The sequence below is a fragment of the Thermobia domestica genome, chromosome 5, assembly GCF_964235325.1.
Source record: "Thermobia domestica chromosome 5, izTheDome1.hap1.1, whole genome shotgun sequence".
Taxonomy (NCBI): Eukaryota; Metazoa; Arthropoda; class Insecta; order Zygentoma; family Lepismatidae; genus Thermobia; species Thermobia domestica.
Window position 1 is genome coordinate 83,352,026 of NC_137458.1, and position 144,179 is coordinate 83,496,204.

The 144,179-nt window shown below is 34.9% G+C and overlaps 1 protein-coding gene across 1 annotated transcript; it reads right to left on the reverse strand.

Moving 5' to 3' along the window:
* Window positions 1-17,988: 17,988 nt before the first annotated feature.
* On the reverse strand, window positions 17,989-90,747 carry LOC145685156 (uncharacterized). Its single transcript, XM_081757509.1, has 11 exons — window positions 90,707-90,747; window positions 86,252-86,412; window positions 75,328-75,490; window positions 73,889-74,042; window positions 63,390-63,553; window positions 55,132-55,231; window positions 51,440-51,719; window positions 45,589-45,645; window positions 41,551-41,635; window positions 21,107-21,213; window positions 17,989-18,029 (listed from the first exon to the last, which is right to left on the reverse strand). Exons 1-11 carry the CDS (start codon window positions 90,745-90,747, stop codon window positions 17,989-17,991), a joined length of 1,353 nt encoding a protein of 450 aa, XP_081613635.1.
* Window positions 90,748-144,179: the final 53,432 nt, after the last annotated feature.

Below are 144,179 nucleotides of genomic sequence, written 5' to 3' on the forward strand. Positions count from 1 at the left end.
CTTTGCAATTGTTTCCATGGCTCATGTTTTCTAAATTTATCTCTTTTTTTTTTTAAGAGTTGCGATTTGTCAGTTCATGAATAGTGTTGGGATAAGCATCCAGCAATCTTTCTGAATTTTGAAGACTTGCTATGTAGTTATTAATTTCATAGACAATGTAATTATTTATTTCCTATACCTGCCCTTCAAAAACTCGTTTACTGACATGAATCATCGCAGAACGAAAGAACTCCAACTTTGCTGTCAGGAAATACCGGAGTCGTAGCTTGTAATGGATAGTAGATGAGACGAGAAATAAGTTGAAAATTCACTTCAAAAAAGGTAACGAAATATGATTGTTGTGTAAATGGTCTTTTGTTTTGTTTTATATTTATTTGTTTATTGTATATTTATTTATTTATTTTCTATGGCAATATTTTAGATAGTCAGACAAAGAAGTAATTCGTTTTCTAGTGATTGTTGTCGATGGTTCATGTTTGTAAGATTTGTAATCAGTATTGATCGGGAACTCGATTAAGTTACACCTCTTTATAAACAAGTTACCTGTTTTCATATTTTGTTCGCGGTACAAACAGTGTGTTGGGAAAAGTCATATTATGTCTCTTTGTTATATTCTATCATTGCTGCTGTTCCTTTAAAGTTATAAAGTTGTATTTATTTTTTTAAAAAATACTGTTTGTCGTTTGCGCAACATGTAGGCTACATTTCGTGATAATTTTGAGTTAGTGTTACATCAATTTCTTATAATTTCATTTGTATTTCTTTACATCACATAGGTCCATAGGTACCTCATGTACTCTGGGCTAAAATAAATAATTACACTGTCTAGGACATTAATAATTACATGGCAAGTCTTCAAAATTCAGAAAGATTGCTGGATACTTATGCCAACACTATTCATGAACTGACAAATCGCAATTCTTAAAAAAAATGTAATAAATGTAGAAAACATGAGCCATAGAAACAATTGCAAAGTCCCAGTTGGAATCTTAAAACATGCGATGAAAATTAGGAGTGTTGCCAATTTGAAAGATCGAATAATAGAAGTTTCGTGCAAATTAGAAGAGCCATAAATTCATATTGGTTAACTATAGATCAAAAATAAGCATACTATTTGCTTTTGGGAAGAATTTACTATTAAAATTTGGTGACATATGCTATAGTTTTCAGTTTTCAAAACTTCACTTTAATTCAAAATGGCGGATTTCAAGATGGCTGCCGTCAATGATACCCTTATCGTATCACTTCCCTCTAAGCATAATATGTATTACCGAAACCTTTATCCACTTATTATCATTAATACGCGGGTTAGAAGCGGAGGTAATTAACTTAAGCACATAGTAAGTATAAACAATTAATATGCCTGTAACTTTTCACCAAATGGGCGCATCTTAAAACTAACTTCACCATTGTCTTCCTGATTAAATTCTAGCCCGAAATTATGTATCATATTACCCTATTCCTATTTAAAAAACTTGACCTTAATTCAAAATGGCGGATTTCAAGATGGCTGCCGTCAAGGTCATACGTACCATATGACTTCCCCCTAGGCGCTATACCTATCTACATGGTTGTTCTTTCATTAACACTCCGTTTACAAAGTGTAGTAAGGGACTTCTGCAGTAATCTCTATTAACCACATCACAACCTTTAAAAATTATTAAAAAATAGAAAACATGCACCACGGCAAAAATTTCTGTCATCACAAGTAATGAATACATGTCCTCTATCAGCAATAGAAATTTCATTGAAATCGGAGCCGGACAATTGGGTGATGTCCCTTGTTAGGTAATGCATACGTGTCGAAAAGAACGACAGAAGAATAGTTGCAGGCGTCAAGTTTCGCCGGTTTCTTTAAAATTCAAAATGTTTATTTCAACCAGGTAGGAAGTTAGACTAACACTACAAGTCATATTATCTGGGAATGACAAGCAATATCTCTCAAAATAATCAAATTATCGTGAATTTGGTCTTATTCCAATTACTGTATAAAATATGAGCTCCAATCCTGTAATTATTATTGTATACATTGGGAAGTAAAACAGTAAGTAATCTTTATATTCCATAATAGAAATGAAAACAAGATTCACAAAAGAAGGAGTCATCTTCAAATATTTGGTTGCATATTTGGTTGAATTCAATAACTGCTAAGAACCCGTATCTACAAAAGATTTTGTATTATAAGTTTTCTGACTTCATTGAAAGCCATGTTCCCAGAGTTTAGTAAGGTTTAGAAATAATTTTATTTTGTGGTAACAAGGCAAAACACACTTCAATGTGCTTATCAGAAATTCACATTATTTTCTTTCTAAGGAGAATTTTCATGAGGCAACATATATGACATTATCATAATATCATGCATTGTTTACCAATATACGTATATATGTATATAAGAAAATTACCTGATAAGCCATGGCCACGATTCGTAGCTCATGATTTTTAAGGCATCCAGTGTACTGTTTCGTGTGTACGCTAAAATTTCGGAGCTAATACTCTGACAACTGAGAGGTATTTTCCATTTGGCCATAACGTTTCTACAAAGAGGTAGAGAAATTGCTATTAATTTCAGGAAATACCTGAAAGTGAATTGTTTTACAAGAGAAACTTAATTATTTTTTATTTCACATTATCTTGCCAATTATTAAGAAAGTTTAATTACATATAATTATTTATTTTAGGCATTTGCATAACTTTCCAAACATGCACAAACCATAGATGAATCAGTTAATTGGGTTAAACGGGAAATTACTGTTTGGACAACAAATTTTAAAGAAGTTTTATTACTACACTTGTATTCAGCTTTATATTTATATCAAATTGTTGTTCCATTAAACTCTGTCACTGTAAAATGCAATTTATTGTTAAATATGATTTAACAACAATTAAAACTTGAAAAATTATGATTAAAGGAAAGATTTGGAATGGTAAAAAACTTCAATAACAACTGGATGTCACTCAGCAAGTAAATGGTAACGGTAAATGGTAATAAGAATATGATAATTATCATCTACGAACTATATTATGACTTTTACAATTCATCTGGTCACACAATTGAACATCTAGGGGCCCGGTGGCTCAGAGGTAGAGCATTCACCTCTGGTGCTTGAGGTCCCGGGTTCGATCCTACCCCTCGCCAATGGAAATTTGTGGTGTACAAGCACCGTTTGCGTAGGTTTTCTCGGGGATTTCCCGTTTCCTCTCATTGACGGCTGTTAACGCTAAGTTTCCATACACTCTTTTACTACCATTGCATATAGTAATAGCATAATTAATATAAAAATGTGTTTAATATTACTACTTTTTTGTTTATCCTAACACTGAGATTGTACCTTAATTGTCTACGTCAATCGGAGAGAAGGACGTATTACGGAAAATAATAAAAAAAATCTCCCATAACTGCCTATGAATGAAGGAAACTTTCAAGCAATGCCACTACCAATACATTACAAGTTGCACTGGCTCCATATTGCTATGAACGGAAAAAAAGAAGAGTAACGAACATAAACCCGCAAATTAAATATTCACTATTACTAGCTGCTGTCTCGCTAAATCTAATAAGCAAATAGTAATTAAATATGCTGGACAGAGTTTTTCAAAACAACACTGACAACTTTTGAGAGGTACACCAAGATAAGATTTTAAAAAGTATAGAATCCTGTTTAGACGAAAAGTATAGAAATATATCTATGTTTCAGAATCCTCCCTCAACTATTTTTATAGAAGTAGTTTGTGAGTACTTCAAATTGTATGACTGCAGCCAAATTGTCACTATAAAAATTATTGCAGAGCAGCTTAGGATTCTGAAATATGTATTTTTTTGGATAGGGCACATGTTAGTTCCTAAGTGAAATCATACGGTATGTCACATAGCTTTGAAGTTTTAGAGCCTTGGAGCTATGGACCTTTAAACTTCATTTCCTCGTGTTGTTGACAGGCCATAACTCCAAACGGAAGCATTTGCTCTCCCAGCTTGGTCTATACGTTCCGTCTTATCTTGGTGTTAAAAATCACCTCCCAAACGTTGGTGGTGTTATTTTGAAACACCCTGTATACTGGAATCCAAGCAATGTATGATGTTACACTTCCCCGCTAGCCGGGAAATCAATGCCCATTGCATGCATATCCAGGCTGCAGTGGGTCTCCTGTCTCCCCAACATGTATCTGTTGAATTAGGCAGTTACCCAAGAAACGTAGAAGGGAAAACTCTAATATTGGCCGCTAGTGCTAGAAGACTTTTTGATCCTCCGGGGAACGAGCCAGGAACTATTCAATTCATTACCCTTATCTTCTCCGTTAGAAGTTTGAATTGGATACAAGATACGAACTGAAGATTATCTTTTCTTCCACTTCTCAGAAGTTAATGCAAGCAAATTTTCTTACGAGAAAAGTCACCTAATGTTTAATATGTGTGAATGTAAGATTAAACTAAGTGCCAAAATGTTATTCTTGATTTTCAAGTGATAATGAAATATTGTCAATTTGTATACATTCCGGTTAGGTTCTTCTTGCATGAAAAATAAATATACCTTTTTTCTACATGTGCATAACTGAATTTGATAGACTGCAGTAATCAACATGGAAGTTAATAGAAAGAATACAATTCATTCAACACCTCACCAATACAACAAATTTTACATCTTGAACAAACAGTTTGCATGCAGACGTATAAATCCCATTCATCTCCTTTCTCGTTAAGAAAAGAACTAAGTGTAAGAGACATTCGTCAACACAAAGGTACATTTCTTACATAAGGTTATTGCGTCGAATATACGCTCCAGGGGAAAATGCGCACATCGTAAGAAAACGTACAGCATGTGGCAGAAACTGCTATGTAAAGTTTTTGTGCTTATCTGACGGGAGGACGTTCATACCGCTGCTATTTGTTAGTGCACTGAAAGAACAATTTCGCTCACAACTAGAGCTAGGTTGTTGACAAAATTTTGCATGAATGTGTATGTGTGGCATCAAAAAAGTGCCAGATCTAATATTAAGTGTTTGCGTATTGTGCTTTAGGAGAAAAGAAAAGCCCAGAGGATTGCGACTCCGGTAGCTACCGTGAAACCAATTGATGGTACAGTCGTTACAATTGTACGACTTCTGGAAAATGTCTACGTAACTTTCCATTTCGTTGTACCATGACCTCTCTAGACCTCAACATCGGTTGCATAACGTGAGTGACACTCAAACGTATAATATAATTTTTTCATTATAGAAATGCTGGAATATATCTCAGCCTGTAGGCTTGACCGAAAACGGATTTTTTACCGTTGCTTCAAACTAAACCCAATATGTTATGCAGCAATGTCTCCTGTGTGTCCAATGACAACAGCTTCACATCTCAAAGGGCATCGTCAACCACGTAATTTGCCTCTTTGCATCCATTGCCACAGTAACACATTATCTCCTGCTACTACAGGAAGAAAACGTTAAAGTGCTACTATTCTTAAATGTGATCACTATATGACTGTGCTACTTCAGATTATGTTAAAGGCTATTGCTTTCGAAAGAAAACAGAAAAATTAAAATAGAAAAGCCACAAAGACGCACAAATATTGCATTGCAGGGCCATTCATAATCGGTAACTTGTAACAAAAGCAATTATCGTGGTGTCTATAATGGATAATTTTACGAAGAAGAAAACGGACAAGAGTGACACACAGTGTATCAGATACGCACTGTGGTATCATGTTTCGTGCATATCTGTCCAAGATATGATCTCCTTCGTCTGTGATCAGTGCCACAAATAAGATAAGTTTTACTTCTTGGGATAGTGTTTTCTTTGCAACTGTTTAACTCATGTTATACGAACATAAGAGTGTGTAGACAGTTCAGATCATCTACTCTTATGTTAGGAGTTATAATACTTGAAAGAAGGATTTTGAAATTCGTTTATGATTTACTAATACAAGTAAAGTGCTTCAATGGTAACGAAAGATCGTTCTCTGTTACAAAAAGCAAAAAATAAATTTTCGTTTCTTTGCATGAAAGTCTCTTCCTAATTTCTTGGTGTTTTCACCATGTAAGTTTGCGATATTGATTCATTGGATGATTCAATAATGTGGTTTTATATTAGGGTGTCAGTTATTTGATGTATTGATTGTCAGTAGTTTTACATTACCCCAGCATCTGGAAATATGCGCCCTTACCACCCTCTGGCATATTTTGGTGTATGATGCCATTCTGTAAAAATTTTTCTTCATGTTTGCTAGTGACATAATTTACGGAGGTATTAAACTTTCCTACTGCATACTGATTTTCGGATTCCTCTCTTCCATCTGTGCCTGAGAGCTCATTTTAAACTTAGGGGGTTCATATTCGACGCAGTGACCTAACAATTATACATTTCCTAGATAAAGTAGGCCCAATTATCTACAATGCACTACACTCTGTATAAAAAATTAGTGCTTACTACTGAAATACACGTACTGGTTAATGTTCTAAATGTATAGATTTGGTAGGAACTTATTTTCAGGTATACTCAAGAACTTGCACTAACTAGAAAATCAATATTTGTTTATTTATTATGTGTAATGAAAGACCAAATTACATGTTATTGATGTGATGACCTTGATCAGATAGTCATTTTAACCACGTCCAGTAATTATGATTCTAGATAATATATCACTGCAATCTGTATCTTATGAAGTTGCTCGTACACTACCGTTTTAAATAATAAAAGTGAAATCAATACAATATATATTTACTTGGTTTGTATCTACACAGACCAATTTCGTAGCCATACTATTAAGTATAAGGTATTCAAACTTTATAACTACCAGATACTAACCAATGTTTTTCTCATTTCACAGTCGAGAACGAGGTTTTAAACTATCCTAGAGCGATTAGTATACGGATCCGTAAGGGACATAGTAACAAATTGAAACAACACGGGTAATTGTATAATCACTTTAAGAATAAATATTATATATAAATCACATAAAATCAAGACTTAAATAACTTTCACTTTCAGCCTAACTCACACATTGTAACTCACTTTTGCAATTTCATATCATTCTTAGATATTGCTCACTTACGTATGATTCCTGAAGAGCTCGAACAAAACAATGAAAATTCTGAAAATTGTACCTGAGAACTCATAATACAATATGTCACATTTAAATATGCATCAACGTTAATAGCAATAGCAGTTTGAAACTAATAGTTTTTTATTGAAGACTACACTGTAACTATCCATTGAATATGAAATAGCTAATTAATACGTTAATTTAGAGATATATAGCCCTTATATGTCTTTTTCCATAACGTTGCAGAAAACTTTAAATGTAGTTTTCTCGCCACAACATAACGACTGCCTGAAATAGTTATACTTTCCGATGAATGATCATGAAAATAGTAAATCGTAATTAGATAATTAGTTCAAAAATCAAAGAAATCGCTGATCAATCGCCTGTTAACATCTGATAGACAATAATTCACAAAGGCATTGGTGGTTAGCAATAAAAAGATGAGTTCCAATATTCCTTCGATACAGACACATTTAAGATTGAATTAAAGAAGTGAATAGAATTATATGGATTACATTTTTGAATTCTGGAGACATGATTTTAGACCTGTGTTTTAATGTAAAAAATTCAATCAAATTATAAAAATCTCAAAAATAACTAAATCAATACTTGTAATACCGACACATATAATTAATCAAAATGTGAGAAATTGTTATTAATTATATTCAAAACATTGAAATTTGCTAAACTAAATTTCGAAGACTAAAATACACTAACAGGGGACATTGTAGTACCTTAAAGCTAAAAATAGTAATAGTAACAAAAGTTACAATTTTAGAATTTTTAAGAAGAAAATATCAGATAATAGGACACAAGTATAATAGAATTATTAGTATCACATAACAAATATATGTAATTTGAAGAAATAAGATTATGCGAACGAATACAGCAAACATTAATATCTATAGATGATTACATACCAATATGCAAATAAAGTGATTGTGCTCTTTCTATTTTATGAAAGCAAGCAGTATCAACATATTGAGTTTGTTTTCTACACTAAATATAAGAACGTGTTATTTTGGTATTCTACACGTCAGAATAAATTGCAGCATAAAGTGTCTTAATTGTAGTTTCTTACCTCATTTTTTCCCTTATATTCCTGTACCGGTTTCCCTGTGAAAGAGGAAATAAACCTGAATATTGTCCTACTAATGAAATCCGAACACATCTGTTAGCACGTGGACCAAACGCATATTGGTTGGGTATTTCACTTATCCCTATCCTTTGTCTTTTCTTCCTTTCCTTTATACCACATGCAACAAAGCAAATAGCTTTGTACGAAAAGAAGAAGCAATACTCAAGAATGGATATTAAGCTGCATCCAAAGAATAAATTCCCAACACTTCCAAAGCAAACTGAAAGACGATAATGTTTAAGTAAACATGTGTAACGTAGTTCTCTATATAATAGAAAATTAGCTATAAGGAAATTACGTATAAAATACGAGTAAAACACTATAACTTAGGAATAAAAAAGGGCTGATGAATTCGTACAGATTAAGTCATTGTAACAATCATTTAGTTACACAAGAACCGCGAATCGATCATTTCTAACCAAACTCCTTTTTCAATTCTCTCACATAGATCATATTTGGTTATAAATGCGTCTGAATTTTATGAGTTTTATGCATTTGGAGGAGAAACACCATTAATTGGAACAGTTTGTTTTGTCCACTACTGTCGAAGATTATTTCACTAGCGTCGTACTGCCTATTCCCTAATAACATGTTGCAGAAAGTCTTTCACTATATTTGATTTTAACTTGCTAAACTTTCCGTGCACTGTACACCAGCTGCAGGCATTTTGAAAGAGTTGCTCGCCAATATCGTAACTTGATTATCACTTGCCAGATTTTACTTGGCACGGAGCCTTGTTGCAAAATTGTAGCAAGTATGTGAGTTCTAGTTTATTCCAGCAGTTGGCACAAAAGTCTAATCTTAGAAATCTCCCTGTCAGGGCGCCATTTGTAGTATTTTGAAGTGTGTGAAGCATTAAAACAAGTGGATATTTAAAATAATTATGTAAGTATGCAGTATATAGAGATAATTTATATTTTAAACGTGTGTTGTTTGACAAAGTTGTTGAGAAAACTATACTGTGTGATTGTACGTATACAGTAAATGTTCGGTTTCTAAAAGGCATGCAATGCAGTTCAAGTATATACCTGCAGAAGACTTACTACACTCACTAGCTGAAGACTGCTGCAGACTTGCAATGCTAGTGTAAACTTGTAGAAGACTTACTAAAAACGTACTGTTGACTTGCAGTGCAAGTGGTATCCTTATAGAGACTTGCACCAAACCTGCACTAACTTGCTTCCAACTTCATTTGCACTTGCATTGACAGTGGAAGCTTGCAGTAGGCTTGCTGTGCAAGTAAATCCCTTGCAGAAACATGCTTTGCAAACTTACTATACACTTCCATTGCAGGTGTGATGCAAGTTCGAAGAGCGTCAACTAGGAAGTTTACACAGGCATGCTGCAAATTTGCCAGACTTGAATTGCAAATCTGCTGCAAGTTTGTTGCACATCAGTTTTGCTATCTGAGTTACGGTTATATTAGAACAGCATTAAAGATTTTTTTCCATATTTAATGAAAGTTAAAAGCAATTTTATGCGATTCAATGGTTTAGAATTCTACTAGGTACATGTATCTGCATCAGTTTTGATCATTAGATGCACCATTTGTTTAATTTATTTATGTGATAGGAACGTAGAGAATAAGCGTTTGACCACATATGAAATTCCTGACATTCAATGATGGGTTAGAAGGTGAAGCAGAATACGGTGTTAGAAATCGATTGTTTGCACTCAAACAAATGGGGAAAATATGTTATGTGCGAGTTTCAAAAAGATTATATTTTTAGAATTTGAGTTGATATCTACAATAACAGAAAGAGTCTGCAAAAAGTTAAATCCAAATTTTTTAACACATAATATACTACAGTACTGGAATCTATCTATCTTACGGAAATAATCTTGAATTAATAGACAACTTCTGTATCCCTACACTAGAACAAAAACGAAATGTGATAGATCTTATTTTTCTCCGTAAAATAGCACAAAATGTGTTAATTGTAAAGATCTGATATCGACACTAAATTGTCATGTCTCGAAATACAGTACATAATAAGTAAATAAATGAATGAATATGACGATGCATTTGAGATGTCTAAGAATGTCATTTGAAACATACGTCGTTCGTATATATAATAGGTGTGGGAGAGCAGTTATTTAATTCAAAATTCAGTGTAAATATAACGAATTTAACAAATTTAGACTCTTGAATGTATTAACAATATATAGTGGATAGTACCAATTGAAGTCAAAATACAGTATAACACCATCGCATTTCTATACTTGTTCAAATGCGAACCACATAAAGCTTTGAAAGCCTTTTTGATTCGGTGGTTAAAGAAATGATTTTTTTCTATAGAAAAGACGATATCATTGTGACAATTCCATTAGTTATCTATCTGTAGCAGATAGCCTTCTTAAAATTAGTGCCAATACTTTGGAACCATTAATAAACCAGAGAAGTATAGATTTGTAATGGAAACACAAGTCGATTTGTATAACAAAGTTATTGTAAACAAGTAATCAGAGATGTTTGACAAAAAAAGGGAGAAGGTAATATAAACACCTCATTTTGGTATTATGCGCTCAGACTTAAAGATCGAGCAACTAAGAAAAAGAAGTCAGTATTTATAAATGTTTATAACACAACTAAATATTGGTATACACTGTAGATCAAATGTTTAGGGAATTCAAAACGAAAGCATCAAAAGACGCTATCTCTTTTTGTACTGTAATTTACTTGATATTGCATGAACTAGAAGAGTAATTTCTTTATAAATGTATTGAAATAAAGAATGTAAGTACTCTTCCATCAATGAAAATGCACTTTTGACCCACAAAAGAAAATTGGAGAAAGTTAGGGTAGTAAGGGACCTCAGCTAAAAGGAGAATACACAAGAAGCAAAACAAGTAATACATATTACGCCTCTAAAAATAACGTACATAAACAATGAAAATAAAAGACCACTCAAATGTGTTAATTATGTAATGCTGAAAAGTATTTTTTTCGAATAAAGAACTAAGAAATGACAACTGTGTAAAATGCGCATATAAGGAAATTTTTGCTTCTCAATTATTTTCTGCTTTGTATCTTATATTTAATATTTGCAATTTTGTATTTTCTATAGGTTGCGATTCGTAATCACAGATATGACAGTTCTTATATTGTCCCGTTTTATAAACATCACAACACATATAAAAGTAATTGTTAATCGTAAACGCGTTTGTGTCAATTTTAGTTGACTGTTTAATATAACACAAATACAGAATAAATTTGTTGTTGTGTCAGCAAGAAATAATTATTAAAAGATTTAAAAAGTAAGTCACTATATGTGACAGAAACACTATTAATTAAGCATTCATTTTCTGGGTTATTTTAACCCATTCGCGATTCAAGGAAGTAAGAAACTTGAGTGGTGTAAGCGTAAATTTAGTTTTATATCACGCGACAATGGAATTAGAAATTAAAGTATTAATATGTAGTACATTTTTATCTAATTATAAACATCTTTACAAAATACAAATTATCAATTTAATACTTTATTTTTATAATTATAGATTCATCATTTATCGATGCTGCTAATTGTCATATTGTATTACTTTTATTCAAGACAGATTTTACTCTATTATACCTCTTCAATTCCAATAACGTAGCAGCGCGGCAGCACATATTTGATAGAATGTCAATAAAGAAAGGAATATTTGTTTCAAAATAGCTGAGCACTTTCGAATATCGAAATCTCGTAGCTTACATCAGTTATCCGGATTGATATTACATCTCAAAGACAATAACCATAATATTCTGAATTCACGTTTGACAGAGAAAGCAAAATCAACAACTGAACGAAAAATTAAAAAAGTCAACTACATTCAGAAAGATAAACCAACACTCAATTTAGATAAAGGAGACATAAATGCAATTTAAAGCAGTATTTTTAATACTCATTTCCGCCGTCTGAAAGGTAATAAGAAAACAGTGAACAATTGTGAACACTGACAAGTGGGTTTCCATTAATATATGTTTATGATAAACAGAAAATTACGTTTCATTTCACTACTACAATCTATTCTACTTCATTCACTGCACCGTCGTTCCGAAAGTTCGGTGGATTATTTTTAATCAATTTTACCCATTCACATTTCTTTCCTTGTGTTAATCTTTTCGAATTGTGTCTAAGCTGAAAATAGAGATAATGTTCTCGAAAGGTATTTCCTGGAGGAATGGTTTGTTTCCTGCGATAAATATTTGCCTCTTGCTTACATTTTTCTAAAGTAAAACACTTACAGCTTTTATTCATAACAGTTCACAGATTGGGATAATAATCTAAAATTGAGCATAAATTGTTTAGATTTATTGTGGATTTGTGATTACATTGCTGAGTAGTACGAGAAAAAATACATACCATACTAATATAATCACTTATACATAAGCAACTTGTTGATGTTTACGAAAACATTTATAGCACATCGGTTTAAGAAACGAAGAAATCATTGCAATTATGATACAAGTGACAATGAAAAAGACCGACAAAAGTTAGAGCATATGGGTCAAACGCAGAAAAATGTTAACCATGTAATTACAACGTATGGATCTAACCAAGAAAATTATTAGGAACATCCTTGACTATATGTTGAAAGTTTTTTTTTTCATATTCATGTAAAATCCATGAAAAGCATTCTTAAAGGTTTAAATAATAGTAGTACCACAAAACATTAGCAAATTACTGAATTTCAAAGTCAGGTAATAAAAATTTAAAAAACTATCAAAATCGTAGAGTAATAATGCTCAATAAGAAGATTCTGCGAGAAAAATCAAAGATTTCAAGGATCACTGGAATTTTCTGGGGACTAAGTAATGAAATTTTACATAAACCTAGCCACAAAAGTATCTCACCCCCCTAGGTGCAATAATTGGATTGCTTGGGGTCCAGGTCATTTGAAATTCTGAGAACGCCTAGACAGATGCAACCCAACTTACACGTAATTTTTCTCGGCAAGGACAGCAGTTGGTAGCCCTGATCCAGGGGTTTATCCACGTAAAATTGTAAAGTAGGTTACTAACGAAACAGTTCATAATTCTAAGAGGAATCTCTATGGTTCGGATCATGTTTTCCAAAGAACACCATATATTTATCTTAATATTGCTGTGTATGTAATGTATTATTTCTTTATATACTGTATGTTTAAAGGAATAAAAATACTGACCACGCATGAATCAAAATGCTTGAAAGTAGCTGAAAATATCAAATGTAGAACAAGTGCTGGAAATAAGTTAGTAAATGATTGCAATCATTGAGAGACCTCCAATTTTCCTCATTCCAACATCTTTTTCTTTCTGGAGGAGAGAAGATGTTTGTTGTCACACTGAGCATGTATTGAAATTTAAATTGGAACATTTGAAAAATATTTAACCTCGCCGGGATTCGAACCCGGTTCCGACGAACAGAAGTTCAACACGCTAACCACTTACCTACTGCGTCAATTAACCTTTTACCTAATGTTTTAGCGAGTTAAAATCGTTGCATGTAAGACTATACAAACTACTAATGCTCGTATGAGAAGACGTTCTTTATGAGTGTAAAAATGACTTACTCGAGATTTCCTTCTTTAACTCAAAAGCAAATTATATAGATCTTCGTCAATGCAGAGAATCTCACGATACCTTTTTCAAGTTAAAGCTACCTCATCGTTTTTAACTGCTCCCGCTTTACATTACTACCCTTCTTCCTCATCGCAACTCCTAATTTCCAAAGAAGAAGAGCCGGAAGCATTTACGCCGACTCCAAAAGTTTCAATATTCGCGATACGCTGGCTAGCTAAAATGTACAAAAAAATTTGAGCAAGAGAACATAACCTAACAAACACCTGCGGGCCATCTAACCAGTTCCTACTACTACTACTACCACTATTATTATTATTATTATTATTATTATTATTATTATTATTATTATTATTATTATTATTATTATTATTATTATTATTATTATTATTATTATTATTATTATTATTATTATTATTGATCGATATAGTAAAACTGCAAGCTTATGAAAATTTAAAAATCCTTGGGCAAGGTTTGAACCAACGACAAAAAATATTTTCATTACTAGAACCTTGCCCTAGAACACTCGGCTAGGAAGACCGACAGCAGTTGGCCTTAATTTCCGCTACATGTAGGTAATGACTCTTGATGCCCTATTTGTATCGGCCGCTAAGATCAGTTGATATCTGAAATTCTTTTTGAATCTCCCGCAGACCAAGGTCTCCGGGGTCGTATCTGGCATCTGGGCCCGTTCCATACACGACAAATTAATTAAGGGGACAATATTGACAAATCTGACAATAATATACGAATATGTATTATTTTCATTGCCCCTAATAGTAATCTTTTTTTTTAACTAAAATGGGCCTACGACTCATTATTGTTTTATTTATCTTTAGTAAGCTGTTTTGTTTATGTAATGTAGTGAACCTGTTTGATGCTTCACTTATAATTTCATTTTTCGTACGGCATATGGAATGACACAATTATGTCTTAATATGGAAACCCCTCGAACAACATGGAGCTTTCCTCGGGGCTGTGGCCCCATTCCCTCACAAGTTACGTCCCTACGTCGTGATTATATTTGTTTCTTAATTGGAAGGTATTGTTTACGAAATTGATTGGGTAATTCTGTTATTTTATTATTATTATTATTATTATTATTATTATTATTATTATTATTATTGCACAGTCGAGACTTGGCTACACATTTTATATTTTATTAATTATCTAATCGGATTCAAGTCATTTTGTTGAAATATCAACACACTCCACTTTAGGTGGTTTGGAGGAGGGATATATTATCCTGTTGCTTTTCATTTGTTTACTTGCACACTACACCAAGCCTGCATATTACATTTCACCTTTCTGTCTCTACGGGAAGTACCCTAAAGGTTGTGATGATAAGAAAATAAGTGATTAAGTGATGAGATCAACAAACTTTGCGTGTTAACAACATTCAAATTATCAGGTTGTCAGAAAAGTCATGACGTATTTCGTTAAAATATGACAAATTATGTTTTGTGGATATACCAGAGTTACAAGCTCTGATGTTAAACGTTGTGTGTAGTAATATTGCTCTTTGTTTGGTTTGGTTTTACAGATTTGATCAGAGATGACGTGGGTCAATGAAAACTTGCCCCCACCACCCACCAGGATCCAGTCTGACCCAAGATCCACGACTCACTTTGGCCAATTCTGACCTACTACCTGTCATGATCCACTCCGACCCACCACCCACCATGAACTACTGCCCCACAAAACACATCGTCATCAACTCTGACACATGATCCACGTCCTCTCTTCTACCGACTAAAGAGTTTGTAATTGTAATGAAACCAGGTTGTCAAATTCTCCATATAATAAACAAGCTTCAGCAATTATTATAAAGCACATGGTAAGCATATATGCATGATGCGAAGCACTGTATTTTTGTTGAATTGAGTTGAGTTGATTTTGAGTTTAACGTCCCATTCCGCAGCGAGGCTTTATGAAACATGCACCTACCCAATGCCGTAAGCGTCGCCAACACCTAGTGGCCCACTTCCGGGTAAACTTCGATCGTCAAACTAGAGAGGAGTCGTAGCATTTCCTAGTGTCCCACTGCCGGCAGCGTTTAGTCGAGTCGGAACAGATATCTCGCGTCGGGGTGTTGAAGATACCACCGCATAGCAGCGAAGACTTTGTATCCCGCGCTCCTGCGATTCGTCGCGGAGAATCGCGAAGGGACGAGCACGAACTATCGCCAGTCATGTGCATGCAGTTATTATTATATATTCCTTTACGAATTGTTACTAAAGTGAGCTAAGGGGATCAAGAATATCCTTAGCCTCAACATCATGAAGTGAAAAATCTTGAGTGCGATAATTGTTAGAGTTTAGACGGCAACTGTCGTAGATCATTCGAAAGTGAGTATGGGATAACTATGAAATAAAGTAAATAAACACTCGTCATTTTGTTATAAAATTACATGGCGAACGCATTTTATCCGATCCGAAACAGTTATCGTCTCATATATACGGTTGAAAGAGTACACTGATTGACCAAATTAAAAAGATCTCAACGATTTATCCCTTTACGAGCGACTTCTAATTCATTGCCTCCGTGGTGAAGTCGGAGAAACACCCACCCAGTAATCACAAGGTTGGTGGTTCGAGCTCTCTCCGGGGTACTTTTTGCTACTTTTTAAGTGCTTTTAGACTCAGCTTAATATAAACAAAAACACATATAGGCTATTTAACATATTTTGGGGTAGTAATTTTGTGGTTCATTGGCGTTTTGTCGCGCCAAAATATGTAGTACACAATGCTTTGAGCAGAGAGGTGGGTCAGAGTGTGTTATAGTGAGTTGTGGGTCACGGTGGGTGGTGCGTCGCAGTGGATCACGGTGGATGATGAGTCGCAGTGGGTCACGGTTGATGATGGGTCGCATTGGATCACACTCTGTTGACCCACTGACCCACTCCAACTCTGGATTTGACACCAAATAGATAATGGAACACCAAAAATTGCATATTCACAGATTTTATTGTTTTACTTCAGGCAAGGGAAAAAGCGCGAATAGTGTTTGTGATTTTTACAGTACTCCATGTTTCTATGTTTTTGTCCCTGTTCTTAAAGAGTTAGTGGAAAAATTGTAAAAGTGAGTAAAACGCGTCAAAATAGGAAACAAGGTACTGAGGAAGGTTCGTTAAATTAATTTGCTTAAAAAAATTCAGTGCCCTGAAATAACAGATTCCAACCAATATAAGTATCTGTCCAATGTCGTGTCGTGAAAAATAAGAGCCCGAGTCGAAAGCGTACGGCAGTGCCTTCGTACATATGAATCGTCAATTTAAAGTTTGCTTCTCTGCACTATTCTATCTGGATAACAATTTACTATTTTATGATAACTCTAATCAGAAAGTCAGAGCATTATTATACTGGAATTGTAAAAGTGTGTAATTATTGAATTCTCTGCAGCTCCATTATTTTCCTCCGAGAACAGTCATGTCTTAGAGTAGTGCCTTAAGCGTTAGTTTCATAATGTTGGTGACGCGAGTTCGATTCCGTCTGTGGCAATTCAGGATGTATTTATAATCTACAAAAATGATACTTCTGATGTATACCAACATGAACAATATACAATTTCTTTGGATGTAGGAGTTGAGACAACTTCCTTTACAGGGGAAATGCCAAGAACACAAAATTGCGTCATCTGTATCAATCTTCGTAATTCTCTGGCAAGTAACGTGTCTGAACAAGAATTGATGAACACATAAGGGGTAAACACGTCCTTACTGCTGTAGTATGGGCCAAAAATGAGTTCCAAGGAATTGTCGCTTGCTGTGTACGAATTGCAAATAAAGGTAGAACTTACAATAGAGATCGCTAGTCACGAGAATGATCCTATTTAAGATGTCACCTCACCTTTCTACTTAGAAGGGGAAACAAGCTGTATTACTGTTATGAGCTAACAAATCTTTATATTCCATTTCTTGTTGTCATAAAATGATACTTCTATCTGTAAGTCCATAAACTTGATAATATTATTGCGTTAATGTATAAACCTAAGAAACATCTGACATACTCTATACCTTTTCTGTTCCTATGAATACCTTCGACTATATTACTTTTTCTTTCCATTGGGGTAATAATAATAATAATAATAATAATAATAATAATAATAATAATAATAATAATAATAATAAAAGAATAACATAATTACAATATCAATTATATCAAGATTATCTTCCCATTCAGAAAAATTACTAATTACCACGACAGAATTTGAACCCAAGTAGCTGCAATGGGAGTTTCCTGCTTTCAGAATTTATTTTAAACAGATCGCCCCAAACGGAGTATTGTTCACCACTGGCGCCTCATATCCTTTCGACGCATTCCAAACACTACAGGAACACGAACACAGAAATACTGAGGAAAATCAAACTTCCGACCTTGCTCTTCAGACGAATTTGAACCCCTAGTGGATTGCGCCTTCAGAAACCGAACGCCCGGTATCACTCTGTAGTGCCACCGGTTTTATTTGCTACAAACTCCTCATATGAATATAAGAAAATAAACTAGTAGCTGTGGAACAGAAACATAGAACTTTCTATTCCTACACGTATTGATATCATTAAAAGGATGCAAAAAATTTATATCTGTCGCCTTTTCTTCTTTGGAAATTAAAAAGTTATGGTAAGGACGAAATGTAATGTAAATTGGGACCATCCCTGCAACCGATAACCAGTCCCGTAACTTAGATTCTTTTCTGTGGGAGACAAGCATTAATGAGACTATTTGGGCCCCCTAGAAAATGTTGATTTTCTAATTATTGAGCACCGTCTCTCCAACTTTCTCTTAATCTTTATGGCCCCCCAGAGCCTGTGGACCCTCCCGCACGGCAAGGTTTTCGGTTCCGTTAGTTAATCCCTGGTCCCATGTGATACATGAAAAAGTTATTAAGGGGACAATATTGATAAATCTCAAAGCCATACGAATAAATATTACTGAAATGATCCACGACTCATTCTTGTTCTATTTACTTTTTGTGTGCTGTTTTGTTTATGTAATTTAGCGACCCTATTTGATGCTTCATTTCTAGGCGGGGAGCTTCTTTGGGGGAGGGGGCAGTTGTCCCCACACAAGTTATGGCTCCGCCAAAGACGTAGGCTCAACTTCAAGAACATTTCGTGATATTTTCCTCATTGAGTAACGTCTATATAACTTGTTTTTGAGTTAAACAAGGAAATTTCGAGTAAGTCATTCAGACACTCACACAAGTTGCTTATATTTTTATTTATATATTTTTTATACTTGTTTATTTTGTTATATTAGAGTATCTTGTTTAAATTCTTCGATGAATCGATTTTAACTAATTATTAGTTTTGGCGGAAGTTTAAATGGCGCGGTAGGTGTTTCACCTACCGCGCCATTTAAACTTCCACTCAAACTAATAGCTAGTTAAAGTCGTTTCATGAAGAGGACGGTGGCAATAGCCAAGTGGTCTCGGGCGTTCGGCTTTGGATCATAAGGCGCAATCCACTGGGGGTTCGAATCCCTCTGAAGAGCAAGGTCAGAATTTAACTGTCCTGGGTATGTATGTGTTCGTGTCCCTGTCGAATATGGTAAAGGGTCAAAGAGGCCTTGTATACGAGGAAACTCGGGTTGCTCAGGAACTGAGGTATGATCGGTTTCTCTTTAAAATAAAGTGGTTAAAGCATTGAACTTCTATTTAGTAGACCCGCGATCGAATCCCGGCCAGACTGAAACCTTTTCAAGTGTTTCTGTTTCAGTTTCAATTTTAATGCATACTCAGTGTGATAAGCATGATCATCTCTCCTAAAGAAAGAAACAGGTGTTGGAATGAGGAGAATTGGAGAAGGTCTCTCAATGAAGGAAATCATTTACAAAATTATTTCCAGCAGTTTTTCTACATTTGATATTTTCAGCTACTTTCAAGCATTTTCTGATTCATAAAAAATCAGTGTTTTTATTTCTTTTAATATACAGTGTATAATAAAAATACATTACATACACAGCAATATTGAGATTAACATATGATGTTCATTGAACAACACGCTCTGAACCAGAGAGATTGATCTCAGAATGGAGAAATCTTTCGTGCCTCAACTGCTCACAATTTTATTTGTATAACGACTTCAATCAGTCTTACCAGCTGCTGTCAGTGTCGAGAAAAATTACGTGTAAGTTGGGTTGTGTCTTGTCTAGGCGTTCTCACAATTGCAAAAGACCTGGACCCCAAGTAATGGAAGTAAAGCACTTAGGGGCAGATACTTTTGTGGCTGGGTGTACAATCTAAACGGAACGAATTAGATTTATATACCGTCTTATTTTACATATTCAGTGCATTAATTATAATATATGTATCAGAATAATGAAAATAATCAATGTCCAAAAATATACCTGATCAAGGATTTTCATCCATAGAAATGAGTGTTATCCTGTATTCAATTATATTCAATTATTTTTAACGACCAATGATATGTTATAGATTTATGTGGTATTTATATATCATGTTACGAAAACAGTAATAAACCATGAATCAATTTTCCGTTCTCTGTTAGCCTGTTAACTATAATAAAAAAATTGTCTCTATTCAAAATAGAACATACTAAATGAAGACCCACAAAATCCATTCGTATGAACAAATGAATTATGATTAAAATACATAATATAGTACAATGTTTCGAAAATACGAAAATATAACTGAAAGCACTGAATATAACATCTTAATGCTAGTACATAATTCATATTAAATCTCTTCCTTTAAGATGAGGCAATATTCTGCTAAATTGAATAATATATTACAAATATTTCAATTATTAAGTGTTACACCCTTTATTCTTACTTTCTACGATTATGTTAGACCGAAAAGTGCCAAGAAAGGTGCGTAATTTTATCCGCAAAACATTTCAAGGAAATAGCTATCGATTAAACATAAACACCAATATTGTTTTCTAGAAGCTTTCAGATGGTTCAGGAAGTATATTGGTTTTAAATTTTGAGCACTAACAGACTTTATTTTAGAAATGAATTTGCCTTGTTATTCCTAATACTATCTTAAGTATCTAAGTTAATATATATATCATTTCATTATAACTTGTATTGCTTCTTTGAAAAAATAATGAGGATGTCATCAAATCAGAACAAGTTCTACTTCACGGATAAATCACCAACGTAAGAATTTCTTTAAAGAAATCCTAAACTACGATCATCGTGCTATTCAGTAAACTAGTAGGACCATATTTAAGTTAGTTATTAGTGGCAAGAAGTCATCTTCCCTTGTTTAATTAAAGTAACATTCGGCTAATTACTTTCGATATATGTATAGTGGTCTGTATATGTATTTCTAAAGAACCGTATGGTATAATATTATAAATAATGTTATATTCAGGTACCGGGAATTTACATGGTGTTATAATTATTAGTTTCTGCATGTCAATCCATATCCCATTCTTACCCATCATCTCTAATTTTCCAAACAATACATCTCTTGTATAACCAAATGCTGGAAAAGATACCATCGTTATGAAGTACCCAAATACACCAGCAAATGCTCCTCCGAACCTATAAAAATAGAAAATCTTAGTATTTGAAACAAATACTTACATGATACAAGTACTAATATTAAAAATGACGTGTTAAATTGCAATCAACATATCTAGTATATGCTTGCTATAGGAAGCTGAATTTATTACATCAAACCCAAAGAATAAAATAAACAAACTAAAGGAGAATCATCATCATAGGTATTCTGCCTTTATTGGCAGGTCACTTGCCGCAGCTGAGAAGCTTCCATGCTCCACGGTAATCCGCTAACTTTTTCGTCTTCGCGTATGATCTTTCTGTTTTTATATCATCCATTAATTGTAGTCTCCTTCTCTTCCTCCCTCTCTTTCCCGCCACCATACCTTTTAGGACGTCCCTCATGATGCAGTCTCTTCTTAGGCAATGTCCCAACCAGTTTCTCTTCCTTTTCCTAATAATATCTAAAAGTGTTCTTTTCTCATCCACCATTTCTAATACTCTCTTATTCATTTTCCGCTCGACCCAATAAATTCTTTCCATTCTTCTCCACACTCACATTTCGAAGGCATCCAGTCGATTTTCCTCACCTTTACGTAATGTCTACGTTTCTACCCCATACAGTACAACACTCCACACGAAGCATTTTATGAGTCTTTTTCTCAACTCTTTCTTCAAGGTCCCGCAAAACACTAAAGGAGAGTAATGGGCCGAAATATTGTTAAAAAATAGTCAGTGAAGAGAAAAAACCTGTTATAGATTTAAATAATTTAAGATATTCACTTAATTTTAGAAATCGAATCGAGAAAATGCACAGTACACTCGTAAACATTGAACAAATAGATTGCCTGCTGCATATATACATTGTCCACTGCATCTACCCATTTACTCCACTATTCAAACGTCAGAACTCAATTTTGTTGAAAATGATCTTCTTCGATCATGTTTCTAAAGAGTTCGGACTCCAATACCCTCCTCAAAACTCACTACATGCCGTTCACAGTAAAGTGAATCTGATATATCGAACCACTGATCTAGGATACTGAATCTCCCGCTACTGTTGATGCTACCCACAACAAGAAGTACGAATCATGGAAAAATTGGTAGAAGCTATCTGAAAATTTAATATGAAAATATACAAAAGGAAATTTCTCTATATATTTATAACTCTAAAATGGCCGGAGAGGTTTTGAAACCAAGTTTCTTAAATGTAAACAGTAAATTTCTTTAATACAAAAATTATGAACACTTGCCAATTAAAAATATTCCTTCTCCTTAAAACTACATCATCTTCAGTTAAATAACTTACCAAACCCACATTTAAGTACCATTATTTCATTTGCACAACACTCAACTTATGTATATATCAATTCTACCGTACTTATACATAAGGAGTGCAATTTAAGTTAAGGGAACTTTGAATTCTTGTTTTATTTTTTTATTTCTTGAGACAAAGGAAGTAGCTTACTTTTGAAGCTGTAGACATCCTTGAGGCCAATTTCTCGAAGCTTGAACAGGAACTTCCTGCAAAGCGCTTGTCCACTACCTTTTGTCATTGGGTTAAACCATACCAAGTAGTCCAGAGCAGTTGCTATACTATCTCCGAAAATTACAAAGTTTGTTATGTTTCTACCAAGATATCTATCTTATATAATGCACCGTTGTAAAAACATTAACTTCCGTAACTGGGATTGGATTAAGTGACCCTTTGCTGATACATTGAGTGCCTTAATACCGCGGTCCAGTTAGTTGATGGGTGCTGTGCGTGAAAGACGGAGCGAACCCCCCTCTACCATATATACGTGGGAATGATCATGGAGCTACAGAGACGGAACGAACACCACTCGCAAGTTTCTGAACAACTGAACACAAACGAAAGTAGGTCTAATTGCTAAACCATGCATAGTTTTTGAGATCTAGCATGGAAAATGACCATACATTAAAATTTTTCCGGGCTACGATCATCGTCACGCACGTGCTTTCTTCGCGTTTTTACCATGTCCTCACTTTTCTCTCCATGTAGTATCAGTACTCATTTTTCTGCAATTGTTTATTTATATAAAGAATTACTTTGTGATCTGGGCAGCAATTTTTAGCACTTTGCCCTGCTGAGATATTTTGCCCCTAAAATACCATCAAAACCCCAATTTCAACTTTCGGACCCCATAAATCTACTATGCCAGTAGTATCATAGTTATAAATAATTCTGGAGGACCTTTACATGGAATAGTATTCAGGACAAAACTTATGAACCCGTGAGTTTATGCCATTTCAACATAAACCTCTTTAAAAGTGTAATATTCTATACTTTTTCTGGTTACTTCATTTATTGGTTTGCAACCCTACATATTTATTTCGAAGCATTTTTATTCTACATGTACCTCAGTCTCTTCTCTAAAGATTGGTAATTGTTTGGTTTCGTAATACGATTCGTACGTCCTGAGCAACTGTAGTTTTCGTACCCTCTTGCAAATACACAAAATGGCACTCCACCGGTAACAAAGGTGGGAGCCATTCAAAAATATGTGTACATAAGAAAAGGTGAATAGTGTTATTGACCTTCTCATATATAAGGATCATTACATTCATTTCTTTTATAATTTTTGAAGAAGGTCGAGCAAATACTTTCACCATTTTTGGATAAGTTTAGATGGACTAGTCTGAAGAACTTTCGGTGTGTTCTTGCCAAAAAAACGACGCCGGCATCAGTAAGCTTGTCACACACTATTTCACACAATGCGAGAATGACATATCGGGCCAAAACACAATGTCTTGTCCTGTGAATTCCTTTTACTGTCCACGGAATCAAAACCTTTTCAATGCACTCTAAATAGCGGTCACCGTTGATTATCCCACTTCGAAGAACAGAAGGCAAACCTTTGCCGTTTAGCGAGATAGCTTGGCAGATCAGAAACTTGTTCGCATACCTGTCTTTAGGTTTTACAAATTTGTTAGGATTAATTGATATTTATCAATGTACGATACATACTTCGAATCAGGTGCGAACGCTAAGTTTTGGTAACAGTAAGTCTCATCATTCATGATCACAATCTTGTTCGCGAAATTCTTGTCCGAATGTTTGCGGCAGTTGGTCTTAACGCCCTTCTTCTGGTCGTCTGTATAAAATGGTGGACCTTTAACGTTTCAACCTTGAATCCGTTTTCTTTCTTGATCTTCGTTACACTGAATTAAGAAACGTGATATTGTCGTCCTAACATATGGTTTGCCAAGTTAGGGTTCTTCAAGAGGTATCATCTAATAACACTTTCACTTTCTATGTAAATTTTGAAATTGGGTGCCAAGATCTCTTCTTTCTTGATGACTCGCCAGTATCCACGTAGTGTTTGAACATTCTATGCACTCTACTATAATGATATGCATACTTAAAATGGTTTTAAACAGCCGTAAAGTTACGCGAGCACTGGTTCTCATAGATTTGGATAAGCAGCTTTCGAACAGTCTTGTCCTGGTCGGCTATCATTATCTTTCCGTTCATGCTTACGCGCCCAAACTTCGCGTACACTCGAAAAATACTATTCAAGCAAGGGGTGAAACGTTTATTGAGATCGAACGAGTTGTTTTCGTTTTGCGCGTGCGTTGTCCCAGTAACCTTAACTTAAATCGCACTCCTTACACTTACTACTGAAATAACAGTACGAAAACCATTATAGTAACTTTTTCGTGTTTCTTCAAGATCAATGTCAACGATAACTTAGCTTTACTTTACTGGCTTATCATACTTACTTCAACGCTACTACATATGACATAAACATATAAAAATTGTAAATTTAACATACAGGCAGACATTTACATATATTAGCCTAGCCTAACCGTACCCATTTATCTAAAGCTAGTTAATAGAAAGAAAAATACATAGGCTCACAAACTATTTAATACACTTAGTAAATCGGCATTGCAAATGTCTCTGTAAAAGGAAATCAGGCAGTTTTAAGTTTACGTTGGAAAATAAAGAAACTTAAAATAAGAGTTACTGGGTACAATGGAATGGATAAAATTATTTATAACGTGAACTCAGAAAACTTGTGAGTCGTACCAATAATAGCCACTATACCCTTTAGTTGAAAAAAGTTTTCGTGTCCTTAACTATCTAACGAAATTACTAAAATCAAACATAGTATAGGTTGATCTAAGCGATCCTATATATTACAAAATATAATATATCTATTGAACTTGTGTATTTCCTGATGTTACCCTACTTCTAAATGTTAATATTCTACTACATGTTGTAAAAGGATATGACCAGCTTACGAAGTGCAAAACACGTTAGACACACATACCAAATATATGCTTGACTCCAGATCATTACTAAATCAAACAAAATTGTATATCTTGATAATTTAGAAATTATATACTGCGATATAAACATTATTGAACATTAGTTAACACAGTTCGAAAAATGGTCTATGTCTTCGAACATTTAGTAGTAAATAACCAGCATTGGAAGTTTCCTACTACCGTGGAAAGGCAAAATTTCTACTACAATATTTCTAATATTGACTAGTCCACAGGTCTATTCAATGTTTGGAACCAAAGCTTTCTATTCGGTTTACTCTCTGTACTGCATTTCGTCTGGATGAATGCTACGAATCCGCCCTACTCTCGACAGAAATCTTGTTACAAATTGATTTTTGCACCATTGCACCCACTGCAACGTTATTGTAACACTTGAATATAATTTAAATTTTTCTCTTTTAAAGTTACAGACGATTATTGAGCAATATTAACGAAAACTGTTATTTAGTAGTATGATTAAAGGCTGTGAAACGAACTTCCTTCCAATACTTCATTACTTAATCTTCTTCAATTATAATATTCAGATGCATTGCTTATTCGCTGTCCCACATTAAACATTGTTATACTATAATGCAATATAGTAACAATAATCATACTTTTTCACAGTAAGAAATTATATAAAATTTTCCAAAATTCTACAATCAAGTCTACTTTACCAAATCCTCTGACATGTTGCTGGCGTGAGAATAATTTGTAACTTTAAAATAATTTGTAAAAGTGTCATGACTAGAATCTTAGTGTGAACCTAATTATATACGTACTTCGATTAGCAGTAACATTTGAATAAATTTGGAAACAAGAAAGAATTATCCTTCTCATTTCGAAACGAATTAATCTTCTATTCTGTTCTATTGTAGCTTCATTTCAAAATAAACAATACCCAGTGAGGTGAAAAATCGTAATACCTTATAACTAAAGAACTTACAGTAATCTGCTGTTTTGATTTACTATTTTACAACACATTATATTCATCTCGTAATATTCTGTTGAAATACTTACATACCAAATTTTAAATATAGCTATTTCTTTTTCTGAAGATATTTACAGGGATTTTTCAGAGTTTAAATCTTCTTTCTTCAAAATGTAGCTAACCGTATCATCTAAAATATATTTCATTATATCTGTTTTATATTTTTCCTTTTCTATTTTACAGTTAAACATATCAAATTATTTCCTTCCCCTCAAATTTCGAATTAATATAAGGATAAATGTTATTAATTTTCGGTATTATTGAATGTAACTCTTAAAACTATTAGTAAATTGATAATAAATTAAAAGGAAAACAAAAACACTACAACTACTTCTCTTCTCTGTAGTAAGCAAATGTGTGACAGCAAACAATACAGGTAATTTAGCTCTGCCAATTTTGTTTTACTTTTAAAGATAAGGCGATTTGATCTATTGATCACGTGTAGTATTTATTTGTTTATTTATTGTTTGATTGAGACAGAGATAGATCGTCTGTCAAACGTAATTCTGTAACTTATATAGATTTGTGTTTGCTTTTTTCTCTATTTGGAGTCTTACAGATTCTGACAACACTATTACTATGTCGTCAGAATACTCAAATACCCCTACTCTTTCTTCAAGCTGAATCAGATATTTAGAGCTGGGCTCTATTACACTATTCCCTATTGTGGGCCAAGAATGAAACCTTGTTACTATCTCTATCTACTATAAAGGGCAGCGGTAACTTAGTGTTAGCAGAGATGTTCATTTTTCCTAACCTTCCTTCAACCTTACCCTCAATTGACGCCCCTCGCCCTCCATCACACTCATCTCCATTGACGTCCTCACACTCTCCTCCATTGTCACCCTCCCCTCACCCTCTCACACTTACCCTCCATTGACGCCCCCACACTCACCATCCATTGACGCCCTTCCCTCATCCTCCCTCACACTCACCTTCCATTGACGAACTTCCTTCACCCTCCCTCACACTCACCCTCCATTGACGTACTCACAGTCACCCTCCCTCACATTCACCCTCCATGCACGCCCTCAACTTCACCCTCCCTCACAATCACTCTCCATTGACGCCCTGAACTTCACCCTCCCTCACACCCTCCATTAACGCCCTCATCATCACCCTCCATTGACGCCCTCAGCCTCCCTCACACTCACCCTCCATTAACGCAAAGGAAAAGAATGCTAGGTGTAAATAGAGGAACCAGGCTATATGTCCCGCCTGCACACTTGAATATAAAGAGTACTTGAAGTCGTCAAGCTAGGACGACTGGGGCATAGATAGGTCTTTTCGGTCCCCGCTCACCTCTGTGAACACCGAAGAACCACTACTTGTGGTATGAAGCACACAATTTTCCTTTGAAATTTAGAATATATAAATCAAATGAAACCTCCGGAGAAAGGGGGAAGGGGATGACCCCAACAAATTTAGTACAACAAATAAAAATGAAACCATAGCATATTCTTAAACAGAAAAAGGACATTCTAAACAAAAAGAACTCAGACTAAGGAGAAGGAGAAACAGAGAAAGAGAACTACGGGGGCACTGTAACAAAAACTCACTCGCAAACACATGTATCACGTCATCGGCCAGCCAGGCCACACCTACAGAAACAGAGGGAAAGACTGCAGCCTACCAGTTTGGAAACAGACGGCAACGAGAAAACCACGCAAGAAGTCCCGGCTGACGAGACGAGTTGTGGAAATAGTTGGAAACCTACTATCCTGGGGCAATGAACACCAAGCAGTCATTAATACCAGAAATTGAAAATCAAAACTGTACTTGTCAGTACAAAAGCACAATCTAACCATGAAAACTCCTATACCTCGTAAAGACCAGTGTGAAAACGTACTTTTAAAAAAACGAACCCTCCAAGACTGTGAAACTCCGGAAAACCCAAAACAAGGAATACCCTTTAACACAATGGAGAAGCCAAAGACCGGACGAAGTCAACCAAGGCCAACCAAAAAAGAATAGAAGAGTAAAGGAGCAATACTCTAAAACCAGCAAACAACCCGGAACCCCTTATGCCAACTATAGGCTGAGCGGGGAAATGAAAGAGAACGTTAAAAACACTACACAATCTAGTCTACTACGAGGCCTTGCGCAACACTACTAAGCCAAACAAAAAATGGGGGCCCAACTTGGAAAACAACGAATCCGGTTTCAAAAATCAGATGTGAACTTGAATATGCCAAAGTACCAACCAATTTCGAAACCAAACACACAAAATATACTTTGAAAAAACTGAAATTGAAATAAACAGACGAGTCATTTAACACCACAGACAACTAGAACCAACGTCTTAGAAAAAGGGAGGAACTTGCCTTGGAGAAGCGAAGTCTCGCTTTAGCCCACATGATACAAAAAGAGGCAATCCAGAGAAAAACAAGTAACTCTGGAGTCCCCAAAAGAAGTATACCAACCACAACAACAAAAAGAACGAACCACAACCGAAAAGATCCGAACAACAGAAAGACGGAAACAAAAACACCTCACAAATAAAACCTACAAGGGAATCGATAGAAGGCCTTCCAAGTTTCTGAAGAACTTTCCAAAAATAAAACAAAAAGCTAACACAAAAGAAACAAGTGTCTCTGTCAGGACTACCAAAATTTGAAAACAGAGTTAAATTTTTACGTACCCTACCCAAGCAATACTGAAAACCCACCAGCAAACAAACCCTACGATATAAAGAAAAAAGAAAAAGAAGAGAAAGGAAAAACACGCAGAACCAGAAAACAAAAAAAAAATGAAAGAATCATTAATACGCAATCTCTCAAACAAAACTCAAACCCGCAACCAACTGAAAGTACTGGAAAAAATTTTCCACTTCTTAACACACGAAAGAATTCAGACTGTTCTTTCAAATAACAAATAACAAAAAAAGACAGAACAAAGACTGCTCAAAGAATTGCAGCTACAGAAAAATAAATCCCACAGACAAATATATACCAGAGACACCAAAATTCTACAACCAAGGATTAAAAGCAAAAAAGAATACCACTCACACCAAACTATCATACCTCGAGACATGCTGGTCTAAAAAAGAATGCGAGGGAGAAATTCTGTAACCACCAGCCTCATCACTAGACAGGAGAGGGCTTGAATGTCTTATGTATATTATTACATTAGACTTGGTGACAAAACATTTCTCCTGCGCAAACATACAACCACAGGGGGGGGCTGGTTGTCGATTGCCCATGCGAACGACTACGTTCACATGGAGTTAACTCAGACAGAAATGAGCCCTAAGAAACCTTTATACGAAAACAGAACTGAAACTGACCATGGAAACAAACCAAACCCGATCAAACTACCGAAATGTAGCAAGAAAAGAGACAATGCTGTCTCCTAGAGACAAAATTACATCAGAAGCCAACAAACAAACGAGAAACTCTGGGAGAGGACTGAAAAAAAAGAAAAAACGGAAAATATAAAAAGGAAAAACAATAAGGAGAAGAAGTAAAATCACGAGAAGTAAATGGAAAACGGAAAAATACCAAACGGAGGGATAAACAGAAACCTATCCAACCAAGGAAACTGGAAACACATAATGAAAAAAAAATTGAAGTTAGAACCCATGAGAAAAAAAGCTAGGTTTAACTAGAGGGACCGGGCTCTATGTCCCACCTGCACACTTGAATATAAACAGTACTTTCGTTAAACTTTAAAATTTTCGGTAGCCAAAAACTTGCAGTAGCTATTTTTATATATTTCGTAATTATTATTTCTACAAAGTGAAAATATATAAATATAGGAAAGTAATAAAGCTAGGAGAAACATCTTGTCTTGGCGCATGAAAAGCGTATGAAACTGATGGAATATTGATATGACGATTTTCTGTGAACGACGATTAATACTAAGAAAAAAAACTACATTACATTTTCTAACATATTTTCCAGAAATGAAGAATTGCAAGATAATTAATTTTATGAACCCTTACCCTCACCCTCAATTGACGCCCTCACCTTCACCTCCCTCACACTCACCCTCAACTGACACCCTCACCCTCCCTCACACTTACCCTCCATTGACGACCTCACACTCACCCTCCATTGACGTCCTCACACTCACCTTCCCTCGCACTCACTCTCCATTGATGCCCTCACACTCACCTTCCCTCACACTCACCCTCAATTACTTTATCGCCCTCACCCAACAACGCCCTCAACTACTAAAATAAGGGTGAGGTGAGGGTGACGGCAGCCCTAATGAGGGCAACATGAGGGAAGATGACCATCTCTGTGTGGTAGAGCGTTCATATTTGGTGCTAGGGGTCCCGGGTTTGATCCCAGTCCCCGCCAAGTAAACTTTATGGTGGACAAACCCATGTGCGTGGGTTTCCTCGGGGTTCTCCCGTTTCCTCCCACTTTCTTCATTCCATCCTTTCACTCATTACTCATCATCACCGTCACCTTTAGCCTAAGCAGCATAGCCTTGGGACGTAAAACTCACGGATTTCTATCTACTGTAGGAAATTTTCTTTTCTTTGGTACTTTAAACGGTGGGTTCCTATGTGTACAATAATCTGTTATTAAAACATATAAGGACTGAGGCACTACAATTTATCTTTATAGTTATGTAGGCAATGAAGTTTCAAAGGTCCCCCCTTTATTATTAAAAATTTGAAAGACTTTCTACGCTTTGTCTTTTACTATTAAAATCCTTAAACCTCGTACCTCCAAAATAAAGACTTTAATAAACATATATGGAATTATTTGAACAATTTTGACTCTAATTTTGCTTGAACACTTATGGAATCAAACTTATCCATAAGTAACTTTGAAAGATTACTTTACGCAGCAGTGTATATTCACATAGTCACAGAAATAATTTGCTTTGGAATTGGGGGATTGAAAACTAACAAAAATGTATCGCAATGGAGAGGAGCGTTTAAGTTTTAAATAGGTCAAAATGTATTGTAAGAAGGGTAGATTAACTTCGAGAGAAAAGTCAAAATATTTGAAAGGAGTTTAAAGTTTGTATGGAAGCAGATCATAAGGTAACGAAGATAACAATCAAACTATAACTATTAATAATTCAACGTCAGATTATGAATCAATAAGAATGCAAACATTTGGCATTGCTAAGGGATGTAGTTTGAGTTATAAACAAAGGTGACTACTAACATTAATATAAATACAACATGGAAGATGTGCAATTAATTTGAGAACGTATATATTGACAACCTAGCCACTCTGTGCCTAATTGGGGATGCAAAGATGAGTGCTACTAGGCGCCTTCCACTCACCATCTAGAATGAGTGGGACAAACTATAAGATTAACTTGCGAGAGGTTTCTCATTTGGGGATTTGTTAAATAAAGATACTTCACTTCATTTAAAATAAAACACTGTATTTCGTTAAGCTTATGAGTGAACTGTAAGATCTCAGAATATTAGTTATGACGGATATTCAGATTCATTTGCCAGACAGGTACAGAACGATCAAGTATTGAGCTTTTGAATACTGACTCGGTGCCACACATACCTGGATAAAACTGGTGTATTCCCACGTCGTTCTGGCGTCGAACTCTGCTCCTTTTAAGCTGAAACTCCTTGTTGATGGAAAACGAAAATGAGCATTGAGGTATGGTTCCTCTCAATGCAGGTCTCTGCCGAAGTTCTGCGTCGTTATGATGTCTTGGAATACAAAGTATTGTCTCTTCCTATCATCTGGCTGATTCTCCAATAGAACGTGGTTCTCCAAACTCGAACCCAAGAATGATCACGGTAACTTAATCATGGACTTCCAAGAATTGTTAAATCTCAACTCTCTTCGAACTCTCATAGATCTCTCAGAGAACTCTCAGAACTGTCATCGAACTGTCATCGAACTGTCATCGAACTCCCATCGAACTGTCCCAAAACCTTATCGTCCTCCGGTTTTGTTTGGCGTTGTTCAACTACCATTGTCTGCTTTTTCGTCTGCTGCGGCACGTGTAACACCGTTTTCACATGGAGAGACAAATTCCTTCCATGTGTCAAAACTCAAAATTGCAATCCTCGACACGTTCTGATTTCCCGATTCTAAGCAATTCTCCATACATCCGTAATCTCATGAAATTCGTGAAATCCTACAGATTCACTTTATACAATTTCTAGAATCTGGCTAATGTGAGGAAAGACACATTGTCAACATTTCCTTCCTACATTGCCAGACTCTCAACGATGACATTCTTATACACATGTGTTTACAATAAACTGCTGACACGAACATTAGCGAGATTGTGCAGCTTGCATTTACTCACATATACAACATTTAATTCCCATAACCTTAATTAATGATTTCGTGATATAAACATAAAAATAAAATAAAAATATACAAATTATTTTCCTCGAAAATCGAGTCCTGCCACATGGCCTCCCCTTAAAACTTTGGTTGCTCCGCAAACCAAATTCGACATCGTAAGAGGGCGATTTTCTATAAACACCCTGTACATGATACATACTGAAACCATATTGAAAGATAAATATAAACTTGAAATGAAATAAAATATGTATAATTATTACAAGTGTTTTATAAAATAGCGAATAATGAATTTTATATTGTATGTAAAAGGTGAATTAAAAGGTTAAAAGAAGCAAATAAGCATAGATAAAGCTAGAAATAATTCACAAATAGTGTTAAAGAATGTTTAGTGTATGTAGTAATAACGTATTTATTCATTATTTTAAAAAGTCCGAAAGTTTTGTAAGTTTTAGAAAAGAAAAGAAAAGAAAATAATGTATTTTATTAGAATTAGTAATTCTAATAAAATACATTCGACACGCGATCTAGAGAGGTGCAGGATCATTAGAGAGAAGCGGATCCCACCGTTGGAGGACCACCGACTCCACAAGTCAAAGAGTACCATTCTGTTGGTTTATCACCGCAGATTCAACCAGTTCCAGCAGTCTAGTAGAATGAAGATGTAGAAGGACATTATCGTAAAGAAGCATTATCGACGCCCCTTGCAGTTCAACAGAATTAAGATCCAGATGTTGACTGTCTCCGGCTAATCCAGACTTCTCCAGAGAAAGATATTCATCACTCCAGATGACCAGGACGACGCCAGCCCTGTTGGATCTCTCAGGCTAGTGCTCATCCTTTATCTTTTAGTCATAACCTTTTCTCTTTCTCTCACCCTTTTCCCCAACTAGTCATTTTCTAAATTAAAAACATTTGAATTTTATTTAAATTCAACCACAATTTTACAGTTAAGTACCGTGTTGTGCATCAGTTCCATCCCATTTGATTGCATTTATTTGTTTCATATTCTGAGCTATAACTGATGACACAGCAGCGGCACATGGTATTGTCTCTTCCTATCATCTGGCTGATTCTCCAATAGAACGTGGTTCTCCAAACTCGAACCCAAGAATGATCACGGTAACTTAATCATGGACTTCCAAGAATTGTTCAATCTCAACTCTCTTCGAACTCTCATAGATCTCTCAGAGAACTCTCAGAACTGTCATCGAACTGTCATCGAACTGTCATCGAACTCCCATCGAACTGTCCCAAAACCTTATCGTCCTCCGGTTTTGTTTGGCGTTGTTCAACTACCATCGTCTGCTTTTTCGTCTGCTGCGGCACGTGTAACACCGTTTTCACATGGAGAGACAAATTCCTTCCATGTGTCAAAACTCAAAATTGCAATCCTCGACACGTTCTGATTTCCCGATTCTAAGCAATTCTCCATACATCCGTAATCTCATGAAATTCGTGAAATCCTACAGATTCACTTTATACAATTTCTAGAATCTGGCTAATGTGAGGAAAGACACATTGTCAACATTTCCTTCCTACATTGCCAGACTCTCAACGATGACATTCTTATACACATGTGTTTACAATAAACTGCTGACACAAACATTAGCGAGATTGTGCAGCTTGCATTTACTCACATATACAACATTTAATTCCCATAACCTTAATTAATGATTTCGTGACATAAACATAAAAATAAAATAAAAATATACAAATTATTTTCCTCGAAAATCGAGTCCTGCCACAATATGCAGAGTAGCTAGAAGCAGCTCGTAGTTCTACGAACAACAATAATGCACATACAGTTAAACATTGATAAATCACTATACAGAAAGTAATAACAAAACGATGCAAAACATATTTCGAGAGAGACATCAGAAGCGAATGTAATCTCAGATAGAATTTGCGTAAAAGTTGATATTGAAGATCAATATTAGGTCTATAACTCGATGTCATGATGACTGTATACAACAAAACTTAAAGTGATGATGAGTTTGAGTTCGTCAACACCTCAGCAGCGAGGGATGAGACGTGGACCAACAACATAATGAAGAATCCTAAGCATATAAGGTCCCATTGGAATCGAACCTGAATCTTCCACATCAAAGGCAGGAAAGCTAAAAAATGGACAATGAAGTAAAGAATACATTGCAATAAGTATAGTAAGTGTTTCCTTCAGACAAAGGCAGTTAAAGAATAGTTCAAGTACAGCAGAGATGGAAATTGTTTTATGGAATCCGTGTTCAAGATGAGATATTCCATTTGAAGCAAGTAAATTCACCAGAAGATTCTTTAAAACATTCTTACATGTAGGGGATGTGAATTGTTGAGGAATGAGAGAAAACTATTATAGTATTCATATTTAAGAAATGTAACAACAGGGACCAAAATAATTATCAAAATTATGAACAGAAAAAAATATTTCCAATATTTTTCAGCATACTTAATCACGGTAGTACATGCAGTCTTTTGATATCATCAATGAACATCTAATAAATGATCAATTCGGAATAAATACTCTTCCAAATCTAATGTCAGAGAGTTTCTGAGGAAGTACGGCGTACAATTCACAACACACTGAAATTTTAGAACTTTGGGGCTGTAATAGGGTTACTTTCAATAATTTGACGGTTTTGCAATTTTCACGAATATTTTAAGTCTACTACAAAGATATTTACGTGGACTAAGGGAAACTTAAACAGAATGAAAATTGACACTGGTCGGCATCAAAAAAATCCCACGAGGGTGAAAGGGCGTATGGGATAGATTTCGAGACGCTGATTACGAATATCTCATCGAGAAAGTTCCAGCACGTAAGGTTTCTTTGGCCGCGTGCTGTTTTCATAATTGACAGAAAAATCGTATTTTTCGTATTTAATATGTGTTTCTGTGTTTGGAGTGCATAATTCTGAATTTTTATCTTAATCGAAGAACTTTTACTAGGCTATATCCCAGGAACATTCTTTTCTCTAGCTCACGACCTTCCCGGAAACGTATCTCCTACCCTACGGTTGCAAAGCTTTATTGTCGTAACACTTACATACACTAAAGCCTAGGCATTATTATAAGAAAAGTTTCGTAATCAACTTGCTATCATTCGTCGGCTCCCTTTTGTCTAGACAACAGACAGATTGTTGAAAAAAGCCGCGAAGACATACACCACGTTGTCGCGTGAAAGAAATATTTCAGTTTTGAGTTGATGTTCGTATTAGAAGGTGGTATTACGCTGTGTCTGTGTATACCGTAGGTGAAAAATATTTCTGCATGAACTATTGACGTTTGTGTCAAACGAACATGCCGAGAACTTGCAACAATTCGACAGATCCATTCTGCTACATATGTGGGGAAGTGATTTTCAAGGGAGAAAGTAGGCCATTGTCATCGTTCCTTAAGTCAGCCTACCATCTGTACTTCGGGTGTAAAATCGGCTACCAGGATCGCGTTTGGGCTCCGAAACAAAGTTGTAACTCGTGTGTGCGTACTCTCACAGGATGGTTGAAAGGTACACATAAATTGATGCCGTTCGCCATACCTATGGTTTGGCACGAGCCCCGTGATCATGTTTCAGATGGTTAATTCTGCCTGACTAATATAAAAGGTTTCTCAAAAAACATGAAGCATAAAACACAGTATCCTAACTTGGATTCCGCGAGAAGACCTGTAAAGCATGATGTTTGTCTGCCTGTACCCGTACCATCAGACTCATACATACTGTGCAGTGTTTCGTCCGATGAAGAACTTGCTGCTTGTGAGGATGTTGTACAATCATCGAGTACACAGTCAGATTCCAATTAGGCTACGTTCCAGTGCCTGACACTAATGAACCACATGTGATAAGTCAGGAAGAGCTGAATGATCTGATCAGAGACTTAAACCTTCCCAAGTCTAAGGTCCTGTTGCTTGCATCACGACTTAAACAATGGAATCTACTAAACCAAGGTGTGAATTTATCGTTGTATAGGAAAAGAGAGGTGAGCCTAGATCCTAATTTTACAAAGGATGGTGATTTGCTGTATTGTAGTTACATTCCATCGCTTATGGGACAACTGAAGTTGAACTACAACACTGAAGATTGGAGGCTATTCGTAGACTCCTCTAGAACAAGTCTCAAGGCAGGTTACTACACAATGGGAATGAAAAGCCAGCCATCCCTATTGCTCATGCCGTACATATGAAAGAAACATACGGGAACATGAGAAACCTATTACAGAAAATAACGTACGAGGATGATTCTGAAATTAAGGGGAATTTTCAGTCCCTCTGATTTTTCAGACTCTAGATATGCAATATTAAAGAAACAAAGGTATTATAAATAAAAAATAATTAGCAATTTGTGTTCCCGGAGTTTAACATTTATTTTATTTTTCTGCTTTTAAAAAAGCAAAAAATATGTGAAATGTAACCTCCATGGAGTGTCCGCACCAGCATTTTTCAACATTAACAGAAGAGAAAAACATGTTTTCACTAGAAAATTCGTGAAAAATACGCATAAGTTACTACTGTAAGACTTAAATAATGAAACCACTTAGCAATAAATTAAACTTTAAGGTCGTTTACATGGCCTATTTAATGCGAAAATATTGTCCCTGGGTTGTGAGGTAACCTCCATGGAGTACTTTTAAAATTACCAGAAACTCTACTAGGAAGCAACACTGTCCAGTCTCTAGATCCGAAAGTGAAGCTCAGAGCAGCCATTTAGTGAGTGACATGTTGATAAGTGTGTGTGCAGTATTGTGTTCGTGAAAAATCTTCACATCTTTTGGAAAATAGATGCGTACTCTTTGATCTTGTAACCTCCATGTATTTGCTAGTTTTATTATTAAAATGTTGAAAATGTTGTTTCAATTGATTATTGTTAAAATAGCAGTTTTCTTACTAAGTCATTGAATATATAGTCTTTTATCTTTGAGTATCAGGCTGTCTGAAGTGCACTTTTGTTAACTCCATGGAAGTAACCTACATGGTTTCTATCTAGCAGGGAGGTTACACATGATCCATGGAAGTTATCATAATGAGCATTTCATGATATTATTATTAAAAATAGTTATATATTTGAGTTACTATGAGCTTCTTATTGACATGCTACCTATTAGAGCTACCCGGACTAAAAATTGCAAAAATTCCATCATATGTTTGCTAAACATGCTACTATAATATATATTACATGTTGTATTCAACAAGATAAGATTTTGTTGATGAATATTGAATTAAAATTTAATTAAATGTTATACATGAGTAAAATTTCAAAATAGAACATCTATACCATTTGCTGTTGCTTATCTCTTTGAACAAAAGCACTAAATGTTTGAAGTTAGGTGTTAGGATGTGCACTTTGTAGAGTCCAAGCTAATAAAAAGAGGTTTGTTGCTGGTTAAACCTGGATTATTAAAATTATTGATTTACTTTTTTATTTTATAGAGAGAATGGCACCAAGAAAAAAAGAATTGCAGTGAAAAAGTAACAATGGAATCAAATAAAAACGTTAATTGTGGAGAGAAAAAGCCAAGTAAGGTATCAGAAGCAGGAAAATGAAAAGAGAATCGGAAAGACGAAGAGAAAGAATAAAAGCAGATCCTGTATTATACGAAGAATTAAAAATAAAAGAGATACAAAGCCAGAACTACAAGCGGAATGATTTTTTTTAAATAGCAGACATGAGTAAACAAGAGAAAAGAGCCCAGAGAAAAAAATATGTGAAAAAGTTAGAAGGCATAAACAAAAGAAGAAACTAAGAAAAGAAGGAAGCAGTAAATAAAATGCTGGAAGGGGAATAAAATGCATAAACTCCTCCTGACAGTGATAATGGTGGTAACAATCGAAATGTCTTAAGGAATTATATTGTCGGGCCTAATTTTGACCGGGTAGAAACCAGCCGAAAGAAAAGTGGTAAGAAAATTGCAAAACGAAATAAAACTAACAAGGAGAAAGCAGACTTTAGTAAATGAGCTTCGGGGTCATTTTTCGCGAAGTGCTAGTGCATATTTAAAGTGTTAATATTACAAACTAGGAGAGCGTAACAGCCAAAAATAACGGAGAAAAAGCATCTTGAAGTCTCGCCGCATATACCGTACGACGCATGAAGTTATCAGGTGACGGCGTGTCAGATTGAGGAACATCCACGTGCAAAGCGTGCCGGGTTCGCTTTCCGCCTGAGTCAACTTTACTTTTTTTTACTTCAACCAATAAAGTAGCCATTTGTACCTACAAGTAAACTATTAATTCTCCATATGTTTATAATGAATAAAACAATACATATGTTCAAATCAGTTGTAAAATCCTTCAATATTCCATCTTAACTATCAACAAAGTGTAACCTATTCCATAAATATATTGATATCACGAGTTATATTATGGTTGCCCCAGTCATTGTGTAAAAATGTTCTTCAAGCTTCGTGTTTACATCTGTTGACAGTGTGCGAATTATAAATGAAATGAGGGGGCAATCTCCTTTGGTTATAGATACCAAAGGGGATGGAAGTGTCGCCAAGTGACATGGGGAAGAAACACATTGGTATTAAATATGCTCAGACTAAGCTGCTTTCGATGTAATCCTGACACTAAATGCAGTTATTTTCATGAGGGACAATACAACTCTGTGCCTACTGCACAGAGAAAAATCCGTTCTCCGGACAGCGGTAACAAATATACGGTATCCTCTTGCTTACAATAGAAATCCGTACGGAGCATACATTATCCGCATGCTGCATAGACACTGCCCTTAGATGTTACATCATGCCGTTGCAGGATGTCTGACAGTTTTCCGTATATCACATGCATATACTTCTGTTACCTTCGTCAGCTATATGTTATATACGTTCATTTGTATGTGAGATCCTGCCGCCGACATTGTTTCGTACGGAAAGTACGTATAGATGGAACACTTACACAGAAAATATTATAAAACATGCGTTTTCAGTTATACGTCTGCTGTACGTTAAGTCCAAAAACTACAGGAATTACGCATGTAACCTATCTTTTTAAGTACGCCACCTACAATTTTTTTCTCAGTGTGTTTCTACCATAAAGTGTATTATTTTATGTAACAGCATTTATGAACTGCTACAACTTGTTTTCAGATCTTCGTACTCTTACTCTAACCTAACGATGTTCGGAAGTTTCATTATAGTTACGTGTTAAAAGTTCCGTATTTTTACTTAACTACTGCTCCCAGTACCAAATAAATATCAACAAACGTTGTGTTATCAAGATGTGTAATCCACCAGTGACAACGAAAACGATGCCAAATTTTTTGGGATATCGACAGAACTTACACAACAAACTCTTTTGTTATGTTGAAATTATGTACTCCAGAAACACCATCAGACATTACGTGGCCTTAAAATGTCTACTAACATCTCCGAATAAAGTCGAGTTTTTTACAGAATAGAGGCAGAACTCATAATTGTGTTTCCCTCAAAAGCAAATAGAGCCATTGTGGATACTAAAGACATTGTTGCGGGATTGGAGCACTTTTCTTGGAAAATAGAACATTCCTGTTTACGTTTACTGCAATTTTAGCTGTGTGCACAAATCTATATTAAGCATTCAATTCAAAATATTACATTGTCTTACATTTTACCAGTGAATAAAACTTAAATATATCTTCACTGAGTATGTTTTGTAACCTCGGTGGATATTAATGTAACCACCGTGTTTGTCAAAATAATAAATTACCATTTAAAATATATATATATATATATATTCTTGACCTCATCCACTGTAATGATTGTATTTGTTTAGCCCTTAGGTGTTTAAAAAATAAATTATACATTATTTCCCCTATTTTTAATTTTAAGATTTTTCCAATGCCAAAATTCCCCTTAATTTCAAAATCACTCACGAAGAGTTGCAGTGGTCTGTATGCGCTGACCTTAATGTCATTGCCATCCTCACCGGTTTACAAGGAAGTTACACAAAGCACTGCTGCTTCTTGTGTCATTGGAATAGTACACCATCACAAAGACGGTGTACGCCAAAGATAAGTACACCATCACAAAATGGCCGCCAACGAAGCAACTGGTCCCAGGGGAGATGAGCGTGACTAATGAACGTATTGTGGATCCGGAGAAAAAATTCTTACCACCCCTTCGTATCAAATTAGGACTCATGAAGGTCTTCGTCAAGGCCCTCAACTGGAATTTTAAAGCATTTAATCATTTCAGAAAACTATTCCCAAGACTCAGCGAGGTCAAGGTGAAAGAAAATGTTTTTACAGGACCTCAGACCAGAGACGTTTTAAAGGATCCTACATTTTATTCTAAGCTTAATGAAGTGGAAAGTGAGGCTTGGGAGGCCTTTCGAGAAGCGTGCATTAACTTTCTAGGGAATCATAAGTCACAAAGACATTGTGGGCAAATATAAATGTGGTGTGTAAATGTTATCCGGTGACAAGTTTTAGTGTGGAGCATACCTTTTCATCATACAAGGATATACTATCGGATAAACGAAAACGTTTACACTAACAAATATTTAAAGAGCTATGTTGTAGTGCACTGCATTTTACTTAAGTTCAAAACTAGTTAAGGGTTTTTATAAGATTGTGTTTAACAACTTAAGATTGTGAATTCGATTCAAGATGTTGCAACATAACATGACATGGAAGCTATTGTTACTTCATCCTTATTTTCAACTGTAAAGTTCTTTGAAAAATATAGACATTTCAAGTAATTCTTCTGTGCATATATATTACCTTTAGTGCATATTTTGCATATTAGTGTGCATATTTTACTTGTTTTAGTGCATAGTTGCAAGCATATTTCCCACTTTTTAGTGCATATTGATCCTCACTTTAATAATAAGGTATAAAAATAAATGTGCTTGGATATGAGTTATAATTGAACTTACTTATCCCTTAGTACCCATTTTGTTTCGTAATTATCTTGATCACAAGTAGCATAACATCCACAATCCTCTTCATGATTGGTATACTCTTTGAATCAAAAGAAAATGTTAGCAGTTAAATGAACTTTTAATCTTTAATTGAGGAGTTTGATGCAATAAGGGGGTAAGTCTGAAACATGCAGTTGAAAAAAGAAACAATGTTGAAAATTTAAGTAGTGTTTTTTTTCTTACATAAAACAATATAATATGTAGCATTTTATTCCGATCTTGAATTGAAATGTTACCAGGAGGCTAAACAAGCATGACAAAAGCCACAAATGCGTTTGATGCAGAAAGGGCATAAACTCGTTTATGTCCTTATTACATCAAACTCCTTAATTATATGTTACACAAGTAAAATTACATAAACTATAGTACGAGTAAGTCCAAGATCTTACCAAATATTATTTGATTGTATTCAGTTATCCAGAATCATGGGTTTTGAGGACAAGACTAAATCATCTTGTGCTCATTGAGCTACCTTTGAAGGGATTGGTTACTGTTATATGTTTGCTATCATCTAACATACAGCTGATGTGCTACTCAATGACCCATGATATTTTCACCTATACCCTATAAATAGCTTCGTCACTGGATTTTAAAGGAAATATTCTGAAACGCGATAAGATTTAACTGAAAAGTAAATATGAAGTTGTATATTAAGTACATCAAAAGTAAAATCACCGTTTCAAATAAAGCAAGATATAACCGATGTCCTGAAAGCTGTTAAACGATTCAAAATTAAGAAAAGTTCAGACAGTTCGACAGTTAGAACTACAAATGGTTATAAGTTTGCAAGTTTGTGACTGTTATTTCTGCCATTAATGGTAATTAATCTAGTTGATCTAAGTTGAGCTCTAGCTATATTCTTAATTAACCTTCCAATGATTAAAAGGGAATTATATTCTAATTGCAAGTTAGAAAGATAAACACGCTATTGTTGATTATATTTCTACTGGAATGATCTCAGGTTAATGTCAGCTAGACCATTGACATAACTCTGACACAGAACTACAGTTGTACTTTTTGTCTCACATTTCTCTTTCCGAAAAGTCACCATTTGATCATGATTGCTGTAAGTTTTCAAAAGAAACTTAAAATGAATGCATTTCGATAAACCAAATGAATTACCAATACTAATATGCTTTACATCAGATTGAAATAGTTCATGCTTTCGTAAACCAAGACATTACTCCACCTACCGCTGTTTCCTGCCCTATATCACGATTCGTGATTGCGTCTTGTGTAATCGCACTAATGTCTTATGGAAATCATGCGAAAGTAATTTGAAAGTTCTTTGTAAAACTGAACACATATCCTTACGAATTATGCATAATATCAGTATAAAATGTGAAATAACTTTTGAAAAATATGCTTAGACTAGAACATTGTGGATGTCTAAGTTGATTATTGTTTGATAAGGTCTCTAAAAATAATATATATTGAATATAATTAACATTAAAGGAACGATATATCTATAAACAGACACAAAGGGAGGAGCGGTACCATGCTTAAAAAGCACCTACTTACCAATTGAACATCCTGGCAACCTAAGTAGGAAAAAGTGAAAGGATACCGGATTTAGAACACCGAATCCAATAAAGTATGACGACTTCGCAGCAATACACAGCCCTGAAATCTTGATCGTCTATTCCAAAATGATCACTACTTTTGCTTTATATCATATACGCATAAGCTAGCCAACCGTAACATCTAATGTCTAATATAGTACACCATAACGCATGTCCAGCACTTGGCTCTTGAATTTGATGTTTGCGATCATCTGTAGTGCTTCAAGCATTTGTTGAAGGCGGAAAATATTGGTGATACAAATATAAAGAACTCCTTCAGTTTCGAGGGAGCCAAATAGTAGACACTCTATAGTTTGTGGAAAGTACCGAAATAGTCACTAGGTTACGAGTATTGCGATGGACAGTGTCCTCAATGATGACTACAGAAATAACGATAAAATAATACCAGCAAAGAGATAACGCATATAAAATAAGATTCCCTGCCATCAATTACTGACCACTGAAGAATTTTGTAGGCTAGTACAATAGACCGTGTGCAATTAAAGTTAATGAAGAACCCATAGGAACGTTGAAGATTAGAAATGACAACGAATGATTTTGCTTGTCTATGAAAAATTACGAAAGAACCTCAGTATTCGAATCACTTGTTTCCTCCTTCAATCATGGTTGGTGATATGTGATGCTGAAGGCTGAAATTCACTAGTATAACATGATGTGTGATAATCTTAACAACAAGCATTTTATATTGTAATGATTCTGGGACATATATGGGTTCTTGCTCATTCAGTGGTCTATATATATTGTGAAAAGAAGCATGTCTTTAATATAGGAATATTTCAATTCCCAATACTGAAACTGTTGAAGCGGATGTCATAAACATCCAGACAAAGTGCAAAAAATTCCCACTCAAACATTAAACTCTACTTTTCCCAAGAGTTGTGGTCAGCTTTGAACATCAGATTCAGCAGCACATACCTTCCTATAGACTGTCGAATGTAACTTAGTGAACTATATGAGGATTTTTCAATTTTGATCTGGAAATCATTCATAACTCATGTGCCTCTAGTCTACGACAAATCACAACTGGTCTGTAGGCTGAATGGTGCGGGCTGCACTCCATTCATACATAATTCGCACGTCCTACGGATGTTCCCATAATTTTGTCTTCTCTACATATAGGGTGTTTAAAGGAATGAAAGCAAACTTTCAGAAATAATTTATCACAGGAAAACATAAGAAATGTATATTAAAGATGGTGTACGAATTCGCCATTTCATGGTAAAAGCCCACCACGAATTGTCAGCAGGATACATCGAAATCCATTGCTACAGAACAAACTGTCCAATAATGGAAATTTACAAGAGTAATTGGAATAATTAAAGCCGTACGTCCAACAGTTGTTCTAGTGGGTCGGGGATTCAAAATTCTTTAACCTTCCGGTTCTACCATCATTCGTTTGTACAGTACCTCCAATTCTGGAATGTATATACAGAGAAACTTCTCCTAACAGACACCTCGAAAAAGTAGACAGCTCTTAATAACGGCTACTTTTCAATTGCCCGGTAGAATATCATTCGGTACAATGGGAAAGTTACTTCTGAATAGCGGACATTCTCAATAACTGACGAGGACACTGAAAACTGTTCCCCAGCGCCCATGTAGAACTTCCAAACAACGGAGAGCCAGGAGTAAAACTCTCCTATTTTCTAGACTTTTAAACAATGATGGGCAGAATTTCTAACAATATCGTTAATTGTTGAGTAAGATATTGTATTCCTTTAGTATTCCGTCTAGTTTTTTTTCTTTTCTTTAAGCGCATATTGTTTACTAACAATTTTCAGCATAGTTTGAACAATGGAACGTGATCCATTTGCAAGACACAGGCATCAAGTACAGTACAGTTTAAAAGAAGGACCTGTAGTGAAATTTCCTTTCACTGTACTTAGAAGACTGCATTGTTTTTTTATAGAGTATCTTTTTGTGTTGCAACCTAAGCTTTTTCCGAATAGCAGACACTTCCCAATAACGAGGAGTTTTACGTATCCCCTTACTATATGGTATTTGGACGTTTTACTATACTACCTGTATATATATATATATATATATATATATATATATATATATATATATATATATATATGTGTGTGTGTGTGTGTGTGTGTGTGTGTGTGTGTGTGTGTGTGTATGAGAGAGAGAGATAAAGACAGAGATAAAATATTATTTGTTCAAACTAACAATTGAGGAAGTGTTTTCTGCTGTAAATTCTACGTCACAAAAGTAGCTATTACTCTCTACGCAACCTATCTGCTGAAACCGTAAGTTTGTCACTATTAGTTACAATATTATGGCCTTTATCTGAATTTCTATCATACTTAAGTTTCCGATACCAAACTTAAATGTTCTTACTAGCATGTAAGCTGAGAATGTGAGCAAAAACATGTGTAAGTAATTTGCTAATATGAATACTTACGTTTTAGCACTTTGCTAACGCACACAAGACCTTGCAAATCACATTCTTTGTATTTACCTGCAGGATCAAAACGAATGTTTATAAAATAATCCTAGCTCTATTAAATATACTACAGAAACTAAATTTACTCATATTTATACATGTACAATACATTCTACCGTTCCGCGGCAAATATATAATAAAAAAACGAATTTTTAGGGGGGTTCTATTAGTCTTATATAATATACTGTGGTGATTCATTTATATTAGATAAACAGTTATATAGTAACACACACACAGAGAGAGAGAAAGGGAAAGAAAGAGAGAGACAGACAGAGAGAGAGAGAGAGAGAGAGACTTTGTTTTGATATAGTCAATATAAAATTAATAATCTTACCAGATTAATAATGTTGCAATGTCAGCAAAATTATTTTTAAATGGAACGACATCTGGTTACAACATACATCAAATCTAGAAGCCAATGGAACTTTGGAGTATCATACTTCCTACTCTGGTTTTAAATTTTTAGCGCGCTAGAGTAGTAAGATTATCTAAATTTGAAAACTTCTATAAAAGTAATAAAATAATTTAAATTCTCGAGGAAAAGTGCATCAAAAGAGTTATTGTGTCTATTACTATATGAAGAGGCAAATTTCGTACAATTAGGAACAGTTACAAGGATTGGCCACTGAAAGTTGTTTAAAAGACTTCACTTCGAAGAAGTGTACTGAGAAAAATTCGTTATCCGGACAGCGGTATATAGTACAGTTACACGGAATCCTTATTTTTACTACGAAAATCAGTACGGAACATACGTTATCAATATGATACATGCTTTTCCCGCTTAGATGTTACATTAAGCCGTTGCAGGAGGTATGACATCTAACACTTTTACATGTGTTACCTTATATACGTATGTTACATATATCAGGTATATGTTAAATGCGCTTATCTATATGTAAGATTCTAATAGTTCTGTCATAATATGAAAATTAGTTGAAAAAATTCTTATAAGAATGAGGCTTTGAAATTAGATGTACTAAGTTGTATTAGAAAATATAGGCCTACTAAAAGTTCCCAAGGATCGCAAGTGTACTACGGCAGCCATATTGGAAAATGACCGTCGCAAGGTAACAAATGGTCTTAAAGTTGCGGTCATTTTAAACGAATACTTATAAGCATGGAACTTACTTTATGGATTCATTTTCCTAGAGTAAAATACCATACTAAAAGTTGGAAAAGACATCCAGGTGTGCTAAGGCTACCGTGTTGGAAAACGGCCTGCACAATTTGAAAAATTTGTATGAACTTGTAACCACAAGAAAACTTACAAGGATTGGATTTCGCAAAAGACGTATTCAGTGTCAGTGAAACACAAAGCATACTTAAAGCCATCAAAAGTAAGAAGTATGCTATGGCCGCCATATTTTAAATTGCTAGTCTATTATGAAAATTATTTGAAAGTTATGATCAGTTTGAAAACTTTTAAACATGAATATGTGAGTAAATGCCTTTAGTTGTAGTGAAAATCTCAAACACAAAGGCATCTCCAGTGATACTTACTTTCTTCATCGATGAGTACCAGGGTCGATATGGGTATATACAATACCGGTAGGCTCTATATTTCATGAATACATTAGTCTCTGTGTCACAAAGTGGAGTGTGTTCGAACAGGAGACGAAAAATCGATCGACGGTACCGACATTGTTGTGGTCACTTCTCGAGTCACCCTACCTACTAGAAATGCTACTCCACTGCTTAATTCAATGCCGCACATTATTAACAACCCACAGAGATCCAGGAGGAAAGTCACAAAAAGGGGCGAGAATCGGCCCAGAAGCAAGGTTCTACTTGTGGGGGCGCGTATTCCCGGTGACCCATAGGCCCTTCGGACAATGTGGATATTTGGAGAACGTGCAGACACTCTAGTTTCACAGCATGCAAACCGCGGTGTCGCATTTGAAGTTGTAAAAGTGTCAGGACCCACAACAGCCAGGTCATTATGGTATGATGTGTGTCAGAAAACAAATTTAACTGTGCCTCTCCCATAACACACTCCTATCCACGGGCCTGCTGGATATCACAATCAAGATCAAGAATGAGTTCCCACTGGAACCAACCCAAGCTCAGTTGACGCATGGGTGGAAATAACTGTCTGGCTGGCTGTTTTGGGCCCTGATACTGGAATAACTTAAAATGCTTCATTGGTGTTTGTATATTCGGAAACTTGTGTCTCTGCTTGTTTTCTCCATACCCACATTGTCCGAGGTGCCCAATGGCCACTGGAAATACGTTTCCCCACAAGCAAATAATCCGTGCTTGTGGGCCCGTTCTCATCACTTCTTGCGAATATTTTGCTGAATCACCGTCGTTTTAGGGTACTGTGAGTCATAGAATTACGCAGTAGAGGCAGAAAATAAAGATACACTTAAAGATCTCCATCAGAAGACTCTCCAGTGGCGCACGGAGAGCCGAGAAATGACCACAACACTGTCGGTACCGTCCATCGGTTTTTCAACTCCTGTTCGAACACACAATCGAGACCAAAGTATTCGTGGCCTACAAAGTTCACCGATTGGCTACTTCCCATACAGTTCTCTCACCGGTCAAGAAAGTAGGGAGTGAACAATGTATTAGGTGGAGATGCCGAGTGCAAATATATAAAGCAAAAGAAATTTTTTTACCACACTTGCATAGTGATGGACTACAGCAAACATTGGACGATTTACGATACTACAATTACAATAATATGATATCCAAACAACATTTCAACATGACGTTTGACCTTTTACACTACCTCCTACAAGCGACGCTGCTTCCCAACATTCGTATCTTGTGTATCTTCATTTCCAGCTATGGAAAGACAATAAATTGAATCCAACCGACTAGGGATCGGTAAGTTGGGAAATGTCTTGTCTCCTGTGTCGACAACAAGGAGTCCAGCACATTCAGAGTTGATGAGGCTTATTTCACAACATGTAAATCATGCTATAACAAATGTTACTGCAGAAACACGGATTTCTTATGTTCTACTATCTGTAAAAACTGTCAAGGGTTTTCCTGTATGAATAAGGCCAATACAAGTGATCTATTTTCTGATGACGAGGAAGACATAGACTAAAACCTGATTGCATTTGTTCTATTGGTAAAAACATCTTTTGCTTTTCATTTATTTTCTGTCTAATGAACATTTTACAAGGTATGTATTTTCAAATGTCAATTGCACAGAAACCGCAAAGATAGCTGATATATATATATATATATATATATATATATATATATAAGACCGTATCCAGGATTGTCTGAGCGGTGCACCAAAGCAGGAGAAAATTTTTTACTACACTTGTATGTGGTAGACAACAGCAAACATTAGACGATCTATGGTACTACAAGTACAATAACATGATATCCAAACAACATTTCAACATGACGTTTTCTACCAAAGTAACCAATCACACTTAAACTCTTCAAAGTGACACGTGACAATATTCTTTACCCCCAACAAAACCGATGCAGAGAACGGAGGAAAGCATTCTAAAGAGGGTCGCAAGTGTTATGCAAGAAAAAATGTTCTCTCCTCCTGGTTTTTGTTTCCTTCCCCACTTGATAAATGTTTTGCTTTCTTGCTTGGTGAATCCTTTTCCTTTGACCTTTAAATAATAGACTTAAACTATTGGTTTTGCAAAGCTCTGCTTTCTTTTAAGCCCCAAACGAAAAGATGATAGCAGAAAGTTTCAGAAAGTGTTACTATTTTCACTGCTAGCTTCTCATTTTAGATAGTGTATGTATACAACGAACGAAGGGGGGGTGCACGTGTACATTTGCATCCCCTAAGTCCATGCCTATATATATAACATTTGGTGTAAAACTTAATTTTCACTATACTGATGAGAGAAAATGTATCAGTACCCTTGAGGATCTAAACTAAAAAAGTAGCTATCATATTGGAATATGCCAGAAGTAGTAGAAAATGGTTTCTGTATTTTATTCATTACATCTAATTGCATGTGTATAAAGAATTCATAATGTTTTGTAATTATTTCATATTACAACGTCCAGATTTCAATATTGCGACCATGAGACACTTGCGCTTTTGGGAGAATTTCAATATGTTCTTCACTTCCACAAAATGCAACTATTAATATAGCCCCATGCTTATAAGGTATTTCCTTTATTGATCAGAAGTTTAAAAAATTGGGTTTATTACGGCTGTCATTTTTCAATATGGCGGCCGTAGCACACTTCTGATTTTTGGGTTCTCTTAGTATGTTCTTCGCTACAACCGAAAGCATCTAATCTCAATGTCCCATTCTTATAAGGCCCCATGATTTTTAAACTAATCACAAGATGTTGAGCTAAAATGATTCGTCTATAACCGCCCATATACAGTTCTTTCGTTAGTACAGGAAGTACGTTTATTCTGAACACTTATACAGAAAGTACGTATAAAATGTACTTTTCTCAGCTATACGTGTGCTGTACGTTAAGTCCAAAGCTACAGGATGTATATATGTAACCAACATTTTTACGTACGGCACATGTGTTTTTTTTTTATCAGCATACTTAGACAAATATCAGATCAAAACACATAGATGGTTTTCAGAATACGGAACAGCCGTAATAATGTTTACAAAAATATATTTTGAATTTAGAAAATATGATGAACATAGGCAAGGTTTATTGATTAGCTTAAAATTATGTAATTGGAAGAACATATTCTAATTACAACTACGAAATGCTATTACTATAATGTTTTAGGCAGAAGTAAAGGAAAGCAACGATAATTTTAAACATTGCCCATCAGAACATTGTTTTAAGAAGGATTGCAAACTGCATTAATCTATATCATTTCTCTGAAAGAGTATGACATTTTAAATTGCTGTAAGGTATTATACTTGATTTCCTATTCAAAGACATCTAACTCTTAAGATGTGATACTTAAGAAAATACTTTGTAGAAATACAAATAAACCTTTTAAAGACTTAAAGCTTTTTATAAAATGAAATCACATTTTCAATTTGATTGGTTCAAAACAATCTCAACTGTGTTCATGCGTACAAACTTTCACAAACCACAATTAGCGGATTAGGCCAGAAAACATTCTCCGCAGGCGAAGAATACGTGGCTTAAGCCACGTGTGAAGACGATGTTCGTTGTATTCTTCAACTGGATATATCAGCAGAAAATCACACCAGCAGTTTACAATGAAGCTCTTGTTAAAGAGATTTCGATGTGTGAGATCGAAAGTTGTTTGTTCTCACGAGTGGCTTCTAAACGACAAGGTGCTTTGGTACAGTCAGATTCTTATTGAACAATTTTTGGCTTCCAACCAACTCATGCTTTCCTGGCCAAGTCCAGAAAACATTTTTCTATTTCACAAAATTAAATCCAAATTGAGAGGAAGAATTTTGACTCTGATACTGATATGCATCACGCTCTTAGAAGTGAACCGAACGGGAACAAACAATAATACTTCCAGAAAACGACCTTAAGATTTGATATCAGTTCTATAACATGTATCGAAAAAGGAGAGATGTTTGTGGAAAAACTCATATATGGTTATGGTAATTATATATTTTATTCTACTATGCCATCAGTATCCAGACTTACTAGAAAGCCTGTGCAATTTAAAATTGTAAACTTGTGTATACCTAAGAACTTTAAGTGTTCAAAACCCAACCTATTTTGTATACTTTTATTGTGGTTGATAACAGTCTAAAATATGTACGAAGCAATTATGAACCAATGTGTGAACAAAGATCACAAATATTTAGTACTCGTTGTTAAAACGAATAATTGAGACCATTTGCAGAAAATATAATCTGTGGTTATAAATATGCATTTGTAGTTAACTACAGAAACTAAATATTACCGTTGTTGTAAAATAGATGAGGTACACATTTGCAGTAATCTATAGAACTCTTGAATTCGCACTGCAATCTGCATGCAATTGGTGTATACAAATTACTTAAATCCAGATCATATTCGCCTTGAAATAAACATTTCCTCTGTACGATTGAGAGCTCTTTAACTTCTGGAGTACTTCTTATGGGAAACATTTCTAGTATTTCAAGGTAAATCATTTCTTTCCCATCATATACAAAATAATTTACTGAGGTTTGAGGATATTCAGTCGCAGAGTTCAGAAATAGCTATAGAAATAAATAAACAAATAATTATTACACAAATATCACAAATATGCATAACTATTTTTAATATATTTAGAGCTGCCTCCTTTGATACCAACATGATCAAAGGCAAGTGCATTATTCACCAGAAACTAGAACCAACGGTATTAAATTAGATAAAACGGGCAATGTTTTAATCCCTGGAAACCCACTATCGCACCTTAAAACTTCCTTGAAGTTCGATGCAGGATTTTATAATTCCCAACGGATGATGATGGGAATGGTAGGGACACACATTTTTACTAACAACCTTGACAAACGTTGACAACAAATATTAATGTCCTAAAATGCATGGGAATAATTAATCTGCTGCCTTACGTTGATTACTGGTCAAATTTTTCCAACCGTGAAATAAAAATTACAAACATTTTTAGTTTGAAACATTTTCAAAAGCTTGCTGGCTTTTGCACCTTACTGTTCATGCAAATTATATGGACGCAGCTGACAAACTGTTCAAAGTTACACTTATTTTGGATAATCTAATACTATTGGTAATTTGCACTGAACAAATCTCACACATGGTGGTTCTAATACTTTGTTTGTAAAAGGAATTTGGGAGTAATAAGGGGGGAGCGGTGGCTCAGTGGTAGAGCTTTCACCTCCGGTGATTGGGGTCCCTGGTTCGATCCCAGTTCGCGCTATTTGGACTTTGTGGTTTACAAACATAGTGCTCGTGGCTCGTGGTTTTCCCATTTCCTCTCACATTTTCATTTCACCATTTTCACTCATCTCTCATCATGAGCGTCTCCTTTAGCCTAACCGGCATAATCGTAGGACGCAAAACTTAAAGATTTCATATGGGAGTAATACGATTCAATTCATTAAACCAGAAATATAACGCTGATGAGTTTATCGGTAGATTGGTCACATTTAGTATTGGTTGTCAAGTTTCATTATTCTATTCAAAAGTGTCTCTTTTAACAGTGAGCCGTAATATTTATTTAGATAACCTTTATGTGAATTATAAATTATTCCTAAGAACTGAATTTCAAGTCTCTAGAAACAGTGGGAAAAATTTCAACAAACTCTGTCTTTTCAAATTGACACAAATCTCATGAAACATGGGCGAGGCAATTATACCTTTTCACAGGATATGTTGTATATACAAGTGAAGTGAGTAGACAACAATACTGTGAACATGGCAAGGTCCTTCTGTAAAGAAGAATTCCCTTTCCTCTGTAAAAAGTAGAAACTATGTAGAGAAGAAGAAAATTGAAATTCCCTTCCGAAATGTGAAGGAATAGAACAAAAACATAAAGGGAGTAGATCTGTCTGCTAAACTGATCGAATTGTATAGTACCTGATTAGTGTATGTTTGATAGAGAAAACATATAGTTGTAGTAAAATTTCACCAGCATGGGGTGTACTTGGTATTCTGCTTTATCAGGCATGCAACTGAAGCGTATATAATGTTTAGCTAAGTAAATAGACAACCAAAACTGAGACATTATAGTTATAAAATTATTGATACTTATAACTAAAAGTATTAAGGGCAATATTGCCTAGATGTCCAATATTGCTTAGATCATACATTATGTATCCAAAACAACAAAAACATCTTAACTTACGAAACTATTTTCGGGATGGCATGTTCAATCATAAAAGCAAGCAAAAAGTGCCACAATTCTTACAAGCTGTTTAAGAAACCTAACTGAAGCCTAACTAAATGCCTAAAGAAAAACTAACTGAAAAAAAAACAAATATAAAACAAGACATGTTAAATGTGGATTGTAAAGGCTCAGAGAGTATGTATGTTAAATGGAAGAAATTAAAGCTTTTAAAAATCGGTCACTAAATATCGCATTTTATTCCGGATTTAGGTAGTTGCAAGAGTTTTTAATGTGTTAATATTTCTAACAATATTTCTAGGCGGACTAGACAGTATCGTGTGAGACAAGAGTGATGACAAGCTTGCCATGATCCCTTCATTTCAGTGCTTAGTACGAGGGGTCAACTGTTTCTAACGAAAACAATACAGAAACATAATTTCGAATTAAATTTATACTACTTCCTGAGTCGCTTACAAGAACAGCTTTCAAAGTAAGGTCTTTTTTAAAAATATCTAAGAAAATCACAGTGATAAATGTTCACATGCACAGAGCTTATCGGTAAATATACACTACTCAGAATAACATCTTTAGCGTTTTATTTTTACGGTGTGTGAGGGAACACTTCAAGAAGATCGAGTAGCCCATTGAATGCAAAATAAGATCTATAAACCGTTCTCTGATTGCAAGAAGTGTACCATCAGTGGAAATCCATCACCAAAGCTGTGAGGAATATGATTCAAGCGCCATTTCTAATAGTAAATTTTATAAGTAGGCGAGTCTGCTTAAGAAGGGCTAGATAATCTTTTGTAATCATGAACGGTCTTGTGCTTGTGACAGAGATTAAAATTTGTGAAGACAGATAATTCATTTCGACACTGTTAGAAAATTTTACGCCAGCTTTATGTTATCTTGTCTAAAACGCTGTGTCGGAGGAATTGTGGTCTCACAGTCAGACGAGAACCTTTTATCATGTGGATCTCCTAAACTAGAAGATTATGTTGAAAATTACTTAAATGTATGTACAATTTAAAAATGTAATATACTCGAAATGTGTTGTAATATTTTTTTTATCGTGAAACAGATCTTACTTTGAAAACATCTCTAATAATATTTCAGAAGATCGTTAATAAGCTTTAGTTTATCAGAAGGTATTATATTCACACATTGATACTTCAGAAAATCAAATGGCAATTGTAACTGTTGAAACACAATCACGAAATTTCTCAATTAATGGTACGTGAAGCTATTATGCCATAGTAAACATTTTATGAAACCTTGAATAATTTTCAAAGCAGTGTACGTCAAGATACTATTTTAATATTTTTAAAGATTAATAAAATGTTGTACACATAGTAGACTGGTAGTTCTTATGTTGACCTTATGTTTCAATTTATTAATTGCATGCAATATGGATAATTATATTACTGAATATTTCGTAACTACAAGATTTTGCTATTTGTAATTTTTTATTAGAAATACATAGTAAATTCCTGTATTAGCACTTATGCTTATATCTCTACTTATCTAAATATTTTAGTGTACTCATTTTTCTCGTGAGAAATTCAATTCCCTGCCGGAGTTTGTGTAGTTCGAACCTTACCTTTATCTGCAGATTTATATCTCATATAACCTTTCTGCTAAAATGACGTTTAACTCAAAAAAATCAAATGAAATTATATAAATACTTTAATAATCTAAATAAAATAACATTATTAGCATAAAATAAAATTAACTAAATTCAGTTTCCACATCATGTGAATAAATCAAAGGAAAATTTCTGACATATAAATTTGCAACAATTTATTCAGTTTAAGAAATAAACATACCTTGAGGTTTATAGAAGGATTCATCACAAAATATGAAAATCGTACACGATTAATGTCCAACATTTCAATTTTCTCCTTTTGGTTTTTGCTCTTGACTAAACTGTAAAATGGAATGAAATTAAATTTATATGTTTAAGTTCTACGGCTGTGTTTTTTAGGCAATAGGATACGAATTATTCTTAACGAATGTGAAAGGTTATGTAATAATTGGTAGAAAGAAAATGGAGGAAAAGAAATGGGAAATTTCCGAGAATATCGAGTAAGAGGTTGTTATCTACTTTACATTTCTAAGCACCCTACCATTGGGCAACAGTTCTCTTCCAACCTGAAAAGTGTCAAAGTGTATTCATAGTGGATACTTTATCTTGATACGTCGTTGTAAATTTCAAGATAATAGATAAAACAGCTGAAATATTGTACCATACAAATATAGCAGGGAGACATGGTGTAAATTTTAAATTAATAGATAAAACCACTGAAATAGTGTATTACAGAAATATAGTGGGGACCTTTTTGACATACTCTGTGATAATACCAGATTAAAAGTGTTGCAGACCCAACATAAAATTATATATTTTCAAATGGCCTACGTCAGGTTATTACAAAAAAAAAATCAAAATTTGCTTTAAAAGTTTCCCACAAATTTTCTCATTTAAATAACCTATAACATTTTAGCATTTTCTTCATATCTCTGGAAGTGTTTAAGATATCAAACTGCCTACAATGGCATTATGATCATAATGTATATTAAAAACTGTTTACGATGTAATACTAATCCTATCATTTTTTTATAAAAGGATATTTTTTAAAAGCCAACTCTTCAATTTCTTGTGACTTCTCTTCTACTTGTTCGAAATGTATCACATAATTGCAGCAATATCTAACTCTAGAGTGGTTTAAATGTACATTATCTCTTTCTTCTCACTTGCACTATAACTGTAGTTGAGTTGATTTTGAGTTTAACGTTCCTCTCAGCTGCGGAGCTATATGAGACGGGACTTTCCGGGACGGATCCTACCTACTGGAATTCGAACCACATGAACTCCCGCCGAGAAGTATTTAAATATTATTTGTTTTCTCGATGTTATGTAATATTGTAGCGTTCTAGTATCTATCACTATATAACAAAATATGGTGTTGTAAGTTTTCGTCTTACATCTAGATTCGAAATATGAAATAATTTGTAGTATTGCCATTTGAAAAATATAGCTTTATGTCGTGTTAACAAAACTCTTAACCTGGTGGTATCATATACTATGCTAAACAATGTCCTTGTGTAGATAATTACATGATACAAAATGTCAGCGTTATCTATTTATTATTAATTTTAGGGGTTATTGGAGCATTGACATGTCAAGAAATGGCCACCCCATATAAATTTAGTTACCAAATTTCAACAAATATCAGTCAACAGTAATTGATATATTTACATTAAAACTAAGGTCACTTCAACTTAACAAGCTTAACTCAACAAAAAATCAATATAGATATCTTCTGAGTCTTTTCAATTAAGTCAAATCAACTTTTCAGATAGAAAATGTTCATACCAAATTCCATACATTTTCTGTAAATAAAATACACACATCAAGAATATATATATATATATCGAGCAAGAATATTTCCATGTGATTATAGGCTACAATTTAAATCGTATACTCCTAAAAGATACATGTAATGCATCTTTTCTTATGATTTCTTGTATAGTGTATTGCACATACACCTACTCGCTTTCACCCATCTTGTGTTCCTTTTATCATTTTGAATGCCACATACAATGAGTTTCAAACTGTATTATTGTATATCCATAAAGAGCTAACATTTTTAAGTTCGACAAATAAAAATGTATCTATTAGCCCCTTGTATATAATCTAAATAAACAAAAAGACACATGATTCTATAAAATTAAGAAATTAAAAAGTCATAAATGCTTCAAATAAGAGTAAACATTGAGTTGTGCCTTTGGTTTCGGAAATTTGAGTTCAGAAATAACTAAAAATAATGTAATCAAATGAGGAAACGAGTGAGCAGATATTAATGAAAAATTACACTATCACATATAATTAGAGAGGATAAAGTAGCCTATCGGAGCAGTGGATAATACTCAATTTTGAGGAACATGATAAATGACATTGTAGAAAAATTGAGAGAGTTCACGATATTAGAATTTGTTTACGCTATTAGAATAGAAAATTGTTATTTGTGATGAAACACATAACTAATTTAAAAAACTCTATGGCCCATGGAACCCGAAGTTTCAATGCCGCATTCACAAGACTCTCCACTGACTTCTATCCTTAGCTAATTGCATTCAGTTTCTACTTTGTATTCCTATCTCTGTGAGATCCATCTTAATATTGTCCTCCCATCTGCGCCTAGGTCTTCCTAGTAGTCGTTTTCCGATTGGTCTTCTAGTCAAGATTTTGAAAGCGTTTCTAATTTCTTCCGAATATTCTTCTCAGGATCTTGTTCTCGAATACTTTCAGTCCATGTTCTTCCCTGAGAGTAAGCGACTATGTTTCGTAACCATACAGAACAAAAGGCATGATTATCGCTTTATATATTTTAAGCTTCAAATTCTTCGACAGAATTCGCGACGACAAAAGATTTTGAACCGAATAGTAACACGAATTCCCTGCTTTTAGTCGGCATTAAATTTCTTCGTGCATATGGTTTTCGTCTGTTAATATTGATACTAAATATTTGAAAGTATCCACTTCATCAAAAGTATTATTTAATATTTTAACGCCTCCACAATCTGCCTTATCACGGTCCCGACGCACTTCCATGTATTTAGTTTTCTCTGCATTTACTTCAAAAAGCATGTCCTTGGAAGCGTTTAATAAGATCTCTGCATTTCTTTCTATTGTTCTCCTATCATCCCCTATTATATTTACATCATCAGCATATGCCATAACCTGGTTAATACCGTTCAACTCTAGGTCCTGGTTGCTATTTTTTATTTCCCTTATGGCGTATTCCAGCTCAAAGTTTGATGAAACACATTCACGACATAATCTGAAATCCACGATACATGCAAGTTTTCCATTTTGTAGCATTACAAAATAATGTTCAGCTTATATCCGAACAATTTTCAAAGTGCACTTACCCAGAAAAAGGCATTTAGTAACTCCGTTCTATCATTATCATTATGAACTATATCATTGCATTACAGTTTTCATTCCAACATCTACGTTGGAGCGCGGATATTAACAATTTCATCGGACACCTTCCTGGAGGTTAGCCACAGGCACTTAACATGATGTTGTGCACGTTCTTTGAACATTCCAAATGCGGAGAGAAGTCCTAACTGTCATCAGAAACACCATGAAGTGAATAATTTTCACGTTCATGATTCCCTGCCTGTTCACATTCATGATTCTCTGGCATAAACTTTCTCTGTAGTGGCCGTAAATTAGGCATCCTTCAGAGTCGTTTCACGTTACCTAATTTCTCAAACGTTTCTGTTATGACTGTAATAAATGTAGATCTAATACAACGTAACAAATGTTTTCGTACCTTATAAGGCTTTCTTACAGTTTGTAGTGTTTACCTTATGTACAACAACGTAGAATCTGATGAGAGTGTAAACCATCTTCTAGCGGCTGAGAGTCGACTTTGTAATGTTCTAACCATACTACTAGTCTCAGGCTGCGGGTTCGATTTCATGGACAAACTTTTGGATTTATCCATCTAATACTTCTAATTAACTTATTATTTTCTTAATTATGATAGACTTTGTTTATGTAGTCTAGATTCCTTGAAACATTTCTGTAAATCTTTTTGTTTAATAAAAAAGGAGTCTGTTATTGTTGGATTCAGGATCACAAGGTATTATGCATCTGTCAAGCAATGGTACTGCTTTGTTAAATTTATGTGACTCATAGTTATCTGAAAGGTACTTCGAGGAATACTTTAACACTGAACAAAATAGCTTTAGTTCGGTTTCAACTTGGCTCTCACGTATTTTGTCGTCGTTTTCTTGTCATTCCAGCTCCCACCCACTACCTTCTAGGAAAGGATTATTTATTAGCACAGAACTCAAATTTGAGTTGATATGACTTAACGTTGGAAGTTACGAGATCTGGTAAAATTTTTAAATTTGCATTGCCTGCAAATTTTAATGTCAATTTTGTGTAAATGAGTTTGCTATGCCAGTGGTTTCATTTTACAAGCCTTTTTCGTCGGTTTGATTACAGCCATGTTCTAAAACATGTATTTAAGTGGAAAAATGTTTTGATGTATTGGGGTATCGAGTTTATTTGTTACTTAATAGATTAATAATGGTTACTGTATAAGTTTTCTACGAGATACTGTTGCTAACAATGTAAATTCATATTTTTAGCTGTCAGATCCGACAGCTCAGCAATATTTGTTATAGAAGAATAAAGTCCTTGGCAAACCTGTTCAGAATAAAGATTAATATTTTTGTACCAATGTTACGGAAGATGATAATCCCCTGACGAAGACACGTGCTTTCGTGGATGGATTTCAGCTTAAATGTGAGAAGTCAGTATACATTCGTCAATTTTTGATCCTGTTTCATATACGGGATGCTATTTACAAACAGGTCCGGCAGTTACTAAAACAAAAAAGTTTTAGACCGTGCCACAGTAGTTACAATTATCCGATTACATTAGTTAAAAGAAAGAATAAATCTTGTTGGTTCGTATCAGATATGCTGCATACCAATGCAAAGATCAACCCTTTAACTTTCCAGTGATGCCAATGCAGAATATTTTGATGCGTTCCAATGCTAGTGAGTATCTATGAAGTACTGCCCTCTATCAGAGATTTCTCAACTGCCACTGTCTGAAAAGGTATAATTGGTAATATTTTTTGGCAGGAATTGGACACTATGTTTCGAAGTATGTTAATTCAATTTCTGGGCAAATTACAAAATATTTATACATCTTTACAAACGCCTGATACCACAAAAACAGTTGGAAAGGTTTTTAGGGTTCTGTTCGTTTGTTAGAAACCATGTTTCTAACTTTTAGCCTTTAAAGCAAAGCCTTTAGAACGTTTATTGAAGAAAACGTTCCTAATAAACGGGCTTCTCTACAACAAGACCAATTTGAAATACTTAAATAGATGGCGTTATCTACCTCCACCCTGATGAAATTTCAGCCTCACAGAGCCGTCTACGTCGTAACAGATGCCAGTATCCATAGCCTGGTAGGCACAATCTTAGAATTTAAAGGTTTTTAAAATATGCTCCATTGTTCCGATAGTTCATAGTTCACGAGATATGAGAGAAACATTATCATCTTTTAAGTTGGAATTAGCTACACTGATTCTTAATTTGCGAGCTTTAGATATTTTACTAGGTCGTCATTTTTATTTTCGTACTGATGGTTGATCCCTAGTCTATTAACGTGAAACAAAGAGTGTTTCACAGTTTTTACGCATATTGACAGAGCTTGAAACGTATAGCTATACTATATTCCATATTTCGGGTACCTACAATAGTCTTACAGACAGTCTTCGTCACAATGTTGATTGCAAAAGGAATAAAGTGAAACAACAGAATAACTGAAAAGATCCCCTTGTCTTTGTTATAGAAGAAAACGACAAACTGAAAGAAGGACAACACAAGGATTCATGCTACAAGGATATTATTATTTGTGGAGATGAGAACACCGTAAAATTATGGAATTGAACGTCAGGCACTTCGTTATGAGATGGAAGATGGGCTTTTGCATCTTAAACATTGACGAAGAACTGGTATACAGTTGTTCTTTGACCTCACAACTGGTTTATGAGAAATTGTTTGAATCATCTCATTGTTTAATGTTAGGAAGTTCACTCTCTGGATTTACAACAAAATACAAATTGTTGCTAAATTCTTTATATTTTCATACATGAAAATTTTGTTATAGAAAGATGCAAAGGTTGCAAAATTTGTCAACGATACCACAATCTACCGGATTCGCCTCTTTGTGTTTTACAAGAATTGTGCCTCCTTTCCTTGACATTGGTGTCGACAGAGTTGATCCGTATTCAGATGCTAATATTTAACGTCAGAAATATTTAGCGTTGGACTTCAGCATTCGTTATGTACTCACGGATACTTTCGAGAATCAGCCTATGATTTGGCAGAACTTTTCGATAATCGTGTAATTTTGAGTTTGGTCTTTATAAAGAAGTTATTTTACAAAGGAATATAAAGAAACCTTTCATATTCTTTAGAAACTCAAAGCAAAGTTATTGTTACTTTTGTACCTATTGAGAACTTCAATACAGTGTTTCCTCATGTTACAACTCTATTGTCTCAATCACAATTCAAATAGCAAGAAAAATTCAGCGTGGGCATAAAATAACCAAAATCATTAAATGTTGTTAATAATCCATTTATTAGTAATTTCATGAATAGTTAAATGCTTTCTCCATGTTTAATCGAAATTTCTTAATTATTTCTTTTAATGATGAATTTATAATGATTTCTTTATATACACGTGAAAAATTATTGACACCATGTTGCAGTTCACGTTTGGTTTTCCAGTTCACGAAAATGTTTTTTATATGTTTGGTAAAGTATTAGTCTCCCCAAAGAAAATTGTACTGCATTATTCGAACGAATTTCGTGTTAAACGTTACAGTATTGGTGGTAGAGTGAAAGACTTTGGAGCCTATATTATAACTCCAGATGCTTCAGCATGGAGTATAATAGACGTGTTTTAGCAAATCTTTATCAAGATCCATATTACATAGGTAGCCGTTGTTTTAGCTATAAGTGACATGATCTCTGCAGTAATTGGTATGGGTGTGGTCAGTAAACAAAGCATGTAGTATTATTCCCGTTAAATGTGCACAAAATACAATTCTATTACAGCAAAGTAACAATACTGACGACGATTTCAAGTCAAGATGTGATCGAACTTTATTATTTTGAAGAAATATGGCAACAAAACAACAGTGACAGCTAATCGTTGCAAGAAAACACGTCATATTCCGACATCACTCAGATTTGTACATAATGTGATCTCCACGATCTTGATTTCAAATGAATTTTTTCAAGAAGAAAAGACATCACCCATGTAGGCTAGGGATATATAGTAATTATTTAGTAGTTGTTTGAGGAACGACTTGCTTTGAGGTAAACTAAATTTTATTTTCCTTCTACAAGCGCAGAACTAACGATATGTGATTCTAGATCATGTCATTGTGTAACAAATATAAATAAATCAACAATACTTCGTTTCGGTTACCCTTTTCTTGTTCCAAATTTTATATTAGTAAAATGTTTTTCACCTTACAAATATGTAATCGATTTTATAGCAAAATACATGACAAAGCTTGTATAAAATTAGTGAGCATTTCAACCTATTGAGTAAAGCACGTTAATATCAAAAACACAAAACCTATAGTCCTTCATTCTGGATATGTACTAGGGTGTATTTTTGAAATGTACAGACACTTTTAACAATAGTTTTGATTCATATAGTTTTTAATCTAAAATACGAAAAGATGAAAGCGTTAGCGAATTCAACATTTTTGTTGATGTTACTTATAGTCATTTGATTTCATTCAGTTGCAATTTGCATTTCTGTGTTAGAACGGCCGATAGTTGCTATAAAATTGAGTGTCTCTAAGACTTGGAACATATTATTCTTCCTAAAATGATTTTATACGCTTTTCAGTTGATTTTCTAGCAAGGGAGATCTGAAACTTTAGGAATTTAAAATGCTCTTTCGTTAGCTCCATGATTTATTTCATTGCTTTATGTTTCAAATGGCTGTTTATTGTACTGTGTTTCATCTGTTACTTGTAAAATAAATTCTGCAAAAAGTACAATTTGATAGATTTTATATTATTATATTTGTAGTACAAATAAGTTACAATGATTTGTATTATATGAAAAATTTTGATTCCTAATACGAAAGATTCAAAATAATACCAACTTTTTCCAACGAATTCTTAACGTTGACCGATGTACAATGTATTCAATACTTTTCGCTTATCCTCCTTTCAATACATCCAATTTTTCTTTCTACTTCCGTTTTTTTCTCGAACGTCAATAAAAACAATGTGATTGGAGCAAGGAAGTACAGTTATAACTGTTTCGGTAATATATAATTGCAATCATCTGACACTTAACTTGATATACAAAAAATTATGATTTCACTGGAAGAAAATAAAAGATCTAGAAACTATAGTTAATATTCTTAAATCAATTACTGTTAAATCAATTGCTAAATTTTGTTTCTATATTTAATATTAAACTTAAATTTTATAATGTATATTATTGTATATATTACCTGGAGGAATGCGCAAGAGCAGAGTTAGCTGCAAAACAAAGTCCATACTGCGTACGAATTGGGTACTTTTCGTAGTAAAATTTTGTATAACCATGAACTACTGATACCTTTGGATTACTTGCAACCTGCAAATGAAGAGTGAGGCCGAACATTAAATTACATCTCTAAATAAGAAATTAGATTAAATTAATATTATGATATGAATTTTACTTACGCATCAATGTATAATCATGCAACATTGTGCGTGTAACGATTAATCTCTTTTTCGAAAAAAGTTGTGAGTGGCTGACTGACTCCTTGACTGATTAACCCAGATACTAAATTACTTCAGCTAGAAATTTTAATTTAGAACTGAACATAGGACAATTATCTAGACTACCTACGAAACAAACGATTTCGGAAAATGTGGAGGGGAAAAGAGGAAATGGGAATACAATTATTATAATTATTATAAAATATCTTCATCTTAAAATCTTTTTAGGTTGGGTGCAATTTTTTGTTTAAAAGTTTTTATTTGAAATAATTAAAGACGTGATTCAGCGTTTTTGGTATTTCACCTAATGTAGAAGTAAAAGAGGAAACCAAAGATGATGCGGCGTAAGAGCGATATAATAAGATGATCATATGAAACTCCTTTAAAGATAGACACATGTAATTTGATACATTTCATGTAAAATAATTGAAGTTGTGTTTAAGTATTTTTTTTTTTGTTATTTTCATTAGCAGGGAGGAAAAAGTGGAAGGGTGAAATATTAGATACTAAAACTAAGTATAAATACGTTTTGAACTAGTGTTAACTAAAGTCGAATTCAAAATTTCGAATCTCTAAACTTAAAGCACTCCAAGAGATGAAATCATATTACAAAGTATTCGACCTGGGAGGTAATAAAATTGGATGAAAAGTTAACGACTAAAGTTTGTGGATGTTGGAGCTATAAGAAATAGCTCTTTCCTCCAGCAGAATTGTTTCAGTGTACACCTGTAAGTTTGTCAACAAACATGATAGTATAGGCATGACCTAAAACAAAACATGCCACCACACTCCCCGATTTGAATCAAGAAAAAATGAATAGTTCAGAATCACTTAGAAAATCACAAGGTAGAGAAAAGAAACTTCTTTCACGTTATGTTTGGAGAGATAGGAATGAAAGCAAAGAAAAGGGAAATAAGAGGATGCGTGATGCAGAGACAGATAAAGTGTGGAAAAAGTGAAATAGGAGGATAAAAGAACGAAGAGGGAAAGAAAAGAACGGAAGACGTGGAGATAAATGAAATTTTAACACTTAAGGATAAACAAGCTGCCTTTTTCTCAACTGTCCCTTCACTCTATATGGGACTTTACCCCTTTAAATGATACATCTCTTCAATAGCAATCGCGAAAACCAGTTACAATACTTAATTCCATGAAACCCTAACTTTAAATCCAAACTGGAAATCGAATCGATAACATCTAGAATGAGTGCCACATACCCTACTCACTTAGCTACACAGACCATAACAGGTGTGTTGTTAATTCAGGATTAAACTCGCAACTCTATCTATGGCTCAGTCTCTGCTGTTTCCATAAAAAGCATATGATCTGTAGATGAAGACCAAACAAGAATCAACCCACAATCTTGAGAACTTACACTTGCACCAACATATTTCTCGGACTAATCGAAGATTAAAGGAGTAGTTTCGTAAATCTACGAAACGAGTCCTAGTTGTTGAAAGATGTAGTCACAGCAGTAACTTATACGCAAATGTCATTTCGTAGCTTTGTTTCACATGTGCAGTATAAATAAAGATTAGGAAACCGTTTTGTAAGCTCTAAATTAGATAAGTTGGTATTGTGTCAGCTTGTTGCATGTAACAAACCGGAATGAAATCTCGGCTAGTATGAGTTATTTTTCTTTTAAAATACATTTCTGTATGTTCATATTTGTTATTGATAAGTGTTTTCTTGCATTTTTCATAGATTATATAAAATTAGTTACCATGGGTTAGTACAGGCAACGTGTAGTCAATATATTTAAACTTTCGTTTCTTTCTTTCGACAGTGTCGATTATTTACCCGATCGCTTGTGTTGTTGAAGGTATTTTTGCTGTAAATAACACACAGATTCTTTTACAAACAAAGTGACCAATTCTGATGCCATCTTGTTCCAATTCTACCTTTCCCAACTCTATGGCAATGGACAAAACAAAATTTGCATGTTTGACTCAGTGGCCTGGTGGTTAAAACGTTGAAATCATGAATAAAAGAGCATGTGTTCGAGTCACAAAAGCGTCGTTTTACTTTCAAAATATATCTCTACAGGTTCACGTATACTATTATTAGTTTCTTTGTTGAATATTTTTTACATTACCTTAATTACTGACCACTGGTAGCGGTAGGTTAGCTAAAGTCAGATTTGGTTATGTAAGTTTACACTTTCGTTTCTGTCTTTCAAAATACATTTCTATCTGGTCACCTCATTATTAATACAATATTTCTTATATTTTAGTGACCTTTGGTTAACTATGGTTAGGTAACATCAGGTGCACACAAAACATTGAACAACGCCATAGCACTGTCTTTACACAGCTGTACGTTGGTTTTTGTGTGTCACAGATAGTGCCAGAAGCATGAGCTTTCTGGACGTAAACATTCTATCAAATCATATGCTCAGATATTATTAGAGTGTCAACAGTTGCACGAACTCTTTTTCTTCAGACTGACTTTGAAGGACAAACGAATGACTTTACATGAGTCAGAAATTGCCTAAAACCACCGACGTTATTGAAATGACTGATGGATTATTATCCTTAAGAAAAATTGAAATTATGTTTGTTAAAATTTATATTGGATTTACCGGACGATTCCCAAGTCTGTTACACTACATATAATGTTAAAGTGGCCGTACCATAACTGGTTTCGAATCTGGCTTATCACGGCTAAATTGTTAACTGTACACAGAGATCTCTTTTGTGTGTTACTGTTTATATAGATTATGAAACCAAAGACAGCTTTTTAGACTTTTAAACTTTGCTGTGCATGGAAGTTTTGTGGAACGACATTGTTTGTTCGTCCATCTCACAATAGGTATCTGAGCAAATACGGTAAAAGGTATCAAAAAGTGGTTATTCGTAAACGATTCAGCGCTCAAATAATAGGTTCAATCTCATCTTTTAACTCTATATTCAAACCAGATTTGTTTCAAATTTGTCATTTCCAAATTCAACGTCTATCGGCATAGAGAGTAGAAGGTAATATAGAGAGATATGTTTATTTCAAACAATTAAGCGGGTAAAACAAGATATCATTACTATCCACATCATTCTATTAGAACAGGAAGTGTTTCGAATTTACTATAATTTCCGGTTTCAATACCACTTTCAATGTTTACCGACATTGAACGAAAATTGTAGCAGAAATCAGAGAGTAACTATTGGAAAATGATTCAGTGCCTTGCGACAAAATACAAGACTATCTAAAATAGTTCAAACAGTTCAATTTTTTTGTTACCTCTGGTTTCAATGCTGGTTTCCATGTTTATTGCTGTGGAACGAAAACAGTAAGAGATAGGGAGAAGCGGTGTGTTCCAGCGTCTGAAGTCAACATACCGCTACTATGCAGGATACTCTATCGATACCAAAAGTACTTCAAATTTAATAGTACTTTTTCAATATTAATTTCTACAGAAAAGTGTAAAATATATCAAGAAGCGGTTATTTGCAATGGGTGAAGCATTCCAAGAATAGATATCTTTTTCTGCATGGGAGTTGTATTTAAACTGAAAGTGGGGATAATGGGCCATTTCCCGTTTGAACTTCAGTCGCCGTAGAACGGAATCAAATGTGGAGAAGGTGTCTTCTAATAGATAACTCAGCATCTCTATACAACCCAACGTGGGTATTCCTAACATTCCACCAAAGTAACAGAAAGTAGTGCATTTCTGCACTTAGCTCTTAGCATTAAGTGATTTAGTGATACTTATGAATATTAATTTACACAATAATTCTTCGAAACACACGGAAAATCCATTAGTTGAGCTATGTATTATAACTGATTAATTACAACATCGTAATCTTACTAGTAGACTTCAGTGTTATTTAAAATCGTAAAAGCTTTCAGAAAGCTCCCATATTTATTTAAAAATTATTCATATAGGGTCACAATTTAATGCATTTTTTAGATGTTCCACTTTGTATCTTACGTGCAATATTTAACTGCAGCATAACAATTACTTTTTCCTTAGCAGACGTTACAATGAATTAAAGTCCAAGAATGAACAAACTGGAAACAAATTAATGATTACTCCACTCTCTGTAAACGAAAACTCGAAAATAAATCCATAAGATAATAAGAATGCCCTTCGTATAATGCTGTTGCTGAGTAATACACATACTTAAAATGAGGTCACACGATCATAACGAATGAAGAAAACTATCATTGACTGCCAATAGTAGTGAATGATATGATTATCCGGAAAGCTGAAACCGTTATAATTGACGAAAGTGGCACGACCATCTAAAAAGTATGACAATGTTTATCTCAATATTGGCTCCTTTGAAACGATAATACATGAACACCTGCATATGGAATGATATCTACATCGTAGATTCTGCATTTGAAGACAACCTTTAAAAAAGGAAAGCGGCTGGAGTCCTAGGTACAATTGTTGTGCCACGCTACTTAGAACAAATTTTGATATTTTGCTAGTGACAATATACGACATGTTGATTCAACATTAGACCCGAAAACAAAACAAAATATTCTCATAACATAAAGTAATCAATGAAGTTCTTACATTTTTTTCATTTTCTACCTTCGAACATCGATATGTCGCCTAAGACGTACCTGGAAGATCAATAATAGACCCCATCAGCATCAACGACATTTTAGCAATGCTATAGAAGGCCATGGAATCCACCGCGATAGAACGTGATGGTCAGTGAAGCAAAGAAGGTATCAGCTTCAATGTGCACCTCTACTAGGGATTTGAACTTGCGTTCTCTAAGGCATTTGTCCAAAGAATGTAGTAGGTAATAATTAAAGGCTGCAATGTACGGGAAGTATGGTGAATGCAAGAGTGTTTCCCATTCAAGGCGTAGAATAGTGTCCCGGGTCATCCCACCCACGTAAGGCTTGGCATTGTCCTGTAAAGTAGAATCCCTTTACGATTCAGAAGTGATCGTTTCAGAGATTTGAGTTTTTCTTGAATATGGCTCAACTGCTGACAGTACACAGTTGCATTGATGCTGTGACTACCTGGAACAAGTTCCGATGCATGATGTTGCGAAAAGTCCATCAAACACACAAGGACCTTCTTCTGGTGCAGTGCTATTTCGTCTGATTTGGAATTGGTTCGCAGGGTGCTAATCAATGATGACGCCGCCTTGGGGCTTCGTACAGGACATACTTCTCATACATGTCAACACTCTGTAAAGAAATTTGATCGTTCCTCAGAGGAGACAACAAAGAAACGCAGGTATGTACTCCCGTTACCTTCTGGCCCGGAATCAAATAATGCGGGACCAATCGACTCGGCTTGTAGTGCTTCCCAAGTTGATCGAGGTGTTTCAAATGGGTTTCTTCACTCACACTGATTGTAGTCCCAGTTTCTCACTTGCCAGGCCACTGTTCTCCTGAATTGATGTTTGAAGAACTCCATTTTGCATATCTGTTGGTCTTCCGGTACGTGGTGTGTGTTCGAGTGTTTAGTCACCGTCCTTAAACATGTTAAGCTCCCGCTGCACTATCCGCGTAGTAACTACCCCCTCACCAAAGGCGTGGCATTTCTTCCGTTCTACTGCATTGCTGTTTGACCCCAGTGTAAACTCGTACAGCATAAACGCCCTTATGACGCGCTGTGACTGTCCCATATTCACTGTATCCTTACCCAAGTTTACGGTGTAACTTAACTGCCACAACCAAGTAATGTGTTGCTAATACCAATTCCAAGAACTGACCTTCGCTTTATGCCCATTCGCATTCAACTCACGGTGTGAGGACCAATTGAACACAGATCTCCAGAAGAAGCGGCAAAACTTTCTTGGTTGCCTATATAGTTAAAACTTTGTAACTTCTCGACAACTAAGAAGATAAAATATCAGTTGCCTGGATTATTTACCAAACGACTACGCAAATAATTATTGGGGAACATACTCAAACTTTGTGACCAAATTGCAAAAAATAACAAATCTTTGTAAACAAGTAATTCTGTCCAGATTTGTCTTCATTCTTCATGACAACGTGACTGTGCCTTCTTTCCATTTTGTTCTTGCGAAACAATATCAGTATCACTGTTATATTTCCCCTTATCCTATATATTTATTAGATCTTGTGTCCTTGGAAATTTTCAACTTCTAATTTCCAAGACAGTGTTGTGACACAATGCCCAACTTACATAGTTTTACAAAGATTCTATTCGATAATTCTTGCAACGATGGGGAAATTTGTAACTTTGGGTGAAGACAATGTATAATTTGTACCACGTTTTAATTTTTTTCTGATTATACGTATTACGTAAATATGGAAATTTCTTGGAGTCCCTTGAATCATTTCTGGGAGAATTTTCTACATTATGTATTAGAAACAGATAACACTAGTAAACTACTTTAAATTATTTTTCTGCCAAATGGAGTAAGGTAAATCATATTAGCTAAATCGACCTTCATAACCACGAAAATTACAATAACATGTCGATAAGACGTAATGTATTTCTGTGAAAAAGTATGGTGGGTTATGGCCAAAACAATGATTTTCATTATGCATAACAATTACATCCCTATAAACTCAGTTACCTTCGAAATCTGATTAAAAATACATCCGAGTAGGAAATTAGATAACACAGATTAAACCCCCATGGACCTTTGCAAGATTAGTCTTTTAACTTAAATACAACTCCTAGACTGGATGATTGAAAACAACGCCGACAACGTTTGGGAGGTGATTCCTAATACCAAGATAAGACAAAAAGTATAGTCGAACTAGGGTACATAAATGCTTCCTTTCGGAGTTATAGGCTACTAAAAACATGAAAAATTGAAGCTTAGAGGTCCATAGCACAATAACTATGGTACCTATCTTAGTCCAGTCAAGAATTCACTTAGGAACTAATATGTGAGCTATCCAGAAATCCATGTTTCAGAATCCTTAGGTACTCACGCAACAATTTTCATAGAGGGACTTAGACCACGGGCAAACAATTTGAAGTATTCGCCAACTGCTTTTATTAAAAAAATCTTTGATGGAGTACTTCAGGATTCAGAAACAGGGATATTTGGATAGGGCAGATACTAATTCCTAAATGAGGTCTTGACCTGACTTCAGTAGGTCCCATAGTTTTGGAGCTATGGACCTTTAAATTTCATTTATTTTAATATATTCGGCAGCCTATAACTCCAAAAGATAGCATTTGTGCACCCAGATTGGTCTATACTTTTTTATTATCTTGACGTCAGGAATCACCCCCCAAACGTTGCCGCTGTTTTTGAAACACCCTATATACTATATTCGACAATTATTTAACACATTCAGCGAAAAGCCTATATGAGTAAAATTTACGTCGGGATCAAAACACAAATCACCTTGGGCAGTTAAATATGTAACTGTAAATGTCCGGAAAGTGTATCAATAAAGGGTGTCACCAATTGAAATTTTCATGACCCAAGTCAACATTTCCTCTCCTACGGATCAGAGCTTCAAATTGAGCAATTTAGTTAAATGGTAACTGTGAGTCTAGCAGATAAACCATTATGTTTGAGGAGAATAGATACAACCAATATGTTTGAGGATAATAGATACACCTGGTCTACCTTAACACCTTACTGTGAATCAAATACATACATGCGGGGTAAATGTGTTAAATTTGTTTTAATATATTTTCAAAATTTGTTTTAAACAAGAATTTCCATCGATTAAAAAATGAATTATTTTTTGAATAAAATGAAGTAAAAGGTCATAAATCCATAGATTCATTATATATGAATATGACAATAATGTATTTTAGCGAACTAATTAAAACGTTTAAAGCTCGAATAGTCGTAGTCTCATTTCTTCATTTTACCACATGAAAACATAAAGTGTCCTAAATTCTTCCAACCATAACATATTTCTTGACGTCACACAGTAATTTGATATTACACACAATGCAAAGCAATACAAGTCGGGTGGTAATCAATATTCCGTTGTCACTTTTGAATTTTTCTGTACATTTTATATTATTGCTAAACTAACATTATCTTTTAAACTTCTTTCTCAGTTTGTCAATAGTGTAGAAAGATATCAAATCTCAACAAAGAAGTAGAAAGAGGTACAATTCTATTACTGGAATGATGAAACTGTATTTAATTATGAGTTCTTATTGGAAAATACAAAAAATAAAGCTAAATGTGTTTTCTTAAAAAATAAGAACAAAAAATTTAAAGTAAAAATATTGTATTCATTCCGAAAATAAATACTTTTATTTTACTTTTATTTATAAATTCAAAAGACTAAAGATATGAAACCAATTTTGATCTATGAACGTAACCAAGAAAGTTATGTAGCTTTCTGTGGAGATCTGCGTTCAATTGGTCTTCTCATCGCAAGTTGAAAGCGAACACAGATAAAGCGAAGGTCAGTTGTTGGTGTGGGTATTCCAACATACAATCTTTTTGTGGGAGTGCAGTTACACTCTGAACTACCGTAAGGACAGAGTGAACATGGAACCTCGACAGAAGGTCATAAAGGTGTGTACGTTCTACGAGTTCAAACTGGGGTAAAACGCATTTGTATCGTTGCGAAACACATACCAGGCCTTTGGTAAGAGTGTCGTAAGTACGCGGGCAGTGCAGCAGTTTAAAAATTTTAAGTACTATGACGAAACACTCGAAGACGCAACACATTTCTCGCAAATAAAAATGCCGGAAGATCAACACATAAAGAAAATGAAGATCATCAAACAGCAAGTGAGGCGAACAGTGGCCAGGCATTTCAGGAACTGGGTTCTACAATACTGTGTGAGAGGAGAAATCATTCGGCAGCACCTCCATCAACTTGGGAAGTACTACAAATTGGGTCGATGGGTCCCACATGATTTTACTTTAGCCCAGGAGGCAACGCAAGCATACAGCTGTGTTCCTTTGTTGTCTCGTCCGAGGAAGAAGCTATTTCTGGACAAGGTAAAACATTGATGAGAAGTGGGTTCTGTACGAAACTCCACGGTGCCGCCACCATTGTTTAGAGTCCCATGAACTGATTTCAAAACGGCCGAAACCAACAGTAAAAATAAGAGGTTTTCCTGTGTGTATCGTAGGCTGCTCGCTGCATTGTGCATCGGGAACTACTGCCAGTTTGTCAGAGCATCAATGCAGCTGAGTAGTGTCAGGAGTTAAGCCGTGTTCAAGAAAAACCCAAAATTCTGGAACCAACACTTCTTAATCGTAAAGGGATACGCGCTAAGTCCAACGAGGCTATGACAACTAAACGACAGTATCCTACGTTTTCTATTGGAAACATTATTGCACCCGCCATACTCCAAGGACATTGCACCGTTTGATTATCAGCTGTTCCATTCCTTGGAAAATCACCTTAGAGGATGCCAGTTCAAATCCCTAGTTGAGGTGGAAAATTCACTTTTTAACTTCTTCGCTTCACGGCCCACCAAGTTCTACCGCGATGGAATCTATGGCATTCCGAACCTTTTCAGGATGTCGTCGATGCTGCTGGGGACTATTTTGATCTTCCAGATACGTTCTACTTGACATATCGATTTTCGAAGTTGGTCTGCAGAAAAGCTATAGAACTTTCTAGATTACATTTATATAATGTATTTTTATATGTAATTATACTTTATATTTATTGTAAGAAATATGTTGCTAATGTTATAGAGTAATAATAAATAGTTCATCATCACTTCAAATTGAAAAGATTTATTAAGAGATTGTATACAATAGCATTCTCCAGGCTGTTTTTCTAGTTTTGCATAAATAGAAAATTTAAAGCACTCTTCAAGAAAATGATATTTTCTTATTTTAGAGTGATTGATTTAATTTTGTTCACTTTTTAAAAGAAAGCACTATGCTTTAAAATACTTTTTGTTGTATTTTATTTCGTAGTACTTACTCAGATTTAATGCATTTTCATCGTTGTAGACTTTTTTACTAATTATTTACTATGTGTCTTTTGACACCATAATTAAGGAAGAGAGTTAAAAGTTGATCTTAGTTTTAAAAAACATTATTTTAAAATAGAGAACATTTTTTTAGATTTCTTTTAGTATTTTGTGAATTCTCTTAATAATTCAATTTAATCAACCATAGCGCCTCATCAATAGCTCATCAAATATATTTAACAGAAAGTAATCATTGGACGTACCAGAAGAGCACCATAGAAAAGCGTGATTTGTAATGAAATAGTGAAGATAAATTCCTGGTATAAGACATAACATCAAAGAGAAAATGAATTGTAAAAATATTGCGGAATACCTGTCTCAAAATCGATTTTTCAGTATGACAAATACAAATCAATAATTGTTTAAGAAAAAGATTACCTGTTCCTGCATTTTGCTCAGAGATGTGTTAAAAGGGTTAGCATACTTATCGTATATGGCAATGTCCGTTATACTTTCAACGTTCAAATTTGCTATTGCTTTAACGAAATCCTTATGTATTGCCTTTTTCCTTTCCTCTTTATCTTCGAGATTCCTATAAAATAGCATTAATGTAATGTGATGTAGTTAAACTATAAGCACAAATTTTTACTACATAATTCTTGAGCATCTTTTTTCAAATATTGATTTCCTTCAATAATGAAGCAATGATTCAGCACCAAATGTATTCAATGTCACATATCACAATTACTTTGATAATTATTCGTTATATGTTTGATTATTTGATAAGTGTGAACCAAGTTATTAAGTAGTTAGACAATTATTCACTATGAAAGTAAGTAACACATTTTTGAAAGTTATATAATATTATCTTAAGTATGTTTATCCAAAGACAGGTATTAACAAAGAGAAATGCAGCATTTCAAACAAGAATATTTACTAATAATATATTTCTAGATATGCAAAAATAAATTTACTCATCTAGGACAAACGTAGTTGGTTAATGTGATTGAAATATTGAAATGACCTATTTAATAGCAAAAATATGAAAAATACTAGCTGAAATGGCTTTTCTTCGCAACAGCAGAATGAGTGTATGGGAAATATTTGAGTTAAATTTCCTATTAGCACACACATTTCACCAAACTGTAATAATAATAAAGAAGAAGATACTCTACTTTTGGCATAAATTTAAGACGCCCTGCCCCAACAGCATACAAACAGTAATCAAAATGACATGTTTAAACTTGCTTTGAGATAGGTACTATATCTGTTCTAAAAGTAATTTCAAGTGGTTTAACAGTTCCCTAACCCCAAATGTTACAAATTCGACACTATTCACTGTCGTTTTGTAAATTTTATTATTTATCCTCCTCATCTCCCATGAGATGGTGGTTGAAGATGGCATTAAACTCATTGGGTGTGTCAGTATTCATCTCAGAGATTTCCAAATTTGTGGATTCCTTACTAACATAATATGTTTTCGGTTGCTTTAAAATGTCATTCTTTTCCATGCAATACATTTTATTATCCTTTGGTGATAAGGGTACTATATACTTCTGTCTGAACTTAGTAGGGAATATCAGTACTCATATCAGTGAACCAAGACTATGAATTCGACATTTTTATCTATCGTTTCGATTATTTCTATGTACTACCTCTTTCTATTTCAATTTCTAGTAGAACTAGATTCTTATTTCAGAACATTTTATTCCAGTTCATGAAACACATGTGTACCAAGATTGGTTGATATTGATTTAGACGTTTCAGAATTATGTCAGAACATTCATAAATACACATATAACAAATCATCTTTATAGATACACAGATATTGATTATGCATTGATATATACAACCATGTACCTTATATAGATACTTACTCTTTAAGAAACTTTTTCACAAGCCGTCCACTGCTAGTATCGTCATTACATAAAATAACAGCTGGTTTTCTTAATTTCCATTTATCTAAGTTCTTATCGATTATTATCACTGTTGGATTTTCCTGAAATTTTCTCCATGATTCTAATATAATAACGAAGGTTGCTGTAATTGAGAGACTCACGCAAACAAACCAAAAGATTCTGAAAATATTAGTGGAAATCTTTGAATATACTTATCAAAGAATAGCTATTATGACTAGTTATCAAGATTGCAAATGGGAAAACATAGTCATAACTATTGTACATAAAAATACTGCAAATAATCCGATAATTATTGTTGTCGAAACCATACATACAGTGAGTAATACTCCTGGAAGTAACTTTTTTTCGCGCACTACCCTAGCCAGCTGATCAAGCCTAGCCTAGCAAGTTGATCACAAAATTTATAGGATGGGGTTAATGTGAAACAAAACGAGCCCTGCGTGGCTTCTAACCCGTTCCTGCTCCTCTTCCTACTACAATTACTAATATTACTACTACTAATATTACTAATATTACTACTACTAGTAGTAGTAATACTACTACTTCTTATCTGCACAAAAGCAAATAAATGTTTTTTAGTATTATTTTAATTTTATTTTAATGGAAAAAGTGTTCTGAAAAAACATTCCTTCGGCAGAGTTTGAATCCACACAAAAAGAGGTTTCCATTACTGACGACGCCATTTGCATCTTTGACCGACTTTCTAATCGAATTGCCCGTACTATATGTTAAAGAAAATTTAGTACAGTAAAATTGTAATTATGGAGAGTCATAGTCAGATATGTTAAGATGTCAAGGTCGAAAAAAAATTAAATTAATACTTACATTAAGGTAGAAAAGTGGTCAAATTCAGGAAGGAGTTACATCAGGATCAAGAAGTAGTAGTAGTAGGCCCCCCGTTATGGCGAACTGAGTGGGCAAACATTTTCTCGATTCTGATTGGCTGAGAGAGGTCACGTGACTTTCGGCCCCGCCCACGCGGGAAATTCAAATTTTCAGGTCACGTGCTGTGACGTCATGAGTCACCCCGCTCAGAAATCCCTCTGCAAAATTTTATACCCATAAAAGGAAACGAAATAAACCCCTCAGTGGGACTACCCCATAAAGGTGGAGCATGGCCTAACATCACGTGACCCCATGACATAATCCTAAAGGCGATGCTAAGGTGGACACAGGGGCGTATCAAAGGGAAAACAAATAAGGTTGGCTATACATACACCCTATAAGGAAGGTCGGGCCCCTCTTTCATCATTAGAGTATTAATGTATCCTTTCAGAGATCTACTAATTCAAGGACACGATCTCCACACGTAAACATATAAGGTAAGAACCATCTTACCCATAAAAGGAAACAATAATATTAAAGGTGAACTTCAGTACATAACAATAAAAGGGAACGTAATTCTAAAATCCCTGGTCAAAGGTGGATCGCCTGATCTCATTACGTCATATCACGTAACCTAAAAATTTGAATTTCTAGCATGGGCTAAGGCTAAGATCATGTGACTTGTATCCTCCAATCAAAATCGAGGTACCATAATACACATCTTACCCATAAAAATGAAACGAATTTCAAAAATTCAGAGTAAGGGATTTCCCCACAAGGGTGACTCATATCGTTAACCTGTTCACCGTGTGGTGGGTCTAAAATAAGGTAACCTCTATCAACCAATCAGTATCTTAGTACCAAAGTACAAATCAGAGAGGATACGAGAATTTCAAAAATCCCAGGGCCTAAGATCACGTGACCTCTATCAACCAATCAGAATCAAGTATCGAATCACTCATCTTACCTGTAAAAGGGAACGAATTTTAAAAAATCCCAGAGGCTAAGATCACGTGACATCTATCAGTCAATCAGCATCGTTTTACCAAAGCATTCATGTTCCCCGTAAAATTTGAACGAATTTCCAATATCCCAGGACCTAAAATCACGTGAAATCTGTCAGCCAATCAGAATCAGGTATTAAAGCACACATCTTACCCGTAAAAGAGAACGAATTTTGAAAAGTTCCAGAGCCTAAAATCACGTGACATCTATTAGCCAATCATCATCATCGTACCTATGCGTTCATGTTAGCCATAAAAGGAACGAATTTCAAATATCCCAGGACCTAATATCACATGAATTGAATCAACCAAACAAAATCAGGTATTAAAGCCTCATATTACCGGTAAAAGGGAACGAATTTGGAAATTCTGGTCATAAAAGAGAATAAGGGATTTCTGAGCGGAGTGACTCATGACGTCATACCACGTGACCTGAAAATTTGAATCCCGCGTGACGGGGCCTAATGTCACGTGACCTTTCGCAACCAATCAAAATCGAGAAAATTTTTGTTCAGTTCGCCATAACGGGGGGCCTACTACTGAAGTCATCTACCCAAATGGTCGGGGTTAAAAATTTGAAAAAGTGGATATTTAAAACAATTGTGAATGTGTATCATACTTGTGGGTGTATGTATCTATATTTGTAGGTATGTGTGATAGTACGTAGACAGTGTAAAATGGAGTATTTCCACTAAAATACTAGCGTTCGCTGTCTGGGAATTTAGAGTTGTTCGCTGTCTGGGAATTTAGAACTGAATTCAGAAAATGTGTAAGTGAGAGCAATCTACAGAATGCACTAAGTTGCAACTGTACAATTATTGTGAACAGGGAATTTGAACATCACATAATTACACCGCAACACAAGTTATGAGAAATATAACCTTCAATCATAAATCGATATCTGAGTTGTCTTTCTTGGTAATTTCCTGTAAACACATGGTTGAATCATCAACCTCTCGCATAGTAATTAGAAACGTTCCCACTCATTCTAGATGGTGAGTGGAAGGTGATCTTCTCAGTTCAACATTTTCATCCCCGTTTCAAAGACACGAACTGAGGAGGTTGTCATGGTTGGAGATTGCTGGTTTGTAAAGTTTCCAGCATGATTAGTAGACACGAGTTCGATTCTCTGATGACTCATGAAGCATATAGTTATACTTTGTAGTTATATTATACCAAGTCATGGTAATTTATAGCGTTAACGGAACAAAATTAATTTTATTGTGGTGTGGTTTACAAGATTTCGAGTTACTATCTAATACACTCTTGTTGTTAATTTAGACGTATAAAGACAACAATAACATAGTATAATAATTGTAAATTAATTTAATGAATGGAGAAAAGTGAGCTGTGGCAAAAGAGTGGCTTGTGCGATTATCTCCGAACGTTGCCGATAGAAGCCGACGGTACACGAAAGCACACAGAGAGAGGATTTGGATTCCATCCTTCGCGACGATATCTGATCTATACCTGATCTATATCTGATCTGACGATATCACCACTCATTCTAGATGGTGAGTGGAAGGTGATCTTCTCAGTTCAACATTTTCATCCCCGTTTCAAAGACAAGAACTAAGGACGTCACTATAATGTATTATTCATTTTCTTTTTCTCTTCAAGTAAGCAATCCTAAATTATTTACTTCTCCATACTTAATATATTTTATTATTATTTCTAAAATTGAAAGTTAAACTTGGGTATATGATACCCCGATACTGATAGTAGAATGAATTTCTCCGAAAACGTCGAAGGTTTTATATAACTTTAAAAGTTTACAATAATATGGTTTACCTTTCACCTATGAAACGTTTCTTCCTAACAATTTCCGGGATTCCATGTATTGACGTTTCCTCCAAAAATTGTATTGTAGAATCACTCATTTCTTGCACTCAATCAAAACTAGGTCTGGCAAAGGGGATTCCCATTTAATTCAATTCCTAATAATAGATATATATGTTATAGTACAAATTACACTTACTTCCACTTAGAATAATTGGATCTATTGCTTAGAGAAAGTAGAACAATATACACTGTTCTCCATCAAAAATGACACCAAGAACGAGACAATATAGCAGGAAGTGCAATCACAGTACAGGTACACTAGCATTAGTTAAATTTACTGCATTGCGCAACAGCGATCAGTATACTGTCGCCACACTACGAGCGGTGAGAACGGTTAAATGACGGTGGTACATAGGAAGGATGGGCCGAGTATATGGCGAGTCACCTGCCTTCGACGTAATGTTAAATCTCATCAACTATAGTCGGCATTGTTTATAGGGGTAGCAAGCTTTGTGTAATAATTAACCAGATGTGTTCATTCGGTGGAAGGTCGGACGCGCCTGCCAAAGTAACAGAGGAGCATAATATCAAGCCAAGAAATGTAGGATAGTATGCGTAATATAAGGGCACGCATTGTCCTGGAGGAACGTAGTCCCTCGTAGGATCTGTATTAAAGAGAAGAATATCGAGCACAACAACTCCCCAATGTAATATTGCCAAGACAAATGAGCGTCATTGAGTAGAAGTCACGAGTGGACACTGAATACTGTAACAACATACACCATAACACCCGGTTCCGGAGCGGCATGGTGAAACAAAATGCAGGCATTACTAAAGGTAATGTCATGGTAACATCAAGTACGGAAGTGCCCTCCATGATTCAGCAGAAATAAACTGAATATATCTGAAAAGAGGATTCACCCCATTGGCCTCTCCCAACGCAGCTTTCGCACCACTATTTTAATTTACCATATCTACGCTGTACAGTCTGTGGAAGCCGAAGCATCCGTACTATACAAATATGCCCTGCTATGCCGGAGGACCTGGAATTGTTCGCTGGACCATTAGGTGTTTTTCAACAACGTCCAATGCTTATGTCTTTGTGTGTAATGTTGCTGTCAACAATAATCATACGGACAATTCATCTGCATTTGCGATCAGTAATATTGCGTGGTTCTTGGAATCTGGTATGCTGTTTCTAGTACTCATCGAATCCGTATGAGTTACATGTGATGACATTTCGTTCAACCTGATAACAAATGACGCCGAAACATACATACCACACTAGCGATAAACCAGAGTCCGTACGCGTTCAAAGGCCTAAACCTGATGGTAGGACTGGTGCCTTCGACTATGAGACATATTTTACCTTTTGCAGACATTCACATCAAAATTCCATGTCTAACACTTAACGGTGGGTCTGTGATTATGCCATTAGACGCCAAACACCTTTGCTGCTTCATACTGGTGTCGAGCTAATCAATTATTTATTCTTCCATGTCCAACATATTCTGCAAATCTGAACTTCTTACGATAATGTTTCATTCTGTTGCATTATTAATGAGGAGCAATGTATACTCTTGAGAGCATATAAGTAAATATGAGATGTATCATGACGTAGATGATACTTCATGTATAATATAAACAATACAGAAAGGATTCAAAAATGTATAAAAAGAAATGAATTTCAGTGTTTCATTAACATTTCTCTAAAAAATAATGGAGTACCCAATTAGTTAACCGAAAAAAACGTGTTTTACTCCTAAAAAGTGAGTCTAAGAAATGCATTTCCTTCAAACATTAATCACTAGGATACCAAATTAACATGCACTGATGAATTGGGAATGAATGGTTTAACATGGAATCCAAGATAGAAGCATTTCTTAAGTAGAGGCGTGCTTATTCGTTACCATTGAACTTAAAAACATATAAACCCTATTCCATTTTCTGACTTCGCAAGCAATTATTAGTTCTTTTTTTTGAATTAAAGAAAACGAAACTCTATATCACTCATTTACCAAATCATAATTTTAGCTTTAAGGTACTTCACCACATTGCCGAGATCATGGAGCTAAAAACAAAATGACCACAGAAGGAAAGCAAACTTTCGATTCCCCAGCAACCCAACCATATCAGTGCATTTTCTATTCAGTATTAGGCTACATCGAATGAAATATTCGCTTTATCGTTTGGGGGGTATATAAGCATGTAGTGCAAAGGATGGTACACGTCCTTCATGAGTTGCATTATGAAACAAAGCAACACGTGGTTGTATGAAGATCACCCACTTTATCACAAAGAATATGTAAACGTCTAGAAAAAACAAAGTGCGGTACAAGTACAATCTGCAGGTAATGTGTTGTTAAACACGGTGTATGGAAGTTCATCATGGATTTTTTTTCTTACGAACACATACTTTGAAGTAATTTTTCTTTACGATTACAAACTTGAAAATTCTGGACTGTAGGCCGCCGTAAAGAATATAAACATGTTCCTACAATTGGCGTCAAGTTAGAAAATATACCACACAATTGAAGAGCTTAGACTGTAAAGGTGTTATTTTACATTTCTTGAAACGTTGCATTCTGGCGATTCATGCACGTGTTATATGTTAATCATGCTACATAACATATTATTTAGTGAGTTCTCGTCTGAGTGTAGTTATTTAAAAACGGTGAAGGCGGTATGTTAACGGACAAAGTTGTACAAGTCAATTTTCCCGTCATATTCAATTTGTTACATAACACCTTCATCCTCTAAGCGCATCAATTGACGTTAAGCGTCTCCGTAGCATCAACATAGGTGAGAAACATTCGACTCGTGAGTTCCACATGAACTAAAAGCATTTAACAAAAATTGTCGGCTCAAGATGTGTAGTCCTTGAGTGTAAGAAATAACCGGGAAATGTACTTATCATTGGATTGTGTACTTTGATCACTATCTAACCATTTTTCCGACCGTTTATCGTAAACCAGCCCTACAGCTAGGTGTTATGATGGACTATAGTGGGAGTGCTCTGTCCTATCTTAGTCACGAAAGATAAAACCATCGATTTACACTTTTACGATCCAGAAGTACATTATTTTCTCCGTAAACTTGTTCGCAAGTATTTAGCAATGGTCAACAAACATATTACCCTATATGGGGCAAAGCATGTGCAAAGCATGTAGTGCAAAGGATGGTACACGTCCTTCATGAGTTGCATTATGAAACCATTTGTGATCCGACGAATTCTATCGACATCTCTCCCACTCCCTACTACCTTCTTTGTTATGTCAATTACTTCTTTCGAAAGCAAGAACTTTCCTGATGATCGAGCCGTGCTATGTACTGATGAGGAAATCCTGCATTGCAGACACAAGATTTGTTTTAATACGAAATCCAATAGTTTGCTAAGCCAATGGTAACATGCGTGATTACAGACAGCGACTATTTTCATTAACCAGATAAATAAAGTTATAATATTATTATAGTATTTATTATTTACTTACATAGTTTGCCTTAGATGACGGCGCAGCTGAGGCTAACACTTCTTTGATATGAACCAAATCGTTGTCCTAATAACTATAAATATAATATTTTGTCATTATGATAATATTTAAGAACTATATCTAACTAGAATTCGGTGTTAAAATAAATGGCTTCGGAAAGCTTGGACTTTACCTTCAATAACAAATCTATGGATTAACGCTGTTTACACATGGTATATATATATATATATATATATATATATATATATATATTGATAGGCCTGTCCTTTAATTATTTCTTCATTTGAGTAATGCGTAATTACGTCTATTGTGTGCTATTCACAAAATTCTTCCATACAGAAAAGATACCTTGTACGGTAAATAAATCCTTCTATAGAAGCAAAGTGCGTCGAAATGATATGAAACTTCTAGAAATTTGATGGAATGCACCTGCGCAGTATTATGGATTTTGCAATGGTAAAACAAACCTTTCATATACGCAGACAAAAAAAAATTGTTTATATGATATCTATTCCTCCATAAAAACTAAATGTTTGGAAATGGACTGGTTCAATTATGAGGCTTTAAGAATATTGATGAAATGATTGTATCACACTGTTGGAAAATATATTATTTAATGGTAGGACTACATATATATTTTACTCATATACTCATATATTTTACCGAAAAGAAGAAAGGTAACGGAACCTACTAATACTAATATAACAAACTAATACTCTTAAAGTAATGGAAAAATAAAGCATATTTGATGTTAGTAAAATATATTTTAAGAGTAAGGTCTACTTTTTGTTCGTCACGAAAGTACGCTTAATGGAATGATTGATCTATCTATCGAACAAAGGTCTCGCGTGTTTGATGTGAACGCTCTGCTACTGAGCCAAAATACTTTGGATAACTCTAAATGTTAGTGATTTTGAGCACTATAACAGACAAAACTTTTTTTTCTTATCCTTGACTAAGGTCAACTTCAATTATTAAAATTTAATTTTAATGTTCAAAGAAATGCAAGCCGTGATAAGCAAAGAAAGATTTTCCCATTTTAAATTTTGGGATGATTTTACTCTCTTACATAATCAATCATCTTCCACAAGGTTTAACCCTCTTACTCGTTTTCAGCCAAAACCTCCAAGAAATCACATGTAAAGCTCTAGGAAGATAATAAATTCCCTTGAAAATGTATTTAAATATTTTTTAAATTACACACACACAACACACACACACACACACACACACACATATATATATATATATATATATATATATATATATATATATATATATATATATATATATATATATATATATATATATATATACAGGGTGGCCCTTTTTAATATTTCCACGAAATATCTCAAAAACGGTTGAACAAAAATGTAATGAATAAAAACTCAAAAAGGAAATACCATAGGATAAATCGAGTGGTGATGTCGCGGTGCTATCCAAGGCCCCTCTTCAAGGGGGCCCGGGGCCCAAATGTAAAATTTTAAACTGAAACATGAGGCGAGTGACACAAAAACTTAAAAGCGATGTAGCAAAATATTTTTCATATCGCTCACCGAATTCAAATTTGACGACAAGATATGTTACCTGTATCAAATAAGGGTCCAGTACCAATAATATGAAAACGGTTGAGCATAAATGAACCAAATTAAAACTAAAATTGGAAAGCCTTTGGACAAATCGGATGATGCTGTCCCGGTGCCCCTCCGGGCTGCCTTTCATGGGGGCCCAGGCCCAACTTAGTAATTTTAAACGAAAATATGGATCAAGTGATACCTTGTTCGAAAGACCTTTATACCCTAAACAGCGATCTGGCAAAAGATTGTTCATATGGGTCACCGTTTTCAAAATGGGCACCAAGACATGGTGTCTTATCAGATAAAACATCCAGTACGGGTAATACGAAAACGGTTGAAGATAATAACTTGTAAACAGAATAAAACTCCTATACGAAATCACAGAAGGTATTTATCATTCTAAGGCTCGAAAGTGTTACAACAGAGTAGAAGATGATTAGACTAAAAGTGCCATAAGGCAAAGGAGAGCAACGCTATATCTATATGAGACATTCTGTTTGAAATGAGACTTTTGATGTAACTGATATGTTGATAGGCAGATAGAAATAAAAACACGTTGAAATTGTATACGTACATATTTTGCAAAAGTAACTTAAAATTAATAATCAACTCAGTAACATTTTTATAACTTTGTTTTCAAATATTGATGTCAAACTGGGTGATAAGCCTCCACCGTGCGTTGTAACCACTTACAGTTTCACTTGAATGGTTCGATATTACTAAAGTACTATATTTTACTCGCTAAGTATTAGACGACTTTTTAATCGTATAAATATCAATGAATAGATGGAAACAAATTTATAAGTTAAAGCTTTTTTATGCTATTAAAAGCAGCATTCTTTTCTGCATCTAGTTTTTTTTTTTTTTTTTTTTTTTTGTTTTATCACCTCCGTGCTCACGCATTTTAACATATATGTCCGCCATATCTCTCAACTTCATTTTCGTCCTGGTCTCAGTATTTGTGAACAGTGTTTCTTCCAGACATGTTTCTGGGGGAGCACTGCAACACCCGGAGCTCTTAGAGTGCTCCTCCAGAGAAGACGAAAATAATACTTCTATAATATAATAATAAATAGAATAGTACCAGCAGTGCACCCCCCTTCCTTCGAATACTAAGTGTTCCACCCGGAACCTTTTCTTGTAAAAGAACGGCTGCTTGTTAGTCTATGAAATCTTCCAAGGAAGGCGCCAGGTAAGCGAGGTAAGTTTATTGGTGGTGATTGTTGCTTTCAACTAGTCTAAAATTGCGCATGTTATAATTTGGTTCAACACAAGCTGTCTACTCCGTTGGAAATTATAAGAAGGTATTTATAGATGATAGTTTAATTTAGTTGAATGATAATGCTACTTTGTAAGAATTAATGCTGAAAATACAGGTGAATAGAATTTAACCTTATGGGTATATCTTAAGAGTGCCATAACGGCGGAATTTGTCACCTCCGTGCGTATAAAGTAATGTTACCTCCGGTCGTTACTTCGTGCACGGAGAGGATGCGATGTGTACGGTGTGACATTTTGAAATAACCCTTGACAACTTGCGGCATGCGCACCAATAGTGGCATGTGGAATTATTCTTATAGGCGTGCGATATGAATCTACGTGTATTATCTTTGAAAAATATGACATTCTAAAATAAATAGGATGATTTAATTTTTAAAATGTATTACTGTTTTAATATCCATTCAAATATGAAACTTGTTTTACATTCAAGGAGTGAAAAACAATTTTTTTGCAAACTTTACGACGCAAACTACTTGTATCTGCTATGCAGAACAAACGTTTAGATGATATCCAATATTATTATTCGTTGTGAACTTGCTTACATTTTTTAATATCGAAAATACTGTGTCATTTCTATTGTAAAATTACAATTTCGTATCTATCCGTTTATCTCTATTAATATTTACATAGATAAACATTACATTGTAAGGTACCAGGGGAAAAAACCGTAAAACATAAACAAATCCTTAAGGAAGATATATAAAAATAAAAATCAAAGATTGTTGTGTACGTGAAATACTACCTTTGATTTTAATTGTTAGATTCCATTTGTGGCAGTCGTAGTGAAAGGACGTATTTGTATGAAGTTCCAGGGAGCAGTGAACCGTGACAACATGGAGATCGAAATTCAAACCTGGCGTGTGAGAATATAAATGCGGTACGGTCGAGTTTATGAAATGTCCGAAAACTCAGTGTGACCAACCTTGTTTATCTCCTATGTAATTCATGGAAATTGTGATTGCTGTGTTGCTAGTAATTGGCGGTGTGGAACTGAATCCTGGACCAGGTAGAATAGATGATGTGTTATCCAAGCTTGATGACATGGACAGTAAAATAATATCATTGTACTCAACCGCTTGTGACCTGAAAAAAAAATAGAGAACTTGACTGGTGAATTAAGCGTTATCAAGAATGAAAATAAGGAACTTAAGTGACAGTTGGAGGAAACAAATACGTTGATTGGCAAGCTTGAGGACTATTCCCGCCGCAATAATATTGTTTTCTACAATATTGCGGAAGGGGAGAAAGAAAGATGTGAGGAATCAGAGGAACTGATAAGGGAATTCGTTGAAGAGAAACTGCTAATTGAACTTAATCCGATGGACATTTAAAGATCACATAGATTGGGTAGAGGGAGGGGAAGACCCATAATAGTGAAATTTGCGAATTACAAAAGAAAGGAAGAAATACTAAGAAGTGCTTATCGTGCCAAGGGAACGCCTGTCAGAATAGGAGAGGACTTTTGCTATGCTACTCGTGCCATTAGGAAGGAACTAAACACTCACCGGATTGAAGCAGTGTCGAGGGGTCAGAAAGCACGACTTTAGTATAATAAGCTGTACATCGATGAAAATTCTTTCCGGCTAGAGGACCTTAACAAAATTAGTAACAACCAGATGTCTCCGAAAGTGCAGTATGATAGTGAAACTAGGGCGAACGAGAAAAAGTTGGCAACAATGCAAGGTAATTTTCTCTCAGTTTGGGCTCCAGTCGAACAAACAACAGCAGCGGCAAGGGTGAATGAAAAAGAATATCCTATCCTTCGACAAACAAGAAGAGGGGCACGACCTCCGGGGACTTTTGGAATTGACAGGAAACGTTCAATGACCTTCAAGGTAACACTTTGAAAGCTGAATGTGTTTGGAAGTGGTAAAAAAATAAAACATTTACTTATGTGCTATATGAATGTGCAATCTCTTAGAAAGAAAGCGACTGAGTTTTATGATAATATTTTATCAAATGACTACAACATAGTACCATTAACAGAAACCTGTTTAAATAACAGTTTTTTTGATCATGAGTTTTTTTTTTTTTTTTTTTTTTTTTGGATATTCGATAGTCTGTTTATCGGAAAGATAGAGATACTGCAAGCAATAAAATACGTGGAAAAGGCGTGCTACTGGCATTTAAGAACATTGAAGTGATTCAGGTTATCTATACCGATTTGAATATGGATGGTATTCATGTGAAAGTAAAAATTAATACAAATTCTGTTTACATTTGCGTTGGTTATATTGAACCGGACTCCAGTATCTCTCAATATGATTACTTCTTTCATTTTATTGAAAGCGATTGTGAAGTAGGCAGCACTATTCTAATAGTAGGGGATATGAACTATTCTCAAATTAATGGAACGCAATTTTCTTTTCTTAACTTTACAGACAAATATCAGCATTTGTATAATTTTCTATAGTATTATGACCTAACATCCCTTAATAATGTGAGCAACAGCTTAGGAAGAACGTTAGACCTCGTACTCTCTAACCTTGAGAATGTTACTGTAGAAAGAGAGCTGCATTCTCTCGTAAAAGAGGACATGCACCATCTCATAAATATATTGTGTAAACCAGTGGTGCCCCCCCCTTATGTCCATGACGCACCCCCCCCCCCGCAATTGTCTATCCATAGGTGTTCTTCCATGAAAAAAATCTTTTCGATTAATTTTTACACACCCTCAAACATATTTATATAGATTTTTACCCCCCCCCCAAATATTACAATGACGCACTTTACGTCATAGCCCCCCTTGTGGTCACCCCTGCTGTAAACGGGCAATAGTATCGAAATCCCATAAGAATATTTTAGGTTTCGAAAGGGAATGTTTTTGCCACTTTACAAAGACCTACATGAAGATAACTGGTTAAGCCTGGGAACTTACCGGGATGTAAATAGAATGGTGGACCAATTCTACGACATAATTTATGACGCTTTTCGCAAAAGTATTCACTTGAAAAAAAAAAGTTCCAAAAATTTTTACATGTTGGTTTAGAAGTAGTATAATAGAAAAAATAAAAACGAAATTGTACTACCGTGCTTTTTGGCTGCGGGGAATGGGGAATTGTCAATATCATTACAATGAATTTTGTAAATTGTGGAAGGAAGTGAAACAGGAAATAGCAAGGGAGTATAAGCAAGGGAGTATTTATTTTAGAAACGGAAATTAACATACAGGAAGACCCAAAACTATTTTGGAACTATATTAAGAGTAAAACGCGACATCTCTCTTCTGGACCACCATTGTACCTGGGATGTAGCCTGAGCAAAACTGATGAGATTGAAAATGCTTTCGCACACCATTTTTAGTCTGTATATCGACTAGCGTCGTCAACTGATGATACCGGTAGTAGTCATTCATTTGGTGATAACATTGATAATAAACAATGTTAGGCTCTTTGTTGTATCGGCGATAACCATACAAGAGGTTGAAAGGGTAATCAGAAAATTAAAATCTAATAAATAAATGGGAAATGACAACATATATTGTTCAAGCATGTATTGATATTTTCAAATATCCCCTAAGTATAATATTTAACTTTGAAATAAGAAACAATGTTTCTCCTGACAAATGGAAGCACTCAATGGTTTGCCCAATTCCAAAATCGGTAAAGAAAAACAACATTTAAAACTTTCGGTCTGTTGCAATTTTACCCGTATTTGCCAAGACATTTGAAAGTATCCTATATGTTCGAATACTAAATCACGTGCGCCCTGCAGTCTCGGTATATCAACATGGATTCTTACAAAGTAGATCGACAATTACAAATTTAGGTATTATTACAGACTTTATAGCTTCTTCTTTGGACAACGATGGTCGAGTAGATGTTATACATACTGATTTCAGTAAGGCTTTTGACACCGTAGAACATGATGTTTTACTACATTAATTAGCTTTATTTATCTTTAGTCCTGCGATGGTCAATTTCTCTTCCTCTTATTTGCATAACCGTAAACAGTCCGTTATCTATAAAGAATTTCTTTCTAAAGAAATCGACATGATTTCAGGAGTTTCGCAGGGATCGAACGTGGGGCATCTTCTCTTTTTACTTTTTATCAATGATCTTCCGTGTTGTATTACAAATTGAGAAAAAATACTGTTTGCAGACGATCTCAAAATATATGCCTAATTCAAAACACAAGAAGAATGTTATTTTTTACAAAAAGACCTAAACAAGGTAATGAATTGGTGTAAGGTAAACAAACTTCAGATGAATGTAGATAAATGTGTGTCTGTGACGTTCAGTAGAAAAGAGTTTCCTTGCGAATATTCGTATTTCATTGGTGGGGCAAATTTAAATAAATCGAAGTCAGTGAAAGATTTGGGAGTAATATTTGATCATAGGTTAACATTCAACCAATATGTAGATAAAATAACTAATGAAGCCTACAGGAACCTCGGATTCGTAATTCGAATGAGTAATGAACTTAGAAATGAGATGATGTTGAAGACTCTTTACTTTTCGTATGTTAGGGCTAAATTAGAATATGCATAAGTTATCTGGAATCCATACTTAAAATCTGAATGCCAGAAAGTTGAGCAATTACAAAGTAAATTCTTGAGATATTTTGTCTACAAAAAGACCGGTCTTTATCCAAAATTTGAGCACTATACCGATCTTATTGATAATCTTAAAATCAGGACGTTAGAACAAAGAAGAACACTAACTGACTTAATTTTTCTCTTTCAATTTCTGCATAATATAATTGGCTGTCCAGCGCTGTTGCAAAATCTATTTATTCAAGCCCCGTCCCTCAAAACGTGTGCAAAAAATAATAACATATTGTTTTGCCGGAAAGCAAGAACAAATATACTATATATGTCAACTACTTGGAGAATTAGTGCTGATTACAATGCAATAAGTAAAATGAATGAGTTTTTGGATATATTCAGTAACAAAGAGTGTCACTTCAGGAACCAAGTTTAGGAAATCCTATGATTCATAGCTTATTTGTACACTTAATGTATTTTATTTGTCTTATCGTGTTGTTATCTATTTAGTTATGTATGTATTTAAACTTATTTATCATCATTACTCTTACTGGTTAACTGGATATAAACACTAATGTTAAGTTTCTGTAACTGGAGTTTTATACTCTATTGAGGGTACAAATACAAATTAATAAATAAATTGTTGCCCAATTGTCTCTATTATTCATGCATAACTTTTGCGAAACTTTTTTGATTAAGTGCAAATTAACAATAATTTTGTATTCGAAAGAAATTGCTGTAATGAAATCGAATCTTTCACTGTTCCGTAAAGCTTATTTTACACGATGCAATTCTCCACATAATATTACATGCAATGGCATTTTACTAATTTCAGCAAATATTTCCACCTGTAGATGATGCTACATATTCATTTGTACCTGACAGTCCTACCCATTGTCACTGGCACTGGCAGAGTGACGAGTGGAGTCCATATTGCCCACCAAATTATGGTTGAGGTGAACAAGAAGAAAAGAACATTAAAAGAAAATAGAGATACAGAGAAGTTTACACTAGTTCAGAAAGGGAGGAAGACCGCTTTGTCGAAGGTAATTCACAACAAACGTTATATGAAAATAATTTTGTTGTTGTCAGGTTCTTTTTCAGGCATTACGTAAGATTGATTTTATCTGTTGCCCATAACGAGTTTGAAGTAAAGTTTATGAGAAAATCTTGTAAAAAGACATTTAGCTTTCTAGTTAGTAATGATATTTCATATGCGGAGGAAAAGGATATTGTTGCCAGTTTGAAATGACCTGTTCTAACCAGTCGAGAGACAACATGTGTTTATTGAAGACTTGTCTCATTTTCAGAATCTGTATTGAAACTTTAAATTTGAAGATGTGATTTTTCGTGCCGGATTATATTTGACTTTTCGTATTTTAAGTGCTATCCATTCAGACGCCTCAATGGAACGAAATTAACTACAACTAATTTTGCAGTTTTTCTGTAATATCTTCAAAATAGATAAAAGTAATATATATATATATATATATATATATATATATATATATATATATATATATATATAGAGAGAGAGAGAGAGAGAGAGAGAGAGAGAGAGAAGATATATATATATATATATATATATATATATATATATATATATATATATATATATTACTTTTATCTATTTTGAAGATATTAAGAACTTAACATCGTGTCGAGCCTAAACTTGGGATGTAGTTGCGTTATGACACGAGTAAGTTGCTTCCGTCTACCATCTGAAATAGACGGGAATTACAGAATTTGATACGCTATTGCGAGAGGTTTATTAGTTAAATGAGAACATAAACACATACTATTAGAAATCATATACTTTCAAGTTTAGGTTTATTCTGTGTAGTGCTCTCAACGGGTCGGGTCGGGTCGGGTTTAAGACCGACCCGACCCCACCCGTGACCCGAATTGACTGACCCGACAACCCGACCCGAGCTGACCCGATTGACCCGACCCGAGTAGCCTGACCCGACAACCTGACCCGACTTGACCCGGAGTCGGATCGGGTCACGGGTTGGGTTGGGTCAACCCGACCCGTTTGAGAGCACTATGGTCACGACACTGGGTGAACGCCAAAATGCACTCACATTGGGAATTAATCCCGGACCACGTGTACCGGTCTTACACGTTAACCACTAGCTAGATCAAGCGGGGGATTTGTATATGCATCTTAATGAATATTTGGCACTTTTGAGGTTTAGTTATTTCTTTTTATAACTGATACCAATGTCCGACGTGGCAGATATTTTTTCTTCCTTTAGTTCAATGTGACGAAATTTTTCTTCAAGGTCAGTGTTCTCACCTGCTCGGACGGCAGGGGGTCTTCTCGGAAGGCAGTAGCAAGAGTATCTTGGCGGGTACCAAAGAAAATCGTTTAACTACAATGATAAGGGTTGAGGAAAAGGGAGAACAACTGTGATTTTTTCCAACCCTTCAACTTTCATTGCAACATAGCTTCCTATGATTCCGGGACCCGTGCCACTTTGATGTTTATTTCTCGGTAATTAAAACGTATTTTACAGTATATATAGTTGCACGTAAGAAGATACATAATATGAATTTTGTAATTTAAAATTTACAAATACAGCATGATAATTAATTATAAAGTACTAATTTTATTTCATAACTTTCAGCCCAACAAATGAAATTCAAACAATTCGCTCCCTGGGTCTTGGTCATCAATACTGCGTCTTATCCTTTGTCTTGCAATCAAATTTTGGTCCTGCATTTCGTAGTCTTGGTTATCTTTCATGCTATACAAGAGCCAAGAATGCTCGCCTCATCGGTACAAATGAAGACCAAGTATGATTTTGATTATGGTCTTTCATACTATACGGAAAGCAAGAAAATACGCTCATCGCTACTTGGTGATCCCCAAAACAAGGCCAAGAGCAAGATTACTATACACTTCATTTTGCATATCCAATCTTTATCTTGTTCTTGTATCGGTGTCCTTGGGCTTGGTGCAATAAAATGAAATATTCGGTTTAAGGTCCCTCGATTCTGCACCGAGGCTAAGGGATATGGTGACTATGAGAAATGAATGAAATGGTGGAATGAAGAAAGTGGGAGGAAACAGGAGAGCCCCGAGAAAACCCACTACACGGCGTTTTTCTACCACAAAGCCCACTTAACACAAGCTGGGATCGAACCATGGATACCATCAGTGGCGGAGCCAAGGGAGGGCCAAGGGGAGCCAGGCCCCCTTGCTAAAAATTCTTGGCCCCCTAGTCCTCCCCCCACACACACAGATGATGCTATTATAGGTCGACAAACGGTGAGTTGCCAGTGGCTACAAGTGAAACTACTTCCAAAACATCTCTCGACAACAAAATTACGAACTGCAGAATACCGTTGCGTTCGTTTTAGTTTGTAGTACGGGAAGATCTAATTCACGGAAATCTGTGGGATGCTTGCATTAATCTCGCCACCTGGACATTCATTTTAAACTTATTATTATTATTATTATTATTATTATTATTATTATTATTATTATTATTATTATTATTATTATTATTATTATTATTATTACTATTATTATTATTATTATTATTATTATTATTATTATTATTATTATTATTATGAGTTTATCTACCAAACAACTATTTATTGATTAATAAAAATGTTTAATCAATTATATTTAGTTACGTACGGTAGATGACTTCAGTTTATATTATTTACTGACCGACAGTATCCCACGCAGTCGTATCTGTGGATAAGATGTAAGTTCTATTCTTTCCTTTGTAGAAGTTAATTAAAAGAACCTGTTTTACATCGAAATGCTTAATTACAATCTTATTTACACAAAGACAATTCTAACATACAAGATGATATTAACGATGCTATTTGCAAATACGAGTTACTTGTTATAAAAACTAATTACGCTAGGAAACTAAAACTATGCTCAAATTGTCTTTCTTAGCTAATTTTTGCAAGTGGTAGCAATTGAAATTCACATGAGTATATGGTAACCTCTCACCAGAAGTCCAAGGTTAATCTCTTTGCACATGGCTAAAAAAAAAAAAAAAAAAAAAAGTCATATAACAATGGAAAAACATATTAATGGTTCCTCTTGATTACTTTTCAAGGCTTTTTCTTATAGTTCACTTAAGCACTATCAGTTTTTTTCACAAATTATTTATATCCATTTATTCCTTTTTTTCATAAAATATGTTTTCAACACATTATATTATCATGCGGTATTAAAACAAATCTGGAACTTCTGATATTTATTTACCTCCATCATTCCATCCGGAAAATTAGTGTGATCTGTACAGGAGGGAATGTTTTCGGGCTGCTAAAATTAAGATTACTGGTGCCATGCTATAACTTTGAGTTTCGCCTTATCTCAAGTAGATGCAGACATGTCAGAAGGTTTGATCCTTGTAGATACACTGTTTCAAACGCTGTCAAAGATGAGGTCTGGTAAATATGACTCTCAACGAACAATATTCGAACAAATTTATCAAGAATGATTGGAGATGTACAAAGAAAGTGGTCTCGAATTCCAGAGCCGGAAACAAATAGAATATAGGGGTTCCTCGTGGAAACGAACTAGACATCCGCCATCGAAATATCACAAATTCATTTTTTATGAATCTTTTCCTTCATTGGATGCAGAAAACGAATTTTCTAAAGATAATATATCTATCAAGAGACATTTTTCTCCCTACTATTGATAAACATTCTGTGATATGGAAAATCGCTTTGTATCATGTTACAAAATCATCAGATCAATCACCACTCTACATCCAAAAAGTAAAAACTTTTTAAAATTACAACATTGTCGAGCCTATAACCCAGCATTATGGAGTGATCTGCAAACATTAAAGTGAGAACTCAAAATCCTCCCAAACACCATTAATAGAGCAACCCAAAAGCATATAAAGCATAACAGCAATTTACACATATGGTTGGTACTTTGAACATGAATGTGATTGTCTAAGGGTCCAGAAGAAACTACATAAAGCATAATTTTAGAAAATAAAGCATAAAGCATAATTTAAAATATATAGCAAAATTATTGAAAAATTCTCTTTAACTGAAAGTTTAACATACTGTGTTAATTTTTTTAAACCAATATTTACAATGCAAAATCATTGAGAACATAACAATGCAACAATGAAAAGCTTATTTTCATATCTGTAAATTTTTCGGTGCAATCCTTTGATGTGGAGAAAAGAAATTTTTCCGCCAACAATGAATTGTATGCAAGAACTCCATACTATATTATTATGTTGACTTTTTGAACTTAAACACTTTCTGTAGTTTTTGGTGGCATCTTTTACTTTCCCTTTCTGTATATAGGTACCTGTAAGGCGCACACAAATGATAGAAAAAATTTATTCGAGCAAAGCACATCTCTTTACAATGAATTAAGTAGAAAGTTCATTAAATATGAGAGAAACTAGTTACAAAAAATATCAATAAATAGATCAAGATATTTAGAATATTTAGTGTATAATAAATATTATGCATTATACACGATTAATGTAAAATAATCATTGAAATTAACAATAAAGCATAATTAAAAAAAAACATAATAAAACAAGAAATAAAGCATAATGGGGTTTGCTCTAACAATTAAGTTGTATGAAGACGAGAACAAAACCAAAGCTGATTCTTTAACGAATTTCGTTGATCTTTGTTAGGCAACGCATTCCTTGACAAAAACGCATTCCTAGAAACCTACAAGCTACGTATCATCTCTGTGATTATATCAGTTTCTAGTGCTACATGTGAAAGGTCATTCTCTTCTTTGAAAAGATTAAAGACTTGTATACGCAATTCAATGACTCAAAATAGGTTCAAAAACTTAGTGTTACTTTATATTGAGTAGAAAATGGCTAAATCGTTAGATCTTTAACAAGTTGTGGATGTGTTTGCTGTTGCATCCTCTTCAAGTAGAGGCATGAACCAATAAGTTATTTTCTTTACCTGTAAAAGTGTGTTTGCTTCCACTCAAGTCAACCAGCTACACATATTTTAAATGTCATTATTAAATAACTATTTACTCATATTAGAAATCAATTGCATTAGTGAATCGTAGTTGTTTGAGATACTAAAATCTTATATTTTCACTGTTTTCCAAAGAGTAAAATCATGAACCACAAAGATGGTAACATTCACCTTGAATACACACACACACACACACATATATATATATATATATATATATATATATATATATATATATATATATATATATATATATTGGAGATGGTCCCCTCAAAATCCTCTTGGGCCCTTCATTGCCCCCCCCCAGAAAAAAACTCTAGCTACGCTACTGGACACCATGCACCAAAGATGAATTCTTACCACTGAGCCACCGCGGCCCTGCTTGGGCTTGGTCGTCTTATCTCTTTTGGTGTTGCTTAAACAACTTTTTATTTTGTTCTAAATCCAGACTCCATATCGGCGTAGATGTTAATGTCACAGTCGATTGGTAAAATCAATCTTCCACATTTAAAAATTAAAGTACACACAAGTACAAAAATAAGCATTTACCATAAAAACACTAGCTGCAAGTGCTCAAAATAGATTTATGGTTTCTATAAAATCAATTGAAAATTGTTATTTTTAATTATGCAGCTAGTGAAAAACAACAGCTTTCGACTCCAGCCGAGTTTAAACTCAACCTAAACTCAGTTGACCAAAGTGAACTGACCCGACCCGACAACCTGAACCGAGCTGACCCGACTGACCCGACCCGATAACCCGACCCGTGACCCCAAACGATAACCCGACCCGAGCTGATCCGAATAACCCGACCCGACAACCCGACTCGAGCTGACCCGATTCACCCGACCCGACAACCCTACCCGAATAAAAAGACCCGACAACCCGACCCGAGCTGACCTGACTGACCCGACCCGAGTAGCCTGACTCGACAACCCGACCCAAGCTGACCCGACTGACCCAACCCGACAACCCGACCCGAGTTGACCTGACTCAACCGACCCGTTTGAGAGCACTAATTCTGTGTAATGTAGTGTATGCGTGAATTAGTTTGTAGATAACTATCAGATCACACTAATAGACCTTTTTGGCAATTTCCTCATTTGAGAGCAACAGAGATGAAACACCACATACCTGCTGACCTTTCTCTGAGAACTGATGGTATTCGATTGTCTTCCATCCGGGATGCTGGTTCGACTTTGGACTCCGTGACTTCGCCGAGCAAACAGCGGAAAGAACTCCCACTAAGTATGGACTTCTAGGAACTGCTCTTACTCCCAACTGATCTCCATCGATTGATCTTATTCGACTGATCTCCGCAACCCCGACTGATCCTGATTCTTTCCAACATAACCTTTTTATTTCGTTCTTCAGACAACGACGTTGCGTTCTCATCTCTTTCTTCATTTTCGTATTGTTTCATCTCTTTGCTGAAACCATTCGTTTCTCCATTGTCTCTCAATGAATTAAATTTCCAAATAGTTTACATCTGCGATTTCAGTAGTTTTGACAAACTCCTAAATTGTGTTCGTGTTAACAAAATTTTACAAGAATTTTGCAATTAAGATTTTCTCAATGTTTGTTGTTACAATGACGGCACGTGCAGACTCGTGTCTGTATCATTACTTCACACATGTAAACAAAAGCAACGTGATAGTGAAGTACTAACGAAACTATAAGTGTTTCCTAAAAGCAGTAACGGCGCATTAACGAATGGTACTAATTTTATCGTTAGTGCTTGAAGTGAGGGCAGCCTGAACTTGGTCCCCCAAATGTTTTTACTTATAGCCTCTTTACTAATGAAGCACTAACGCTAGCAGTTCGTGCAGTTAGAAACACTAACAATGCACTAACGATTGCACTAAAAGATATCGTTAATGATTTTGAATTTGACGGTAATTTAACGCATTTTTATGGGGGTTTCGTGACTTACAATTGTCTATATCTACACTAATAATGAAGCACTAACGAAACTATTAGTATTTCCTAGAAGCACTAACGATACGCTAACGAATGGCACTAATCTCTAGGTTAGTGCTAAAATTGTAGGGCAAGTTCACGCTAGGCCCAAAGGGCTTTTTACTTGTAGTTCTACATTAATAAAACACTTACGTTATGGTTGGTGCACTAACAAGCACTAATGATGCATTAACGATGGCACTGAAAGAGATTATTAGTGCTTTTGAATTTGGCGGTAATTTAACGCAAAGAAAAATTCTCCATGCATTTCTTATGGGAGTTCTCTGACTTATAATTGTGTAACGATCTCGTTACGACGAGCATTGGAGAGAGGACAAAAAAGAAGAAAAAGGAATAAAATAATCTCTCGTTATTATAATTTATGCTCTCATCATGAAAGATAATGCCTATAACTATGTATCTTTTTCCTTCTTGTGATTACTTTAAAAAAAAGAAGAAAAAGAATGAGTAAAAATGCAACCTGTTTCTATCAGCTGAGTTTGTAGTTAAGGAGAGAGAGGGGAGGAATTCTGTTGTATTGTCTCAAGGCCGATTACGTGTTACGCGTGTCTCACCTGACGCGATGGTAGCGCCAAGTGCTTTGGTGGGTTCGCTCGTTCCTTGTGACGGTGAACTGACCATGAGGTGTTACGTGTGGGTAGATGTCTGGAATTTGTTGTCCGAAGGAGGAGAAAGGCTATGTCCTGTTCGCGTTCTATATGGTTGAAAGAGGACTTTATTTAATGGGACGTTTGATTCATGTTTCGATTCATACGAAAGACTTTGTTGAGTTTCATCACTGTGTGGAAGAATAATAGGAATGAGAATAGTAAGTTGTTGCTGTGCTTTTGTTTTGTGTAATTTTCTAAAAAGAAGTGCTGTGAAAGAACAGTGTTACTTCGTGATCGAAGTGTTAGTGCATTGCAGATTGTGCCCAATTGTGATTTCCAGTGAGTGGAGTTTCTTTCCTTTGCCACTCTTTATGTTGATTTCATTTTTTTTTTTTGTTTCTCGTTTTTCTGCCGTGTTTCTGACGCTCGAAAAACATAAGATACATTTGCCTAAGTCTGGCCAAATTGCCGAGTTTCTCTATTCAAGGAAAACCCTTGTTAGAACTATTAAACTGCAGTTCTCTATTTGGTGGAATGGGAACGAAGGATACTTGTGCTTGAACTGGCAAAAATATCCCACTTCAGACTGTGTTAGCATTCCGAAGAGTTGGAAGTTGAATGCAAATCAGGTAGTACTTGTTTCTATGAGCTACTTTGGAAATTTTGCTGAATGGTGGAATGGGAATGTAGACAACGTAAGTGCGTATGGTGTCTAAGCCTTAGGTTTGTTCAAATAAGGTTTGTTGCCACCATCTTGAGAAGGTTTGTTATCTTCGTTTTCATGAAGTGGTTATTTAGTCAAATAGTGGAATGCGGATGTGGGAAGTTGCAAGGCAGAAAATTAGTCAACTGATTAGACAGAGAAATATCTGTACTGGTTATATCTTTGTTGGGCCTAATTACAGAATTGTTCAGAATTCAGTTCATTCAGAAATCAATCGCAATTTGTTGCAAGGGAGTGTTGCAAAGTGCAGCAGTTTGCATGCTGACTGAAAAGGTGTGTTTTTCTATCTAATTGACTAAGGATAGTTAGAACGTCAATACAGCTTGATCAGATTACACAGCAACAACCAAATTATTCTCGATTCCCTTTTTCACTTAGTAAGTCGACATGCAGTCCCAGGACAAACATACGAGGAGGTAACTATAGAATTGAAAGATACGTGAGGTGAGTGTTAAACTATTTAATTATTAGTTTGGTTGTCCATTGTATGTGTTGTTTGTTTGTAGGTCGTGTATTCGCCTCCATTATAGCTCGTTATTAGTCTAATTCGTTTCGAATTCTTCTATAGTTATCAAGCCGCGTGATAATTCAGCATTTAATATTTTGGCTGAGAGCCGTTGTTATTATTCATTTGTCATGTTTATATTTATATGAGTATTTGGTATTACCTTTACTTAATTCGTCTCCTGAATATTGACTACGGAGTTTATTTAGGATTTTGGATTAATATTGAAGATTGTGAACGAAGTTTAGATGCGTTAGACTAAAGGTGTGAGATACTGCGTTGTCGTACTCGATATTGAATTTTAGTTAAAGTTTTCCCTCGCTAAAACTTTAAATATTTAAATTTCTGATTATTGGAATTGCATTTAGAATTCAATCCCCCCCCCAGAATTTTGACTACTCTGGAATTACTTGTTTATGAATGGCTTATCGTTAATAGTTTTGAGGCATTATGAAGAATTAATCTCTCTCCTTAATAGAATCTATATATATAAAAGAGAACGCACAAATCCTTTGTTCCCTCATCACGCTAATACGGCTGAACCAATTTCTTTTATTTTTGGGGGGTTATTAGGATTTGGACCCTACATGGTTTTTATCATATCACTTTAATTTTTAATTACCAGTGTCTTGAGATAATTGACCATTCAAGTGTCCATAACGTACAAATCCTTTGTTAGTTCATCATAGGTAAAAATAAACGTATTTATATGCAACCCGCATGACCGTGTCACTCGGCGGGTTAACATAAATGACAGGCGATATAATGTTAACATTTACTGCAATCTACTATGGTTTTTATCATATCACTTGAAAGCGAAAACTTCCGGGATGACCGCAGCGAAGCGGGGCGGGTTAACATAAATGACGGGCGATATAATGTTAAGATTTACTGCAATCTTCTATGGTTTTTATCATATCACTTGAAAGCGAAAAAGTAAAAATTATCTAAGTAACAAAGTTTATTGCGTTCCGGGGTGACCGCAGCGAAGCGGGGTGAACGCTGCTAGTATTAAATATAATTAAATACTTAAATCTTACGAATTTTGTAAATTTCGAGAATTGAACATATTGACGATTATTGACTTTTCTCTAAAATTGGAAGTATTGAAATTGAGACTGAGATTTGACACTACGACGTACTATATTTATCGACGAAGAATTCATTGTTGCCATCGGATATCTGAAAGATCAGATATCGATTGTAAATATTTTGTTAATAAATTTTTGTTAAGCTGAATTGTGTTTGTTGTCATTTCTTAGATATAAGTATATTTGGTTGTTTGTGTGGTATTATTTTGAATTATTGGTAAATGCTGAATTATCTATTATTGCCCTAATCCTACTTGGAATACAAGTTGGTGACTTCCCCTCGCGTAGATCCCTCTGTAGTTGGTTGAGGGTGTTGCTGACGGATCAACATATATTGCGACCTTTTATCCATGTATGTTGGGCTCTTGGCAATTTCTCTGACTTTGACGGCGGATGGGAACGCTACAATTGGCTATACCTACACTAATAGTGAAGCACTAACGAAATTATTAGTATTTCCTACTAGCACTAACAATACACTAACGAATGACACTAATGTTTACGTTAGTGCTGAAAGTGGGGGGTGCCAAGTTCACGCTAGGCACAAAGGGTTTTTTACTTGTAGTTCCTATACTAATGAAGCAAGAAGGTTATGGTTAGTGCACTAAGAAGCACTAACGATTGCACTAAAAATATCATCAGTGCGCTTGAATTCGGAAGTAATTCGACGCAATAAAACATCCCCCATGCATTTCGTACGGAGTTTCGTCACATGTAATTAGCCATAACCACACACATACTAAAGCGCTAACGAAACTATAAGTGTTTTCTAGAAGCACTAACGATGCACTAACGAATGGTACTAATTTTATCGTTAGTGCCTGAAGTGGGTGGCAGCGTGAACATGGCCCCCTAAATGTTTTTTACTTATAGCACCAACACTAATGAAGCAGTAATGCTAGCGGTTATTGCAGTAAGAAACACGAACGATGCACTAACGATTGCACTAAAAGACGTCAATAGTGCTTTTGAATTTGGCGGTAATTTAACGCAATGAAAAATTTCTCATGCATTTCTTATGGGAATTTTGTGACTTATAATTGGCTATATCTATACTAATAGTGAAGCACTAACAGAATTATTGGTATTTCCTAGATGCACTAACGATACACTAACGAAGGGCACTAATCTTTTCGTTAGTGCTCAAAGTGGGGGGCAAGTTCACGCTAGGCACAAACGGTTTTTTACTTGTAGTTCCTATACTAATGAAGCACCAACGTTAGTGTTGGTGCACTAAGAATTACTAACGATTCCACTAAAGGTTATTATTAGTGTTCTTAAATTCGGCGGTAATTCGACGCAATGAAAAATTCCCCATGCATTTATTATGGGAGTTTCGTGAGATGTAATTAGCCATAGCCACACTAATCTTAAAACACAAACGAAACTATAAGTGTGTTAGAAGCACTAACGATGCACTAACGAATGGTACTAATTTTATCGTTATTGCTTTAAGAGATGGGCGGCGTGAACTTGCCCTCCCAAATGTTTTTTTACTTATAGCATTTACACTGATGAAGCTCTAACGTCGGGAGTTGGTGCACTAGAAAGCACTAACGATGCACTAACGAATGGCACTAGTTATTTCGTTAGTGCTTGAAGTGGGGGCAGCGTGAACTTGGCACCCCAAAGGTTTTTTACTTGTAGTTCCTACACTAATAAAGCACTAACGTTAGGGGTTGGTGCACTAAGAAGCACTAAGGATGCTCTAAGGATTGCCATTAATTTTATCGTTAGTGCGTCAAGTGGGGGGCTAAGTTCACGCACCTCTTAGATTTCATCCTTGAATTAGCCAGTATGAAAGAGGGAAAACACAGAAAAAACTTACTAAAGATGGCTAGCTTGGAAAGCTATTACACCTTTTTGATAGACTGTCCGCACTAAGAATTGACCCTGGGAACACTCTACCAAATGGGCGAGACCTTGCGACTACTCTACGCAGAATCGCCAGGTTTCATTTCTGTAAAATGAACAAATTGCAGGTAACAGTTTTTTTTTCATTTTTTTTAACACTCGTCTCTAGTAATTCTAAATGGATATGTTGATGAGGATTTTCAAATGATTTTAATAAAATGTATTCTAAAATAGAAGTATTCTCTAAGTATGAACTTCTTTTCATTATCGTTAAACAAAATAGAATGAGAATGTTATTTAACGTTATCAGAACCCTAAATAGTGTGAAGTAATGCTTATTTCTTTTTCTTCGGTGGTGATTTTTGATGGAAGTCACAACGATTAAAAAAAAAAGATGCTAAAAGAAGAAACGCAGATAATGTACAGTCTTCTAAAGTTTTCTTCGTTATCCTTTAGAGATGTTGTAGCGAGAAAAATTAAAATTTTTACTGATGAAAATTCCCTACCAAAGTGACTAAGTTGTTAGAGTACGTGACTTTGAGGTGGGAGATCTGCGTTCAATTCTCGCCTGGAGCTCAATGTGATTCAGATCCCAAGGTAAGCTGTAGGTCCACGTCTCACATAGCCTCATTGCAATCAGATCAAAATCAGATCAAAATCTGTTTTATCTTTATTTTTCGTGTCTAGTCAAAGGAAGGAGAAACTGAATACAGATTTTTCGTTTACTGAACACCATTACACCGCTATGATCCTGTCGCTGATATCAGGATAGGAAAAATACTGACAGCAAGGGGAAACAAGCTTTTGATTCTTTCCAGTACAATATGAATGTGCATTTTCAACTAAGTATTTGTTCTAAATTATTGTTGTTAATATTATAAATGATTCCTTAATTATAAAGTGTAAAAAGGAAATAATTGTAGGTTGAATTCTGTGTCATGATAGATGCTGATATGTTCCAAAAATATTCAAAATTTCATTTAGTTTTTAAAGTTTGAAAAGTGATATTTATATTTATTTCTATATGATTATTGAATTTGCTTAATAATATTGCTCTGTTTCTGAGTTTTCTCCATATTTCTGATAAAAAATTCTTCTATAAAGGTAAATGCATATAAATGGACTTTGAAAGCTTTCCTGCAACTCTTGTATCAGAACGTTTACTATAAATGTTGTTTACAGAGAAATTCTTTCGTATGTTGCATAAGTAAAAATGGATTTGAAAATTTAGGGGAACGTATGACGTCACGCCGACCCTCGTGCCTATCTTTGGCCATTGTAATTATTTTTAGGAACGCCGTAGATATTTTTTGGAAGTGGGGGAAACGACTTCCTCTCGTGTTCCCCCTCATATGTTGTTGATCAATATAGTAAAAACAGCAGAAGTTATTGTAAAAATGCTTATGGAGCTCTGAAATCCATTTAATGTCCCCAAACGTCATTTAAAGATTATCATCTGTTTTCTTTCCGACACGAGCATACTCTTAATGGAAGCCATCGATCTGCTTACAAGAGAATCCATTATTTTTATTGAGCAATACGGACCTAAAGGCAAATAATTTACGCAACCTCTTATTTTTTAAATCAAAAATGAAGTCACAGACAGGGATCATGTTAAAACTTACGTAGATACGGTTCTCCAAAAAAATCTCACTTTTTTATCAGAGCTAATTCCCTCTAAAATTTTGAGAAAGTAAATTCCAAAAACTATAGTAATTATTAGTGTTAGATGCTAGTAGTTACAAGAGAAATAATATTTTTCTTATTCTTAACTGATTTTAATTTCAATCAGTAGCAATTATTCTTAATCTGCAAGAAAATTGAAGGAGTGGCCAGTGATAATTAGTTAGACTACAAATCATGTCTTATTTGAGGTGAATCTATCCTGTTACATTCATAGTTTTTCACTCATTTCTACTTGCTTACATTATCAATATATGCCAACAAAAATACAAACATTCCTACAAAATTGGGAATACTCTTTAATACAACGAATTTACCTTTTCGCCTCTGATTCATTTCAATTCTAAGCGAAATGCTTTACGTTAAATCTCAACTACGTGTTACCATCATATATCACATGAACGAAAGTAATTCATTTTGAAAGTTACCGCTTATTTATCTTAACCCTGTGATGAATTCTTCTTCTGTCTATAAAGTTCAACAGAAATAATATGGATAAGTCTTGAATCAGAAGAAATAAAACTCTTTTACATAAACGTCAAAGGGTTTCTACGAAATTTAAGGATAATATTTTTAATAATGGAACTCTTTTAACTGTCTAGTTACAGGTGCGTTTTTTTATTCGGGCTACTTAGTTAAGTTCCCGATAGTATTACGATGCTTTGGATTCCACTTTAAACTAAACAGCCTCCGTACAGGAACCACAAAAACTAGCATACATATTTTAATGATGATACTGTGTATTCGAGCATTGCTCTCGGTTGACCTGAACGCTAACAATACGAAAGATATTAATTAATTTAGTGTAGACGTCAGTAGAGACGCCAATTGTCTCAACATAAACTTCTGAAAGGACGTCAAAAATAAAAATAATTATTAAGACAAGACTTCTAAAGAACAATACACTACTGACTATACAATATATAAAAATAAAAGTTGCTCCCTTTCAATACACTACACAATGACCTGTTTTCATGCAAACTGAGATGTGTGAGTCTAAATTTCTTAAGTGAAAACACCAGTCATTGCTTAGCGCACAAAACATCACATGATTTCATAGCAATGGCCTCAGACAAATGCTATCTCATTATTATTCACCATATTTGGTATGTCGTTTTTGTACCTAGCCGCTTTTAGAAGAAAACATATATAATTCTCATAAGCACCCATATCACCCTTTGTTGTACTCAAGTTTGATATGATGAGTGATAATCTGATGGATTATGCATTATAGTAATCCCTTACGAAGTAAGGTTCTTCCTAAATGTTGATATTTAAAATGTGACATTTCTTGAATACAATAGAATATAATGAATTAAGCAGTCAACTTCAGACATAGGAGCAATAAGTCTCTGACCATTTGTCAACTACTATCTGCTTAAAGGAAACTCATTTTCAGCCAACTGAGTATTTCACTTGCATCTTCTTACACTTTCTACAGAAATGATAAATACACTGATTGTCTAGCTGTTAGCATCCTCTCTGTAGATTTATGGAATGATTTGTATTGTATACATACTAACTTCGTTTCTCGCTTACAAGCAGGTTTTATGGGAAGTTTCTTTTCTTTCCGATTATGGTTTGCTCATTATATATTTTTCTCTCTCAGAAATGTTCGTTGCAGAAAATTCACTTCAGCTGTACAATCTACTGGGAGTTGTATTGTAATTGGCGGCAATCTGATAGGGTACCAATACCTCGGGTGGTCTATTTGCACTAAACTTCTGTGACCGACCGGTATTCGATTTCATTTAAGAGTAGAATGCACTTTCTAAACGACAAAGTCCTTTTTACTTCTCTACTTGATTCTTGTGTGATAGTGTATTTGTAACGTTAATTCTTTTCGTTACATTCCTTGATTCTAAATGTTTATGCTGTTCTCAAGATTATCTAGAATAACACAACACAGTTTTGAACGTTCAAATATATATTATTCTTTTTCAATATATATATATCGTTGTCACATTAAAATATTATATTCAGTGTACACAACATGGTTCTTCGTTACATCTATATTTTTCAGTTACCGTAGCAACAACATCAAGCAAATAAACAAATCGTTTAAGCAACCAAATTAAGAAAATTTCTCGATAGGATACAAAAATTTAAATTATTTCTTTTCATTTTTTCTTCTTCTTCTTAAGTGCTTGTTCCTTTAAAATAGCGATTCTGCACGAAAAGATAAACAATACTTTGAAGTTCATACACAAATATACATTACCGGGGTATGACGACTCCCGAAATATGAGACTTCTTTACATTGATCACAGTTAAAAGAAGAATTCTGGACCGACATTTCATATATCCAATAGTTTCCTTACTTTTTGAATAGCCTTCGTGCATATAAAATTAAAATTCTTAAAATAATATATTATTTTCCTTTTATCTCAATATTATTGTTATATTTATTTAACAATCAATTCCATTTTAATTCTATAAAATTATCGATGAGGAGGACTTATTCAAAGAAATAGAATAAGTTTGGATAAGTTTGTTGGTTATTTTAGGTCCTAAAATAGATTCTATAATTCGATGCCATTTATACTCGTTAACAGCAAAGTTGGGGTGAGTTAGAATACAACAAAACATGTTTCATTTATTCGTTAATATTTAACATAAACTTGATATAAAATCTTTTCATTTAATGCTTAGATGTGATTGCATAGAATTCATATTAAGTAAGAATTACAATGAAATCAGAACAATCTTCAAACTGAAGCAAAACAAAAACCAATTAAGATGACAAAAAGATGATTATTCTGAAATTTCGATTTTATCGATATTAATCTTAGAAAAGACTTCCGAAGGAGCTAGCTTTTCAACTAATTACATCCATTTATTTTTGGTATGCCTTGACTGACCACATAACTTTAGTTCGTCAACATTTCGTAACCCCAAATACTTACTAGTCTTTACATTCTTTAATTCAAAAACCTTAGAGATAACTAGTCTAATACATAAATAAGGTCCAGCGTATAGATCACACAACTTATAAATTCTCTTCTATGATGCATCACTTTGAAGATGTAACCTTACAAAAACTAAATCATTGATTTGAATTTTGGATCAACCTGTCTTTTGATGTTCGATCTTTTGGTTTTTCAATTGAAATTTTCGTGTTCTACGAAGATGTACTATACTGACAAGGTGTGAATAATCCAATTTATCATTATCATTAAGTTTTACATTAAGATGCTATTGTATGGCTTTTATTGAATCAGTTCCGTTATGAATATTTGCCGAAGCAATTCCTGAGATATCGGAAACCGAATAGTTTAAAAAGTGGGTAATTTCCGTGACATACTTAATCCAATCGGCGTGTTTATTTTTGCAACAGTGTCGAAAAAATATACCAAGATTTCGATGAACATTCTCAACGATAGAGCTGCTAGGATGGTATGGAGTAACAAAATGTACTTTAATATTAGGATTACTCATTGCACGGATAAACACATTACTGCGAAATTGTCCACCATTATCACAAAAAATATGTTCAATCGGGCCAAAATGTGGTATGTACACATTCAACATTCGATGTACAATTGCAGATGAAGTTGCGTTTTGTAAAGGATACACCACTAAATATCTTGTAAAATTCCAATGACAGTCAAAAGAAAGGTATCACCAGCAGGTGCTTGAGGAAGAGGTCCATACAAGTCATACGAAATTAAAGAATGAGGTCTTTCAGGCATAATGGACATCACTGGTTTGTATATAGATTAAGTCTCATGCATTGCTCGCAATCATTAATATAACTCTTGATTTGAGTCCTAAGTGATTTTCAATAAAAATATTTACTAATTAGTAAATATACTTTCAAATATCCAAAATGACCAAAATCGTCATGATATGCTGTTAATATACGAGGCACTATTGTCGGGGAATGCAAATTTTCTTTCTATTTTTAAATTTAAAATCTTTATTATAAAGTACATCATTAGACATTTGATACAGAGAATTCCAATTACGAGGACAACCACAATCCTGAAGGCAAGAAGTTAAATGAGACATAATTTTGGAATAATCTTTATAATTCTTTTGGTGTTCTTTCAATTCATCAAAGGATATTTTGGCTATCTTATCCTGTAAAATTTTAAAGACATTTATAGACAACACTCGGTGATTATCATCTGTGAATAATCTTCACAACGTGTCTACCGGAACATTTTTTTACACCTTTAATGTGTTCCACTTCAAAATAAAAAGATTGAAGTTCTAGTGACTATCAATAAACGACTAGAAGCAATAAACGACTGCTTTACCCTTGAACTGACCATGACCTAAAGAATTATGGTCAGTTAAAACTATAAAATGACAGCCACTTACATATTCAGCAAACTTTTGGAGTGCAAAGCGTACCGCAAGTAGTTCAATTTCGGTCGTTGTATACCATTTCTCTGAACTCTTCAGTGTATGACTAACACAATGTATGGCTACTGGTTCATCCACAGTAGAATTAGGTTGCTACAAAATGCCAGAAATTCTAGACAACGATCTTTCGCATTGTATATAAAAAGGACGCTCAAACCTAGGGTGATTCAAACGAATATTCCCATAAAACAAGCTTTCAGTTTGTAAAAACTCCTTTCTTGTTGAACACCCCATTAGCATGGAATTGCGACAAAATCAATACTTGCTAAATCTTAAACGGTAATAATGTTCTTATGGTTGCGATAATACGTGATTCATGCTGGTAGGGATTGATTTGTCCAAGTCATTTTACGCTGAGATTACAAACTCGGTAGGCTTTTATCGACTTTTGGATCGATACCTTATTTGGACAGCCCTTTCTGCTAACATAAATTCGTTCTCAAAATTAGCTAACAATGCATTTTTTAATTGCTTTGTACCATACAGAACAAGGTGATAACAAAATATGCGGTTTATTTTAAGCAAATTGGCCTTATCCATGCCAAGTAACTCGCATTCTTCCTCAAATTTCTCTAGAAACGTACTCGGTGGGATATCTTCTGATCTGCCACTGAATTTAGTTAATGACCTTATTTCACTAAACTTCACACGATTCTTATTATTACTAAAATATTCTAGAAATCGTTTTACGTGCGATTCCTCTGACGTAATCTTCTTTCTTCATTCTTAGTATTTGAGATGTGTCCTCCCTCTCAGAATAGACTTCGTATGACTTGTTATCTTCTTCGCAGTGTCTTGACTCAGGTCTCCTATGTTCATCATACGCAACATTGGGAGCAGGATCAGGATGACAGTTGGCCGTACTGATTTTCTCTTTAATAGTATGCATCTCTTGTTGCAGTCTTCCAATTTGATTGGCATGTACGTTGACTTGTGTTTCGACTACGTCGACAGTACTTCTCAGCAATGCAAAGCTATGAATGATTTGTTTTATCCTATTGCCAGTTACTTCCAATTTGGTATTATCTGTTCCATTCTGTAATCCAACTGGTGTCCTATCTGTTGTGTCACTTGTTCCAATCGGGTATCAAAGTTTTGCGTTTCAATTTGGTATCCATCTGTTGTGACATGGAATTTATTTGCTGCCCTAGCTGTCGTTAAAGTTTAATTATAACTGTTGAAGTCTCACTTTCTGGAATATCAACTTCTTCAACTCCTGTATTTACATTCATTATTGCCCTTCTGTATATGTTTCTTTTATTACGTAGTATTAGATAATCCGTGATGTTGAGAGACAGTTTACTAATACTTCAAACTGATCTCCAAGGTTCCCGGCGCCATAAAAATATGTAACGTTAATTCTTTTCGTAACATTCCCTGATTCTAAATGTTTATGCTGTTCACAAGATTATCTATAATTACACAACAGTTTTGCACGTTCAAATGTATATTATTATCTTTCAACATATATCTCCTTCGTCACATCAAAATATTATACAAGATGGTTCTTCGTTACATCTATAATTTTCAGTTACCGTAGCAACAACATTAAACAAATAAACAAATCGTTAAAGCAACCAAATTAAGAAAATCTCTCGATAGAAAACAAATATTTAAACTTTGAAACCAAAATGGGGCAAAGTTGGTTTCTATGTTCTTCTTATTATTAAGTGCTTGTGCCTTTAAAATAACGCTTTTGCTCGAATATATAAGCAATACTTGGTAGTACATACAAAATATACATTACCGTTATATATTACCCATATATGTAGGGTTGTCATATGTCCGTATTTTGAATGAATTGCTTGTATTTTTGGTTCCGTGTCGGTGTCCGTATCGTACAAAGCTTGAAATAGAAAAATATCCTTATTTGGCAGTTCTTGGAGCTGCCCAAAAATTTCCGAGTCGGGAATCGCTAACATATCGGGCGAAAAGAATTATGTTTTCATCACGTAACTTATATTTTAGTTAGTATTAATAGTGTTTCATTTTAACATTCCAGAATACTTTTGGTTAGGTTTAGTGTACATAACCTAATGGCATATTAAAAAATATTAAATATGTTTGTTTCCAATAGTGTTTTAAGTATTAGAGTAAACAATTGTGTGATAACTAAAAAGGTTACTTCTAGGTAATTCGTTTCAAAATAGTTATTCTGTGTTTGGGCACCGTATCTTTGATGAATCGTCATTTTAAGGCTTGTCCGTATTTTGGATCAAAAAATTAAGGCAATCCTACATACATGTCAATGTGGTTTCGTGCTCAAGCGCGTACTCAGTAGTGCACGTGTAACGTTGAGATCTACACCTTGGAAAGTAAAAGTGGTATGTCACTACTAAGTTGATATACCTTTCCTACTGAGGAAAATTTAGACCCATCGTGTACAATGACAGCATTCTTCACGAGGCCCTTCATGAAGTGAATCGGAGCGTACAAAGACACTTTCCTAAGGATTCATGGATGTAGTCGAGTCAACCTGAAGATTTTTAGGGTGAAAAAGAACTGCGAACTCAACTCGTAGTACTACTAAGAGGGTAAGATCCTGATGGCAATCAACGAGAAGAAGCTACCAGAAAAATGCCGAAACGATTCCTAATGAGCAGGTACTTACTCTATGTTGTTTAATAAACTAATGCTTTTATTTGGACATTGTCGGTGTAACCAACATGGGGCAAAATCTAAAATAGCACGTCTTTGTTACAGGACATTTTTTATTGTTATTAAGGGTTTTCAGACTCAAAGTTGGTTATTATCGCGTCCCACCAATCCTTTCTTCAACAGTCCATCAGTCTGAATGGCGGGACTCTCCTGCCTGCCTAAAGTGGAAAAAATGCCCACTATAGACATGAAATATATCTCAGATAATATAACACGTTCAAAGCTATATATTTATTACGTTTCATGGAAGTATATGTAATATGTACAAAATAAAGTTTTTCGAACCAGGGAAAAATTTTTTACTAGTTAGTATAATTTGCAAAAAGGAGGGGAGAGTTGTAGTTCGTGTTTCCCAACTGCAAATTGTAGCACGTGTCTGATGACTTAAACGGGGAGAAAAAAAAGAAAAAAGAAAAAGAAAAAGCAAAGAAAAGAAAACCTTCAAATTTAATTAAGGATATGTAAATATCAATTAGTGGCAATATGTAGTCATATATCGCTCTGCTACCACCATACACTGAAAATATTTTAGAACTAGTTTCAACTTATAGCAACCTAAAGCTAATTCCTCCGGATCATTGACTCAGTGGCATCTTCACAGGGTTGACCAACACAGCGACATCATGCCAACATAGCGAAAGGGAAATTAATCTTGTTTACTTGTGTTTATTGATTTTAACATCCTTTTTCCAGCAGCGAGGTTATATCAGATGTGAACCTACAAGTGAAGGTTATATCGGAACAACAGTAATCTGTTCAAATATTGATACAATCTATCACAGAGGAACAAACCCAAAACCCTTTGCACCAAAACTACGTGCGCTAACAAATACAGCAGCAAGACGGCTAGAAAAGTAATCATTGGCATTGGAGTATGCGTGTCCATATATGGTGCAAGAGAATGCCATTTCAATTTCTATACTAGAAAAAGGAACGGCATAAATATGCATGAGTACATATAAAATAATCTCTGCTAAAGAAAGGAAGATGATCATTAAACATAATTCATATAGATATAGAATATAGATATTCACTTTTAACGGCACCGTTACCTGTAAAGATTACCGGTTAATTGGTTCATACAATTAACTAACTCTGTCGAGATGATCACTCTAACTATTACAAAGGATATATAATCATTAAAAAATCGCTTACATGTACGGAATATGACATATACACAATCACTGTTAAATCGCCATTTACCTCTTAAGTTGATTTTGAGTTTAACGTCCGAGGCTATATGAGACGTGGATCTACTGATTAACGTGGAATCCGAACCATCTCAAAAGATGTTAACGAATTGACATCATTAACAAACTTAGCTGAGTTAGACATTCTATCTATCCATTGCAAGAAACAGAATTCAAACATTCCATTCCATTCAAGAGTTATTGTCCAGGATGACGAACAGTCAGTCGCATGTTCTACAAGAAAATCTTATAAGTTGCACTGCATGATTCTAAAACTAGCTCAGTAATAGCTAATTTATAAGATCTGAGGCAGTGGTGTAGCCAGCAGGTTTATATAGGAGGGGTCCGTCGTTTTTGAAGAAGGGCCAGCTCAATATAAAAAACAAAAAAATTGTTGCAGTTAGCGTTTTTGAAGCCTGAAAAAACGGAAAATTTGGTTTCCTTCCGGAAAACTAAAAACTCTACTTCTAGTTTATTATTATTATTATTATTATTATTATTATTATTATTATTATTATTTATTACCTAGGTATTATTTATTTTTATTTTATGTTATTTATTTATTTTTGCTTTTTCTCCAGAAATTATATTCCAGGCAGTTTTTATTGTGTTCAATAAAGAACTATGCCCCGAACCAAACATTATATCTTGCAATATATTCTATTCAAATTACATAACTATTTCAATTTAAGCCCTTGTACACAGAATCTATCTCTAAAGCTAACCAAAGAAGTTTTGCTGCTTTCTCACCTACCACCTTCGAACATCCATATGTCACCTAAGACGTTCCTGGAAGATCAGAAATAGTCCCCTTCATCATCGATGACCTTCTGCCAACGTTCTGGAAGGCCATGGATTCAATCGCCATAGATCTTGGTGGGTCGTAAAGTTAAGATACTATCATGTCCATTTTAGCACCTCTACTAGGGATTTCAACTGCCGTCCTCTAGTATGATTGTTCAAACATTAGAAGAGGTAATAATCGAATGGTGCAATATCCGGAAAGTACGGTGGATGCAATAGTCTTTCCCATGCAAGGCGTAGAATGGTGTCCCGGGTAATCCTATCTACGTGGGCCTTAGCGTTGTCCTATAGAAGGAGAACCCCTTTGCGATTCAGAAGTACTGGCTCCAGAGATTTAAGTTTTTCTTGAACACAGCTCAACTCTGACAGTACACAGTTGTATTGATGCTCAGGATAGCTGGTAGCAGTTAAAGATGCACGATACCGCGAGCAGTCCACCAAATATGCCCCGTCACATTGCGGATTGAATGCGAATGAAGATAAGGCGAAAGTCAGTTGTTGGTATGGGTATATCCAACATACTACCTGGTTGTGGCAGTTCAGTTACAGCGTGAATTTGCGTAAGAAAGAGTGAACATGGGACATCCACAGAGCGTCACAAGAGAGTGAATAGTGTACGAATTCCATCTGGAGTCAAACGCCGCTGCAGCGGGGCCTGAAGATAAACCAGGCCTTTGATGAGGGTGTCCTGACTGCGTAGACAGTACAGCGGTTTAACAAGTTTAACAAGTGACGAAACACTGGAACACGCATCATGTGCCGGACGATCAACACATGTACAAAATGAAGATCTTGAAGGATCAATTGAGGTGAACATTGGCCAGAAATGTGAAGAACTAGACTACAATTCAGTGTGAGTGAAGAAACAATTCGACAGCAGCTCCATCAACTCGGGAAACACTACGTATCGATGGGCCCCACATGATTTGACTCCGAGCCAGAAGGCAAAGCGAGCAGACGGCTGTTTCTTTGGTGTCTCGTTTGAGGAAGGAGCCATTTTTGGACAGGGTGTTGACATGTGATAAGAAGTGGGTCCTCTACGAAGCTCCAAGGCCCCGTCATCATTGGTTAACATTCCATGAACAGTTTCCGAAACAGCAGCAACCAGCACTGTGCCAGAAGAAGCTTCTGCTGAGTGTTTGGTTGACTGCTCGTGGCATCGTGCATCGGGAACTGCTACCAGCTGGTTAGATCATCAACGCAATTGTGTACTTTCAGCAGTTGAGCCATGTGCATGGAAAACACAAAACTCTGGAGCCAGCACTTCTGAATCGCAAAGGGGTCCTCCTTTTACAGGACAACGCTAAGCCTCACGTTTCTAGGATGACCCTGGACATCATACTTTCCCTTCTGTGGGAACACTATAGCACCCACCATAGTTTCCAGACATTGCCCGTGCGATTATCACTTGCTCCATTCCTTGGACAATCACCTTATAGAACACCACTTCAAATTCCTAGTAGAGGAGCAAAATGGACTTGATAATGTCTTAGATTCACGACCCACCAAGTGCTATGGCGATTGAATCCATGTCCTTTCAGAACTTTGACAGAAGGTCGTCCATGCTGATGGGGATTAGTTTTGATCTTCCATGTACGTCTTAAGTGATATTGATATTTGAAGGTGGTGGGTGAAAACGCGACAGAACCTTCTTTATTACCTCTATATTTATAGTGCCTTGTTAAAACTTTTGTTTTCAAACTCTCAAATATAAATCACAGTAAATCGTGTACTCTGCTATCACAAAAAAGTATACCGTACTATTTTCCGATCGTTAATAGGAAGAGATACCATACTATTTTTCGATCGGTATGGTAACATAGTATTTATCCATAGTATTTTACCATAAATTATTGGACAAGAAATTTCAATATTTTTCATGCTTCGGAATGTATTTTTCTTATGCAACTGAAGATGCTGAATACGAAAATGACCATAAAAGCGCTGAATTGGATCATGTTTAAGTGTCATTGACAGAAACATGTGTTATGTAGTGTTGACACTTTTAGAGTCTTGAGTTTGCTATTTGGCCTTTCACTTAACTAGCTATTGCTTCAATTTTGTTCATCCGAGTATCGTGATTTATATGTCATTCGCTTCAGAATAAACCAAGCTTGCAAATGGTACTATGCATATGTGTACATGATGAATAATATGAGGGAAATTTAAGGTAAAATTAGGAATTTCCCGTTCAAAAATCCTATTTTTTAAATGTAGCACTGCTTGGTACAGCCACGGCTAAAGGTGCCCTTAAAAATACTGTAGTTTATATCTAATACATGTGTCAAGTTTCATTGTAATATCTACAATAGTTGTGAGAGGAAAAATACTTCTCAGTTCTGTTTGACAATAGCAAGTTTCATATAGGGAAAAGTGAGATATGGAATTAAAAGAATTCAAACAATACTATTTATTTCAGTATCATAACTTGGAGAACGTCATTCTATTCAGAATAAAACAGGCTATCCAATTTTACAATCAGAATGTGTGTGTGTTTGATGTACGAGGAAAGGGAAAATTGGGGTAAAGTGAGAATTTTCCGTCCAAAAAATCCTTTTCTTAAGTGTAGTGCACTCTGTGCAGCCACAGCTACAGGTACCAAAATATAATATACCTTGAAACTACTGCGGTTCATACGCAATACGTATACCAAGTTTCATTGTCATATCTAATATAATTATGAGGAGAAATTATTTCTCAATGATATTTGACAGTACGAAATTTCATATATTATATTGTCCAACAACAATCGGCAAATGCAGACTTTCTCCAGTGTCCCTGACATAATTTATCCATAATAGATATAACTTGGTAGAAATGTTCCTCATGTTCAACAATGACTGCTCCGCAATTTTCTGGGAAGAAACCTGTGGGAGTGCAACATATGCATTTTTAGTGGCATATTCATCCCATTGCTTGGTAGAAGATATTAGGTGCTCCACAAGTTCCTTATAGTTCTGAGACCAAAAACATTTGTTACCACTTTTCGGAAAGAATCCCATGTAATACTCTCCTTATTTGCTAACACTGCCTCAAATTAAGGATCATTGAGGAGTTAGCGAATTTGAGGGTCAATAAGGATTCCCTACTTAATTTTAATTTCAGTAAGTTGTGGAAGTTTACGCAGAGAATATTTGAAGAATAGTTTTGATGCTTCCATGAATAGCCGTTATTCATCGGGATTATCTTATATGTTAAGTTTACTCATAATACCAGTTACATTGTTACAATATACCATGTCAGTTTCCACTAAAAATACTGTTCCAGAGGGTCCTGACGTGACAAAACACAGACATTTTTAGATCTTCAGTATAAGCTCCCAACTTCTTGAGTGTGGATTCCAGTACTTCTGTGCCTCTTTTTGATAAACCCAGCTAATTTAATTCGCGTTGAGTATCATGTAACGAATAGATAATGATATGTTGGTTTTGTGAAGTCAGGCTTAGTGGAAGACGATGGATCTGCAGGAGAATTTGACAATCTGGGTTGACTTTGCCCGTCTTTTGTTCTTTATCGGATAAAACACTGGAGTAAGATGCGGGAGGTTGTGGAACCTTTAGTTGTAAAGAATGTGGCACAGTGACGAACATCTCAAGGAATATTTGGAGTAGTCCACTTTTTTCTCTTTTGGATAGACCTTTAATTGAAGAAACTATGCAAAAAACGCAGATTGAAGGATGATCGGTTGGTTTTCTCCACAGCATTGGAACTGCAAATGGCGTACATGGTCTGTTTCCATGTAGCCATTCCCAGAAGTTTGTAGAACAGGTATTACAAGAAATATGGAATGCCCACTTCTTATCCATATCTCCCACTTTACAGCCAAAGTAGAAGTGATAGTTTTTTTTATGATAGGTGTGAAATTCCACTTTTCGCTTCTCTTCGTTAAAAACAACAATTTGCTCTGCACCGTAAATACATTTATGTGACATGTTTCTGCTCGGTCGTCATAGAACGATAAGTAATAATAATAATAATAATAATAATAATAATAATAATAATAATAATAATAATAATAATAATAATAATAATAATAATAGTAAAGATAATAGCACGCACCCACCCAATATCTCAGAACGATTACGTCCGGCATGGTAAATTGCAGCTTCTAAAGAACCTTACACAACACATTTTCTATGACAAACTCTTCAAACACTGAAGTGGTTTATGATTCATAGTGATGAAGTGCGAGCAATTAGGCTAGCTAGAGACGTACGCAGAAATTTATTTCGTATAGGGCCTTAAGCTTTTCGGGGGACAAATACAATTTGAGGCTAAGTTATATTAAAATTTATAAAATTTGATCTGAAGTTAGACTACATTTACAAAAAGGTCGGAGTTTCGGCGTGTCAAGACTCGCAGGACACATCCAAGCATACGTCCCTGAGGATAGGAATGAAATTAACCGTCAAACAATGAAAGTTTATTGAAATAAACAAACAGCTCTTGTTGTTACGAACCTTAATTTGCCCACCGGAGCACATCCGGTGATAACATATTTCTTTGAAACCCGAACCAATCTTCAAAAACTAATTTCATATTCGTTATCAGCACCCTAAAATTAGTAAGAATAGGTTACTTTTATCTCCGAAGTATTTTCACTGTTATTATTGTTTATAATTATATAAACTTTGTTGTTTAAATGACTGAAGGAAGGTAATCTTACGATGATGTTTTAAAAGCTGGTCATTTGGGGGGCCAGGAAATCATTTGGGAGGTTCCTGGCCCTGATGGGCCCTCCGTGGCTATCCCCCTGATCTGAGGGCCAGTACTGTATGTAGCACACCTTTGGGACAAGAAATTATAGATTAAAGATAAATAGCAACAAACAGAGAAAAATTGCACTATAAGAACATTAAAATAGTAAACAAACATGCTTAAAGTAAATAAAAGTACAATCACTGGTTTTAATGACAGCAGTGCGGTTTATCAAAATTTGAAGTCTAATTTCGATTCATGTATGTTGTGATGGACATCTACGCTTTTCGTCACGTTTCAACTAGGAGCAAATTCATGAGAATGAAATGAAATCTGTGAGTTTTACGTCCCACGATTATGTCGGTTGGGCTAAAAGAAGACGGTGATGATGAGTAATGAATCAAATTGTGGAATGAAGATAGTGGGAAAACCTCGGGAAAACCCACACACACGGAATTTGTACACCACAAAGTTCACTTGGCGGGGGCTGTGATCGAACCCGGGACCCCAAGCAGCAGAGGTGAACGCTCTACCACTGAGCCACCGCTGCCCTTAGGAACGAATTCATATAGGAACAAATTAATATATTTAAAGTTTTAGACGAGAGCTAGATGAAACATACTCGCTGAACGGATGCAGCCAGCAGGCTGTCATTCGACCATCTCTGAACTAACTTCTTAAAGTACGGGACAAAAATAAAGGACCCAAAACAACATTAAAACTAATGACGATTTTGGTCGTTTATCTTTGTCCCGTACTTTACTTGATTACTTCTATTTATACAGGTTTTTAAAATGTACATCACTGTGAGCTGTCCCTATGTATGAAAAACAAGATGAAAACCTATAAAATCGATTACGTTGTACGTCTTTAATTCCTCTCTCTCTCTCTCTCTTTCTCTCTCTCTCACTCTCTCACGCACACACACACACACACACATACACACGCACTATGTTATGCATCGTTGTATGTTTGCGTGTTATAACTGGAAGTTTTATCGTACTTACTGCATAATAGTTCGCAATTTCTTGGTTGTAATGAACCCATATTAAGTATGTCTTAATTTATCAACTAAAGTACGTAAAACAACTACTTCTACTCACTTATATGTCTATCTCTGGAAGTGAGATTATATTAAGTCTACCCAAGTGCTAACGCTATTTTAAAAAATCATGTTAAATAGTTGAAATACTTTCTCGATTTGGCTACTTTATGAATGTAGAATGGGAAATTGAAATTTTTAGTAGGAGAGAGTTTTGTACCTAGAGCATAACGTACCTAGGAACATTCCTAATTTCTGGTAGGCGTTGCTCCCTGTAGGCGTTCTGCAATGCTAGGTAGAGAGGAAGATACTAGATGTGACTCCAATGCGTTCAACTATGCCATTGAACAAGACTTGAGGTGGTGAGAGGTGATACAAATTTTAAGCTGTGTTTTATAAACATTTTTCCAGTAACATTATTGTGATCTAGTATAAACCTTTGATGAATTTCAATCAACAACATAGTCATCATTTTCAGCGTCTCTCGGTATGAACAATACACCACTTTCTCCTTTCTGTATTTGGAACTTATAAGTTTGAAAACAAAATGCCTGAAACATGGCGTTCTGTTGTACCAAGGAACACAAGTACATGGCAAACCTTGGAACATGTTCCTAGCAGGCCCGTGCTGGCCCACCGGGACACCGGGACGTGTTCCGGTGCGCCCTCCGAAATATCACAGTATAAATAGGTACAAGTTTTTAGTAATAAATACTTATAGTTTTATTGGTAAAGAACCCGTGAAAGGTGCAGTGCGCCCTTTACATTAGGCGCCCTTCCGAGACCACATCAAAGATGAACGATTTTATTTACTCTTCTGCGTAGCACAGTTCTGTACAATAAATACACACAGTTACTGTTGGCGAAGAACCCATGAAAGGTACAGTGCGCCCTTTACATAAGGCGCCCTACGAAATATCACATTATAGATAACTGGTTTTAGTTACCTGTACACCACCTTTGTATAATAAATTCAAATACTGACATAGTATAGAACCTGTGAAGAATACAAGGCGCCCTTTACATAAGATGCCCTGCGAATTTCACATTATTCTTTTTAAATTTTATTCTTCTGTATTTCAGTTTTGTATTATAAATCATACAGTTGCTATTGGCAGAGAACAAGTAAAGAGTATAATCACTTACAAAATTATTATAAAATTATATAGCTATAAAGCGAAACAATGTGATACATTAAGAATAGTTCGGATAGTCAAACGTACGATGCATTTATGTAATACTACATTGACACTAGTCTCTAATTTACGATTTTTGCGGCACCGAAGCTTTCACAGTCTTAATATGCATCCATATATCCGAGCATATTGATTGTTCCTGTGTGTTTTAAAGCAGTGTTCGGATAATCAGTACCTATTGTATTTCTGTAATATAGCTGTATTAATTTCCGTAAAATGTGGTCTTCCTGTCACCACGGCACGGCACGTCCTCAGGTTGTGGATCGAGAAGGCCTCTAAGGCCTCTGGGATATAGAGGTTAGCTGCGAATATACTGAGTAAACAGTCGCTGACAGACAAGGGGTGATAATCCAGCTTGAGAATTGAGTGTGAGGCTAACAACCTCATCCTGTAAAAAATGATTGTTCAGATAAGTTCGCAGAATCCTCGGATCAGAACTGATAACTTGGCACGAACTCAGCAAAGTAAAATTGACATGAGATCTAGAACATGGAATATAAGAAGTCTCTATAGAGCAGGCGCGTTAAAATTTGTAAAAAATGAGTTTAGAAATAGAGGTTGGACCTATTGGAATATCAGGAAGTTAGATGAGAAGGAAATGGAAGAGTCAAGTGGGGAAATTTTAGGTTCTTTTACGAGGAACAAATTAGAAATTACCAACTAGAAACAGGGCTTTCCGTTCACAAACGAATACGTAATATCAGCAATTACATAGGTTGAATTTGTTAATGATAGATTTTCTTTTACTTCTCTTAAGGGTCGGTGGTGTAATATTATTGTTTTAAATCTACATGCCCCAACAGAAAATAAGGATGGCGATTTAAAAAATACAGTTTTTACGAAAGAATAGAACGGGTATTTGATCATCTCCCGCAATACCATATGAAAATTCTGTTAAGCGGTTTCAATGCGAAGATAGGACCAGAGGGTATTTTCAAACCGATTATAGGGAATAAATGCTTGCATAAGAAAGGTTGTGACAACGGCGTTAGACTCGTGAACTGTGCAATATCCAGAAACCTTATCGTGAAGATTACAAAATTCCAACATCGCAACATTCATAAATATATTTGAACTTCATCAGATGGAAAAACACATATTCAAACTGATCATGTTTTAGTAGACAGAAAAGAACAGTCTAGCACAACTGATGTTCGGTCGTTCAGAGGAGTTGATTGTGATAGTAAGAGAGAGACTATCGTTGAATAAAGGAAATATTCAATATCTGAAAACGGAGCGGTTTAATTTTTTTAAAAATAGATAAGAGTCAGGTGAGAGGGGAGCCAGATTGAAGTGTCGAATAGATTCTCGGTTTTAGAAGGTTGGAGTGCACTAGTGTTCAAGATACTTGGTTGAAATTAGAGATAACATTAACATTTCAGCAAGAGAAAAATTGGAGCACGCAGAAATACGTAGGAACAAACCATGGTTCAACCAGGAATGTACTAAAGTAGCAGAGAAGAGAAAACAGAAGAACCTGCGTTGGCTACAAAATCCGAACGAAATAACTACATAAAATTTCATTGTCATCTGGCAGAAAACTTCTAAAACTTTTAGAACAAAGAAACGAGACTTTTCAAAGTTAAAATTAATTAACTTGAAGATAATAGTGAAAACAAAAACATTCGGGGCATGTATAAATGCATTAACGAACTTAAGAAAGGCTATCAATTTCATGCTTATATATTAAAGAAACCTAAAGAAACTGATACAGATAGCATCTGAAATAAATGGAAAGATTTCTTTGACGATTTGCTTAACACATAGCCAAAAACTAATGCGCGTGGAGAAAGTGAAATGCATGCAGCATAACCGTATATTCCAGAACCTAACCAGACAGAAATAGAAATCGCTATTTTAAAAAAATAAACACATATCTCCGGGTGTAGACGAAATTCTGGTTGACTTAATTTTAGCTGGAGGAGAAAAAATGTAGAGCAAGATACACAAACTCATTCTCATTATCTGGAACAAGGAAGAATTACCACAAGAGTGAAGAGAATCAATCATTGTTCTTGTTCAGAAGAAAAGCAACAAAACAGATTTAATAATTATCGAGGCATTTCTCTTTTGTCAACATCCAATAAATCCTCTTAAACATTGTATTAGCAAGATTGACTCCATACACAGATGAAATTATTGGAGATTATCAGAATGGATTTAGGTAAAATCTATCAACTATCGACCAGATATTTACCATTCGACTAATACTTGAAAAGAAATGAGAGAATACAACATTCTGGTACACCAATTATTGACTTTAGACTCTGGTAGGAGAGAAACATTGTACAACATGCTTACAGAAAAGGTAGTTTAATTAAGATATGTTTAAATGAATCCCAAAGTAAGGTTCGAGTAGAGAAATTCTTGTTCACGAGCTTTCACGTTGAGAACGACCTGAAACAAGGAGATGCATTGTCGTCATTATTACTTAACTTTGTTCTGGAGAACACGATAAGGAAAATCAAAGACAGCAATGAAGTCCTAGAGCTGAATTGTATTTGCCAGGTTATGGCGTGTGCTGATTATGTAAATTTAATAGGTAATGATAGAATAATAGAAAGGAATGCAGAAATCTTAATTACCGCTTGCAGGGATATAGGCTTAAAAGTAAATGCAGAAAAAACTAAATAAATGGAAGTTTGTCGGGATCGTAATACTGCATTTTATGAATGCGTTAAAATACCAAATAATATTTTCTTTCGACAAAGTGGATACTTTCAAATATGTAGGATCATTATCAACAGACCAAAACCACAATCACTAAAAAATTTGATGTCAACTGAAAGCAGGAATTTCGTGCTATTATTCAGTTAAAAATCTTTTTTGTCGCTAATTCTGTTGAGGAATTTGTAGCTCAAAATATAAAGCGATAATCATGCCTGTTATGCTGTATGGTTGCGAAACATGGTCACTGACTCTGAGGGAATATCGCAGACTAAAACTATTTGAAAACAAGATTCTTAAACCAATATTTGAACTCCAAAAGGAACGGGAATTGGGAAAGGCGGAAACTTAATAAGGAGGAACTGCATAATTTTATACCGTTTACCAAACATTCTTAGGGTCATCAAGTCTAGGAGGCTCAAATGGTCAGGTTATATAACCAGAATGGAAGAAATTAGAAACGCTTTCGAAGTTGTAACTGGAAATCCAAATAGGAAAATGACCGTTAGCAAGACCGAGGCACAGATGGGAGGACAACATTAAAATGGTTCTCGTAGAGATTGAAATATAAAGTAGAAACTGGGTTTAGTTTTCTAAGGACAGAAATCAATGGAGAGCTTTTTTAAACGGGGCAATGAGCCTCCTGCGTCCATAGGCGTGCTATATTAAGTTGTTGATACATTTAGCTTCTTTTTATTTGGCAGAAATGTTATTGCAGGAACTAAAAAGTTTTTCTGTAGTAAAGAGGATTTCGATTCGAGGTTAGCTATTTACGTTAATACTAAAACAAATTTGGTGGTGATTTTGATATAAAATGGCACCCATACTTTCCTTCAAAGTCTTTCTCTCTCTCTCTCTCTCTCTCTCTCTATATATATATATATATATATATATATATATATATATATATATATATATATATTCTCGTTTGTATGGGCGCCCTTTTAGTAGACTTGTCCACCGCCCTCATTAGTATCCCAGCACGGCCCTGGTTCCTAGGTACATCAGTAGTTTTACTTTCGTTATTTTATTGCAGATCACAATGCACGAAGACAATTTGGTGTCAACAGGGTGTCTGTCGACCCGGAAGCCATGAAAGAAGTTATTGAAGCTGTTACAGCTGAACCTGGTACGAAGATCTCAATTATGGAAGCCTGAAAATTATACAACTCGTTATTCTTTCTAGGAGTTTGTCCAAGTTTACGAAATCTGGCGTATGGACTTACAAATATGCTACAAATTTTCATGTGAAGCGAGTGTTTAGGATGTCCATAATCGTTTCGGCCTTATTCCCCAGAGGAGAGGTCTTTTCGTTTGTTTTCCGATGATAACGAAGATAGTGCGGATGTAGAGTGCATATAGAAATATTGCAAACAACTTTGTAGGGAAGATAAAGAAGGAGAACAATGGATTCGTTGTGTGAACTGTCTTCGATGGATTCAACGAACTTTGTGCCGATTCTGACAAGAAGACTTGGAACACTTGCATCTGTGACTTTTGTAGGGTTACTCATCACTAAAACTGATTTCGATTCTGAAAGAGAACAGCTATTAGTTCTTAAGATGAAATATTCCTGTAAGCTACAATTTATTATTTTAGGCTATAGTTAAAATAAGCTCATCTGAAAAGCTTTTCTGAAAAAAGTTACTATAATTATTTCATAGTTTGTTCATTTCTTTTATTCATTTTAATAATTGTTGTCTAGGTCGTAAATACAAGTATTTCTGTTCATATTGCGTTTCTAATTTTTACACAAATGCTGCGTTCCAAGATAAAAAGGGCACTGTTCAATGGTACGTCAACATGTTGTACCATGGAACATTAATAACCATGTAACTATTTTTCATTTATTTCTACAAGACAGTGGTATTACAACTTATAATTATGAAATGTATTAGGGTAAATATGACAATTTTGTGGTGACGTTTATTACTTTCTTCAATTCAAATAAACTATATTTAATAGCAGTTATGAAAAAAGTGTTCCATGGTACAATACTCTAATCTCCATAATTGATTTCAACTCCTATGAAATCAAAATTTCAACGAGAGAGAGAGAGAGAAAAAAGTGACCACTTGTTAAAAATAAAGACTGTACACATCAAGAGTCATCTCCCTTACTTGAGGAGCTCCAGAGATACCCTATTTGTGACTTACATTCTCAATCCCCTTCTGCTTCAGAAGACGCGTTTTTAATGAAAGAAACATGATTAAAGTCCAGCCAAAGTCAGGTGCTAAATATGTTCAAAAAATTGGTTCACCCGACTTCCCGAATTTCCATGTTAATAATGATTGAGAGGATATGGATGTCAGTTTTACAAAGAAGTTTGTTAAGAAATATATATATATATATATATATATATATATATATATATATATATATATATATATATATATATATATATATATATATATATATATTCATTAAAAACCTTTTCTGCCCTTAGAAAGAAAGTTCCGAAAACGCTTCAGTATGCATCCACTTGTTTCTAATGTTGAATTTAAATAAAAAGTTTTATCTTCCTAACATGAGGAATTCGTGAGAAACTCTATTTTTGGCCTCTATTTTAACCTCTTAAATCCTCATTATATAATAGAATATAATCAAATTGGCATGACAGAAATCAAATTTACGAACTCGGCGAACAATATTCGAAAACTGATTTCAACCTGTTTAGCTCACTGGTATATATATATATATATATATATATATATATATATATATATATATATATATATATATATATATATATATATAGGGCACTGACAAATGTCGGCACCCTTCCCTTCAAACTGCCATATAAACGCATTACAAGTATTTTTTTTTTTAAATATTCGATTACAGATTCCACTTCTACGGTAGACAGTTATCTCGTAGTTCTATTGTGAACACTAGATGGAACTGGCTTATGTAGGAACGCAGAAGGAGGTCCTGACATCTAGTGGAAATATTGGGTAATATTTCAATGCAACTTACTAGGTACTTTGGTTCACGGTAGATGGCAGAGCAAGTTGGTCAATTGTTAGTCAGACATCTGGCGGTATTATTAGCAGCTCTGTATTCATCTTTACGTAATCTACGGCACCGAATGTTTTTTTTATACAGATCAAGTTTCACAGCGAAAATAGTAGGAGTGACTTAATGTAGTAACCTAAAATATTCGTTTCTGTAACCTTTTATTTGAAGTACATCAAGTTTCTATTCAACAGAAACAGAAAAAAAAGAAAAAAAATTGCATATAAACCACAGGGTAATAAATTCAGTTCACTGATACTTCTATCATATTTCAAGACTTCATTCCTCGTTAATATAACAACTATACATGTCCATCTGTGTGTCTGCCTGTTGACAAATATCAGACCAAAAACAAACAAAGAAAAAAACATCGAGAAGCAAATTTGGTTCGGTTCTGAGTCCTAGCAATGGGTTATATCTCCTACGTTAAGCTTCTATTCAAACCAAGAGTGGTAGAACAAAAATAGTTATAGATAGCGAGAAGTTATTTCTTGCAATCGATTCAGCATTTGAATCGAACATAACTTCAACAACCGCAACACTATACCAAAACTGTAAGTCGTTCAATTTTATATTATTAATACATATATCATTAATACTCGCAACATTCCATCGTAACCGGATCTAGTTCAAATTTACTAGTATTTCCAGATTCAATACTGGTTTCTGTTAACACAAAATGATAAGACATATCGAGAAACGGTTTCCTGAAATCGATCCAGCGTTTCGAGAATATAATAATTCCCTACTCTTCGTCAACCTTCCATTTAAACCGAAGGTAGCAGAAACAACTATTCCTAGTAGCAACACTGATTGATTGTCATAAAACAAAAACGGTAATAGATAGCGACATTTTTTAAAAATCTAATCACCGTCTCAAAGGAAACAACTAATCTTTATCCACCACATTCTACCAAACCCGAAAGTGAGTGAAGTTTACTTTAATTACTTCCGGTTTGAATATTGATTTCCATACAGCGAAAACTGTAAAGATATAAATACAAACCGAAAATCGATTCAGCGTTCCAAGATAGACTTTATTCAAACCAAAAGAGTTAAAAATCTATAATTTCAGTTTTCAGCGTTTATTAACATAGAACAAAAACAGTAACTGATAGCTAAAACTTGTTTCCTGATACCGATTTAGTGTCTAAAATTAACCTATCATCACCACCCGTAGTACCACTATTCCAAAATCCGAAGTAATTCAAATTTCAATTAATTCCAGTTTCAATGTACATATTAATAGGGCAAAATCGTAAGACGTACGGAGTCTTTTTTTTTTTAAATAGCCGACTCAGCATTTCAAGAGAATATATCATCATTGCCCCCAACAGTCTGTTGAAGCTGGATGTGGTACAAATTTACTAGTGTTTCCAGTCGATTCAGCGTGCTCAGGTTAAAAGAATTCCATCCTGTTAACTTTCTTCTTAAACTGAAAAGTGGTAGAATCAACCATTTCCAATTTCATAAAAAATGCATAGCGTCAAACTGTTTTAAAGTTGAATTAGGGTCTTAAAATAATCCTTCATTCACAATACTCTATAAAAACCAGTGTTGGGAAGTAACGTAACACAACTAACGTGTTACTTGTAACGCGTTACTTTTTAAGTAACGTTTCCTAGTAACGCGTTACATTTTCTCCAAAGTAACTGTAACGGTAACGCGTTACAATTTTTTAAGTAATGTACCTAGTTTGCGTTACTTTTTTTGCGCTACATTTCGGATGAGTAACTACAATATATGTATATTTTTTTTCGGAAACAAATGTTTCTTTCCTGTAAGTGAATTTCTCAGAATGAAACACTCGAGCACGAACTACGTATATGTCAGTGACAGACAGTCACTGACACACAGGGAAACAGTGTCACTTGCTGCTTTTGGGAGATGACAGCCTTAGGAAAATCACATGTACTGATTGCATGCACCTGAAAGATTTTGTCGTACATTTTAACAGCTCAAAATCAATACATTCAGTGAGTGAACTAGGAGTGCAATGATACCGGCAGTCTCTTTTACTTTGATTGGTGTTGTTTTTATAAAGATGGAGAACGAAAACATTTTACTGTTCGAACATTTGAAAGAATACTTTATTCTTCGGAGCTGTGGATGATGGTAGACAGAATTTAAAAGTAAAGCGTCTTATGTGCCCCGGCGGAAAATATTTATCAACAACTAGGGTGTCATAATTTACGATTTACAATAAGGGGTTAATATGAATAAACTGTGTTCTGATGATCAGGCCTACTTTATTACTAGAAAATAGTTTGTTGATGGTATGTAATATTGGAGATCCTTCAGATCAGTTTGCTTATTCTACAGTCCCGTTGATTATAGTGTAATGTTTCTCTATATTCGTTATTTTTAATTTTACATAACAACATTGTTATTATTATATAATTAGTTTAGCAGAATTATAATAAGCAACTATTTATTCTAACGCATAGGGATGAGCACGAGTCAAGCTAAAACTTGACTCCACTCGAATTCAAGTCGAGTTTCGAGTCAAGTCAAGGGTAATATCCTCGAGTCGAGTTCAGAGCCGATTCAGTTTTTCGCGTCGAGTTTCGAACCCAGTCTAGTTTGATAAATGGCTCGTTCGTTTTAAGTTTCTTGAAATCATGGCTTGATCACACTGGAAGACGAAACCCATGAGAAATGTAAGCTAAATAGTAATATGGGGGACGCGGTGGCTCAGTGGTAGAGCGTTTACCTCCGGTGCTTGGGGTCCCTGATTCGATCCCAGCTCGCGCCGTGTGGACTTTGTGGTGGACAAACATCGTGCTCGTGGGTTTTCTCTGTGTTTTCCCGTTTCCTCCCAATTTCTTCATTCCACCATTTCACTCTTTTCTCATTATCGCCGTCTCCTTTAGTCTAACTGGCATAACCGTCAGACGTTAAACTTAAAGATTTCATTTCATTTTTTTAAACAGTAATATGGAATACTTTTAGTATTGCTTACGAGAGAGGACACTGCTAGCATCTCGTCTCGTCTCGATAGCGAGACCACAAGATATTTTTTATAACAAGCTGAGCTCGGCTCGGCTCAACTGAGAAGATGGCTCGAGCCGGCTCACTTGGAGTGAACGATCGGCTCGAGCTGGCTTGGTAGGGATGAGCTATTTGCTCGGTTTGGCTGAACTGAGTGAAGGGCTCTAGCCGAGTCTTTTGGGTGAGCTGTTGGCTCGGCTCACTTCTCGATTCGGTTCAATAGTGAATGAGCTGTGAGCCGAGCTGCTCGAGTCGTTGACAATTCAAAACCCGGGCCGAGCAGTTTTGAAGATATTTGGGCAGTGCCCTATAACTTGTAACAGTGTTTGGCTCGAGCCCGAATATTCAAACTAGACCCTCAACCCAAATTCAGAAGCTCGTGAACAATGTCCTTGACTCCTAGACTGCACGACTACCGAGGTTGGCAATCAACTAGTTTTTTAGTATTCAAATACAAACCACCTATCTTTCATTTTTATATATAGTGTTGTTATAAATAATAATAATAATAATAATAATAATAATAATAATAATAATAATAATAATAATAATAATAATAATAATAATAATAATAATAATAATATAAGTTGTAGTAGTACTAGTGTCATTGATAATAATTATACTCTCTATGTAATATACTTGAAGAATGTACTCGAAACTACACACCGGATCTGGCCCTAGTCGGCTCGAAATTCGACCCCAATTCGAGTCGAGTTGGAGAAAATTTTTCGAGTCGAGTTCTCGAGTCGAGCTCAAAGAAGTCTGTTTCTAGTCGAATCGAATGTCAAAGAAAACTCGCTCGAACTCGCTCGAATCCATCCCTACGAGTAACGCAGTACGGCATTTTATCAATGTTACATTATAATGATAATAATAGCGGTAGTATTAGTAGTACAGAAAATTGAAATCATAATTCTTTTTCACATTTTTAAAGTTTCGGACCTAAAAGTAACGCGCTACTTTCGAAGTAAAGTAACAGTTACTTTTTTGGGATAAGTAACGCGTTTACTTACGCGTTACATTTTAAGAGAAGGTAAAAGAAACTTGTAACGCGTTACATTTTTACAAGTAACTTAACCAACACTGATAAAAACCGAAAGTAAGTTAAATTTACTATTACTTCCGATGTCAATATTGATTTACATAGAGCGAAAACTGTAATATATATATATATATATATATATATATATATATATATATATATATATATATATATATATATATATATAGCCTATATATATATATATATATATATACTATTTCCTTCGCTGTCTATTGAAACCAGAAATGGAAGATATCAGTCATTCTTGTTTTCAACGTTTAGCAGCACAGAACAAAAACGCTAACAGATAGCAAAAAAAGCTGTTTCCTGCAATCGTTTCAGCGTCCCAGGTAAACAAACCATTATCACTTGCAAAACTATATGAAAATCTGAAGTGGTTCAAATTCATTGTTACTTCAGACTTCAATATTGATATATAACGAGCAGAGACGATAACGATGAGAAATATCGAGAAGAGTCTTTTAGCAATCGATTTAGTGTTGCAAGAATAAATACCTCCCTTCTGTAAGAATAAATTCTCTATTCAAACTAGAAATAGTATAAACAAATCAGTTTTGGATTCAACATTAATCGTTATAGAACAAAAATGTTAACAGTTAGAGATAAGTGTTTTTTTTTCTTCTTTTTTTTCAGTCTACTCAACATATCAATATAACATGCCTTCACCACATACAACAGTGCCAAACCTGGAAGTGGTTAATTTACTATTACTTTCGGTTCCAGTTTTGATATTTAAAGAATGTTCGATTACAAATATCGAATAACCTTTTCTGGAATGAGTTCAGCGTCCTAAATATTACTTCCACTTCGATTCAAACTACAAGTGGTGCAAACTCAACTATTCCCGGGTTTAACGTTGATCGCCGTAGATCAGAAACGGTAATCAGTCAGGTTTTGCAATTTTTCATTCAATCGATTCCTCACCTCAAGAGAACTTATCATTATCACTCACAATACTCTACCAAAGCCAGAAATGGTTGAAAATTACTACTACTACTATTACTACTACTACTACTACTACTTCCAGTTTTAACCAGGGATAAAAGTGGATCTGAAAAGGTATTGGGATGCATGACGTCACTTTTTCTTTGTCTATCTTTGCCATTTTAATTTTTTTTTAGAAAGGGGGAACGCCACAGATATCTTCTGGAAATGGGAAGACGGCGTTCCCTCGCGTTCCAAGTCACTCTTACCCCTGGTTTTAACACTGATTTCTATAGATCAAAAACCATAAGATAAATCGACAAACGGGTTATTTACATGATTCAGCGTCTCGAGAATTAGGTTTTTCTCTTAACATTTATTTATGTGTACAAATCGAAAATACTAAAATTCTACGATTTCGAGTTAAAACACTGATCGCATACTGTATAAAACGGAAATAGATATCGACAAGCAGTCTTCTATTTACGGATTCTGTACTGAATGAACATGTTTCAAATCTGATTTTATTCTCTATTGTAACCGGAAGAGCTAACATGAATTAAGACTTCCGGTTTCAATATTAATTTACATAGTGTGAAAATAGTACGAATGGCTTTTTGATATGAATTCAGAATCCAGGAATAAGTTATATTTTCTCTCTTATTCCTCCATTGTAGCCGGTTGTTGAAGTTGTGATATTTGAAGTTTGAGTATTCAATTCGCATAATAGAAGATCTCGGTACAAGAAGAGGACAGCTCCACTTTCTGAAATTTATTTTTAAAAAGTGTGTCTTCATATTGAATATCATGTTAGAATTTGCCTCTATGAAAATAATTTCAGTGTTATTTTAATAAGCTATTATGTTATATATGTATAAATAATTGTTATGTATTTGAGATGTTACATTGTAGCTCCAAATATATATATATATAATAATCCAAATAATATTTGGTCCTAATAAGAAAACACGTAGCCTGTTACAGCTCCTTTTCTTTAATATCTTAAAGGGATATTGTTTGGAGGTGTACCGCTCGGTAAAGAATGAAAGAGAATATTATTTCATATGTTTCAGTGTAAAACACAAAATCGGAAAGAAGTGGAGCTGTCCCCTTTCTTCACTGAAGTTTTCAATTTGTAAATCTACCTCAGTTCCACACTGTAAACGAAACTCGCTTGTTCATATATCATAAATAATAATGGTAATGAAAAGCAACACCAAAAAAAAATCTGTTGTATTTGTATATTAAAAAATTTCTAACTGTACTATGGATTGTCTAATCAGGTACTAGGTTTTGAATATCAAGCTATTATTGTCTCGTCCTATCGAAAATGGATGCATCAAAATACTCTTGCAATTAGGAGGTTAACATTACTAAAGGGTGGATTATCCTTTCCTATGAAAGGGAAATTGATTTTCTAAAGAGAACTGGTAACATAGTGGTTAGTATTAAGCTAATAATGTATACCGAAATATCACGTAGTAGTGGATGTAAATGTAGTGGATCGCATTGTAGTGAGATATAATAAATAAGTATTTAATAAAGCAAAATAATTAATAATCTTAAATAGTATGAACCAAAAATAGAATAAAAATATGAGAATTTCCTTACACCATGTTGACAGATTTATTCAGTTAACTGATATAAACGGTATTGTGATTACATAATTTAAAAACAGGGAGTTCTCAATATAGGAAACTTGCAAATAGCTCGGCAAAACCATATATTATTAAAGTGTCAAACAATGAAATTTTGGGTAAAAAAATATTGTACACTTACATACAGATTTGGCTTTCTATCTTGCAACTCAACTATCCATATTATTCAGAAACACGAAGCATCAGTAAAGACATTTCCTGTGCTAATTAAAGTAAATGAATTGACATCAACGTTAGCCATGGATTCGGCTGGACTAACATTTCGTTAAACCGTTAAATATTATTGAATTTTTATACCATTTCTATAACTGTTTACATACTTTTATCTGCACGTAAGTATATGTTTGTGTTCCTCCAAAGTGAAACATTCATTTCTAACCTTATTTCTGTTTATTCAAGCAGATTTCTTTTCACAATTTCTATGAGGAGAACTTTTCCAATATAATGTGGAATGCAAATCTTAAGGATTAAATATTCAATTTCACACTAATTTAAATTTTAAAAAATAAAGTAAAATAATACATACTTTTCCACTCAGGCAAAATTATACACTAAACATCTACTAATATGTTTGTGCAATAAGTAATTAAAGTCTTTCACACAGTTCAATATTTCTACTGAGGAGTCGTTCAGTTGTAGAAATGGAACTTCTTGTATAATATATGAAGTTTCCATTAAGACAGTGTGTAAATGAAGACACTTTCACTTACTCACAACATTTCCACTACCACTTCATGGAAGAAATGTAAATTAAACAAACACTTTAACTTTCCTTGGTTTCTCACCTCTGGGTGTAAAGTCTGCAGGGTTGTGTCTATGTGATATATTAAAACGAACGAAACAAAACCAAAAGAAAAAGAGAAAAGTAAAGACAGTAAATGAATAAATAGGACATAAACGAGGTTAGGCTCAATCGGGTTTAACTTTATTCTTCTTTTTACTTTCTTAAATTTTAATATAGTACTTGAATATTTTGGGCCGACATTTAATACACTTTAAAAAATCGTTGTGTTATTTCAACGACATGCCTATATGTTAACACGATTGTGTTAAAATATGACACAAATAGGTGGTTAGAACAACTCACTCTGCATTTGGAGTCATGTGTCAAATGCCAATAGTTGAAATGACACACAACCTGTGTGTTAAATTAAGACACGTGTAGAATCTTCGGTGTTGGTTTCTAAATGATTGCCAAATATGTTGGGCATGTAATTATATAGGCTTATGTACTGAAGCTACGACAAACACAGTAGAAAGAAATAATTAAACAAATTTAGGTATTCGCAAAATTTCAACATGCAAACCGTGCGATATGTTTTCAGTTGTTTTACATAATGTTTCTGAAAAAAAAATGTCAACAGCGAGAAAAAACATCATATTACTGTGTCACTTCTACACTACACTAGAGCTTACCATTCAACACCGGAGATTGTGCTTCAAAAATGGTGGAAAACAAGTAGAGTCACGATTAAGAGGCAAACATATTATAAGGATATATGTAAGAGTTTTCTACATTCTTGAACAAGACTTTGGTGAAAGTTGTGTTTCGCACCATCAAGAAATACTTCACAATAAAGGTTGGGGAGAAAGACAGAAAATTTTATGAAGATATTCTATATGAAATGTTCTCTAGTTTGCTATTCTTATTTTAAAATTAGAATCTTCAGTAAGCGTAAGCATGCACACCACATGGTTTTCCAACAGAAATATGGTTATATCAACACCACACACGGAGTTATTTCACCACACAGTGTCGTAGTAACACAGAAGTGAAGTCGAACTAACACCAAAAACGGTGTTAATCTGGTGGTCTGACCTTGAATTTTAACACAGGGAGTGTTGAATTAATATCAAAACGGTGTTTCTTATAAGGCTTTGACCTTAAATTATGACACAGATTGTGTGTTGAAATAAGTTAATGATATTAAAGTAACACAGGGACTGTGTTGTATTGATACTTGACATGGTCTATTATTAACACAAAATAATTAACACACTGCACAGTGTGTTAGTTTCTTCGTGTTGGTGCAACACCGCCACAAGTAACATTCAACACTTTTCTCCACATTGCCGACCTTGACATGGTGTCGAATCAACACTGAAAACACTAACACAGATCCGAATTTAACGCCGCTCAATACCGGTTGTGTGTTAAAGACGTAACTCACCCCATGTGTTAAACTCCAACACCACGGGGTCTGTATTGAACTAACACTGCATAATGGTAGTTACGCTGGAACCACTACCCTATGTTAAAATTAAATTGATTAACACAACCATTAGTTATTGTGTAATTTGCACTTATTACGCGTAATCACTCAACCTAGACAAAGGCGAAAGGAAAAGTAATAAATGCAAAACATTATAGAATACAGTTTACACTTAAAATTTAGTCCGCATGGGCGTACATAGCTTAGCATTATCTACCGGTACTGTGGATTTCACACAATCCGGATGAGGTGATTTTAGCATTTACACAATAAAGTTTCTCAACTCTGCTTCCTATTTAAGATTTAAGTACAAATTTATCTGCAACATTTACATTAAATTTCCAGTGAAACAGAATGTCTCGTTACTTTATATTTGTATTATAGCTCATAAACTGAATTAGACTTGCACGATGAGCGAGTTATATCTTCCCGGCCAAGGTTTGGTAGCAATTGAGCTGTTTCTCGTGTATTGAGTAGCCAATAAGTTATCATGTGTGATTCATCGTTTTGCCTACAAGTGCTAGAAATGCGACACTACATGAAGTATGAATCTGTTACCTAGCAAAACGAAAGAAGAGCTGTATTAAGTTGGAAACTAATGAAACAATAATTAATTAACAGTACCTACGTCTACAAGCTAGTTGGTTACATGCGTATTACGCTCCATGACTGTTATAGTGTGAATTAAACAAATTTTTGTGAGTCTTTCGCATAGTATACTGATTGTGTTTACACTCAACTGGACATTCGAATGCAATCCCTTAAATAAGCCACGCTGGTCTAATCTACAGATGGGTCCAAAATCGTATTCAATAGAACAAAATTTAGCTATCGAATAAACATTCAGAAACACTCCCTAAAGCTTTCTCTAATACAAACAACCAGACACGGCATTTTGAAAATGAATTTACAGTGTTATACAAACGTGTAAGATTTTGAATTTGATTCCGTCGATGCTATTAGAAGTTGCTCGTCAGCAACCACTTCATAAACACATATATTCCTAAATAGAATAGCATTTCAAGTTTTTTAGTTTATACCATAATTATCATTACAACATTTAACTTTAAAACTTCAAATATACAAGAACATTTTGACAGTTAATTTTGTTACGTTAGAATCACATTGTTTTAGAATAACACGGGACGGTTATGGATTAAGCCTCTATGACATAGGTGTTATATTTTAATTTTAATTTAACTAGGGATGATACCATGCCGGGACCAAATACCTGGGGAAATCCTATATATCATCTAAAAGCTCTTGCCATGAGAAGTACGAAACCATTTTCAAATTACGGGCAAACCCGCAAACTGACTCTATAAGATGCCAGTTTATTGGTGTTTGTGACCCTATGTATGGTTTATTCGACAGAAATAAAAATTAATGTTACGAAGCATCAGACGTAAGCCTCTGGTCCCATCATGTTCTTGTTTGGCTCACTGCTAGAACGTGACTCATGTAAGGGCTTGATAATATCACTTTGCACCAAAATGTACCCATTTCGTCAGTGTTGCCAACGAATTGTAAATACACTCGATATATATGCATGACAACGTGGCATAAACATAATTCGTCACTAGGGAAAATCTACTTTGGACATATTCCTCTTCCAAGGACCCCAATTTATCAGTGTTACCAAACAAGTATAAAAATAAGAAATAGTAAAACACTCTCCGTACGACGAGACGTTTATACACCAAGCTTGGCAGAAACATCACAACTATAGCAAAAAGATGTTGAGTGTGGCCGTATCCCAAACATTTTAGGTTGTCAGTGTTGCCAACAGGTGTAAACATCACAATGTTAAAAATGGCGTGACTGTCTTTCAAAGAATATATGATAAATGTGACAGAAGCAGCATTGGACAAGGGAAAACACAGTGTATGTCACAGTCTCCCAAGCACCTTAGTGTAGCAGTGTTGCAGACCAATGCGAACATTCAAGATTTTCTCATGAAGTCTACCGCATTGGCAAACGTAACTGACAATATGGGTAACCGTGGGTTCACAAACCTAGTATGGGCCACAATCTAATTATATCCGCCACACTGAGAGAGATGGGAGATGGAGACACCCACACTATGTTTTCTATTGTCCAATGGTGCTTCTATCACCTTTCTCATATATTCATTCAATGACATTTCCGCCATTTTCAACATTGTGATTTTTACACTTGTTGGCAACACTGACAACCTAGAATGGTTGGGATACGGCCAAACTCAACATCTTTTTGCTATAGTTCATGTGATGCTTCTTCCAAGCTTGGTGTATAAACGTTTCATCGTACGGAACATGTTTTACAATTTCTTATTTTTATACTTGGTTGGAAACATTGACAAACTGGGGTCCTAGTGAGTGGAATATGTCCGAAGTAGATTTTCCCTAGTGATGAATTATGTTTATGTCACGTTGTCGTGCATATATATCGAGTGGTACCGAAATCATCTGCCTCGTTGTATTTACAATTCGTTGGCAACACAGACGAAATTGGTACGTTTGGGTGCAAAGTGATATTATCAAACCCTTACAAGAGTCACGTTCTAGCAGTGAGCCAAACAAGAATATGATGGGCTCAGGAACTTACGTGTGATGCATCGAAACATTCATTCTTATTTCTCTCGAATATACCATACATAGGGTCACAAACACAAATAAACTGGCTCCATATAGGGCCAGTTTGCGGGTTTCCCCGTGATTTGAAAATGGTTTCGTACTTCTCATGGCATGAGCTTTCAAACGATATATATAGGTTATACCCAGGTACTTGGTCCCGGTATCATCTCTAGTAAGTTACAAAATTAATTCTTCCTTGCTCTTTACACCTAAAAATAATTATGACACCTTTATTTTTTCCTTTTTAGAAAAACTATAGTTTACACGAGTGTTGTTTGAATGTCATTTTACTTCACATACAGTAATCGTTAAAACGTTTTCTTCACATTTAATGAATGCGCAAAATTTATTTCCAAGTTCTTCATCGATTTTAGTATTATTTTTGGTTAAGAATCATACAGACATATTATAGTTAATGGCGATTCCAAACTCTACCAGGTAATTACAAATGACAATTATACAAAGGTGTATTGTTGCAAATAGGTGATGTAAGAGCAGGAGAATTTGTAAAAGTCAACTTTAGGAAGTGTTAACTTCGGAATACATTTATGTACTAGCAATTGTTCCAGACTGTAGTATAACTAGAGTCAAATATATAGAGAAATATTGCATTTTAGCTATTTACTTAAAGCGATAGAAGTCTATCGCTTCTTCGTCCATAAGGCGATATTATTTCTTCATTTCACATTGCTTATTCGTGTAATTCTTACCACCATATAATCTGCTGCTAAGCAGTAATAATCCAACTTCATATATATAAAAATGACAAAGTTCTAAGAGTATATCACAAGCTCCAGAACTCTCTGATTCATTTAGAAAATTCTAGTAACAATTTGGATGATAGGTTTCAAAACGAAGAAGTATACTATTTCGGCCACACTCATAAAAGTAGCGCCAACGAAGAGACCAAATACTCCTCCAATAGAAACTGCAATAAAAGTAAAGAGAATTAAGTATGTACAATATTACATCATTGTTCTCTGTAAATTGAGAGCATCTCTAATTATAATTATGTAGATAAATCGTATCCAATTGAACGGCGTCAGCGTACTGGGGTATTTCCAAGCGTCTCCGGCCTGACATTAAAATATCGCACCACTGTTGATAAGGTCGTTCACGGCAAATAGTACAATTCATGGAGGAAGTAGCGTATCAATTTCAAATTGCAGTTCGCAGCAAGCATTCAATTGAATCAGTGGCTGTCCTTTGATTTTGCATACTGAAAGACACTGGACACTGCTAAAGTCAGCACGGCTGCAGTGAAAGATTGTGCACTGAGAAAAATCCATTATCCGTACAGACTTACGGAATCCATATATTTACTATAGAAATCAGTACCGAGCATACGTTACCATATGTTACAAACATACTGTCCTTTTCCCACTTAGATGTTACATCATGATATCTAGATGTCTGATATCTAACAGTGTTCAATATATTACATGCGCATACGTATGTTACATACGTCATCTATATACGTATAGACGTAAATCTGTATGTGAGATCGTGATGGCCTATATACAATTCTTTCTTTCGTACTGAAAGTTCGTTTATTCGAAACACTTATACCGAAAGTACGTATAAAACATACACTCTCAGTTGTACGTTTGCTGGAGGAAGTTACATAGGCTTGTACGTTTAGTCCAAAAACTATAGGATTAACACATGAAAATAGAATATTCAATACCCACTCTACAGTTCGGTAAAGGCAACAACAGCCGTGCGGATTGCATTATTTTTATGTACTGCGCGCTTTCAAAGCACAGCGGTTGATTCACGTTGTTGGTACAATGGACTGATGCAGCTCGACAGTTGAAACTTATGCATTATTGCTTCTATAGATGGCACTAAATATTCTTCATTTCTGATTGACTATTAAAAAATCATGGCCATTATTTCTATTACATACTTATTGGTGCACTGGAAGTGTTGAAGTAAAAAAAAAAAAAAATGCATCATATCCTGCGATCTATACATTCCAACACTACATAGTTGTATATGGGGGTTGTAAATCTGTCAGGCGTTTATTTCGTGGCCAAATGTTAGTGAAAAACCAAGAATAACAATTTCTACATTTTAAGATGAATCTTTATTGTTTGGAGTGTTTTGCTCAATCCATGTTATATATCACTGACATTATAATTAATTGTGTATGTAATGTACTTGCTTATTACATACAAAATGCAAGAAGAAAGAAAACACTGATTACAAATGAATTAAAAACTCCAACATGAAGTAGGTTCAAATCTTGCTAACAGTGCGAGCTATTCAAAAAATCTACCCTTCATGATACTCCTTGCCGATTTTCATCAAGACGTCTTTCACTTGTGTCTGTAAAGAAACATATGCTCATGTTGTGAGTAGGGATGCACGCGAGACGCGAGAAGACTTGTCTCGTCTCGCATTTGCGAGACGATACACGAGACGAGACTGAAAACTTTATGCGAGACGCGAGACGAGACTAATCCATGCGAGACGAGACACAGTTAAGTCTCGCACGAGAAGTCTCGCGAGACTTCTCGCAGTCTCGCAACATTTATGAATTACATGTAATTATATATTTAGTGATTTTACATTTATTGAATTTTCTAAGTTGAGCGTTAATGCCTCCAGGACCAAAAAATGATTGGGGCAATAGACATTTTATGAGATTTATTATTATTCAAGGTTGATTTTCAGAATTAAAGCCTTCTTTAGTTTCTAAACATCATTAAAAAAAGAAAAGCTTTGTAAATTGGAAATTTATTACAACATCGATTTAGGACTTTATTTTGCGACACAAACACATACACGCGGGCGCGCACGAATACATGAACTTCTGTTTTTTGGTCTGAAAAGCAAACAAGACTCCCTATTGCTGCAAAATGTGATATTTCTGTTGTTTCTGTCTTTCTCACAATACTACTAGCGATTTGTGTTGGGGGATGGCGGGGAAATCCCCTCTCGTCAAAATTTATCCCGGGTCCGGCTCGCAGAAATAAAATGATATTTTTACATGGAATAAGTATTTTCTTTCTATATATTTATCAAAAACATCCCCCTCTAGTTCGGAAGTTTAATTCAAACACTGGTTTGGTAGGATGGCCCTATAGGTTTGATACGAGATGGTAGGAATGGCCCTATATCTGTCAGTAATTTTATTTTCTAGATCTGGCAACACTATATAAGTTGAAATCGAAAGTTGATAAAATGTGATAACTGATAATGCAACATTGCTACAAGCGCGAACGAACCAAAAGAATTGGGTCGTATTGTGTTGTGAGGAGTTCTTTTGTTGTCTACAAGCGCTTTTGGTGGTACAAAAAATCTTTATAATGGAAAATCACCCTTCAAGGAAACGACCAAAACGTGTAAGTGTTGATAGTGGCGACGATATTTTCGAAAAGCCAAATATTGCTGGAGACCTCTAAGCTGGAAAACAATGTTGGATCCAGCAACAATTTATGCTGGTTTTGCTGTAAATTATGCTATTAACCCTTTGTGGATCCCATAATACAATCTGTACCATACGGGGTGTTTCATTGTACATTGAGTTATAACTCTCCTATTTGAGCTTTTTCGCCCTTTTTTTTGTTTTGTTTTGTTTTCAAGTCCAGAGGCATTGTAAAAGACCTTACGTATGGTTTCACACCTTCCTGCGTCGAGACATAGGTAGGTGATGACGTCATAATTCTAAAATATATATTTTCTTTTAATATTGCGAGGCCGGTCTATGTTCATTATTTTTTGGCGGGCCTATTTTTGCACGTAGAAGATTGAAATTTTGCACAAACATTCAGTCCACCGAGTAGTATTTACCAGATTTTTTCAGATTTCTGCGTTAAAACAGGGATGATCCAAAGAGTCAAAAAGTTAAAAAGGGATATTTTTACCCCAAAATCCCGTTTTTTATCATTTTTCCGCCTTAGATACATGATGGAGACAAGTGAATGGTACCGCCTGAAAGGCAGTTCTATTCTGAAGAGAACGATGTGCAACACATGACCCTAGGGTAACTAGGGAAGTGTCAGGGAAATTTTATGAAAATATACTTCTGTATAGGGGAATTTTGGACATTTTCGGTATTATTTTTTGCGGGCTTATTTTTGCACCTAGAAGATTGAAATTGTGCACAAACATTCAGTCCACCGAAGAGTATTTGCGAGATTTTTTCGTACTTCTGTGCTAAAACATGGGGGTACAAAGGGGCTAAACATTGAAAAAGACAAATATTTACCAAAAAATCCCTTTCACGGGATTTTCTCGCCTTAGATACATGATGAAGACAAGTGAATAATACCGCCTGAAAGGCAGTTCTATTCTGAAGAGAATGATGTGCAAACCATGATCTAGGGTAATTAGGGATGTCTCAGGGAATGGTTAAAAAATTTGTCAGGCGTATACGGGAATACGGGACATTGTCGGGATATATATATATATATATATATATTTGGTGGATTTACTTTTGAACCTGGATAATTGGAATTGTGCATAAACATTCATCCCACCTAGCAGTATTTATCAGATTTGTTCAGATCTCTGCGTTAAAACAGGGGGGTCCAGAGGGGCTAAAAGTTGAAAAAAAAAGATATTTAGATCCAAAAAATCACTTTTTCGGGATTTTCCCGCCTTAGATACATGAAGGAGACATGTGAGTCATACCGCCTGAAAGGCAGTTCTAAGCTGAAGAGAATGATGGGCGAAACATGACCCTAGGGTAATTAGGGATGTCTCAGGAAATTTTTTACCTGAGATCATGGTGTTTCACGATAATTTGGGGCATGTTGGGAATTCCTAATAACATTTCTTCCGCCCTTACTATTCAAGATAGAACAAGAAATTTGGCACACACATTTAGCATACCAAGTACTATTTATCAGATTTTTTTAGATGGGTACGTTCACACAGAGCTGCTCCAGAGGAACCTAAAGTGCGAGAAAAAATTCCCTCCGTAATTTTCCCTTTGACATCATTTTTCCCGCTCTTGGTATATGGTATGAGCATGCAAGTGGCACCATTTGAAAGCCAGCTTCATTTTGAAGAGAATGAGGTATGAACCATGATCCTAGGATAAATAGTAACGATGCAGTAGCTGCTTGACTGAAAGTCTTAAAAATAGCCCAAAAAGCCGGGTACCGGAAAGGGTTAATTTGACGAAAATTAATGGTCCAGGAATCAAATTCCAGCACAACTTTTCTTTTAATTTGGAGCGGAGGGGACACAAGTTCGGATATCATGTTGAACTTTAGGTTCCGTCTCCTTAGGATGTTATGAACATTCATCCCATGGAAAGCAATGGCAAACCACCAAGGATTCAGCTTGCCAAGGGACTTTTAGGTCAAATACCTGCCTTCGGACAGAATATCACATCATCATTCATTGACAGCCATAGAATAACACATTACAAAATTTTGACCAGAATATATACGCGACTGCGAGACCGTGCGAGAAAGTCTCGCGCGAGACGCGAGACGAGACTCAAAATTTTATGCGAGACGCGAGACGAGATTTCACATTTGCGAGACGAGACGAGACCAACATGTGAGGCTGCGAGACGAGACGAGACTTTTCCATTTCTCGTCTCGTCTCGTCTCGCGTGCATTCCTAGTTGTGAGGAATGACAAGGAGATTCATGCTCATATACATGAATGAATGATGCGCTGTGTAGAGAGCGCAGGTTAGCTAGTATAGGTAGAAAATCTGTAAATCATGGGTTTCCGTAATGTTCTAGTTTTAATTATTTTAGTATATTGTAAACGATTATATTTAAAATGTTTTTATATATAATACTTTTATATTGTGGAGGATGGGTAAAGGGTAAATGTATTTAGTCTTTAACTATATTATAAAATTACTATTTCGAAAAAAAAATAGTGGGATAGATATTCAATAATAAATCTTGGGTAAATCGCATTAGCCAATCATGAATTATTTCCTATATTTGTTTGGATAGGTGTTAGGTTTTAATTGCCAGGATTTCTTCTATATCAAAGGTTATTTTTTTAACTATGCATATGTAATTTTATTATAACTACAAAAAATAGTTATACTACAGAAAGTTACGGTAATTTTAGATCGCAAACATGATATATTATTTATATTTTTAATCTTAAACATTTGGATAAGTGACGAAGGTAGGGAAAATATCGTAAGTACAAATAGACTACAATGATTAACCATCTACTTTAAGCGATTTGCTAATTGTTTTACTGCCAATTTGATTGTCACCAAATCATACTTTTGTCCAGTTACCTTCCTCGGATCCTAAACTATGTAGTAAAATACACTGAAGTCAGTAGAACAAAGGCAAGAAGATTTGAAAACATTCTGCTCTTTTCTGGTATAACATATGATTCACCGGACCCGTCTTTTGTCTATATGTGGTAGAGAGGAAACTATATTTTAGAAAACAAAATAAAATCACATTTTCTTTCAATGTGAGTATTATATCCTATCAAAAATTAAACCAAAACCTAAATAAATTATCCTGCGCAAAAGACGAGTTACTTTTTTCCCTTTATTTAAGCTTGGCTTTTAAAACGATATTTTTGTTAAAAAAACAGATAGAGATTTTCGAATTTTTTGTGTAAAATCCTTCAGCAAGAAGTCCTGTAATTTATATTCAAAATAAACATAGATACACTATGTGAAAAACATGTAAAATTATGAATCCTTGCAAAACGCATAATGATTTGTTTGTTATATTCTTCTCTAGTGCGTCAGGTCACTGGGCTTTGCGGTGCGCAAACACCAAGAGCGTGAAGATTCTCAGAGTTCTCTCGTTTTCTCAGACTATCTTTGTTCCACCAATATATTCTATCCATTATCGTCTTCTACATTAGCTTTGAGCTCCGTCGTGGCTAAGCGGTTAGCGTACGCGCCTTTGGCGTGGGAGACC

What these genes read in the sequence shown, in the direction of transcription:
- LOC145685156 (XM_081757509.1), bottom strand. Translation starts at nt 90,747, where the DNA reads ATGGACTCCACTCGTCACTCTGCCAGTGCCAGTGACAATGG. An exon ending in TCATCTATTTTACAACAACG is followed by an intron (nt 45,646 to 51,439) that starts GTAATATTTAGT and finishes TTGATCCTGCAG; the next exon opens with GTAAATACAAAGAATGTGAT. An exon ending in AAATGGGTACTAAGGGATAA is followed by an intron (nt 21,214 to 41,550) that starts GTAAGTTCAATT and finishes CTATTTTTATAG; the next exon opens with GTTCGGAGGAGCATTTGCTG.